The 144,179-nt window shown below is 42.0% G+C and overlaps 4 protein-coding genes and 3 long non-coding RNA genes across 9 annotated transcripts in view; 5 read left to right on the forward strand and 2 right to left on the reverse strand.

Annotated features, from left to right (window-relative positions):
• Positions 1-14,347: 14,347 nt before the first annotated feature.
• LOC121705903 lies at positions 14,348-21,078 on the forward strand. The gene is made up of 2 exons (XR_006030915.1): positions 14,348-14,834; positions 20,454-21,078. It is a non-coding gene; the product is annotated as an uncharacterized LOC121705903 (long non-coding RNA).
• A 28,739-nt stretch (positions 21,079-49,817) lies between these two features.
• lrrc59 (leucine rich repeat containing 59) lies at positions 49,818-72,904 on the reverse strand. Of its 2 annotated transcripts, XR_006030768.1 has the most exons (8): positions 72,361-72,904; positions 72,065-72,124; positions 71,735-71,893; positions 71,198-71,302; positions 70,971-71,043; positions 68,950-69,141; positions 66,825-68,228; positions 49,818-49,831 (listed from the first exon to the last, which is right to left on the reverse strand). XR_006030768.1 is itself a non-coding variant. In XM_042086267.1 (7 exons), the coding sequence occupies exons 1-7, from the start codon at positions 72,460-72,462 to the stop codon at positions 67,966-67,968; spliced, it is 954 nt and encodes a 317-aa protein (XP_041942201.1). In that variant the 5' UTR covers positions 72,463-72,904; the 3' UTR covers positions 66,669-67,965. The 2 variants fall into 2 exon arrangements, 1 of the variants encoding a protein (XP_041942201.1); XM_042086267.1 differs by lacking the exon at positions 49,818-49,831 and having other exon boundaries at positions 66,669-68,228.
• On the forward strand, positions 53,211-56,184 carry LOC121705341. 2 transcript variants are annotated; one of them, XR_006030770.1, is made up of 4 exons: positions 53,211-53,345; positions 54,081-54,193; positions 55,295-55,387; positions 55,493-56,184. It is a non-coding gene; the product is annotated as an uncharacterized LOC121705341 (long non-coding RNA). The 2 variants fall into 2 exon arrangements; XR_006030769.1 differs by lacking the exon at positions 53,211-53,345 and adding an exon at positions 53,406-53,550.
• Positions 62,116-64,540, forward strand: nat9 (N-acetyltransferase 9 (GCN5-related, putative)). Its single transcript, XM_042086268.1, has 6 exons — positions 62,116-62,378; positions 62,472-62,581; positions 63,102-63,242; positions 63,342-63,401; positions 63,480-63,574; positions 63,856-64,540. Exons 1-6 carry the CDS (start codon positions 62,302-62,304, stop codon positions 63,988-63,990), a joined length of 618 nt encoding a protein of 205 aa, XP_041942202.1. The 5' UTR covers positions 62,116-62,301; the 3' UTR covers positions 63,991-64,540.
• Positions 72,905-105,281: 32,377 nt separating the features above from the next.
• LOC121705244 lies at positions 105,282-106,562 on the reverse strand. Its single transcript, XR_006030741.1, has 3 exons — positions 106,450-106,562; positions 105,568-105,742; positions 105,282-105,487 (listed from the first exon to the last, which is right to left on the reverse strand). It is a non-coding gene; the product is annotated as an uncharacterized LOC121705244 (long non-coding RNA).
• Positions 106,563-109,968: 3,406 nt separating this feature from the next.
• Positions 109,969-119,323, forward strand: LOC121705546 (A-agglutinin anchorage subunit-like). The gene is made up of 6 exons (XM_042086581.1): positions 109,969-110,146; positions 110,482-110,596; positions 110,717-110,737; positions 115,822-115,965; positions 117,936-118,037; positions 119,199-119,323. The coding sequence occupies exons 2-6, from the start codon at positions 110,545-110,547 to the stop codon at positions 119,321-119,323; spliced, it is 444 nt and encodes a 147-aa protein (XP_041942515.1). The 5' UTR covers positions 109,969-110,146; positions 110,482-110,544.
• A 6,481-nt stretch (positions 119,324-125,804) lies between these two features.
• LOC121705547 (alpha-tectorin-like) overlaps positions 125,805-144,179 on the forward strand; it is an 18,668-nt gene continuing 293 nt past the window's right edge. The window contains exons 1-23 of the mRNA XM_042086582.1: positions 125,805-125,838; positions 127,063-127,184; positions 127,328-127,603; positions 131,449-131,544; positions 131,647-131,800; positions 132,438-132,694; positions 132,810-132,956; positions 133,068-133,647; positions 133,749-134,332; positions 134,463-135,024; positions 135,107-135,705; positions 136,443-137,007; positions 137,097-137,293; positions 137,403-137,612; positions 137,776-137,964; positions 138,093-138,382; positions 139,011-139,279; positions 140,771-140,890; positions 141,098-141,282; positions 141,616-141,776; positions 142,705-142,950; positions 143,092-143,254; positions 143,839-143,941. Of these exons, the coding sequence (XP_041942516.1) occupies positions 125,805-125,838; positions 127,063-127,184; positions 127,328-127,603; positions 131,449-131,544; positions 131,647-131,800; positions 132,438-132,694; positions 132,810-132,956; positions 133,068-133,647; positions 133,749-134,332; positions 134,463-135,024; positions 135,107-135,705; positions 136,443-137,007; positions 137,097-137,293; positions 137,403-137,612; positions 137,776-137,964; positions 138,093-138,382; positions 139,011-139,279; positions 140,771-140,890; positions 141,098-141,282; positions 141,616-141,776; positions 142,705-142,950; positions 143,092-143,254; positions 143,839-143,941 (6,109 nt within the window). The remainder of the gene's footprint in view (positions 125,839-127,062; positions 127,185-127,327; positions 127,604-131,448; positions 131,545-131,646; positions 131,801-132,437; positions 132,695-132,809; positions 132,957-133,067; positions 133,648-133,748; positions 134,333-134,462; positions 135,025-135,106; positions 135,706-136,442; positions 137,008-137,096; positions 137,294-137,402; positions 137,613-137,775; positions 137,965-138,092; positions 138,383-139,010; positions 139,280-140,770; positions 140,891-141,097; positions 141,283-141,615; positions 141,777-142,704; positions 142,951-143,091; positions 143,255-143,838; positions 143,942-144,179) is intronic.

Consider the following 144,179-nt stretch of genomic DNA (forward strand, 5'->3'; position numbering starts at 1 on the left):
ATAAACTATCAACACTTTCAGGTGCGAAATCAGAAACAATCCCTCTGTGGTAAATTTGCCTTCAGCTACGTTTTCATGTAGCTACTGTAGTGCTAATGTCCACTTCAGTCAGCTAGCTAACTTTAATTTACAACATAAGCCCACCTATGGCTAGGGTACATGCTTGATTGAACATCCAAAACAATCCCAATATCCTTGACATCTGAAATACACCTAGATAAATATATATTAATGGGAGACATTTCTCTGTTGAGCGAGGATTTAGCTCTGGTGATGGCTTATATTAGATCATGACAGCTAGCTAGCTACCTCAAGCACAAAACATACTGTAAATAATCATGCAAACATACCTGTATCTTGCTCGTTTTTCTCCTCCTCTGTCATTTTCTGTTTTCAGCACCAGAGGGATACGTCCTTTTTTGTGACTTTTCTTAACATTACCGTCTCTTCCGATTTTTGAACTTGATAGAGTGTCTGCACGAATTGTCTATGCACCCGAGCTGTCTAGTTTATGCGCATGACTCAAAGGCTGGCAGACACAGTAGAGGTAGGCAGGCATATTGATCATGAAATCAGAATTTTCTTGTTTTGAATTATTAATTGTTTCATTTATTCATTCATTGACGTCACTTTTACGTTATTTATTATGTAAAAAAAAAAAAAAGAAACTCGATTGGGGGCCCCCTGGTGGTCAGGGGGCCCCAAGCAGCCGCTTAGTTCGCTTATGCCTCGGGCCGGCCCTGGCAAAACCACTCTATGGACGTGGTCCATAAGCCACTGAAAACTTGCTGGCGCCCCCTGCAGCCCAAATGGCGTCGTCTGCAGTCTTGGGGGCACACATATACTTTTGGAGACTCTCCTGGCAGCATTTCTGTGGTTCGGATCCTCTGACGGTGAGTCTCCTCTGTCTTATTTTCTCAGAATGGCATCTTTTACTTTGTCAAAAATCCTCAGTGTCTTCGCTGTCTATAGCCTTCAACTTCCGACCAGTAGCACGACAATGTGATGTCACGGGAGCGCTGTAACCATTTATACTCGCTCGTAGTGTACCATTTATACTCGCTTGACACTAGTTGCAATATTCTCTGGCCTCAATGGCAGTAAAAACTACCCTCTGTGATGATACTTCAGACTTCGGTTGCTGCTACTCACAACTACCATCATTACCATCTAGTTTCCAAAGTGTGTGCAGCTAGATAGATAGATACTTATTTCTCCCGAGGGAAATTTTAGCTAGCTGGCTGGTGTAGATGAGTTTGTGTAGCCTAATTTCCTAAGGTGGAAAGAGATTTTTTTCGGGTCTTAGATATCCTTTGGTTGAAAATACATGTCTTTGTTTCCTTTTGCTGGATTATTGGCATGTCCCTGGGTCCTAGTTCTTTCATCTTAATTCCCTGTGTTACATCTCTCTCTGGTAGCTTTATTAACTTATCCAGCAAACTATTTACTATATTTACTTTACAAAACTCCAAATAATAGCCCGGGCTTTTATTTTCCCAAATCACCAAACTGCACCGGCTAGTATTAGAGACAGGCGTTTTGAGACAGGCCTTTAATTCCCTTTACACAAAACTTTTCCTCTGTAAAGATGGAAAATGTAATTGAATTAATTATTTCAAACACACTGAATGTCTACCTATATGACTAGGCTATCTGATAATTACGGATTCATCATTCATTTAGTGTTGAGATCACACTGAAAGCTTATATTTTGTCACTAGCAAATAGCCTATATCGGTCATTTGTCAAATACAGTTGCATTATCAGCCCTGACCAAAACCGTTCAGGAATTATTTATGCAAAAGTGGAACGTGCTTAATGTTTCATTCTCCCTCCTTTTCGGCATGAATGAAACAGCATGAGAGAGCATGAACCATATTGTTTCTCCCATTTTGTATTTGCCAAATTTGACAACAGTCTACATTCAAATCATAGCCTACTTCCAGGTGCGCAGGAACATATTTTTGACCAGGGGTGCTGAATAACAAAATAATAATGGATGTCCGACGAATTCTCCCCCAGCATATGATTCGAATTTAGACAGCTAAATAGGCCATTTCACCGCCGTGTATGAGTAGGTCTAAGAGTGAGAAGTTTTATAATGCCCTGGGCAGCCACATTCCACTGCAACTATGCGCAGCACTTGCCACTCTGACTCATCAATAAAAACTGTGCGGGCACACACCAGTCCCTAGAAGCGCACTTGACTTTACATCATAAACCTATTTCAGTAGGTTATATAGCCAGAGAATGTCCGTAGACGGGCTCTGATATAGCCTAGTCTAAGGTAAATTCCTTTTCTGACTTCTTTCTCTTTATCGCCATGGCATTTAGAATAAAGAATAACGTTCGCGAACCATTCTGTTTTTGTTGCCAGCATAAAAACAAGCTTACCATCTGCCTTTCCGCAAATTTTAAACACAAGGGATGAATTGAACGATGACTAAGTCGGACATATAGGCATAGTTCATATTGGGAAAAAAGTTATACAATTTGGAACTCTAGCTTTTCCCCACCGCAGTCTTTAATGCCATCTAATCATAACGTGCGCAGTCTGCGCCATACTTAAGCCCAAATCACACCCAACATTCGCAACGAGATGAGCAGCGTCTTTACAACAAAACAACCCAGTAAAACCTAATTTCCCGTAAACATATGAATTTGCATACTTGTAACATTTTTAATAATACTCTCCCATCATGATATTTAACAATAATGAAAAATTTTATTTGAATACCGTCAATGTGAAAACAACTCTATTATGTAAGCTATATATAGCTACTGTTCTCCTTGCTATTTCAGTTTGTAAGTCCATACTATCCCATGGCAGAGCAAGGATTTCATGAGTGGGCAAGGTTGCCTGGAGACATTGTGGCTGCCCAGAGGCATTGAGCATACTTGGAAGGCATTGTGATAGAAGGTGAATGGTGAGAGTTACCAAATACCTGTGGGTGGTTTGCAAAATGATGGAAACTTTTGGAATATTTCTTTTTTTTTTTTAGCTTATGCACCCTCACATTGGAGTCCCCAGTTCATATACAAAATTTGGTATCGATATGTGACAGTGTTCCTGAGATATGGACGACTTCCTGTTTCGGAACTTCGCCGCCAATTTCGTTTGGCTGTGACGGGCAAACGCTTTCGAAAATCCTTCCGGTAACTTTTGTGAGGCTTGGTCCAAGGATAATGTACGTCAAGTTTCGTGGCGTTCGGATCAAATTTGTGACGCTTTCTGTTCAATCCAATATGGCGGACGAACCTGACGTCATCTTCGCGACCAACTTACACCGGTACTGACCGGACGTTTTAAAGTTGGAACGGTGTCTCTGTCTCAAAGGGCCTAGGTGCTAGAGCTGACAAAAAATTAGGGAGACAGGAAAAATAATAATAATAATAAAACTTAAGAAGAACAATAAGTGTGCTTGCAAGCACACTTAATAACTAGACTGCATTTCCGGCGGGAACTGCGAAAGTGTGCTTGCCCTGGTCCGGTCAGCAACTTGAGCAGACAGTGGCATACGCTATGCTGAACCTGGCTTGATCCAGGCATTGTAACGGTGCCTTTCAGTGTTGGAGCAGTGGCAATATCTCAAAAGCTCTAGGAGAGGGCTATTCAACTACAGAGGAATTGAAACTATGAAATATGACCAAGGCATTAAAAAGCTGCTTGTTTGTCAGGATACTTTTTCACCGATTTATTTTAAAAAAATATGAGCTATGAGTGTGAATGTTATATATTTCATCCCACAAATTATGTTTTACTGGTTTATTTGACAAATAATCTATATGGATTTGCTCTATAAAGACCTTATGTCTGTTTGGGATTGTTTTGTGAGCCTGGGGTTGTTTTGAGAGCCTATTGATGTAGCCTATCTCAGAATAAAGGAATACTTCATATTACTCTAAACCACCGTCTGTAAATCAACTGTATACTACTGTCTACATTGCACTATATTTCTTGACCTGTCTCTGTATGTTTCATCACCTTTCTATACTTTGCCTCACATTGCAACACAGCTCAGATCTTTGGTTGCTATGAAGGCCAGTTGTTCTAAATGGATGGTTGCTATGGCCAAAGGCCAGTTCTATCTCTGCCGTTGTCAAGCGGGCATATCGTAGAATTCTGATTAACCTTATCTTATTTAAAACATCTCTATTTTACTTAGCCCACTTCCATACAGTGGGTCCCATTAAGAAGTGGCCACTTCATTCGTGCTTACCGTGATTCACACAGCAGCATTATTAAATTAATCTGTCACCATATGCCTATGCTTACGTTTGCAAAGAAAACATTTTAATTTGATTCACATGAAACGTTACATTTCATGTACATGTTGACAATGAGTAGGCTAGTTTTGGTTGTTGGTGGTGTTATTGCATCCCTTAGTTATGCCTACAATGCAAGTTCCCTCGCGATTGGAAGCTCCTGTAGACAATAGTAGACGCATTTCAAAACATCGCGTTAGGAGTCCTTGCCACTTCTTTTAAGCTGTCACAGACTTAGGTGCTACGGGAAAAATAATAATAATAATAATAAAACTAAAGAAGAACAATAAGTGTGCTGCTTTGCAGCAAGCACACTTAATACAACTTAAGAAGAACAATAAGTGTGCTTTGCAAGCACACTTAATAAAACTTAAGAAGAACAATAAGTGTGCTGCTTTGCAGCAAGCACACTTAATTATTTCCTCTTTGCCTCTGACTTCTACCTGCAGGTATCAGGAACCAGCATGGAGTCCAAGATGGCTCCTAGCTTTGCTTGCCTATTCTATGGTCAATTTGAGAATGAAATCATCTGGGACTGCAACAAAAATCGTTATTCATCCTACATAACAAACTGGAAAAGGTATATCGATTATATTTTTTTCATATGGAAGGGACCAGAGTCTAAACTAATGGAGTTTCACCGCTTTATGAATGACAATAGCTACAACCTGAAATTCACCATGGAAAAGGATGCACACAAAATGAACTTTTTGGACATTCTTATTTTCAGGGAGGGCAACAAATTGGGTACAACTCTCTACCGTAAGAAGACAGACAGAAACTCTATACTCCATGGACATTCGTACCATCCAGTCCCACTCAAAAAGAGTCTTCCCATATCACAGTTCAATCGGATTCGCCGCATCTGTAGCAAAGACACTGATTATGAGTTGCAGGCCAGAGATTTAGAGCAGAGGCAAAGACAATACAAGCGTGAGTGGGTGATTCGAGCCGGTCAGCGTTTCAAGGGGACTACACAAGCAGAAGCTTTACAGACAAAGAATAGAAACCAACCAGAACCTAGAATAAACTGTGTCATACAGTACTCGCCACTAGGACGTGCGTTCCAAGCAGTCATAACACTGGCACATTGTTGAGTCTGATCCCACACTGATTGCCTTCACCTCACCCCCTAGGGTGGTTTTTAAAAAACCACCCAACTTGAGGAACATGCTGGTCAGAGCACATCTCCCACCACAATAAGAACATTTCTTACGCAAAATACCCACTGGTAACTACAGGTGTGGCAACTGTAGTCAATGTAATTTCACTCACAAGACTAAAACCTTCAACCATCCTCACACCGGGAAGATCTACCACATAAAAGGCACTATAACGTGTACATCCATCAATGTCGTCTATATGCTCCGATGCCCATGCGGATTGGCATATATAGGAAAAACCACCAGACCTCTGAAAACGAGGATTTCTGAACACCGATCTAATATCCGCCTCCATGACATTAGAAGTCCAGTAGCACTTCATTTCACACAGGCCTCTCACAATGTCTCGTCCTTAAGATATACAGGAATTGAACCGATCAAACCACCCAGTCGGGGAGGGGATGTTAATGCATTACTTCTTAAGAGGGAAGCATATTGGATATATACATTAGACACTCTGTCACCACGCGGCCTCAATGAGGACTTTGATCTTAGGCCTTTCCTGTAGCCTGGGCCCCATGTTGCACAGTCCTGACGAGACGCGAATTTGCACAATGTGATAATATATGCCATGCTGCACAACTTTGCACAGACTGTTTTTTGATATCTAGCTTATGTATGCTTACCGCTGGCTGTTGTTTGACATATGAGATGTGGAGACATGCTTGTTCTATGGATATGTACCATCAGTGAACATGAGATGAGTTCTGATAACAGACGCTAACTTGCACAATGTGATAAGAGTCGCCATTTTACACATTTTTATGGATATGTACTGTAAGTGAACATGAGATGAGTCCTGATGAGAGATGCTAATTTGCACAATGTGATCATAGACGCCAATTTGCACAATTTTGCACAGACTGTTTGTGTGACATCTAGCTGGTGATTTGAGTATACTTGCTTATTCTATGGACAGTTACTATAAGTGAACATGAGTTTAATGCCGACATGCTAATTTGCACATTTTGACAATGGATGCCAATCTGCACATTTTGCACTATTTTGCACAGTCTGTTTTGACATCTGACCGTTGTGTATCCTGTGGACAGAGAATGAGGTCATATTTACATGTTTTTGTAGTTGTTGGATTCCTGTAATATTTGTATATAGTGTATGTAGGTGTTTCTGGAAAATGTAGATATGTGTATGGATGTATGTATGCACTGCATTACTGAACATGTGTTGGCTATTGCTGTGATTGGGTAATTACTTGCCTGTGTAACACCACTGTGTGATCATGTGATCACTTAATTGTACATATATGGGTGTCTTATTTTAGGTGTATGTTTACATGTCTCTATTCATTCCATACATCAAGATATTCACATCCAGTCTTTTCTAGTAGGTAAAGCAACTTCCTGACTATAAACATGCCAAGTTTCAAAGCTCTCAGAGCTTTGTGTGATTGATCTGCACTAGTTTATATGCCTTAACTCCCATACGGACATGCTATATTTTAGTCCTTTTTTGGTTTTGGGGTGTATAACAATATCTGTTAATTTAACAATCTTAGCAGTAAAATATTTTTAGCTAAGAATCCATTTCATATATGGGAGACCTTAGAGATAAGGAAAAACATTGTTGCGTTTAGTTCTACCTCTGGTAGGGGTATCTCAAAAATGTGGGGCCATTGTCACTAGCCTAAAAGTAATTACATTCTTGCGTGTTCGCTTCCCATACGAAGTATTAAGGCTACACCTTGATAATGGCCTTTTTAGTTATAATCTTTGATGGAAGACATATGTCTACTGCTGATAAAGGGTCATGCACATTTGGTAGGCTGTTCAGTGACAGCTTTGCCAGTGGGCTATATTATATCTGATGCAAGCCAAAGGATAATTCTGTAGACTAGGCAGCTAATAATTAAAACTGCTTCATGTGTCGACGATTGTTCATGAATGTCAAATCAACTATGTGCTACACAGATTAAATACTAGGCATAAATTGAATTGAAAGCCATTGCATTTCAGATCATTTTATTTCAAACTTTGGGACTTAGGATACTAATTTATTTTACCTAGACAATAATTTGGAGTGAACTCTTTTAATCTAAGAACATAAGCTATAGATCGTTTTGAATATCCATATGCATATCCATAAGTTGTTTTTGAGTTTATACTATTTATTAATTCGCTCGTTTTGTTCAAGCATAGACAGTATAGTCTATGTGTGCAAGAGTGAAGCCAATCAAACTCGCAATTGATTTCAAACCATTAGCATTGTTTTAAATGTATACTTTCATTATTCTGCAATTTCTGTAGGCAATCTATTTTTTTTTTCTTTCGATGTTAAATTTGATGACTTTCAATGAAAATCCTGTAGATGGCGCTTGCCAAATCGAACAGAAATATTATTGTCTTAATTTTACGACATATATCGTCTTTTCGACAATCTACTGTTTTGGTCTACTGTTCTACCTCGCGCACGAGCAGAGATGAAGCTGAACTAAACCTCGCTTGAATAATCAAGGCCAAGATGCCACTAACTTGAGTTAATGGATACACACCCAGACACTCCTTCCTCTCCCCAGTCAGAGTGGCTTTGGCCCTGGCTAGCCATTCACACCACTCTAAGGCCCAAAGAAGCACACACCTTTTTGCTCCTTTTTGGGGGCAGCTCCTTTTTGGGGGCAGCCGTGGCCTACTGGTTAGCACTTCGGACCTGTATCCGGAGGGTTGCTGGTTCAAACCCCGACCAGTAGGCACGGCTGAAGTGCCCTTGAGCAAGGCACCTAACCCCTCACTGCTCCCCAAGCGCCGCTGTTGATGCAGGCAGCTCACTGCGCCGGGATTAGTGTGTGCTTCACCTCACTGTGTGTAGCTCTAATACATTTATATGCAATTTGGCCTGTGCAGCTGACCAGCACCCGTTCACTGACCTCCCATTGCATAGAGCTCCCCATCCTGTCAATGAGGCATCTGTCGTGACCACCATGCGGTGCGTCACTAAGCTCAGATGGGCCCCGGCACTGAGGAACCGAGGGGACCTCCATATCGCCAGAACTGAGGAACCGAGGGGACCTCCATATCGCCAGGGCTTTCCTGCATTTCGAGTTCACCACCGCTCTGCTCTCTCTTGTGGGGTTGAGTTTTTGGGACAGGAACCACCTTTGAAAAGGCCGCATGCGTAGCAGCCCCAGCGGCAAGGCGACTGCTGCGGACGCCATCATGCCCAAAAGCCTCTGGTGGAGAAGAGAAGTGACCCTCTGACCAAGCCTGAATTGGGCAGCGCACGACATTATGGCTTTCCTCCTCTCCTGAGAGAGGGTGGCTGTCATGGTCACCGAGTTCAACACCATGCCCAGATAGCGTGACGTCTGACTGGGTCTGAGAACACTCTTTTTCATGTTGACCGCAAAGCCCAGGCGATGGAGATGTGACAACACTAAGTGGGTCTCCTGCACTGCCAGCTCCTGAGAGCTGCTGCATAGCAGCCAGTCGTCGATGAAATTGAACAGACGCACCCCCTGCAGCCGCAGCGGGGCGATGGCCGCCTCCACACACTTCGTGAAGGTGCGAGGTGAGAGCGCTAGCCCGAACGGTAGGCAACAGAATTGGTACGCTGTACCTCTGAATGCAAACCGCAGAAACTTCCGGTGTCTGGGGACCACCCGGAAGTGAAAGTAGGCCTCCAACAGGTCTAGTGTCACAAACCAATCGCTTGGCGGGGTTGGCGGTTGGTCAGCATGCAGAATTTTCTCTTCATGAGGGATTTGTTCAGCACTCTTAAGTCTAAGATTGGCCGAAAGCCTCCGTCTGTTTTTGGGACCAGAAAATAGCGGCTGTAAAAACCTGCATTCTCTTCCCCCTGTGGGACTACTTGAATCGCATCTTTTAGCAAGAGGGAGTCTACCTCCCTCTGCAAAAAGGGGATTTGCTCCTCCGGGACTACAGACTGGATCACACCGCTGAATTTTGGTGGGGGGCGAGCAAACTGCAACGTGTAACCCACTGACACTGTTTTGAGCATCCATGGGGAAACAGCGCATGCGCGCCAGCTTTCTACACAACCTGCTAGGTTGGGCTTCACACTGAATATTTGGTCGGGGGCCCGCTCATGGCCAATATGTCTGTTTTCAATCTCATCCCCACCCCAGCTTGGGGGGAGGGGGTTGTGATCAGAGGGCAGCTCCTCACATTGTTTAGATAAACATGGGTGACTGGCTGCTGAACTACTAGTGGATGTATAGAGGGGGACATTGCACAAACATGGTTTATTTCTGCGCCAACAGGGACAGTGTTTTGAACATGAGTGTGTAGTGCTTGTGTAGACTGGCACAATGTGCTTGACATGATTTTTGCATGTGAGCAACAGGCTGTCTTTTTTCGCGGTGGGGATTTCTCCTCCCCGCCCCCTCTCTTCAGGCCTCTGCCATCAGGTCCCCTGAGGCCTATTCACACCCCCGCGGCAGGCCAACGTGTGGCGTGGAGCCTGGGGTGCGCTCTGGCTCTGACCTGCCGGCTGCTGAGGCTGAGGTTGCGGCTGTGCAGGCGGTCTGAAGGGATGCCTCTGCCACCCCCGGCGTGCCTGGAACTTTGCCGGTGGGGTTGGAGAGCAAAAAACCACTCCCCCTTTTCATGCCCCCTGTCGCTGTCGGCCCTGCTGAGCCACGGGGTTCGGCCTTGCCGCTGCGTGGCATCCAGGCTTGAAAGGCCACACGGCTTTTCTGTTCTGCCTCAAACTTCGCAGTCATCATCCCGACTGTGTCCCCAAACACCCCATCCACACTCACCGGGTCATCAGGGAGTGGGGTCTTCTCTCGATCTGAGAGCTGAGCCAGTGAGAGCCACAGCAAGCGCTGTGTCGCCACCGATGCTGCCATTGCACGCCCCACAGCCTGTGAGGAGCAGCGGGTGAGGCGAAGAGAGAGGTCCGTTGCCCTGCGCAGCTCCACCACCACTTCACTGTTGTCGCCCAGGGCAGATGACAGCTCAGTGAGCAGTTTTGCCTGGTATCTCTGCAGCAGTGCCGCTGTGTTGATGGAGCATGCTGCTTGCCCAGCCGCCAGGTAGCCCTTCTCCGCCAGGGCGGCTTGGTGTCTTCTTAACGGGGTGGGGAGGAGGGGCCTACGGCCCAGGCGCATAGTGGGTGACGATGGGGACGATGTCTAGCTCCGACACCTCCCCGTCGCTGTACACATCTGGTAGGCTACCCGAATCCAGCCCCAAGTCCAAATCCGGCAACGGCTGGTTGGAGAATTCTGGAGGCAACTCCACTGCAACCTCGTGGCGTGCTGCTCCGAGAGTACGCGGGGGAGTGGGCAGCTGTGGCGGGAGCGCAGCCACCAGGCTCCCTAAACTCCTGATGGAGAGGTGTGCTCCGGTCAGCCTCAGGAATCTCTGTAGGCTGATCCTCCGGTGACTCCCTCGCCTCCCTGTGAATCCAGTAAGCGAGACGTTTGTTCGCCTTTGCGAGTGTTAAGGTGGCACAAAAGTCGCAGGGGGGGCCGTCAGATAAAGCTGCCGAGGCGTGCTCTCTGCCGAGGCAAACAATGCACCGTCGGTGCCGGACCCCCTTATCCCTGCTGTGCCCACACTCAGGGTACAACTGTCTCGACATTCTGAGAAAGAGAAGAAAAGTTTAGTCAACAAATACAAGCTCGGTTCACTTCACCAAGACGGTAAAGCGACCGAAGCAACAGTTCACGTTAGCTACAAACTCAGGCCTGACAGAAACTAGCAAGCTACTTGGCTAGCAGGCTTGCCAGTTAACTTCTTTAGTTTGATCCAACTCGTGGCACTCAAAACCAGTGACCAGCAAAAATCCACTCACCGGCTTAAGTGAGTAAGGCTCACGGAGTCGAATAAGAATAGGCTACTCTCGAGTCTGAGAGCAATCTCCAATCTGAGGACATGATACGAATAGTTAGTGAAATACTCGGATGGATCACTTCAAAGCGAAGTATAGAAAGAGGCGGAGGCGGCGTCTGTCATGAATATTTGTAGCCCTGGGGGCGGGCTCAGGGATTGACTGACGCCTTCTCAGCCTATCGGCGTGATTGAAAAGTGCTTTTATTGGATCCGTGGCTACGTCACGTCCCATGCGTTGGATCGCAGTGTCTGCGATAAGTAACTGGAATGTTTCATTCGTCCCACGTTTCAATCTTCGAACAATCCTTCAACGTTTCAAACCTCTTGTTCGGGCATAGTTGTTTCTCAACGGAACAAATCCAGACCGAACTTCCCAACCTAAAATGTTGTGGGCGGGGCTAAGTTTGTGCTGGATTTCAGTGAGACACATAATCAAGGACTGGAATTATCCATTTTAGAATTTGGGGTCTACCAAAAACATTTTAGCCAGACCACACAATGCACATCAGTGGTTCTGGCTTCTCAAAAAGCCAGTTGTGTTGGAACTTGTGGGACATTCATCAACTCTTTTGAGGAAAGATACAGTCACATTACTTGAATATTCAATGTACTGTTGCTTGGCGCTTTTAAAATTGGACCAAGATTGTTAATGTGTAAATCCATGTATGCTGGCACAGATGGGGTTGTCTATGCATGGAAACAATGTGTTTCTGTGCTGGAATGTGTGTTGGACTCTGTGTGTACATGTGTGTGTCCTGGACTACATGATTTAGTGCTACCATGGCTGAATGGTTGGTGAAGTGAGTGTGTGTGTATGATACCGAGACAGATGCCATAACCCCCATTAGCTGGAGAGGAGGAGAGTAATGACCAGGAGAAGAATAGAGAGAATGGAGAAGAGGAGAGAGAGAATGGAGAAGATAGAGAGAATGGAGAAGAGGAGAGAGAGAGAGAAAGATTGGAGAGATTTAAGTCTGTTTAGCATTTCCACTTTTTTTTTGTTTAGCATTTCCACTTTTCTTTTCCACACAAATGTGTGAACTGACTCTCACACTGACATATTCTCACACTTACACACACACTTAATTTCACACAAGCACAGAACCAAATTAAAACACAGCTGTTCGGTGTTTGATACGGAGCCAGGGGTGTATTTGCAGCCAGCGCAGGTTGGTTGTATCCAGGGTGCGATTTGTAGGGGGGATGGTGAGGATTTCCCCCTCTCTGGTTTTCCTATCCCTACCTCTGCTAAATTATTTTTATCCCCGGTGGGGACAACATTTATCCCCCTCTGCCCCTCATGTTGATTAATGCTACTTCATATAAGTAAAGCGCTGCAATGTGAGAACAGTCTAAGTCAGAAACGCACCGTCACCATCAGCACTCATGCTGCTGACACAGTGGCTGCGTGATAACTTAATTTGGCCTTGATCGTGCATTTCAGAATGTCGAGTGTGTAATCCATCATAAATGGCTAGTTTCAATGGAGTAGAACGTAGGCCCATCGTCTGAAGGAACTTACATTAAATGAGGCCTAGTAGACAAATAACTTTCAGAATAATCTGTACTGCAAAAACGAATGTTGGTGGGTATTTAAACTATCTAGCGGGTGTTTTAACAGCTGCAAGAAATAGAAGCTTCATGGTCTTTATGTTCTGATTCATAAATTATTTTCATAAAACTTCAAGTTGCCCTATAACTTTACTCTCCAAACTCTTCACTGCACTGTAGGCAAGTCACTGACAGTATGATAGGCTATTTATTTTCTGTAGGCTACAATAAACACATTTATTTTTTCAACTTTTGCAATATTACTGTACGCGCTTGGCTACTGAACGCAAATCAGCAGGAGAGAGAATGCAAGTAGCCTACGCAGCGTGTAGCGCAATGTGTAGGCTATTTGGTTACAAATTAACACTGTTAGCCAATTCACTAACTTAAGACTTCAGTGCCATCATATACAACGTTTTTTTTACACAACAAATACAGAAAGGATGGAGGCAGCAAAAGTAGAGGTGTCATTTCAGATGGGGCAAGAACAAGGTGAATTTGTATGCTTCTCAAAACGTAGTCCTATCCTGCATTAGAGGAGCTGATCATCATACCAAGCACACTCGCTGTTTAAAGTCATACACCACAGTAAACTAAAACTAAAATGTTACAAAGGTGGCAAAATTATTATAGGCTATTATTAGCCATGACATTACTAGGTTATGAATCGTTCGTTCATTTTTTTTTTGGGGGGGGGGGTTACAAACTCATTCAAAATCATCCCCCCCTCTGGTTTTTACACAAATCGCACCCTGGTTGTATCAGACACAGAATCGTCCGCAGTGAGCTTCACTCAAGCGAGACTGGGTGGGATTCTCTTGAAATTGACAGATGGTTGCCTTGGCGAGGTATGTTTAACGTAACAGATTCCGGAATGGAGCATTCATTAGTAGCCCTGTCCACCTGACAGAGTTTTACCTCCTGATTGGTTGAATGTCAGATATGAGTGACATACAGTATGTAGAGAGGAGTTCCTCCCCAGACAAGCACAGTAATGACAGCCTGAAAGAGATGGGGTGGCCAGCGGTGAGCTAATACCTCAAACAACGAAAAGTGCTTCAACAATGAGGCTCTTACTCTGAAAATGGACGACCAGCACACAGTCCACGGGTTCATTTGAAGCTCTTTAAGATTCCACAGGACTAATTCTCTGACTGATGACTTCAGCAGAACTGGTTGTCAGCTCTGTAGGGTTGTGATTTAAGGAAGCTCCCCACCAGGTTCTTGTCTCTTAGTAGAGTCCTCACCATCTCAACTAAGACTGTTTGTATGTGTTCTTACTAGCCCACACAACTGCCTTCTCAGAGGTCCCGGGATCCCAGGCTCCCCAAGTATATACATAACGGCACTCATTGAACAGGAGTATTTGAGTATTGCATTGACATGGAAATATATATTTACATTTCTCTAATAGAAAGCAACAGTACCAAAGTCCTTTTAGGCAAGTCCCTCCACTCGGCGGCCATATTGCAACGCTTTTTGGGCACTTATCGGGCATCTATTTCAGCAGAAATGCGCATGCGCAAGGCTTCACGAGCCTTACGTTACAAACTAACCCCATGCATTTCTATGGAGGATTTTTTGAGTGCTGTGTTTCCTCATTAGAAAGTCTCTGACTACTAAGTATATCCTCTTTATTGTTGGCTGTGCCGCCATTTATTTTATATTTCCTAATCAAGTCTTTAAAACTTAATTTAGTCTCTTATGCACAAAATGTAAAGCACATTGAATGACCACTGCTGTGTAAGATAATGGGCTATATAAATAAACTTGAACTTGTGGTCGTTGGTTGTTTTGTTAGATAGCAATAACTCCCTGAGCACAAGTCAGGACCTTTCATTAAGATACTGTGCATGTGTTTTCATTATAATAATTATTTTATTTTTTCATTACAAAGGGAGATGGAATTAGAATGCCAAGCGTGAGCTGAGAGGAGCGGTGAGGCCAGAGGGTCAGTCAGTGAAGCGGACTTCGAGCAGGCGAACAGGGACACTGGGACGCAGAGAGAGAGATCAGATCATGGAAAGTTGTGCATTAAGAAGTGGGGAAAAAAAAGAAAATGTTATGAGTAGAGAGTAAATGGAGAGAAAATTTTTGCTAATTCTAAATCGAACTTGGCACATCTGAAGGCTGTTTACACCTCTAAACTTCATCACATCCATGTGTCTGTAGTCATCGCAGTTACCCAGCAACCACAGGGGTCTAAACCATCCTCATCCCTCATCAGACAGGCCCCAGATAAGACCCACTGTGTGTCCAGTTGAAACTGAGCCACCAGACACCAGAACAGAGACTTAGGCTCGTCATTGATGTTGCATTTCATTTAACACTGTTAATACCCGTTTCATCATGTTGCACATTTCAGCTTTAGTACTTTTTCTCCGCAGAATCATGCACACAGCTCATAATCTTAGGTCAATTGAAGAAAAAAACAACCTCCACAAAACTCACAGCCTGTTCTATCAACTTTCCCACTGCCTGTTGAATTGATCTCACGTCTGATTGCGCTTGACCATTTTTCACACTGCAAAAAATGATATCCTGCCAAGTGTTATAAACTTATATTGAGATAGAAAATCTAGTTAGTATTGTTTTTAGTAAAAAAGATACTCTTGTAAGATTAATTGACTTAAAATAAGTCAAAATCTTTATAAATTAAGACATGAAAACAAGTAAATTTATCTGGCTAAATTTATCTAGCTTATCTTCCAAGCTATCCTTGTGGGGCTACATGGCCACCAAGTTTCGTGCACCCCGGTCTTTCAGTGTCCTGGAAATCCTTGACGGAAAATTGGCCATGCGAAAAAGAAAAAAAAAATCTGACTAAACCTATAATCTTACAAGAAAGCTCAAAGTAAGTATCTTTATACTAAAAACAATACTAATTAGATTTTTTTTATCTTATTATAAGATTATAACACTTGGTAAGATATCATTTTTTGCAGTGCAGCTAAGCTATCCCACACCGTATCAATTTGCGCCCTGTTACCAAGGATACAGTTGGGGATATGGGGCCCCCCTTTTTGTGTGGGCACACCTTGTCAGAAAGGCCCACAATGTGTTAGTAAACCTCCACAAAACTGTAAAATATCAAACAAATAACATCCTGTTGGCATGGCAATCATGGCCGGATCTAGAATAGGGCTAGCCTGGCTAGCGCCACCACTTCTCAATGATACGTGGTCTGGGAACCAAACGTTAATTTTCTGTATTTGAAAACAATGCCCAGATCCGTTTATTGGGTGCCACGGATGTCTATCAAATGTGTCTGTGCATAGCTCATCATCGTCTTGCTTTCCCCCTTGTTCTGTGATTGGTCCCCTATCTCAGGCGAAAATTTGCTCCATGGTCTCCAGGCTGCCTTAGCAGCGTGAATCAAATCGCGTGCAAGGCAGCATGGGAACACCCAGGCTAGAATAGGGCTGGGAGGGGCAATGCCCCTCCAAATATTTCTTCTGCCCCACCTAATTGGTCAATTTTAATTGACAGCTATTGAATCTGCCAATCACACTTTTCTAATTCGTCCCGTCTGAATTTCGATGATGAATTTCTGATTTGCTGATTGGATAGCATAAATAAGCTACCGGAGCAGCAGACGCGTTCCCCTACCATTCCACACTGAGTGCATCACTTGCTGTTTCATACTTCAGTAGAGAGGGCTTAGCTATATTTCCATAAAGGTTATAGGTTACTAAATGTAATATAGATTCTTGTTGCTGGTTTAAATAAAGACCTTTTTTGTATTATTCTCGTTTGAATAAGGTTTATTTTTAGCTAATGTACATGTTAGCTTTCTAAGGTGATCTAGCCAGTTAGTTTGTTAACATTGGTCATTCCTTAACTGTGTTATAAGCAGGGTGGGAATTTTACGGCGGCCACGTCGTTGCCCCTTGCGTTGGCCGTGATGTCCCTTTGAAAATCGGAGGTTCACAGGACACTGTGGCCTTGGTGCCCATTTCTTTCTATATTCTGCTTTGCATCCGACTAGCGATTTTTATTTAGCCTATGGCCTGATTAAGCTTAGCATTCACAACGCAAATTAATTTAGCCTATGTCTTTTACGCAGTGGAGAATGTGACAGCGCACGGCAAGAAAGAAAGTGCGTCCAAATTCACCCATTCTTTGCTGAAATAGCCTATACTCCGATAGCCTACTCTTCACAAAGATATTACATGTATCACATCACACGAAAGAGCTTTTTCTCAGCTTTTAAACGATGTTGGCCGCAAGTTGTGGTAAACGGTTCGCGAGAAAAGTAACTTTAATTTATCATGTTACATTCTGCGCCCATCTCCCTACCCATTCATCTTGTTGGAATACTTCACAAATTGTTCCCGAACACATGAGAAACCATATTTTAGAAGAAACAGCAGACCTTACCGAATAAAAAGGTGGAAAGCATTCCCCTGTACAGTTAGCCATTCCAGAGTAATCCGGTTTTACATTTGCAGCAATGTCTAAATGCATGTCTCCAACTTTGGGCTTCAGGTTTCACAGTGTGTTTAAATTGTCCAATACATGATTTCATAACAGGCCAAATACAAAATAAATGTTACAAATATTGCCTAGATATCTGTAAATATTAAAATCAGCTGACTAAGAGTTTGTCAAAGTAGCCTTAATGATGCTAAGCATACATGTAGACTATTTGAGTTTCTTAAAGCTTAACTGTGCTTTATTGTTCAATACATGATTTCATAACAGGCCACATAGAAAATAGATGTTAAATATAGTCAAGATATCTGTAAATATTAAAATCAGGTCTATGATTAACAGTTCTGTTTGCTATTAGATACGGGTTTTAAGGTGAAAAGTAAGGCATTTGTAGGTGAAACTGAGCGGGGGGGGGGGGGGGGGGGGTATTCATTGTGCCCACCCCAAATTTCTATTTGCCCCCCCAATCTGAGCAGCCTAGATCCGGGCCTGATGGCAATACTGTACCAGCTGATTTATAATATATATAAAGATATTTTGACCCATCTGTTGTGACTTGTGAGTGTTCTGGCACGTTCTGTGCCAGACTGAGGACCATTTCATTAGCACCGGATGCTCCCAGCTCGAGGATACCAGCATGTAGTCAAGCAAGGAGCAGCCAGTCACTCATCGTCTGCTTAATTAGTGTCAACTGATTAATCAACAAACATGGCTGCGAAAGGCTAACTTGGTGACTGTCAGAGGCAGGGTCTGCTGAAAAACATGGCTATCAGAGGCTGACGTGACTCAGATAAATTGAAACAGGGTTTTTGTAGCAGAGTCTGCTATCAAACATGGCTGTCCTGAACTAAGGTGCTGACTGTCAGAGGCTGAGACTAGCAGTGGTCAACATTCATCCTTAGAAGCTTCAGTGTTCTGTAACAAATGTCCACAGTTGTCCCCACAGTTGTCCACTCATTTAAACATTCACAGCACTCTAAAAAGTTAACTATGATCAGTTTTTATATGCTTACAGTATATATACAAACTCAAATTGATTTTGTAAAGATTTCAATTTGATCTTTTTTTATTTTTTGTATTCCTATTTTTTATATTCTTTTTTGTATTGTTACTATTCTTCCTGATTTCAGCTGCCTCTTGTCTGTCTGTTGTACCTTGTCTGTGAAATTGATCATGTTAAGGCCCTAGACTGTAACTTTAGAACTATCTTCTCACCCGTACCTGGCCCTGGCAACAAATCACTCCAATCCTACATCAACTACACTGGCTCCCTGTGCAATACCGTATTCAATTCAAAATCATTCTTCTTGTTTTCAAAGCCCAACATAATCTTGTACCCTCCTATTTTTCAAGCCTCCGGACCCCTTACCAACCAACCGACATGACACGGTCATAAACACATGACTCTCTCATGACACATGAACCCTACTCCTAACCTCTAACTCTAACACTAACTTGTCATGACAAAAACCAAATGACACTCAATAACAGAAGCGTTATGTCATAAATATTGGACTTTATAATGTTTATGACCAGGCCCGTTGCAAGAGGGGGGCGAGGCCCTGTGCGAACTTGACGGGTGCGAGGCCCTTTTAACTATACGTGCATGGAATCATGCAGCCTACTTTACACCCTACTTTACACATAACTTAGGCTACTGTCGGTGTATATTTAGTAGTAGGATAATACATTGACATGTCTTTAAGAGGGGGAATGATATATAACATTACATAAATCGTTGGCCATAATAAGCCGTTTATTATCCGTCACATCAACAACACAGACATACATGTTAACACAGACATAGCTAAAGGTGAACATTTTGACTTGAAGAAAAAGGTCATGAAGTAGGCTATTAGCTACTGAACGCAATTTGTCGATATCGAGCGCACGACATTCAAACTAAACTATTGAAGATATGTGCATTACATAAACTGACAAATTAATAACACGCATAACATAGATTGACTCACCATAGCCTACTTAGAAAAAATCGACCTTTCTGGCTTTCGTAGGCTATGCACAGTGATTTAATTTACAATGGCACATATTGCATAAATACTTTATTGATTCTCACATTGGATATCCTCCTCCCTTTCGATGCTTTCCTCCAGTTGTAACGATCGAGTTGTTGTTAAATCGCTACTGCCCTCATTGGTGCTAACAACATTAACATTAATGCTTGTCTCCATAACCGTAGCACCACTGTCACTATCCCTGTGTGCCTGCTGCTGCTCGGCCACATCTCTAGATGAATTATTCACAAACCGATCCAGAGAACCATGCAGTGTCTTGTTGAACTCCTCTTTCTGTTTTAGTTTCTTTCTTTTCTCAGCATCAGACTGAAATTTACGAAAGCAGTCGCGCGGACGTGCTGCCGACATTTCCCCTTCGTTCTAGCTCGCCTTCCCGGCTGCTACAAGCCTGGCTGACCGCTACAACAAGCCCGCTACAAGCCTGGCCGGCCGGCGGCCACTACAAGCCTAGCCTGCGTAACGACGTCATGAAATAAAATTAAAAGATATTCATTTTTATTTACTTTGTTTTTAAATCTTAAACAATGTCTATGCAGATTTAAATGAAATACAGTTCTATATTTTAGAGACATATTGTATAAAGAGCAGCAATAAAGATTTAGAGATAAATCTGCAACATCATTGGCCAGGTGCGAGGCCCAGAGCGCGAGGCCCTGGGCGACCGCCCAATTCACCCCCCCCTTCCGACGGGCCTGTTTATGACACATTTATGACAGTGTCATGTCACTCTTATGTAGATACTGTCAAGTAAAGTGTAACCAAAAAATAACATCATGAGTTACTTTTGCAGGCAAGCATTGCTAGCCTATACATTAAAAGATCAACTTACACTTGACTCGTGGCTTGGATCCTCAAGCTATGAGGGGGAGGGGGTGAGGGGCAACACTTTCCTTTTTGTGGACAGCACTTGAAATGCTACTTGATGTTACATTATGCGGGTCTTGGCACTAGACAACTAAAATGGCCACTGCGTGCTAACATGGAAACAGTCTAAAACAGAATCCAGTCCATGGGAAATGGTTTGGAAGAATGAGTGAAGTTGTTTACCTCAGAACTAAAAGCACTTTAGACTTCAGACTTTAAATAACCTTTTGAATCATGTAAACATGATGAATTAGACATAAAGAAGGACTGATTGCCACAGAAATTAATTCAGAAAATGTTGTACTGTATGTTACCTGTTTTTCAAGGTCAAGGATCCTTCTTTGGTAAAACGGAGTCATGCTGAGTCAGATCCTTCTGAGACAACGCAAGGCTTCTTCCGAGCATTCAGAACCCACAATGGAACAGACTAGCGAGTGTGCAGGAAGCTGTATCCTGCCCACTCGTTTTTGAAAAACAATAAATACAACACTAATTCTCCCGCATAAATAAATTAAATTACACATCCTTGATCTGATTCCTACAATCAACTACAGAACAGTGACCATTAAGCAAACATTAAGCAAAACCTTATAGAGAAAATGTTTCTTTAGTAGTTCACACCCTGCACAAACATCCCTGCTAAAAGCCTTCATTAGACAATTTCAGTGTGAGAGTTCAAAGTTGTCAAAATGACCTGAGCCCTTACTAAACTTAGCCTACTTAACACAATGACAATCAATTTACAAAGAAACAGACAATATTTATATTTGAATACATAGTCAACTGTGTGGGTGAATCAGGGATGCTAGGGATACGGCTAAGGGATTCTAGAAAATTCTGTGAAACAAATAACTTTGTCCTTGGTAGAATTTGAAGGATGCTTGACATTTGAACTGTGCTTTGGCAAAATTCGATGATGTACCTTCCACAAAAAAGCAGCCTTCAAAGATTCGTCCTTGTTATGTCATAAATGTTTGACTTGTTTATAATGTTTATTACACATTTATGACAGTGTCATGTCACTCTAGATACTGTCAAGTAAAGTGTAACCAAAAAATAGTAATGCCAAATTTTAAATTACTTCCTGGTCAACCCTGGACTTCTTCCTGCTTACCCCTGATGTCGCTGGCTTGTTTGGCTTCTTCCAGTCCAGTTCCACATTAGTGTGGTGAAAATATTCAAGCCACCAAGCACACACACACACAACACCCTAAAGGCTATCAATCTTCGCTGACATCTTATTACCTGCTAACAGAAACTAGCAGCAGCAGATAGGTATGCTGGCGATATCTATTTCATTTATTTATTTATTTCCCCATCGATCTCACATGCTGTGTGTGTGTGGCGCAGTTAACCCCTAAACCCCTAAAATAGCTGCTGCTAACAATGCTGTTGCTGTGAGAGCTTTTTTTCTTTCACAATTCTGCCAAAAATCATCCCACTACACACACACACACAGAGGGGAGCAAAAAATGCCCCTGGGTTAAACACAGATAGCTGTAAAGTACCATAAGGTGGCATCATTCATTTATTCACAGGGAGAGAGAGAATCTATATAATGTTCAGAAACTATTCAGTCAGAGAAGCTCAGCTTTCCTCCACTCTTTCAGCCTGTTTCCTTGGCTGGCCGGCTCATACTTGGTGCTGAGCAGAACTGCCCTCTCTCTGAGCTCATCTTCTCATCTGCTGTCAGTGGATAGCCATTTTCCCTCCCCCCATCTACCCCCCACCCCCCTCTATTTGTGCCCTCACTCTCTTTCTCTCCTGTCCTCTCATCACCTATCACTGTTGGTCTTCTCTACAATCCTGTCCTCACCTCTCAGTCTCATCTCTTTTCTGTAATCTCCACCCCCCCCCCACTTTCTCCTTCCTTTCTCTTATATCCTTTCCTCCCTTTTCTTTTTCCTGTCACTGTTCATTCCCTCCATTTCTCTTCATCTTCTCCTTTCTCTCTCTCTCTCTCTCTCTCTCTCTCTCTCTCTTTGTCCTGTGGCAGCTCCTGTCCGTCTGCTGCGGATGTGGGGCCTGCAGGGAGTGGGCATCATGCTCTCAGCGCGAGGTGTTACTGCACCAGCAGGAGGCGCCCTGCGTGACTGATGGCGCTTAATGAGCCCGTCACCCTCCCGCCGAGACACACCCCGATTACATCTGTGCCCCGCCTGGCGAGGGGGCCGCGCTAGCCGGGCAACACTTCAGGCAAAACGTCTTATGACAGCAGCGAGTGTATACACACGCGCGCGCACACACACACACCTTATCTGCCACTGATGCTATTATGAGCCTTACATCACACAACTGTGTCCTTGTGTGTGTTTCTGAGAGGAAGAGAAAGAGAGTGTGTGTATATTAGTGTGTCTTAAGTGTGCATGTTTTTGTGCGTTTCTATGTGAGTACCGGTATCCTTGTATGTGTGTGTCTTGTCTATGTGTCCAAGCGTCTTTGCCAAAATTCTGTGTGTGTGTGTGAGAATGAACCCACATGAGATTTGGTGAGCGCACTGGTGTGTGTGTGTGTGTTGAAGAGAGAGAGAACATATGTGAGTAAAGCAATAATACCAACTATGCAGTGTAATTAAAAATAGTGTCAAATAAAAAGCAATCAAGATGAAGGTTTTTTTTTTCCCCAGAGGGAGGCAATAACAGGTCTGATGGTGGTATGGATGCAGAGGGTCCTTCTCAAGTGTGGCTGAGCCTAACCAGTGATGACATCCCTTATCTTCAATAGCCCCTTTCGGAATGGAGACATCTGTTGAGCCATCATAAACGATCATATTGAAGCAAACGCACATAACACACAAACACATAGACAACACATGCATCTATAGCTTCCATAAATGTTGGCTCTTCTCCAGATCCCCCATCTGTACAACCAGCTGTCTGGCCAATCCCTTGTCTGCGATGGTTTCCACGGAGATGCAAACCTGCCCAGTGGCCGTCATGAATGATTGATGGGTGTCCCTCACACACACAGCTTGATAAATGACTGGCTCCTGGACAGAGACCTTGAACCTTTCTGTGGGTGTGTCACCTGTGTTATTGTCTTGTGCCAATGGACACACCTGTAAAGCTTGTACACACACACATGGGCCTGTGGTCGTCTGCACTGAGCAGATGTCCTGTGATGTGATTGAACTATATCCCTTCCACAATAGATTACACTGACAACAAGCTTTAAGCTGTTCAGAACCCCCTCTCAAAGGCACATGCTCATCTCTGAAAACTGAGTTATTTCTAAAGAGAGCTTTTTAGCTTTTCTCCATTACAGAGTGATTAGTGAAACAGCCTAGCAAACCATGAAAACAGCAAACCTAATTTGTATAATTCTGTCAGGGGGGGGAAGACGTAAAACAAAGTTGCATTTCAGTCTTAATGATAATGAACTTATAAATGAATTAGGAGGTCCAGTCCATCTACGGCCTCATAAAACATCCCATAAGCGTGGGACTTATACAGTACTTTACATTCTAGTGTCCAGATAGCCTAATGTCCGTCCTCTCTCATATTCACCCCAACCCCCACTCGTCCAGTCACGCTGCGCAGCTGGTGCATACAGTATAGAGACCGGGAGCTGGTAATAAATCACCCCATAAATAAAAGGTCACTCTCATCTCCCCCCGCTGAGATGCATATTGGCTGTGTGATGCACGGAGACAAAACACATTTATCAAAGGCCAAGCTGAACTGGGCCAGACAGCGGCTCAATGCAGAGCAGGCCTGAGGTTCGTTCGTTCAAACTGTAGCGGAAATGTTTTCTCTGAACAGTTCCGTTCGAGTGATTTAGCGTAAACATGCCGTTTTAGCGGTAATCCTTCGCCCAGATCCTTTGTATGTTTCTAAGAGACTACCTTCTCAAATAGTTTGCAAGTGTTTGCAAACATCCGTGGAGAACTCAAGGCAAACATTTGCAAACGTTTACGGCTACGTTTACGGATTTGAACGCATGCTGTCATTACTGGTGACGGGCTCGGAGCAGAGCTTTGTGCAACAGTGCGCCAGAGTTTAATTCCCCTTTGTGCTGGCATGGGGGGGGGGGGGGGGGGGGGGGTGCAGAGAGATGGAGGCCTCCTTATCCAGCCAATTTTATGCAGAGTAACCCCCTTCTGTTTACAGCTGTGTTAACTTAGTCCCCACCATTACAGGAGCCAAGGCTGCTGATGCCAGTGGATCCTGATGAATAAAATACCACCAGATATGAGTAAACTGTCAACAGATATACGTAAACAGTCATAAAGTCATACTTACATGTACTTATAGTATACATACCTTCATTCGTCATTTATTGGTATGTCATACTAAATACATATGTTTTACTAAACAAAGCGAAAATCTCTGAGATCACTCTTTGTTTCTCTTTAGTTTGAATGTCTTAAACAATGCCAATCATGGATCTTCCACCTTTTAAAGAGGCTTTGAGGAATCTTCAGAAATGTTCCACTAGCGTGCGTTGCCTCCTGGTCGGTGCCAAAGCACCCTACTGCCTGCGACTCTTTCCAGGAAGCCAGGTAATTGCACCACGACTACCCTGAGCATCGTTAATCAAGTGAAAACATTCCAATCAAACCACTTAATTAAGGTCTGAATTAATTAGCACGGTTATAAATGCATAAAGTACAAAAATGTGTGTGTGTGAGTATGTGTGCCTGGTGTGTGTCCTCATTCAGAGTCTCATCCTCACATTAATGAATGTAATTAAATGAGGAGAGTCGACTTTGTTTCTGGCCTAGTTAATCACACATGTTTAACGCGACTCAACCTGCCACAGAAACTCACATAAACTCACTTGCCGAACTAGAGCACAGTTTAAAGATGTCATCCGCACACTTCTACTCAATGATTTTCTCTCTCTCTCTCTCTCTGTATAGCTTGATATGATCAAGATTGTGTAGATCCAGATCCAGCCCATGTAAATCTGGACTTGTCTGTAAACCACACGTAAATACCATGCTTGAGTCACTGTACAGCACCACAAGGAAATTCTCAAGAGCTTTCTCTCAATAAACAGCACAAAAACTCAGCTGTCAATGTTCAGTGGTATCTTGACAGAAGACGGAGTGTCCTTGCTAAAAATGTTAGAATGACTTACATTCTCATCATTGGAGGAGAGAAATTATGGCGTGATGGTGGGAGAGAGCAGAGAAATCGCCTGAAAGTGGGCGCTTTATGCCAACACCCTGAGCAATCGCAGCCTTGTCAGAACTGTCACTTTGACAGGAGGAGGATGCCTCTAAGTGTCCCCCTGTCCTGGTACACCCCTCTGAAGGACAGAAAGAGACAATGCACAAAGAGAAACAGTGAAATATGAAATGAAATACGTGTGTGTGTACCATTCAGTCCTATTCATGGGCTTGAAAAGTACTGGGGACATAAACATCTTCATGCAGTTGGCTTGACAAGTGCTGGGGACATGATATGAGACTTTACATTATCCTAACGTTACCTCTCAATGCCTGGGGACATGAGACTTTACATTATCCTAACGTTACCTCTTATTGCCTGACTGACGTCTTTGCCTGTGCTCTTAAGCACAAATACAAATGCACCACATGTTGAAGGCTACTGCAGTTGTGTAAACAAGCTAAAATGAATGGGATGTATGATATCTCTACCAGCAGAAAACTCTTATCACTCGATAAAGTGAGACAACATCATTGGCAAACTTTAAAACACATACTGTAGAGGTAATATCAGCGCTATGTTGAATCGTGGTGTTTTTATTAACACCGCTGCCTAGCATGGTTGAGTACACAGCTTCATTACTTGAGTAAAAGTACAGATACCCTTTGCTAAATTTTACTCAAGTACAAGTGAAAGTACAACAGTCAGATGTCTACTTAAGTAAAAGTACTGAAGTACCTGTTTTTAAAAGTACTTGAGTATCAAGAGTACAAGAGTAGCCTACATTTTCTAAATATTGCATTACTACTGCCACAGTGCTTACATTTATGTACAGAAACGTCCTATATGGAGTTATGAAAAAAGTTAATGTTAATACCTTGGAGAATGTAAAATGAATTGGAAGAAAAATCAAGTCATTTTCATCTTTTTACCATGTGGCCAGGGATGAGCAGTATTTCTAATACATGTATTTAAAATACGTATTTCAAATACAAAATACTATTTTGTAATTGAAACACTTGAAGTGAAAACTATCATTAACTTGTTCAGAAAATTGAAATAGTCTGGCGAGGTGGGGCCACAGGTTGGCACATTCCCGGGATGGATCTGCTGCGTCTTCATCCATTGTTTCGTCCATGGTTTCGTCTCTTATCTAAATCTGACCATGGAGTTGACTTTGGCGGAAAGCTGAAGGTGACTGCTGATAGGCTGTCCCAATCAGTGGCGCCTGAACAATCCAATCACGTTTGAGAGGGAAACAACAAATTTAGATTTTTCTTTTTTTCCTACCCATAGTAACGGGTACTCACGGTTATGGATAGAAATGTAGTGGAGTAAAAAATACAATATTTGCCTCTCAAATTGTACTTGAGTAAAGTCATGAGTACTCCCCAAAAATGATACTCGAGTAAAGTACAGATCCCTCAAAATTGTACTCAAGTACTGTACTCAAGTAAATGTACTCCATTACTGTCCGGCATGCCTTGCGCCATCACTACAGATAATGGGCTCCAGACTTTTCCCAGTTCCTCTGATAAGGGAATAAAACACTTCTGCACAGGAAATGGTAGTGTGATGTGGTTCTACCAGAGTCTGACTCAGGGGTGTACATGCCTAGCACTCAACCAAACCCTGATGTACCGCCCTCAGGGCCAGCCAACATGCTACAACTGCGGTGCCTCCAGCACTCATGCTGGGTCGGGAGATGGAACTGCCACTGGATAGACTCAAGGCACATGTTGTGTACACATAATTGGTGGTATGGTGTGTTTTATGTTATGTTATGTGTGATATGTGTGAGGCTGTGTATATCCTGCATGGAATGTAATGATGTGTGTGAAAAAGAATATCCTTATAGGACAATTAAGACTCTATACTATACTAATTAACAAAAACAAATGTATTCACACACTGTTAGAGCAAGAAGTAAGGGAACTACTATAATAAAGTTTGAGTCTAGCAGTATTGGTGGTTATGGAAGCAGCTGTGTGGTTTTAGGAGTGTGCACATACGATGTAGTGTAAGTGAAGAGTTGAGTAAAAGTGTAAAACGCATTCCATGTGTCTCTGCTCCTTTCCAAACATAATACACATCAAAGTTGCTATCGGTGGCAATTAAAGCCCCATGTTTTTGCATTTTCATTTTTTACTGGGGGTTGCAACACCACAAATGAGTGGTTGGGCTAGATTGATGCAGCCCCTTCAGACCAATATACCATAAACTTTTCTTGAACTTGGGTGCAACAGTTCTCTAGTTAAACTACATTTGGCCTACTTGGCTTTTGGGGGGCCCAGCACATGTTTTGGTGTCCTAGGAATTGTCAACCGAAAAGTTTGCCACTAGTGTCGGTGGGTCATAATTAAACACACTGATCTGCTGCCTGACTGGATGACCACAGACCAGTGGTGTTTTAACTCCAGACCAGATGGGTCTTCACACATCACACTGATCTGAACTGCAGAGAGTCCTGCTACAAAACTAACAAACTAGAATCTAGAACTAGAATTTCTTAATCTATTTTATTACTGCACATGATCACAGTCACTGTGTCTCAGATGGTGTACTTCAGTACACTTTAATGCAGTGCCCTGTGTGCTTACTCGTGGAGTGCATACATTTCAACAAAATAAACAAAGTGTTGTCTTAAATCGAACACCAACATCGTGTACTTAATGGAAATGACGATCGCAACATTTAATTATAACTTTATTAGTGTCCTCAATTTGACAGTGACGTTGTACTGTGTCAAAACATGAACAGATTATGTTATAACTTGCTTGTACCTCTGTAAAGTGTGTTTTCCACTGCTGCTGCTCGAGGTTTCTCAACCGCGATTATTACGAGCAACCCTGGAAATCCAGAGTTCTCACGAAAGCACAATTGAATTGTCTCTGCTAGACACTGGCAATGAGTAATAACGCACGTTACTTTTACCCCTTGCATCGCGAGGAACGGTATATCTGATATAGGCGGGCCATGAGCCGAGCTAAACAGATGATGACAGCGCTGCAACGAATCAGTCAGTAAACATTGGTCGTAGTGTGATCCAATTGTGTCAAAGTCCGGAATCAGTCAGTAAACATTGGTTGTAGTGTGATCCAATTGCGTGCAGTGAGATTTTCAAATGCATGCTTGGTGCCACCCCTTGAGTTGGGCCATTTTCATTATTTGTGGCCTGACCCTTAATCTTTCTAGATTACCACGGTCTGGATTTTGGCATTAAATTGGCATTAAAAAGTTCTACATGGCAGTAACAAGTTCTACTTGGCAGTAACAGTAACAAGTTCTACTTGGCAGTATGAAGTTCTAATTCTTTGACACACCTCCCTCTGTGTGCCTCCTGCCCTCCTCTTTGTGTGTCTCCTAACAGAGCTCTGCACAGACAGCAGTGGAGGACAGTGAGAGGATCTTTACTGAGATGATCCGCTCCATTGAGAGAAGGCGCTCTGAGGTGAAAGAGCTCAGGAGAAGGCTGAGGTGAGTCGGGCTGAAGGACTCCTGAAGCAAATGGAGCAGGAGGCTGCTGAGCTGAAGAGGAGAGATGCTGAGCTGAAGAGGAGAGATGCTGAGCTGGAGAAGCTTTCACACACAGAAGATCACATCTGTTTCCTCATGGTGACATTAACCTGCACTCCTGAAACTGAAATGAATCGATAAAAGTGTTAACTAAAAGATAAAGTGTATCGTCATCGACTGGTAGTTGACTGGGTTTGATTCCGTAGCCGCTGTGAGTCTGTACCACTCTCTGTACCACTTTGGATGGCCTGCTAAATATCAGTCAACTTTTTCTAGTGGATACCTTCCTGTGGAACATTTGACATATTTGAAAATGAACGGTGTGTAATAAAATGTGTGTTGTGTGCTGTATTGCTTTACAGTAGGTACACTATGTATCTAACAGGCACACACACTTAAACACACTAATGCATAATGACACACACACCAAACTGACTGATTTAACATTACTGTATGTCTGCAGCCATGGAGGAAATGGCCCTGACTTCATATTCAGGGGGCCTGTCACACCGTGTGCGTGTGTTTCTTTCTGCAGAATGTTGTGTCAGTCATTGGTGCTCCTTGCAGCACAGTTCCATACAGCACAACATTCACGATAAACCAAAGCAACGGATTTTACTCATGATACAGCATTTGATACAACACAGCCCTGAGTGAATATTAACACAGTTCTCTCTAAACTTTTATATTTTTATTTGTAAAATGTCCCATTAATCAGAGAGTCTCCTTGCTTTTAAGACTTATCCAGTGTGAACTTCAAGCAGAGTTTCCTCTTTTGAGGCTGTGAAGGAATCTGTCTCTGCAATGAAGGTGTAGCGGGAGGAGAAACTGGGAGGGATCTTCAGGGAGGATGTAGCCAAGATATCTGCAGCAGGTTGGACAAACATCTAGAATGGAAGCAATCATTAACTACTTTTATGAGACCTTGTAATGTTCTAGTTCTTGTTATTTTCTGTGTCTCTCAACAGTGACTCATATCCAGATCATCCAGTCTTTAAAATGTGAGTCTGTCATCAAGTTGCATTCTCTTCTACAGTTGAGATAAAAACTTCCTTTTAGAGCAGGCCTGTCACAGATTCTAAAAACAAACATTTCTCCAAAGGTGGAGTACATGTATACAAAGCAAATGTGTGTTTGTTTTGTAGATTCTGTGTGAATAAGTGTTTCTGTGTTTGTTCCCAGGTACTGATCCTGAACTCCCACTCAGAAGAACTGACAGTAAGAAATATAGACCACCATAAAGGAAGTCCAGCAAAGGAATGATAGTTTCACTGAATCTTTTAAACCTTCTTTCAGCTGTCAAACCTAAGAGATATGGAGGTGTGACTGGGCCCCAGAGTTAAAAAAAAAATTAAGTTCCTTTAAAAAAAAAAATAAAAAAAAAAGATCAACTGTTGATCACAGCTGACATAGCTGGAGACTAGGGCTGAAAGGGTTAAGATTTAAGCATCTGGGGACTGCCACATAACCTTCTTTATACATCTCTGCTGATGTGATTTGAAAATGAGTATGCTGTCATCATTATCTTCATACTATATAATGTAAATATGTGTTATAAGGGATATTTTCTGTTTCAGTGTCTGATGTTCTGGCTGTTTTTCCTGAATCAGTGACAAGAGAGGAGCTCTTATGGTGTAAGTTAGACACACAAACAAACAAATAAACACACACACACACCGTTGCACACACACACACAGACCCACACTCATAGCTACAGATACACACATACACACACAGAGACACATACTGTACAGATGTACATATATAAACACACACAAACTAATGTACATGTACATACTCCCACAAAGAAGCAAGTACCGTAATTTCCCAACTATTTACTATATATATGGTTATGGGATTTGGCAGATGCCTTTGTCCAAAGCGAAAACCTATATTATTATATATAAATACACACACACACACACACACACACACACACACACACACAAAAAAAAAACACTCTCTCTCTCTCACTCACTCACTCACACACACACACACACACACACACACACACACTTAACACAAAAGAAAGTATATCCTATTGATACCGTTTATACACAGACAACGATACACTTGTGTACACAAACAAACAACAAACACACACTGTAATACACAAAGTCTAAGTTTGTCGTATTTTCTCTTCTCCTTCATCAGATTTATGTCCCTTCATACTTGATCCAAACACAGCATACAGAAACCTCCATCTGTCTAAGGGGAACAGGAGGGTGGGGGGTGGGGAGGAGAGATGAGATCCAGAGAGATCATCCCGAGAGATTTGATCGTTGATTGTGTAGAGAATGTGTGTCTAGACGCTGCTACTAGGAGGTTGAGAGGAGTGGGGAGCTTCGCAGTGCTCGGATTACGTGGGAGCCAGAGGGAGCCGAGCTCCCTTATAGTGAGGACTGGCTCCCATGAAAACAACAAAGTCAAAAATATGAGGGGGTCTCTCATATCTGAAGGTGTCTGGCATTGTAATTTAATCTTAAACAACGCTCATTATCCATCCCTGTGCTACTGTATCTCTTACCATTAAAGACGTTAAATTAAAATATAGGCTACTACTGGACGTAGACCTACCCTACGCTCTTGAACGCAGCATTCTTGAACACAGCACTTCACCACCACACCACTAGACTATATGAGCAAACCGCATACGATCGATTTGGCAGCAGCACTCGCAAGTCCGAAGAAGTCACCCTGCTTGATGCGAGTGTTTTGTGTAGACGTTCATTGGTCTAGCCTGGTTTGATATGTGCTGAAAAAGTCCAGTTTGCTGTTGAACTTGCTTCGCCTCTTCTATGTTTATTGACAAAGCCATAAATTACGGCCCCCTTCAATGATTGTGTGAATTGATAGTTATCCTCTGCCATTTAGAGCTCCGGAAAGTTCCCAGTTATTTTGAAACACCTGTTAGCAATCTCTGATGGCGGATCAATGGCTACCCGACAACATCTCAGTGCAAATTCCAAAATTGTTCGTTTTATTTCCACAGTTCAACACACAAGACGACTGAACACCTGTGTTGCCTAGTAATGTGTACATTAGCCTATAGAACATAGTTTGGCTGCAATGGCTTTATTAATTTCTGCCAGTTAGCGCATTTTCCCTGTGTATAAGTTAAAGACGAAATGTGTTTGACACCGAGGATAGCCTATCTGAGATGGTGGTCTGGTTCAAATGAGTTACGTTGTGAAATGAAATATGGACTATTGCAATCAATATGTTGAAATTAACTAAAATGAATCAATTTCTATGAAAAATCTCTGTCTGTTGTGTGCGTGTGTCAAGTTATAGCCTAGGCCTATGCATACTGCGCAAAAGCGTCACTCGCGCCTATAATGTATCGCCTTTAGGCTATGCGCCGGATGTGGCAACTTTTATGAGATAGAGAGACCCCCTTAAAAACAAAAAGATATTTCGAGCCCTGGAGCTTCTTATAGCAGTCTTATATAAAAGCATCAGCAGGAAAGTGTGGGGTAATCAGTGTTTGTTTGGACTTAATGATCAGTCCTGGAGTCTGGACCTCTGCAGCTCCTGCTTCTATTTCCTGCACAATCATAAAGAAACTAAACTGCCTCCAGTGAGCAGCTCCAGAATAGGAGTGTATGTGGATCACAAGGCAGGAACACTGGCTTTCTACAGCAATGACCCTCCTGCACAAAGTCCAGACCACATTCACTCACACACTTTACCCTGGGTTTTGGCTAGGACGTAAATCAGCAGTGGAGTTACTGTGATTCAAATATATTAGATATGCTCTTAGAAAAGCTATGCACACACCCTTTCACAGATCACATCTCAGCACGTATTAAGTATCACACACATAATGATCTCTCTGGACCCCTAAGTTCAGACCACATTCACTCACACACTCTACCCTGGGCTTCATCAGTCATAAGTGAAGCTGTTGTGACCCAGGCCGTATACAGCCGGACAGAAAAGCCCGACTCACATGTAAGGATCTGACAGCTGCCTGAGATTCTCTGTTCTTGGGGAAAACAGAAGACTGAACCCAATCCCTCATCTCTGGACCCCAGGAGATAATACAGTGTCTGCACCTCTGGACCTCTGCTGGAACACACATCACCACACCATACATAAACTATTGGGTGGGAAATGTGTTGACGAACCCAGTGTTTCACCCCCCCTGATCCTCTCTCACAATCACAATCCTGCTCCCCCTAACCCTCCTTCCCCTCCCCCAGGGTTTCAGGCCTTTTGTCCCTCTGTGATTGGATACGTCTATGTGGTTGTACTCATAGACTGTACAGTATATGTGAGGTTGTACTCAAGAGATTGAATAAAGATATTTGATGTATAAAGAAATGTACACTTCTTGTTGCAACACGATAGACATGGTTGTCCCAATCTCCAAAAGACTTGCATACAAAATGCATTAAATGTATTGGATCTTAAGGTGGATAATTTTTTTAAATTATTATTATTTTTAAAAGCACGTTATCACTACCTAATTCTAGACCACTTCACGCCATGGAGTTCTTTGTCTCCACCTCGTCCGTTAATACCGTATATCGGGACACCTTGACAGCCATTATCCCTACATAACAGAGGGTGTGGGGTCAGACATCAGTACATGATGTGGGAGAGTGTGTGTGTCAGCCTGAATCTTTGTTACCAGTCATATGATTTTAGGATGTTGCTGTTTTTGAGATGACAGTTATCGACATGTTGATCACATCATAGCAAACTGCAGGTTTCTGTAATATTTGGAGACAAAGTCCTCATCATATTCATCAGTCCTGTCTGGTAGGTTTGCCACTAGGTGTTGAGTATGGAGGGGAAAAAAAGAAAATAAATTGTGACAACTCTCCCTTTCAAATGATAATAATAACTAAATGTACCACATAGCGGTACAAAATATGACTGCCGCTCAGTACTGTACATAGTGAAATTTTGGATTTCTTTCAAATTTGTCATGATGTGATGCTTGAAAAAACATACACTGTGCTATTATACATCTTGACTTAAAATATTACGTAAAGAACATTTGACTTAATATGATTTTTTAAGCATTTCGGAAGTCCAAACACCACTTTTGTTCATGAAGGTCTTAGTATTGAAAGGCATGAAACAAGGTAATTGGCAAAATCACATTTTTCCAAATGAAATTGTTTCATAGAAATATTAATTTAGATATGTTTTTATATATGTTCCTAACATTGGTTGGCTTAAAGGTGCTCTAGGCGATACTGGGCAATGTCACTTCTGTTGACTTTCAAACAAAACAGAGAGCTAGCTCGCTACCTCTCCTCCCCCTCCCTCCCGTGCTGCTCCCGTGCAATTGAAACTGTCCTAAACGCACATCTCGTCTATGATTTGCTGGAACAGTTTGTTATGTTTTCATGGGCTGGGTTTGCCCAGGTTGTTTTTGTTGCCGTTCGTGGAGCCTGGGCTGTCCATAGAGATCGCGTTTTTTTTACAGTGTGTTCAGGACACAGACAGCTAGCGGTTGGTTAGGTGCTGTTTGCAGTAAGTGACATAAAATGTTTAAGCCTAAAAAATGCGTGGCATCGCTTAGAGCACCTTTAACAATCAGTTAAATATGCAGCGTCATACAGTTTCATGCACACAATATCCCTACCAGATGGCAATCACACAGAAATAACACTGTGATACTGCAGAAATAATTAACGCCATGGCTAGATATCTCTTACAAACTTCATAAATCCGTCTTTTAATTCAACCAAATGCATCTACAATCTCAGTGTACGACCCCGATCATCAGTGACTGTGTGTGTGTGTGTGTGTGTGTAGTGTGTAGGTGGTAGGTGTAATGTACGACCCCGATCATCAGCACTTCGACTGCTATTTATGTAGAGCCCCAATATAAAGGTGGTAGAATCCAAGGCCCGAAACACTGCAAGCACAAGCAACAGTGGCATAGGAAAGCTGTTTTTCTGTGATATTCACCTTGTGCAAAACCCAGCCCAGAATGTGTGTTGAGTGTGTGTGTGTGTGTGTGTGTGTGTGTGTGTGTGTGTGTGCGTGTGTGTGTGTGTGTGTGTGTGAGAGAGAGACTGACCTTGGAGAAGGACAGAAAAAGGAAGGGATATACAGGGACAGGACGATCTGAGCTAGATCAGAGATCGACTATAAAATCCACTTGCCTGGTGTTGAGGTTGCCCCCAAATTAAAACAGCACTGTGCCTAACAGCTGAATATTTATGCAAGTGGAAAGGGAATGCTAATTGCAGGCTAGCAAACATTCTTACAGACATGCGTTTGAAAAAACGCTTAAAGCTTTCATCAGTCATCAGGCTAATGCATTTTCATGGGGGGGAAACCCTTAGAGAGTGCACTGAATGGCTTGAGAAACTTTAGTCTGGATGCCATTGAGCTCTCTCACATCTCAGGACTATTCAGTCTGGATGACATTGAGCTCTCTCACATCTCAGGACTATTCAGTCTGGATGCCATTGAGCTCTCTCACATCTCAGGACTATTCAGTCTGGATGCCATTGAGCTCTCCATCTCAGGACTATTCAGTCTGGATGCCATTGAGCTCTCTCACATCTTTATTCAGGTTTTCTCTTTTGGATCAATCAGTCAAACTATCAACAAATCTGTCTGGTCACTTCGTTATGTAGCATTCTTTCCTTTTACTTGTGTGTGCTGTGTATCAGGCTGTTTTTATCTAGTTTAGAAGCAAGTAAGCCAGATGTGTGCATGTGTGGTGTTGGGTCTAAATCTGTGTGTGTGTGTGAGGGAGAGAGGGAGATAATAGCAGCTGTTACCCCTGTAGCGATAGTGGGTAGCTGTGCTGCGTTAGAACCTGGTGGTGTGTGTATGTGTGTGTGTGTGTTGCCTGAGAGCTCTGTGGGTGCCCTGGGAGTAGGGTTAAGTATAGGGAAAGATTTCTGATAGGAGTGTCTCAGAGCAGAAGTCTGACAGGTGGAGTCAGCATGTGTGGGTGTGTGTGTGCTTATGTGTGTGCCTGTGTATCTGTGTGTGTAAATGCAGATGCTTTTGTGTGTATGTATCTGTATGAGTGTACATATGCAGTGTGTGTGTGTGTTTGTTTGTAAGTGTGTGGGGGAGAGGTTTCAGAATGATCTTCAAGCGGGAACCTGTCAGGAAGAGTCAGCGTGTGTCTTTGTGTGTGTGCACACGCGTATGTGTGTGTGATGTGTGTGTGTGTGTGTGTGTGTATGTGTGTGTGTATACTCCTGTCAGGAGCAGTCAGTGCAGCGGTGAGAGAAGGCGTCAGCAGCTGCGGTGATGATTGGCAGCACTGACTGGTCCCCTCTCTGTTCCGACGTGATGGATTCGCTTTGAAGGATGCTGCTCCGCGATCGGTATTCTTGGATGGAGGTCCAGCACACAGGAGGGGTTTCCCCCATGAGTGGGCGGCCGTGGCCCGGACGCAGGCCTCATTTGGACCAGATCCGCATCAGCCGTGGGATGGATGCAAATTCAATTATACATACATACATTGAATGCTATATGTGTTTTTGTTGACTTCTGTCTTGTTTTTTCACTGTCATGCACGGCATAGTGCGGACGTGTTGTCCATGTAGAATGGTCCCCTGTTTCCTCTGTATTGTGGACGTACACAACTGCCCTTACTGCACTCACAGGTCTTAACTCACAGAGATTAAATAAACATAAAACACATATTAATTAACATTTTAAGCACATAACTGGATACGTACTGTAAATGATACATCTTTGAGTGTGTATAATTAGTGTATATAAAGTAAGTATATGAAAGATGTATATAAAGTAATGTCTAGTGTACCAAGGTGCTGTAACTAGTCATTAATATGTTATGATGCATTTCTAATAAGGTTGCATGCTAATCAGGGTGCGATTTGTGTAAAAACCAGAGGGGGGGGGGGGGGGGGGGGGGATTTTTGAATAAGTTTGTAAACCCCCCCCCCCCCCAAAAAAAAAAAAAAAAATGAACGAACGATTCATAGCCTAGTAATGTCATGGCTAATAATACCCTATATTGTTTTTGCCACCTTTGTAACATTTTAGTTTTAGTTTACCGTGGTGTATGACTTTAAACAGTGAGTGTGCTTGGTATGATGATCAGCTCCTCTAATGCAGGGTAGGACTACGTTTTGACAAGCATACAAATTCACCTTGTTCTTGCCCCATGCATCTGAAATGACTTCTCTACTTTTGCTGCCTCCATCCTTTCTGTATTTGTTGTGTAAAAAAATGTTGTATATGATGGCACTGAAGTCTTAAGTTAGCGAATTGGCTAACAGTGTTAGTTGGTAACCAAATAGCCTACACATTGCGCTACACGCTGCGTAGGCTATGTGCATTCTCTCTCCTGCTGATTTGCGTTCAGTAGCCAAGTGTGTAATATTGCAAAAATTGAAAAAATAATGATCCTGCACGATCAAGGCCAAATTAAGTTATCACGCAGCCACTGTGTCAGCAGCATTAGTGCTGACGGTGACGGTGCGTTTCTGATGTCAGATTATTATGTAGGCTAGCCTACTAGACTGTTCTCACGTTGCAGCGCTTTACTTATATGAAGTAGCATTAATCAATATGAGGGGCAGAGGGGGAAAAATGTTGTGCCCCCTGACGATAAAAATAATTTAGCAGAGGTAGGGATAGGAAAACCAGAGGGGGGGAAATCCTAACCATCCCCCCTTACAAATCGCACCCTGATGCTAATGTCTAGTGTACCAAGGTGCTGTAACTAGTCATTAATTAGTGGGTTTGATCCAGCAAGCCCACTATTGTTCTTCTTAAGTTTACTTTTTATTATATCTTCCTATTCACCCACTTTTTGTACGAACTACTGCTCCTAGACCGTTTCAGCTATCGACGCGGTTCCAACTCCAAAAATTCAGGGCGGTTCCAACTCCAAAAATTCAGGCCCGAACCGGTGTAGGGAGCTTGTTACTTTCGTGTCGCTGGCCCTTGTCGTTTTCACGTTATTCCCGTTTTTCTGCGTTTTTCGGCCCCATTGAAATGAATGGCGGAATGTTCAGAATTCAAATTTCGATTGTGACATCACAGCTCTAATTGTTTAAGCTTGCACCTGGAAGAGTTCTAAGCCATCTGGCACTGTCTAATGGGCTGGGCTGGGCTGTCTGTGTATATGAAGGTGTGTGCATGTAACTTTTGACCCGTATGTCCGATTTTCATAAATGAGGTGCCGTTGGAATCCTTGGATGAGGCCCCTGATCAAACCCACTCTTGCAGTTCCTCGGAACTGCAATTCTAGTATGTTATTATGCTTTTCTAATAAGGTTGCATGCTATTGTCTAGTGTACCAAGGTGCTGTAACTAGTCATTAATATGTTATTATGTATTTCTAATAAAACTTAAAGGAAACATATGGTGCAGTAATAAATAATTCTGAATATCTTCCTTAGACCAAATGAACTGCTTTATGTTTGGTGGTCACGTAACAGAGTTTCCAGAAATCGTTCACAATTACTGTGATCACAGACACTTCCCCTCCCTTCCTCCCTCCCTCTCTCTATTTCCCTCTCCCTAGATGCATTCTTTAGCACTAGCCACCTCTTCGATCGATCCAAAGCTCTCTAGAGTGTCTCCGAGCAGGCTCTCCCCATTCCTCAAGCTCTCGCTCCGTGCCTCCATCATCGCCTGGAGCGGAGGACGCGTACAGGGAATGAGCGCCGCCCCCGCGCATCCCTCAGGGTGTCTGGGTAAGGTCAACGGCCGGACGGTCAATAGCCCGCTCGCCCGGCACACAAAAGGCTTTTCACACTGGACAAAGTGGCCCTTGAAGTGCAGACAAGGTGCTCCGTATACCACATCGGCCTGCGCTGCGATCTGCACTGCAGACCAATCAATCTGACCCCTTTCCTATTAAAGGACATGTTGCCCATTCAGAGATTAAGTGCAGAGTGTACAGTTGTTTTTTCTTTTTTGTTTCTTTGTTTGTTTGTTTATGGGATGGTGGATGCTAAACTCTTGAATGGGATGCGAGACTCCTGAAGACCCAACTCTTCCGAGAGTACCTGTTCGACTACGACTCCTAACAACCCAACACACCTAACATGCACTTCCCTTCCTCCCTCACTCTAACAACCCAACACTCCTAACAACCCAACCCTCCTAACAACCCAACACACCAAACAATCCAACCCACAACATGCACTTCCCTTCCTCCCTCACTCTAACAACCCAACACTCCTAACAACCCAACCCTCCTAACAACCCAACACACCTAACAACCCAACACACAACATGCACTTACTTTCCTCCCTCACTCTAACAACCCAACACACACAACATGCACTTCCCTTCCTCCCTCCCTCTAACAACCCAACACACACTTCCCTTCCTCCCTCACTCTACTTCTGCCCCCTTACTCTTCTCTCACTATCTCCTTGACTACACTATCTCCTTGACTACACTATCTCCTTGACTACACTATCTCCTTGACTACACTTTGACGAGTACTAAACCTCTGCACTCATCCTTATCCTCTGGTAGTAGTATGTATTGTTGTAGTATTGATTGTTACCTGAGGTCTCCTCTGGTAGTAGTATGTATTGTTGTAGTATTGATTGTTACCTGAGGTCTCCTCTGGCAGTAGTATGTATTGTTGTAGTATTGATTGTTACCTGAGGTCTCCTCTGGCAGTAGTATGTATTGTTGTAGTATTGATTGTTACCTGAGGTCTCCTCTGGCAGTAGTATGTATTGTTGTAGTATTGATTGTTACCTGAGGTCTCCTCTGGCAGTAGTATGTATTGTTGTAGTATTGATTGTTACCTGAGGTCTCCTCTGGCAGTAGTATGTATTGTTGTAGTATTGATTGTTACCTGAGGTCTCCTCTGGCAGTAGTATGTATTGTTGTAGTATTGATTGTTAAGGTCTCCTCTCTGCTGAGTGGCTTCAATGTTATTCCTCATTGTTGCAAGTCGCTCTGGATAAAAATGTCTGTTAATTGAATACAATAAATCTAAAGGGCAATTCCACGGAAAATTTACTTTTTGTCACATCCATAACACCAGTGAAATGCCTTGGCATTTGTATGATGTGAATGATAACATTCATTGTTTGTGCATTTTTTCTCATGTACATTCTTCAGCCAAAAATAGCAAATGCTCAAATTTCATGTAATCATTCACATCATACCATACCATCACATTTTATTGGCGTTATGGATGTTACAAAAAACACAATTTTCCATGGAATTGCCCTAAACTCTTCCTGTTAGTACTGTAGTTCCAAGTCAAATTAGATTCTGATTTACAGCCATACAAGCAGCCAACCACCAATAACTGTTGGGAGTGATGAAGAACTGATGTTATGCATCATTGCTCCGACCAGGCTGTGCACAAGGTTACCAGGCAGTTAGATTATGAATGGCAAGGGATTGGCATATGTACAGTGCCCCCCAGAATCACCGGTATTGGCACCCCAGGTAAAGTTGACTAAAAACAGGTGTAAATCATCTTTTGGTGATTTCTCTGACAATGAAAACTATGTTGGAAAATCCAACATTGAAGGGAAGCAAATGTATTTTGAGAAAAATGAATATAAAATAAATAAATATCTTTCACCAATAATTCTGGCGGGCACTGGGAGTCTGCTTAATATTTCTAAAATTGATTGTAAATATTTGCTCACACGAGACATGAGCAGTGCAGTATGAGAGGCCGCCTGCTGCTCTGAGTTAGCTCATCAAATGAGGACCCTTTAAAGTATGTCCAGTCTGTCCCACGTCACAGTGCACTGTAAAAAATCAAACTTGGCATCTGTTACGCTTACAAAAGATTTTCAGCACACAAAACTCAAAACCTTCATTTAGCTTTCCAAACTTGTTATTATCATTAATCTCAACCATTCCATCGATTTAACATTGTAAAGTGGAATAGCTCAGTTGACAAAACTTAAATTGTCAAGTATCTGGGCCGGAGTGAGATTCTTGAAGTTCACGCATGCGCATTTGTACCAACTACGGGGATTCCCCTGGAGGAAGGCAGGATTGGAAACGAATCTCGACCACGCTGTCGCAACTACAACGTTTGGAAAGGGTAAGTTGATATATTTCACTCCATTCGGACCATACAGTCTATTACGCGAATTTAGGGATAATATGACAGGCTACCGTACGTTTTTGCACCAACCACACAAATATTTTATCATCTGAAACATTGAAAAACCATTGAGTCGTTGGCCAAACTAAATCAGTCATAGCCAAAAATGAACGTGTTCTTCATCCTCTAACTTAACACAGAACCTGTGCAACGTTACACGACATTAAATGCTGGGTAACATATAGCTTTACAAGCTCTACATTTCATTCGAGCCTCAGGCTAATATTTAGACGTTTAGCCTATATAGCCGAGGGGCAGCATCGTTTTTAGCAGCCTAGCATCTAACCAAAGCTGGTTAAGCTAGCTACAGTACACTGTCCCACTGACGTTTTTCACGATTTTACAATCTTAAGAAAGCCCAAAGATCTCTATGCATCTCTAAAGCCCACCGCACATGGCGGGCGATACAACAGTCAAACACGAAGGTGGAATTCTGCAATTGCTTTACTACACACACTGCTGGCAACGCGATCACCCATCGATTCAGTGGCCAGACAGCTGTTTTCTATTATGACGTATCAAAATCGCCCCGAAAAATAGAAAAGGGTCGAGCGACGGTGACAGTCGCCCTGTCGTTCCACTTGCTGTGTGCGTTGCACCATTCACTTCAATAGATTCTATTCCATTGCCGGTCGCCTGCCATAAATCGCTGTGGCGGCGCCGGCCATGTGCGTAGGCCTTTAAGCAAGCATTTGCAGTGGCAAAGCAGCATCTTAAAGCAGATCAAACTCATCCAGTGAACTTGTGTTGTTTACCACAGCAAAAAAATCCTTGTGTGAAATCAACTCTGATAGTGTTGACACTTCAACACTTCTGGTGTGTCCCATCAGAACACAACAGAATAAATTATCTGAATTTGGCCCCAGAGGTATTGCAAATGGCAGCCAACTAGTTGGCTTTGTTTACAGGGCAGCACTAGCTGGGCTCTGAGCCACTCCTTGGGAACACAGGTAAATCGCTGATTGTTATTATGCTTAGCTGTTAATCCTAATCAAGGGAGGTGTTGTGAATTCAACTAAGCGTTCAAAATTTCAGGACAACCTTCCATCAACCTTAGCTGCAGTATACCTATGTGAATCTAGAGCCAATCCACCTCCTGTTGTGAATTCATTAATTTGACTAATATTTTATGCATTTTTCAACTCATGATTCCCTAGTCCAATAGTGGACATTTGCTTGAGAAAATTGGGGGCAAACTGCAGCTACTGTCAGCACAGAGCAATAGAGTGATGACTTCCGTGGGGTCTGTAGGGGTGGGCATCACATTCCTTTCACCATGGTGTGATACATATTCAGATACATTTGGCTACGGCACGATTCAGGGACAATATGAATATATACGATTCAGTGCAGTTTGTTTCGGTGCAATGTGATATGATGCAATCTAATACAATTACAAATTCATTAATTTTCCTTTATTTTCCTCTGACTTCACTGAAGTCTGACCAGAATAATGCAGAGTGAAGACCTGGGTGAAATCATGTGTGCTGTTAAATAGTTAATTAAATACTACTGTTGTTTTTGTTGTTAAATAGAAAACTGCTGTTGTTGTTGTTATTGTTGTTGACTGAGTCTGGTGGAGTAGCTATCTGACCCTTCTTTCTGTCCCCTCTCTCTTTCTTCCCTTCTCTCCCTCTTTCTTTCTGACTCTTCTCTGTTGCTCCCTCCCCCTGTCTCCTCTCTGTCTTTCTTTCTGTCTGTCCATCAACAGTGGGCATTGCTTTCAAATGACCACTTCATTCGCGCATTACGCGGCGTGAAGCTGCGAGAAGCTTTAGTACCACTTTCAGCCACTGTGCGTCGCTCTGCCACTGTACATCGCTCTGCCTGCCGTCCCTTACATAATTGTTGCCGAGAGTAATCCCAGCCTACGAATTCAATAACAAAATAAATCATGCATAATTAAACATTACCTCGATTGACTGCTTGACATGTCATTTTTATTTTTCTGTACGATAAACAATTACATCTGCTTTATGCCGCAGAATTACATTCATATTTGGCTGACTGCAGACGCGCCACTTCCCTCCCCATATTCCAATATTAAGATAGTATAAAGTGCTTTTTGTATAGGCTACTATCATAAAAAAAAATAGTTAAAACGAATAGCTATTTGCAATTTGACAAAACACTGGTCCTCATTTTGCGAATGCGAGGACGATATGAGCCTGTTGCATTTAGTTAGATGTCCGAGTCACACATAATGTTTGAAAACCACTGGCTCGTAATCACAATAATTTAACACACGACAGTTGGATAACCTACTTCATCATGTCCCCATGCCTACATTTTTGTGAGTAGCATAGAGATCGTTAAAAACAATAAAGTATGGCTCTCCGTTTGGGACATCGAAAACTTTTTTTTAATTTTTAATAGACTACCGTCAAAGATGCTTAACAAGTTACCTGCAGTCCAGAACACAGAATCTATTGCAATATTCTGATGATCGGCGATGATATCGGCAAATGTTTGTTTTCCAAAGTAAGAATTTCACTTCACCATGCACCTTCGACAATACCTGGCCTACCTGGTATCATTACAAACATTATTCTGTGTCCTAAAACTGGCATATTTTTATGGCATTGTGTCATGTAAGTTCGTTGCAAAATCTAGAGAAATGTGTGAGGTGGTCAGCGGGGGACAATTGAGACACACATTGGATTGTGTTATTACTTGAACATTCCACACTATCCACAGCTGTGGTAGGCCTATCAGGGGCAGGAGGATTACTGTCAGCGCAGGCTTTATATAAAATTCTTCAACAGAAGGCCTCGAATGTTGTCTTGTTTGTGGAGCGCTTTGCTTCGCTTCTGTAATTTCGGCTTCATTGAAAATGAGGGCTTCCCTCAATGACCCTCCGAGAATAAATAAAGGTTGAATGAATGCAGGCTTGCCCAAAATAAAGGCATGTGGTTTGCGCAGCCTACAGTAAATAACAGACCCGCCAGAATGTGCGTTATGATGCTTTTTTACGAGCAAGATGTTTTTGGTACCCTACGCACACTGCATGTTCTTAAATAACAATGATCATCAGTAATATTCGACCATTAATTTGGGTAAATGGGCAAGCGTGACCACCTTGATTGGCTGATTGGCTGATGATTGTAACGCGGGCATGATTCCAAACACCTCCCTTACGATGATGAGTGACAGGTCTCAGAATGCGTGCGCTACACAAGGACGGAAGATGATGAATAACTGGGGCCGTAGGCTATTCACAAAGGCTTTTATCTTACTACTAGGAGTAGGCTACTCCTAAATCGCACTTAAAGATTTTAGATTGGAGTTTTCTCTTAAACGTTATTCACAAAGCCTTTCAGACAACTCCTAAACTAGGAGTGAGTCTTCGTGGCTATGGATGACGTCATTACTCATGCACGAGCTTGACTGAAGTGACCACCTTGATTGGCTGACGATTGTAACGCGGGAATTCCAAACACCTCTCTTCCGATGATGACTGACAGGTGACAGGTCGGAGAATGCGTGCGCTACACAAGTAGTGTGAAGGACGGAAGATGATTAATAACTGAATAAAAAGGCCTAGCCTAAATGAATAAAGAGTAAGGCAAAACAAATAGCTTAGTAGCCTAATGAAACATAGGCCTATGGATTGATGCAGTAGCCTACCTTTGCAACATTATTACATTAATCTGTCACCATATCCCTAGGCTACGTTTGCAAAGAGGAGAACATTTTAATTTGATTCACAATGAAACGTTACATTTCATTTCCATGTTAACAATGAGTAGTTTGTGTTGTTGTTGGTGGCGTTATTGCATCCCTTTTATGAATGCAAAATTGTTCCCTAGCAATTGGAAGCTCCTGTTGCGCATAGGCTATTTCAAAACATCGCAACGTAAAATGCCACAAAAAAGCTGTTTATGAATAGGTCTTAGTGAGTTAGGAGTCCTCTCGATTTAAGCTGTCCCAGACTTAGGTGCTACTTTTAGGTCTAAAATGCTTCGTGAATTACTTATTGTGAAAAAATTAGGAGTCCTAAAGTTAGGAGTGACAAGCCCATTATTTTTAGGAGTTGCTCCTAAATTCGCCAGTTAGGAGCTACTTTTAGCCTTAAAATTCTTTGTGAATATGGCCCCTGAATAAAAAGGCCTAGCCTAAATGAATCAAGGCAAAACAAATAGCCTAGTAGCCCAATGAAACATACGGATTGATGTAGTATCTTGTAACATTATTAAATTATTCTGTTACTATGCCTACGTTTGCAAAAGAGAACATTTTAATTTGATTCACAATAATGTTACATTTAATTTACATGTTGACAATGATTAGCCTAGTTTTGGTTGTTGTTGGCGGCGTTATTGCATGTTAGTTATGCCTACAATGCAAAATTGCTTCCTCGCGATTGGAAGCTCCTGTAGCTGCATAGGATTTCAAAACCGCAGGTTTGTGAATAGGTCTGTGAGTAAGGAGTCCTCTTGACTTCTTTTAAGCTGTCAGAGGTGGGAAGGTGTGATTTTTTGGGGGAAGGGCCGGATTAACTGGGCACAATTGTCTGATGGCCCCCCTTCCCCCCAGCCAACGTGAATCGGGTGGTTAGTTAATAGGCCTATCGTGAAGATTTTTCCTGCCATCTAAGGCACGAGCGCATCTGTGAGGCCAAGCCTCACCAAGTAGCTCGTTTGTTTACAACTAACATTCCATTTAATTAAACTGCTTTATAGGCTATGCCGAAATAGTTTTCAACATTTTGAATATTAGTGTCGGGTGAATTGAAATGTTCTCAAAGTAGCCTTATGGCTGAAAGCTGCTTGGGACACCCCCCCCCCAGTCAAGCAATATAACCATACAAACGCGCTAAGGAGTAATTTTGGCTTTGTCAGAACTGAAGAGCTGTGGACGGCACGGCACGGTATGCCCAATGAAAATAAATTAACGCAACGCAACACAACACAACACAGACCCCGCTTCTCTCGCGTCAGTCACTGACATGAACGAAACACAGAACCCGCTTCTCTCACGGCAGTCACTGACAGTAACCTAGAATAAATGCATGGGGAAAAACACTTCCCCATGACAAAGACATCGTAAAACACTGAAAGTTAATATTTTGTCACTAGCAACATTCATCTGTCCTTTGTCAAATGTATTATGTTCCAAGTACCCTATGCGTAATTCTGCTTCATAAAGTTGAACAAATACATTTGCTTATTTCACAGAAAAATATAAATAGCCAGTCTACAGTGCAGAGTTGGTAAGTTATGGTAGGCCAACTTGCAGTGAACATACAAAGAGGGGAAATTATTTCTCTTGCAGCTGAGTAGCCTCAGGTGCGCACGTAGACATAAGGCCGAACATGCAAGCGCCAATGAATCGTGCTCTCACGGCAATCGCGCCGTTAAACTTAAATAGGTTAACATCACTCTAAGTTCGCCTTCAAGCAAGGAAAACGATGATTTGAAGACATCTGTTTCGTTGGAAGGGCAAGGGGTAGCAACAGGGCAACACAGAGACAGGCCAGATGGCAGGGCTGTTATGAGAGTATTAAAATATAGGATATTCTACGGGAAAACATTAAAACGGCAAGACAGCGGGGAAAGTTAAAATACGTGATAAACACGGAAAAAGTTGGCATGCATTGTTTCGGTCCCCGTGCACAGGGATTATTTGTCATACTATTAATCACATATTATTATTTGTGAAATTGTGCAAACAGGCGCAACACATTTGAAAAGGAAGGACTGGTAGCATGCAAGCTCACGGGAAAGACTGATTTAAGAATGTTATCACAAAGTGTGTGGTTGTGGCGCGGGCGGAAGACAATTGGCAGGGGAGGGTCATGTCTTTTTTTAACAATTCTGTCGGAGGGTCATTGAACAATTTCTAGCAGGCAAGAGAGGGTCATGCAACTTCCAACTGAAGCACTCAAAATTCCTCCGGTGGCCCCTTCAATAAATAACGATCAGTCCCTAGATTGCTGCTGGGCTATATGTCTTGGTTCTGTTAACAACTTATTGTCAAACGCATAGCCTATCTCGCGGTTGCATCCATTACAAACAAACATGCAATGTGAACGTCTGGGATTGGGGAGAGCACTAAATGCTCTACTGAATAAGCACGAAGTCAAACCTTTAAATGAAAAACACTCTTTAATAATCCAAAAAAATAAACCGCTAATGAAGTAAACTTGTGACCATCAAAAATCGTTTATCGCTCGTAACTCCGTGATACCAGGACGTAACAGGAAGGCATTTGGCTGAGCAACGGAGGTTAATATGCTCCATGTTTTGTCCAAATGATGACTGTCTATCATCGTTGCACTCGGAGAAAACCGGAATGTTTCATTCGTCCCCGTTTCAATCGTCCCGGTTACCTACTCAAAACGCAGATAGAACCTTATTATTCTAAGGTAGCGAAATAGCGTTCAGCATGATTCATGCCCAATTAATTCCCCCTGTTAAAGTGTTCGCCTTTGTAGTTTGGTTTCGTGATAGCCTATGATAAACGGCTTATGGCCAAATATGTGAAAACGTTCAAATACAGTAGGCGATAAACCCGGAAAAAGTTGACAGTGATTTTTTCATAATCACTTTGGAGGGTCATAGAAAAATGTATTGCTGGCGAGGGAGGGTCACGTCTTTTTGGACTAATGCTCCCCAAACTCCTCCGGTAGCCCCTTAAATAAATAACGAACAGTCCCTAATGAAGTAAACTTGTGACCATCAAAAATCGTTTATCGCCTGTAGGCCTAACTCCGTGATAACAGGACGTAACAGGAAGGCATTTGGCTGAGCAACGGAGGTTAATACTCTATATTTTGTCCAAATGATGTCTGTCTATCATCGTTGCACTCGGAGAAAACCAGAATGTTTAATTTGTCCTGCGTCTCTACGGCTGCAAACGGGATTCACTCGCAGTTAACCAAATATGTCTTTATTAGGGCAGGCATATTTCTGGCTATTACATTATTTCTAAACCAGTCTGCTAAAGTCTGTAGTGAAGTCTGTGTAGGGTTTTCCAGGCTCCATTTCTTTTTACGAGACACCCTGCTCACTTGAGCCATCTACCGGTTGTTTGGGTTGTTGCAGCGTCTCACTGGAAAAATACAAATTAAAGTCGCGTGATACCGCGTGATCCCACGCGCGGACCGCGAGTGAAGCTGGCCAATTCGAAGCACTGCCCACTGTACCTCTCTCCCTCCCTTTCTCTCTCCTTCAGTCCCCCCCCCTCTCTCTCTCTCCCTGGCTTGCTCCAGCTCCTGCTGAGTTTTTATCAGTAATTACTCGGAGAAAGCTCAAGTCTCACGGGTCATAATCATAATTATCATTAACATATCTCATTAAAGGCTGCAGATTTCCATAGACTGGCTCTGTGATGGGGGACAGTGGCCTCAGTGATCACTCTTGCAGAGAGGGTGTGCACTCCTCGCCCCTCGCTTGACACGAGGATTCACAATATGTTGGGCATTGGATTTATAGCACATTGGATCTGGTAAATAAAGAAATATGCCATTTCACAGAAACATATTCAGCCTCAGGGTCACCTTGCATGCATAGATGAAGAGGGTAATCAGAAATACTGAAGCGTCAGGAGAACCCATTTCAGTCTGTAGTTGCATTCATTTGATCAGCTTATAACACTCTCAGGTGTGACAATATCAGTGGATTTATCCCCATACTGTAATTCTAACATGAACACAACCTGCCCATGATATTACACAGACAGACTACAGTATGAACATTCATTCACACTGGTAACCTCACCACAGAAAGACATGCACCTGCCAAGCAGTATGTATTCCAGAATGCGGTGATGTGGTTGGGTGTGACTCGGCCGCCAATCAATGGCCTAACTAATGAGAGTGACAGGATGTGACTTTCACTGAATCCAGCCTAAATGATTCTAATGATTCTGGCCTAATTGGATTAAACACAGATGAAGGAAGGTGCCTGCTTGATAACCCCATTGAAATGCCCTTGGAGGATGTTCTGTTGGTGATGTTTTATGCCCACAAAGTTTGTTTTGTTGGTGATTTTGTTTTTGCTGTTGAAAAGGCTTGGTTGATGATTGGCCACTGTGGAAAATACCCACTCTATAGTATAGCACTAGGAATTTAACACCTCTACTGTGTATATCTGGAAAAAAATATTTAAAATAGACACATTATATAATAGGCAAAGTAACTTATTCTTGTGACCACAAATGTCATGAATAGTAATAGCATTGAAATATTCGCATTAAGGAGAAGTGCGAATGATGCCATTGACATAAGGCCATTAGTAGAGATTACAGTGGTCCAGGAGGTAATGGGGGATTATGTTCTTCACACCTGCTCCCTGTCAGAGACAGCGCTGTTCTGCTCTAAACAACACGGCCTCGGTAGGAGACGGACATTTTCTGTGGGTTTCTAATCATACACAACATCCCACTGAGCCTGTCTTTGTGACCTCTGGACTTCAGACCCACGCACACACACACACACAGACATTTGTACACAATACACATTCATGCAGGTCAGCTGACTTTATTACAGTCTATCAAAAGGGGGTATTACTTCTCTGACCTCCACCGCGCTCCCTGGTGGCTAAAACATGCAGCTGCACTGCACACTATACTCTCTGAGCACGTTCAGAGCTCACATCTATCTCCGCCTGTCTCTGATCCGCCTCTTCAGCCCAGCGTCTGACAGACTTCCATATGGGGTGGTGAATGGTCGGCACACTGCCCTGTGTGTGTGTGGTCCTGTGTCTGGCTGTGAGGTTGTCATGGTCCTCTTTCTAATTCACCACCCCCGGCTGAGCTTGGACCTTATCAACCATCTGCCTCCTCATCCTCCTGCAGTCCCAACACACACACACGTGCGCGCACACACACACACACAGCACATTTCATGAGCAAACTGTCATTTTGGCCAAACAGGAGCAGGTGCCATGTCATCATGAGCATAAAAAGACTCAAACTAACCAGACGGAGACGTGGACATCAGGACAGGTGCTCTCATACATGAACACGCATGTGCACACGCACACACACAAACACACACACACATCTAAATTCATACTTAGAATTCATGCACAGAAACAAATTGTCCTCTGTCCTTGATAAACAGAGGTCTCTCTTGCTCTCTCGCTCAGATTGGCCTGCCTATGGCCCCTTCAGATGTTACATATAAAATACCAACTCTTCAGATGTTAAATATAAAATACCAACTCTTCAGATGTTACATATAAAATGGCAACTGTTGTGGGCATTGTGGTCTTTAATGTTTGTCCTTTCTTCTGAGACCAGCTTCAAAACCTCCTCTGCCTTTAGCAGTGAACTGCTCTGATGGAGCTTCAGCGGTCAGCAGGTCCCCTGACCACAGCCTGTCCTCCATGGGATGCTTTGCTGCTGGATCCTGAATCCTCTTCTTGTCATTACGCCTTCACATGGGCTAATTTATCTCAAACATGCAGGCGTCATTCCCCATGCGCTTTCACACACGCACACACACACACACACACACACACACAAACACACAAACACACACACACACAGTGAGTCTGGACCCGAGCTCATCTCCATTTTATACATTTTATAATCCACATGCATAAAACACATGAGACACCAGCATCAACATGCACACTGAGGGACTCAGTGAATAATTCTCTTCATCCATTGAGAACAGAGGGTGGACTAAGGTGAGAAGGGGGTCACCCCCCTCTCTCACCCACACACACACACACAGCACACTAAGAAATGTGTGCTTAGACGTCATATATGCTGCAAGAAACCCCTTCGTTTTTTCTGCCTCTCTGGCACACACACACACCCCAACACTAACCGTATCATTTATTGTACGCTAAATTAATTTGGATGGGGGGTCTCTTGGCCCTCTCTTCTTTTAGGAGAGAACATAGCCTATATTTCACCATTCCCAAGGGACTGGTAGCCTACAAAGTATTTTTTACACTGGGATTTGTTTTTCAAATGAGCTGTAGCCCAAATAAGTCACATTTTAAGAAGACAGTAAGTTTTTGGAAGATGCTGTAAGTTTTTTTGATCAATGATTCTGACAGATGACAATAGTTGTGTCTCCTTTTAATTTGCCACCCTATTCCCCATGCAACACACACACACACACACACACACACACACACACACACACACACACACGCACACACACACACGTAGAACATGAAAGAGCCTTTCATGTTTCCTGGCTGTTTAATGATAAAGTTGACATCGCCATGTCCCCTCCCTGATAGCTCAACCAGAGACAGATGGCAGGCCCATTAACACAGAGTGTCATATGTTACCTACATCTAACATCCGATATGTGTGTGTGCGTGTGTGTGTGAATGATGACACCAGGTCCATCAGATCAGATTCAAACAAACACATGCCAGGTTATACGGCACCCACTGTCACAAAACACACTCACTTACAGAAGTACTCTCACACACACACTCACATACTCATATGGATATGCTTACTTACACACACACATTCACACACACTCTCATATGCACTTTCTCTCACTCTCACTCTCACACCTCACACCAAGGCCGTAGTCATGATGTCAACATTGGGGGGGACCAAATCTGTGGTGGGGTCTGAGGGACCCCCAAACAGAAGCCCCCCCCCCCCCCCCAGTGAGTTTTGTGAAAAGAGAAGGGTGGAGAAGAAGCAACTTCACTGGTCCATCCCTGGACCTGTGACTCCATTTGTGTTCAAAATGTATACTTTAAAAGAAATTACAAACTAGAGTATCTTTTGATAACCTCTATATTACACAGAATGTGGTTCTTTGACTTATTACTTACACCTGAAGATTTTTTTAAACTAAGGCTTAGACTCATAGGTTTGGAGCCTAATAAGATTTTGTCTTTTAATTTAGATTTTATTATGCTGGCGGCTAATCACACAATTTTAACGTAGTTTGAAAGGGACAGGATTCAGGAATAGGCTACTAAGACAGGCCCCTCTTCTGTCTGACTCACCTCATGTTACCCCTGTATGCATTATGGCTTCTGACAGAAATGACGTTTTGTGCCAACATGTAAAAACACTAGGCCTACTACAGCCTTTAATTGGAGAATGGAGGTGCAAATTCCTTTCTTTGGTTATTGTCCGCGATTCACATTTACTAGGCTATCACGTATTGTAAACGTCGCCACATTTGATCATGTTTAGCCTGCATGGATTCAGTCTGATCGGCTCCAAACATGTATGGGATTTCCTTAGCCTGTGCTACACCTTTCCAAGAAGTTTTGTGAAAATTGTTCCGGTAGCTTTTGCGATATTGTTGACAGCCCTACCTTACCGCAGTAGGGTTCAGTAAATGGAAGCTTTTGATAGCGCACGCCACTAACGAAAAACGGAAAATCACCAGGACAAACCACTCAGGGGTGTAGGCTACTCTGAAACCATAGGTCACTAATTTGTGCGTTATTTACGTTTGATTACATTTCAGATACGTGTTGGTTTCCTGTAGGCCTAGTATAGCGCTTTATTCTTTCTTTATTTCTCTATGTCCGAATATTGGGGGGGACATTTTGGTCATATTTCAATATTGGGGGGGACACGTCCCCCTCAATGTCTATGGTGACTACGGCCCTGCCTCACACACACACACACACACACACACACACACACACACACAAATACATGTGAACTCACACACACTCTCACTGCTGATATTAGGTCCATCTGATTTCATCCAAAGTGTTTGTGCCAAGCTTCCCTGTGCCAGACATCCATGCCAACCTCACTTGTTCTTTCTACAGGGCCCACACACCAGCCCCACAGCTGGCACACACACACACACACACACACACACACACATGGATGTACATCAGCATGCTGGCAGTCTACTTAAGCTCTCACACACACGCACATACACACAGACACATAGACAGTCAATGACAGCTGTCATATTCACACTCTCACAGCATTTGTAGTGATATGCAGAACACACACAAATGCTCATGCTTACAGTACATACACACACAAACACAGAGTGATAAGCACCGTTTCATTCAGTTCAACAGTGGATGAACGCTGTATTCTACTGCCAAAAACTACTGGCAGCAGTACACACCAGTCGTTCATACCACAGTCCCCACAACCCCAAACACACACCTACCCAAATAGTCACACTCAGCGCTCACACACACCATCAGCCACTAAAACACACACTTCCAATCCACACAGCACACACTCCTCGCAGTGGCACACTCCTGCACACCACACACACTTACACACATTCATCCATACACTGTAAAAAATGATCGATGCAAAAAGTTGTACAAATGAGGAAATACATGTTGGCTCAACATAATGGTTGTGTAAACAAAGAAAAATATGTTTGGTCAATGATTGCATTATTTTCATTACTTTACTACAAAATGTTCATCAGGAGAAAATGTATAATTGTGTTCACGGAACTTTTAACGTTGCACAAACAATATTATGTTGGCCGAGCAAGGGGGACCAGCGACAATCATCCGAGCATGCGCAAATGAGTTCTACTACTCTGGAATTTCCCACCAAGAGTCACGACCGTCACGACGTTGTTTGTGGTGAGTGCTTCAAAGTTAGCTCTCTATCTTTGTGCTGTGAGGTAATCAGAAAATTTAGGTTAATATCTATTGTCTATCAACAAAGTTTGAAATAGCTATATTGTCAGTTACTACAGCGATAGCAGTGCTGGCAAATCACATTTTTAACTCAGAAAAGTTAGCATTCCTTTCCAACTGGCATGTGGTTTTAACGTTGACCCTAACAGTTAAGTATCGCTATATTGCATGACATGTTACCGTTTAGTAGTTTTTCAAATTCCATTTGCATTCTGGCTTATGATATGCATGATTATTGACTTTGCTGCAGCCAGCTAGTCTTGGCAACTAGCGCTTTTGCGATCACAGAGTGTCGGCTAGTTCTAACGGTTAGCTGGCATTCAAAGCACTTGTGCCCTCGTGTTAGCAGCTAGTACTCTGCACAAAGCATCTTTATGCAAGAGTGAAATAACATTTCAGTCTGATTAAAAAAATAACCAGTTGTGCTAACACGAAAACGAATAGCTGCTACCAGAGTTGTAAGCTGTTTAACATATTTGGACGTAGCTCTAATCAATTTGCCTCACCAAACGCCCTTTTAGCCTGGTACCCAGCTATACATAACCTAGAAGAGGCATGATGGCTAATGCCCCATTGTTATGTTTAAGAATACCCTAAAATACTTAAGCATAGTTTAGTATGGTTGTCCTGTTTATAGAATTATGAGTTATTGATGCATTTGTCTTGTTTGTATTTCAGGTATTTTGTTTCAGGCTTAAAACTAAATGCAGTGCCGCTATTGTAAATTTACACATCTGCAGCAAGACATCCTGCTTACTGTAAGCACTACAGGCTTCATCATTGGCAAGCAGGTAATGTTTTTCCCCCTGCATTCATCCAGACTGTATTTGTATTTTTACAAAAACAGGGGCCTAAAAAAAACCATTTATGGAGAGCACATCCTAAAATAGACAGGCGCATGCACTGACCATGCCAGTTCTCAGTGTGAATTATGTGAATTCTCAGATATTTGCTCACTTACTCAATTTCTGAATCATTTAGAAAGGCATTTGCAAAACCATGAGCATCCATTCTCCAACTGTGATTTTAGCAGCAACAACACAACTTTCAGAGCAGCTTACTGCTCCACAAAAACTTTACTGTAAAACTCATCTCACTCAACTCAACACATTTTAATTGCAATGTCTCTGTCAATTGAGTTGATACCTTTGTCTTGTGACATTTATCCATTGCTCATTATGTGAGCAATAACATTTCATTATATAATCAGAATGTGTCAAAAAAGGTTCCATGTATACCTGATGTTGATGATCTACAATACATGTAAAAATCCCTCACATACTTCATACTTATAAGTTATAGCCATTTTATTGTTTGAACGAGATGGTATGGGTGACAAAACAGGTCAAAGCAGTCAACTTCCCTGATCAAGACCTTGTGAACAACATCATGTATGCATTACACAGAAAGATTCTGGTGTAGTATTAAGCTGTTTTTCTCCTATCATATAGCTCCATTTGACCAGCACCTCCATACACTACTGTGCAAAACTGACTAATTTCACCATTGGTTCATCTTGACCAGCCTCATGAAAGTCACCTGACATGCTTTTGGTCAATATGACTGAACAAAAAACAGCCAACAAGTGCACAGCATTGTTTGAGAACTATTATAGGACTGTTAGAAAACCACTCTCAGTATCTAACTTAACTCTGGGAATGTTATTCTAACAGTCTTAAGGGATCTGCGTATTTATCACTTGTTAGCTGATAATCCGTCACAGATTGTAATCTTAATGCATTTCAGGTAGCTATTTCATGAAGTTGGTTGTAATGAAGCCCAATGGTGAAAGGAGTAAGTGATCCTAAACTGTTGCATGGTAGAGTAGATGTGTGTAACCTCTGTGAATTAGGTGACTTAATAATGTCTTTTTGATGACCTTTTTTTTGCAGACCACAGATCTAACTACTTATAGACGGTCTGCTGTTCTTCATGGTCTTCCCCTGTACTTAAGAGAGCCATCTGCAATTTCAAAGACTATTAAGGTAATTCATTTGAAAACTTTATGGTATTACTGTTTGAGATGCAGTAATGATTGCTTAAGACATGTTTTCAGTCTGACACTAAGTGCCATTTATTGTCTTTCACAGGATACTGACTGAAGCACTGGGGCCACACACAAAAGCCATGAACATGGGGATCCTGGAAGTACTGACAGTTCTACCAACTCAGGACCATATCCCACAGTGGTCAATGTGGCTGTAGTACTGGAGGAGGAAGTTGTCATGGACAATCTGGGAGACTTCCCAAATGCCCTCATGATGCTCTTTGGTCTGCTTTATGCTCTAAATATGGAGTACCCTAAGGACTTAAGGTACACATTCGAGGCAGTCCAGACGATTCTCTTAAACCTGGGGAAAAGTGCACAGCAAGGATACAGTCCTTGAAGAAAGAGTTATTACAGGTGTAATGGTCATTACAGTACATGTTAATTGCCAGTCATTGAGGTATTTTGAGGTATCAAAGGTTTCATGCAAATGTTTCTGTTAAATGGCAGTGACTTTTTTTGTTTGATTTTTGTAACTGTTCTGGAACATGTCACAAATCATTTTGAACCAATTTTACATCAGATGTTCACAGGCAAAGCTGTCATGTTTTACTTTTGTTTCATTTTGTAAAGCAGATATTTGTTTTTCCAGTACATCTATTGAGTGACATGCCATGCTTTCTTGAACTCTCAGATCTTGTTTCTAGGACACTGGTTGAATACTTGTGTAATATTGCACTTGAGCCTTACAGACGAGTTCATATGGATTTAAATAAATAAATAAAATGTACTTTATCAGAACATAGTGTGTAATTTATTTGAAATAATGAAAAATAGACATTTTGGCCAACATGAAATATTTAATTAATACAACATTTTATTTCAAGTTGAGTCTGCTTGTTGGCCCAACAAGCTATGTTCGGTCAACAGAGAATATTTAATTGACACAACATTCTATTTTAAGTTCAGTCTACATGCAGGGATAGTCAGCACAACAAAAAAAAGTTGGTTTCCGCAACTTAAGTTGGGCTAACTAAAAATTTTAGGTGCAACGGGTCACTAGAAATTTTTATGTTGGAGAGGCACATTTTTTTTTACAGTGTACACACTCCTTTAAAGGTATAGGTTTTTGAACATTCTAACATAAGATTCTGTTCCTCAACAATTGAAAGTTCTAAAATTCTTTGTTGAATTCAATGAACCCAGATATTCTTTAGAACGTTAATTTCCCAACATTCCCGTCACACCGGTGTGACGGTACACCTTTAAGGGTTAAACAAAGTGCCGGTCTCATACCAGTCTCTGTGGTTGGTTCACTGGCTGGTTCCCTCCTGGAGAAGAGTATTCTGTCTTCTCAGCAGATGTGTGTCTGTGATAGCCACAAGGATTTGGTATTCTAGACAAGAATCACACACACGGCAGCGTTAACTGCCACTGTTATAGATTGCCACTGTTGTAAATCTGATGTCATTGTTTATGAAAAACCCTTGCACCTGCAAAATTGTCATTCAAGTCTGAAAGGTCTTTCACAGTTTGACAACTACAGCAAGTTGGATGGTACGAAGAGTTTCAAGAACTCCATAGAACCTACAAGAGATTTTTTTTATGGAATATCTCGTGGATTATGGATAATTTATCTTAAAATTGCATCACAGGGGTGGCATTGTGGGGGTTGTAGAACAATATTGAAACAGGCACTGGAATGGCAACAGCATATACAAAAGTAATAATCCTCTTAAAATTTAATGACTTCATTTAAGTCTTTGCAAATTAGGACTAAATAATTAAATATATTCTGAGGGTGTTGTTTGGGTTCTTTAATGAATGTTTCGGTCTGTGGTTCAATATTGTGGCTTGGTAGAATTCACTTGTTAGACCTCGCTTATTAAAATCAGAGCAAACTGCAGCACAGCTGGAGGATAGCCCTCATTATCATCTGCATTATTGGCGCACTAGCTTTCTCCCCACTATAATGTGTCTGAGGAAGAATTATACAATGGAGTCGTTGGAGAGGACTTCCACTTTTTTCATCCTCCGCTTGCCAATCACAAGGTAATAGCATTGTAAAAAATTCATGAGCCAGATTGTATTCTAATGATAAAAATGCAATAACAACTGATGGTGAGATAGCGAACCGAGGAAATAATCCTCATATCTAGTGCTCTGACATGCATTAACTGGAAAATAGTTCACCAGGCTATGCTCACTGAAAGCGTTTTAATGAAACTTATATTTGTTAAAGTAAGATACAATTATACTCTTCAAAAACATCTCTGACCAAATAAAGAAACTTTTCTCTCTGTGTTTATACTGAGATGATCGGATCTGCCTGTGGATGCGACATGCTCGCTAACTCCCATAATTACTTAACTAACACTAAACACTAAACTCCACACACACCAAACTCTCCCTTCTTAATTACATCAGGGGTTCGACATGAGAGTCGCAGTGAGGGGCAAAGAGCAGAGGATTACTGTTTGACATAAAACAGTGTGAAAAGAGACTGAATATTATCCAGGAATAAAGAGCTTCCATTATAACCTGAATGGGTCTCCACAAGCGAGTGCCTCGCTAGGGAGGAGGAGGAGGAGGAAGAGGAGGAGAGGGAGTGGGGAAAAGCGGTTCAGAACGAGATGAAAAGAGTTTTAGGAACAGGAAGAGAGAATAATAATGCCGTTGTTCTGCCTTTGCTCTCCTTTAAATTCATTTGATTTGCAAACAGCGGCGGATGGAGACACTCGCTACTTTGCCTCAATTTGAAGCCGGTGATTCAGCTGAGTGGCTCTGGGTCTAAAGATGAATAGTAATCCCATCTCAGGAGGTAACGATGAATCGTAATCGCTCACATCGCGCTCTGAATGGGACTGCACCGCACTCCTTTGGAGTTAAGAACCAAATCTCATCTCGCGCGTGTGTGTAAAAGAGGATTCTCTTTAAAAAAAGTCTAATAGGAGGGGAAAAGCCTCGCATAGCTGAGAGCATTCTAGGAGAGGGACCACTGTCGGGAAATTAAATCTACATGTACACTAGTAGAGTGTCTGTTGTTTTCCAAAGGGGCCTATAGGAGAGGGAACACTGTCTGGATATTAAATCTATGCGTACACAGTTGTAGATTGTCTGTGGTTTTCCAAAACGGGCCTATAGGAGAGGGAGATGAACACTGAATATTAAATCTATGTGTACACTAGTAGAGTGTCTGTGGTTATCCAAAGGGGCCTATCGGAAAGCAAACACTGTCTGGATATTAAATTTGTACATCCTGACTCAGATGCCTACAGCAATAGACTCTGTGGTCACCCAAACTTCTTGTTATTCTTACACGTTCTACATTTCAGAGGACACTCTGTGTCAAAGTGCAACAGCAATAATGGAGCAAGAGGATTCGGTTTGAGGAGGCCGTTCGGTTAGTTCTGCAGCCATGTCACATATTTATGACCTTTGACTGATGAAATCTTTCCGGGTTTCTCTTCGGCATACAATTCCCTTGACCTTGATCAGTCACACATTTTCCACGACCCATGGCTGAGGTAGAAGAGTCCAGTGTAACAACTGTGGATGCCTCTAGAAACATAGCTTGATGAAACACCTGCACACCAGTAGAGGATCCTGCTGAGGCAGCTCTGCTCTCCTGACCTCCTGGCTGTACCTACGGGGAGAGGACTACTGAATAACGTTAGAGATCCACAGGAAATGTTCTCCACGTTGCAAGTGCAGCAGCTAGGGAATCCCTGCCGGTGGCTTGGTCAGCGAGGAGGTCAACCCTCTTAATCTCCCCCGTTTACCTCTCTCCTGATCCTGTCACCTTGTCCCACGGCATGGACACCCAGAGCCAGCCATTCTACTCTGGAATATTAATCACACTAATTAAAAAAGTAATCACTCTGTGAAAGAATTCCCCTGTGCTTAAAGAATTCATCTTTTCTTTCCCTCCGCTGCCCTCCTCTCGTCTCATTCCTCGCTCTCCTGGCTCCGGTGGGCGTGTGTGTGAGCGCCAGTCGCATGTGAGACTCCATGTTTCAGAATGAGATGTGGTGTCACATGAGCGTGTGTGTATGTGTGTGTGTTGCAGGCACCACCATACTCGCAGCACGGAGCCCTGCCACTCTATCCGTCAGCACAGGGTGTGTGATGGGCGTGTGTGTATGTGTGTGAATGAATGGAGTCGTTTTCAAACTTAAACATAAAGGAGGATGTGAGTAGTTTTGACCAGCAGGTGGATTGATCGCTTCTCGGCCATAGCCAAGTTGATGAACACTGACACAAGGCAGACCAGTCGATGGATAGCCTAGGCTACTTTAAGGCCCTTTTCTGGTTTGTTTTCGATGAAGTGGTGGACACCGAAATTTTGACGATTGGTCCTGTCTCGACTTTTCTGACTCGTTTTGAATCGCCTTTGACTTCTCAGGGTGGCTGGCAATGGGCATACTGTAGTAGGCTACTCCAACATGTCCTAAAACAACCCTTAACATTCGTTTTCAAAACTGTGCAACTCACCGAGTGGTTAGTGGTGTTCATTGATGTTCCAAAACAAGTAGCGTAGCGAAATTCTGTCGTCTTTTATTTGGCATTTTGTAAAATCCCATTGATTTCTGTTGGAAGACTCATTGCACATTGATATTACTGCGCCACCGTCTATGCTTCAGGCTCACAATTGAGCGGAAGTTTATACGCGGTTGTGAGGTGTCTGAAAAAATAGTTCCACAATAGCAAATAAGACGGCTGGAAATCATACATTGCGCCGATATATTTGATTTTAATAATCAACGAACACCACTAACCACTCGGTGAGTTGCACAGTTTTGAAAACGGACGTTAAGGGTTGTTTTAGGACTTGTTTGAGTAGCCTACTACAGTATGCCCATTGCCAGCCACCCTGAGAAGTCAAAGGCGATTCAAAACGAGTCAGAAAAGTCGAGACAGGACCAATCGTCAAAATTTCGGTGTCCACCACTCTAGTTCATCCAAAACAAACCAGAAAAGGGCTTTAAAAGTGATAAAAACCGGAATTTTCTTTTAAGTTTCTTTTTAAATTGGCAAAAGTTTGATTAACTAGCCAACTAGCTCCGCTGGTGGGAAAATGCATGGGACTCATGAGTTGTGGCGCTATCCTATTGTGTACAGAGGAAATTTGAAAGACAACTATTTATCCTGCCCCTCGGATTTAGCAGTGCCAGTGCCAATGGTAAGTTCCTAGATCCTACATCTTGATGTGGGTCTGGCTCGTCAGGCTAGGAACATAGGGTTTTATTTTGAGAAAAATCTTAGAAATGTGGGAACTGTAGGAACATAGAGAAACATAGAGAATTTTGAGAAAAATCTTAGAAATGTGGGAACATAGGGCTGTGGGAACCTAGGGCCTAATTTTCAGTGAAAAAAAAAAATCTTATAAATATGGGAACATAGAGCTGTTGGACCATTGGGCTGTGGGAACATAGGGCTGACCCCGATAAAAGCATACCTCAGTAGATCTAATTCATGGTGGCATGCCTTGCAGAGCAGTAGAACTACCGGTACAGACTAATTCCCCTGACACCTCTTCAATCACATGTTATCATCCATGCACCGGTGGGGTCATATGTACACTGCAAATAAACACAAAGAGGAACAAATAACATGCAGTACTTTCAAAGCAAACAATGACAGTATATCTAAATCGTATCTGCAACAAATGTTCACACACAAAAAAAAAATCCAATTCCAAAGAACACTTTCCGCATCGGAGCTGTCTCAAAGAACCACTGACACAAAAAACATAGGCTACAATTTTATCAACCTGTTCGGCTGTAGGCTAAATCTGGCCACTATTACCACAATTACCACAATTCATAGCATTATTAGCTCTGGCACGTTATTATTTGAAAACCAATGGACAGTACTGGTGTGTGTCTACTCATATCTAAACTATATTTATACTTTTAGATCCGTGCCAAATGTTCTGATTGGTGTTGTTCTTAATCAAACATTGATGCTGAGGCTGATGAATAATGGGTTGTGCCTGCCACCTGCTGGTGCAAAAAGGTTAATCCAGAATGCTCTAGGCTGAATTATAATTATGTTCTGACTACTGAGGGAATCAATTGAACTGATAAACTGGACATTACTGTACTATTCTTTAGAATCCTTTAGAATGTATGTAAATCAAGTGCAACAGAGATTGAATATATCAGACTCACATGATCAGTTTTGGTTACTGTGTAGCCTATAACTCCACTCTTGGCTGACATTTCACTATCAAGTCCAAAACATTGACTGCTAAAAACTGTATTGTCCACATATCAACCAGTCACTCAACGACTATCCATTCCATTATCTATGGTTGTTCTTTCAAAATGAAAAAGAAAAAAATGGACAAAAAGTAAAAGGTGGTAAGAGGTGTTACTGACAAGTCCATCTGCGTTTCACACAAACCCTAGTTTGAGAGATTAATTTGAAAAATAAAAAAACACACCATCCATTCCTTTCACTGTCACAAACAGCATTTGTTTAGCCTATGTCTGACCTAAATAAAATAAAAAAGCACACCATCCATTTCCTTTCACTGTCACATGTGTGTAGGCCTAGTCTTAAACAGCATTTGTTTAGCCTATGTCTGACCTATGCCTAGTCTGACCCAGAGCGGTAGAATGGCTCTGGTCTGACCTATGCCTTTGTTTTGAAATTATGACAAATGTCATTGAGACTTTTATTTTGAAATATTGTAACACGGAAGACTAACGTAACATTTCCTGTGTTTCCTGACTTGCCAGGAATGAAACCGGAATGAATCACAATACATTGCACACAGAGAAATCACTTTTCCGTTATCTTATCTAGTCTATTAGGACTATACCTCATTGACATTTTTGTATTTGTTTACGGTAAATCACGGGCTCCTTTTAAACCAGCACTAGCTGGTTGACACGCTTTATAGCTATGAGGATAAATGAAAACACTTTGCTGGAGGGAAAGAACATTGTTCTGGTACCTTACAACTCAGACCACGTACCTAGGTAAGTTAACATTAGTAGGCTGTTCCGGATGGTCCAGACCGTTCGCTTGTGTGTTTTGAGTAGCTATGTGTGTATTTGTGTGTGTCCGGTCAGGTACCACGAATGGATGAGCTCGGAGGAGCTGCAGAAGTTGACCGCGTCGGAGCCGCTGTCGCTGGAACAGGAGTTTGAGATGCAGTGCAGCTGGAGAGAGGACGATGACAGTAAGCCGCCGTCATCCTCCTTCCCCGTCCTCTGATGATGGATATTTTATGACACTATGCATGTCGTCTGTTCCCTGAATAGCCTAATTGCAGTTTCAAGAAACTGAATATGCTGGCTTCCTAATGATTAGGCCAGGCTAATGTGTAATTTGTGTACATATCACAGGAAACATTTTGAAAATCCATCGTAACATCCCGCATGTCTCATACCAATCACCGCTTAGTGTGAATGAGGTGCTGTTGATATGCTGTTGATATTTTTACCTTAATTTTAAACACCTTTACCTCAACCTTATTTTTACCATTTTACTTTAATTTGATTATGTGGTAACCAACCATTAAATTGCTCCCGACACTGGCATAAAACTATACAAGATTCCATTTATGGTATCAGGAATGATTAAGGGTTTGGGTTGAAGTCACACATATTATCTTAATCTTACCATAGACCATCTTACCTTAGAATCAATGTCCTGATTTTCTCTCTGATTGGTCATACTCTCCTTTCCCTGGTTCCCAGAATGCACCTTCATCATACTGGATAAGCAGAAGTGGGCAGAGCCCTCCGTCCCAGAGGAGCAGTGCATGGTGGGAGACGTCAACATTTTCCTGACGGACCCTGATGACCACTCACTGGCAGAGGTGGAGGTCATGATTGCGGGTGATTAACCAACACACACACACACACACACAATCACCAACTGTGATTTTTTCTCATGTCGCAACTCCTCTTTCACCACCTCCCTGTCTCTCTGCCTAGAGCCCGGCTACAGAGGAAGAGGACTTGGAAAGGAAGTGACGCAGATGATGTTGTGCTACGGTATGTGTAATAACTGAACTCGCATGCATTAGCTACTTCATGTGTGGGCCCTTCACTGGAATCTCTTGCTCTCTGCAGCGGTCAACAGACTGGGCGTCAGGAAGTTTGAGGCCAAAATTGCCTTGAATAACACAGTGAGCATCGCCTTGTTCAAAAAGCTGGGCTTTGGAGAGGTAAGCCCCACACAGTCCTGCCTTAGGTTTTCTGGTTAGTTTGACTGACACTTATCGTCATTTATTACATTGTTGATACGGTAGAGTAAAACCCAAGCAACCACAGATCATTTATTAACTGTAGTGTCCAACCCCGAGGACTAAGTGAAGGACTGGTTGTACTGGATATATACAGTATATCATCATTGATGATAATCATGTTGTGAAGGTTGTGTTTAAGTGTGTGTGTTTGTCCCAGATCTCTCAAGTGTTTGGTGTTCTGGTGTGTGTGTTTGTCCCAGCTCTCGGTCAGTGAAGTGTTCGGTGAGATGACCCTGGGCATGAATGTTGATGAAGCGGCACACTCACTGTTGCTATGCAACTCGGACTTCATGCAGGAGCATGACTACAGGAAGGCTCGGGAGAGCCGGCACTGAGCCACGCCCCTAGCCAGGACTCACATGTTCAGGGATTGACCAATCATCATCTTCATAGAGGTCACATGATCTGGTGTGACCAATCATCTCTCCAGGGGGCTTGTTCAATTATTCTTGATTTGGAGCATCCTGTGCAAAGCCATCTGGTGCCCACACATGGCACACTGCAGGCTATCGGATTGGTGGACAGGATCTGTGTCCTTTTCTGACCAGGAAGGAATTTGACTGGAACTGAAGCAAAGGGTGCGTTTGTCTTAAGGTAACCGCTTACAGCTCTGGCTTAAAGCAATGCATGCTGGACTTCATACAATATATTAAGACGAACGCACCCAATGGCTGAGATTGCTATATGGATCCCCTATAAAATTATGTCTCTGTGGCATTTCATAAACTGTTGCTGTGTATTATTAATTCTGGGGTCAGTGATGTTCGTACCTGTTCTGTAAGCCACAGAATCCATTTGGAATACAAATGTAACAAATATTACATTTAAAATGTACTTTTATGGCACCTTCAATAAAAAGGGTTCCCACACCTTTAAACATTCAAAGTCACTCTCCAGGCCCAATAAGGATACACAATAGTGTTTGAGATAATGGTTAATTGCTGTTACAACACTGAAAATGTATTTGAGAACTTTCAAGATTTACAGAAGCCCTGACTACAAATAGAGACAAATGCTATGACTACAAATAAAGACAGAGGCTCTGATTACAAATAAAGAGGTACTTGAGTGTATTACACTTCTCAGTTGTACTGACAAACAGTGATGGTACAGTATGTGGCCTTTTGCAGCACAAAATATATAAACTCAAGCATTTCCAATAACCCATGCTTATTTATGTCTATTTTCAAAGCCTTGTTCCTAGTTTCAAAGATTCTGAGAGGACCCATGGGAACCCTGACTAATATCATTCATATACACAAATCCGGCAAAACACGGAAGTAAAGCAGCGCCGCCATTACTGCGTTGCCTTGCTGCTAAGGAAGTAGCGAAGTAATGTGTTGGTCCTGTAGGCGGCTGTAGCAGACGTTAGCTGTAGATGCGAAATCTTCTTTTTCTTAATTTTTATTTAGTACGTATGCTGTCCAGTGATGCCGGGAAAAGCGTGTTGTGTGGTTGGCTGTTTTAACAACAGTAGGATACAGACCTAGAATTAAACCGTTTGTGAAATTCACAAACCTTTGTTGCACATTGAGTGCCCATGTTTACAGGCTTATGGATTACACAGAGTTCCTTGTGGAGTGGAGGACCAAGATGTGCGTTAAAAGTGGATGAAATACATACGATTAATAAAATAATCCTGAATACCTGTAAGAACATGTATTTTACTGCTACAAGTGGTCGTGGCTAATAGTTATTTGCAACTTCTGAAGCTTGTGAACATATTAGCAACACAGCTACTAATGATAGCATTCGGCTCATTGTTGTCATTAATTAATACACGTCTTAATACATTATGTTGTCAATAAATTACCTTCATTGGTAAGTTTTGGCCACTGCCTGACATCATCTACCCAAAGTTCCCTTTCACCTGACATTTTTTCATGAGCAGGATCTCCTATTTGATATTCTCTGACAGGATGCTTTCATTGAAAAGCCATTAGAAGGCACCGGCAAGTGTCACATCGTCACACTCCGCAGGCACGCAGTAATGGCGGCAGGCAAGATGGCAGCGCCCATAAAGTTCGCGGCGGATTGGTGTATAAATAATCTGGGGCCTATTGCACAAAAGCAGAATTAAGACATCCGGGATAAGTTACTGAGCTGCGCTCAGTGAATCCAAAACAAGAGCGTACAGGCTTAATTGGTTGCACAACGAGCAAGCCAGGATGAGCAGACACGGATTCATCAAGCCAGGTGAAACCTATCCTGGATAAGTGCGCGCTCACGGCTCCCTCAAATAGACCCCGCCACCGATCACAGATTCACTGATTCACCATGGCAACTAGAGCGGCTTCATTGCTTCTTCTACGGTGTGAAGTAGGTAGCGATAGCCTTTACGCAACAGCAACACCTCTGTTTAGGAGAATATTGCAATTAGTGCCACGACCACCATGCGCAAAATGGTTAGGCAACTCCCGTGACGTCACATTGTCGCATGACAGGTCGGGAATGGTGAGTATGTAATTTAAGTTAATTAATGATCACAAACGTCTAAATAATAACAGTGGGTCTAAGTATACGTGATGATGTGTAGTGGGCAGTGGAATAACTATTGGTTTCCGTTTGTGGTGACTGCTGATTGAGATGAGGGATGACATTAAATAGATCCTGGAACTTCGCTGAAAAAAGCGGGATAGGGGGTAGCAGGATATGTTATGGTATAAGTTACCATGGCGATTTATTCTGTGGAGCTAGCCTGGTCTGGAGCAGGCTAGCTCCACAGAATAAATCGCCATGGTAACTTATACAATAACATATCCTGCTACCCCCTATCCCGCTTTTGTGCAACTGGATCACAGATAAATTGAGCCAGGATAACCAAGATATCACAGCTTAATCCCTTATCCTAGTTTTGTGCAATAGGCCCCTGATGTCATATAGTCTTAAATGTCAACAACAGAACACAAACTTTGGCTCTTTCTAGAAAGTTCCCATTCTGTCAGGCATTTATTGAGCACTGATTCATAACGAGCATGTGTGTTCATGTAAAAATGAAACATTCAGACACAAGTGCAGGTTCACCTTTTTACTCAAGCTGCAGTCCCCAGTCAGTTTGACTGACACACACACACACACACACACACACACACACACACACACTTAATAGTATAGCATATCAGACTGAAGTTAAGACTGATACCAGTTACAGGCATGCATGCGCGCGCACACACACTCATTAACGTGAGATGTGAGACAGCCCTGAGGACTGTTAGCACAGTTACAGGCAAGACAGACACAGACACACACAGACACACACATCAGCGTGAGATGTACAGTAGGACCGCCCTGAGGACTTTTAGCACAGTTAAAGGCAGAAGCAGCAGTAGCAGTCACAGCCACGGACAGTTGACGTTGGTACGTGACTGGGCGGCAATGTTTCTGATTGGCAGTTACTGATAGTGGCACTTCAGAAGTGGCAGCAGGGCTTGGCCCCCTGAGACTGCTAAGCTAGAAGCGTGTGTCAGCAAAAGTTCACTGTGATTGGTTAAAACCAGAACGAGGAAGAACCAGCAGAGACAATTCCATAGGAATTTATGCTGATGGCAACACCTCTTTCCCTGACAACCACACCTTTCTAGAATTTGCCACGTCCACTGAGCCAAGCCCCCAATCTGATTAGCCAGGCTCAGACTGAGCCCTTTGAGTGACAGCCGGAGGGAGGGATCAGAGGCTTGGGATGTCCTATGGCGAGGGCATGTTGAAATGTGTATGACTGACAGGATGTGATGTCACTAGCTGGGGCCAAAGGCTGGAGGAGGGGTTTGCTGGTCTCTCGGAGATGGGTGAGCATAGGGAGGGCATGGCTGCAGAGAGATGCTGTTGATGTCACAAGGGGGTGTTAAGGTGCTTGGCAACTACTCAGACAACGAACCCCAAACATTCTAAAGTTGGAAGTTGTTGGTAGCGGTCTTTTGAATGTTCAGAACACCTACTGCTATGTCCACTCTGACCAGACAGTGATTGACAAGACTGCCTTTTGGACATGTCAAACTTGGACAACTTCATCTAACAAACACCAACACACACCATCAGACTGACTGCGCACACTGACCCAACTGTTTAGTGTTTGTTTGGATTTGGTTGCTGTTCATCAGTTGGTCATCAGAACATTCTAGACTGCAACCAACACCGCCCAACTTTTAAATGTTAGGGTTTGTCTGAGCAGCATGCAAGTGTGGGCATCATCTGTGCCGGATGATAACCTGATACGGATGATACCCACACAAGTACCTTATTAGATTGAGGAGGAAGAGGGGCTGGCTACTCTCTGAGCCCAGTGGGTGTGTGGTGGATGTCGGGGGATGCGGTCAGAGGGCTGGGCTGGAGGCAGTGAGGGCCGAGATTTTCTGTAGGATGGGCTGCAGTAGCTCCTGGCCCTCAGCCCACTGTAGCGCCCCCTGCAGGAGCATCCGGAGCGGCGCGCACACCTCCTCGTCGCGGAGCGCGGTCAGGTGACACACCGCCACCGAGCTGCCCACTCCCAGCAGCAGCAGGAGCAGGAACCGGAACAGCATGGACGACACTGACCAATGAGAACGCACCACCACCACAGACTCCACCTTCTTCTTATCTGTCAATCAAAACAGGACAGGAAGCATATGTCAATGCTGGGCAGAGCACACTGGACTTCATATGACTCATATTTATTTGTATCTTCAGCTGAACATAATGTTAAGCTAACATTTTTTTTTTTATATATATATTTTTGGGCTTTTTATGCCTTTAATTTGATAGGATAGTGGAGAATGACAGGAAGTGAGTGGGAGAGAGAGTCCGGGTGGGATCCAGAAAGGACCACAGGGCGGGAATCGAACCCGGGTCGCCGGCGTACGGTGCAGATGCCACAACTGGGGCCATGTTAAGCTAACATTAAATGCAGGATGCTGTAGTGTTCCAAATATATTTCCCTGGGGGGTATTCCAAGTATGTGGTTTAGTAACAAACCTGGGTAAGTTAACTCATAGAAAGTGGTAAACCTCCCAATAGAAGAGCTGTATGGCTTCATTATCCTAACAAAACAATGCCATAGGGCTCTTGTTGTAGGAGGTTTACCGATAAACCACGAACTTGGAATACCCCCCTGGTTAGTCAAAATCCCTGTGACCTGCAATGATGTTATATCAATTTATCCCATGAATTTTACATCGACTGGGACATTAAGGCCTTTCTGCCCCTGACTAGCACCCTGCATGATTTTCCACATACACGTCTGGCTCTGACTGACTCCTGGAGCCCCCCCAGGTGTGTTTTCCCCCCAGGTGTGTCCACCCCGCCCCGCCCCGCCAACTCACCTGCGGCGGCTGCGGCTCTCTTCTTCTTCTCTTCCCTCTTCTTCTTCTGCTGCTCCTGGGCGGCCAGAGCGGCCTGCTGGGCCTCGTACTCCTTCCTCTTCCTCTCCTTCTCTTCCGCCTTCTCTCGCTTCCGCACCTCCTTCTCCTTCGCCTCCCGCTCCCTCTGCTTGGCCTCACGCTTCAGCTCCAGCTCTGGACAACAGCAGGAACACACGTTACACACAATAACACATTACACACACACACACACTAACAATAACACACAATAACACATATTACACACAACACATATTACACACAACACATATTACACACAACAACTACACTAACAATAACACACACACTAACAATAACACACATTAACAGGGAAGCTAAATCAAGTGTGCAACTGAAGCGCTCCGATCACGTAGCGTAAAAATTGTTTTCAGAAGACTGGTCTAATTTTTTTCTAACATATACCGGTACATGCCACTATCACGTCTGGTGTAGCCAGTTCTACTGATTATAGTGGCTATAGCTAATTAAACGCAAACGGACCGCTTCAGTTACGTGCCTGGTGTAACCTCTCTGTAACACACATACTTACAAATAACACATACTAACAATAAAACACATTACACACAATAACATGAAACAACAACACACATTAACAATAACACACACTAACAATAACACACATTACACACAATAACAACATGAAACAACAACACACATTACACACACTAACAATAACACACATTACACACAATAACAACATGAAACAACAACACACATTACACACACTAACAATAACACACATTAATAACAACATGAAACAACAAGACTAGGGGTGTAAAGATTAACTGATACGTATCGGTATCCGTTTTTAACGTGTAAGATACGGCTACATCGATACGTGAAGCCCCGTATTGGAATAAAACTGAAATGAACCGGTCGATATATCGATTTACTTGTTACGAATCGGTTCACAATCTTTTCTGCTCGCTCAGACTCTCATTTACGTTCCAAGCAGCGCGTTCATCCCACATCCGGTTTTGAAACTATACGTGGGACGGAATTGTGGGTAATGCAGTTCGTTTTTGGCTACATTCATTGCCCAAAGTTGTCAAATGACCTCATTACCCATACATCTACTGCAACTTAAGCACGTGACAACTCGCACTCGGTCGTTTGTTTTACAGTTTTTACTCTTTTGTTTTTCAAAATCCAGCGCGAAATTAAACACTAAACAGCAACGATAGTCTGTAGAGTATAGCCTTACGTTTGATGAAGGGATTTCCTTAATGTTCAATAATAATTTGGCCCTTGCTAAAACGATGCACAAATTATTAGCCAATTATTTTGCTTATATTCACTCAGACTTGTGGCATTATAGGTTTCTGCATTAGGTCTACCGTTGGAACAAAATAAACCCAGAGTTCATTGATATGTAGGCCTATTTTATTCTTGTAGGCTATATGAGAAAAGGCCAAGAGTGTCTTAAGCACTGTTTTATTTTATTTCGGTATTGTCTAACCTCAACAAGGCTACAGCTCCATGAAAACAACCAGATATAACTATAAAATCTATAAAGTCTATAAAAAAAAATGTTGTATTTGGCTGCTGTGTTTGACTGAAATGTAGACTATTCTTTTTTTCATTTCAATACAGTATATGAAACAAACCTGTTTAGATAATCAAATTCACACATTTTTTTTGCCTAATTGACAACCATGACCATGATGACTAATAATATAAAATTAATGTGCACCTTGAGCAAATGATAAAAAATCTTTCAGAATGCTTTCCATTCTTGAACTGCATCGAATCGCATCGCATGGAATCGTACTGAATCGTTTTTTTATGAACATGTATCTTTTCTTGTATCGAATCGTGCCCATGTATCTAGATGCGAATCGTATCATCTTTTACATGAGAGATTCACATCCCTAAACAAGACACATTACACACAATAACAAGAACCCACATTAAACTCATTGTGCTGGTGCCCTCTAGTGGCTGAGATTGGAGATACTACTCACCTCTCTGTCTGAGCAGATGCTTCTCTCTCAACCTATCCGCCTCCTCCTGAAGGACCCTCATGTGCTGCAGTACCTACACACACACACACACACACACACACACACACATAGATTACTGATTACTGATGAAAAGGACTCAGTGATACTCAGGTTCCTCATAAATACAACATTATGAGAATATACTTGTGTGTCTGCCTCTGTACTGTATGTGTGTGTGTGTTACTCACCTTGACAGCACATTGCCTGCACTGCTTGTCATCCAGACAGTCACCAGCAGCTTTGGCCAGAGTTGCCTCAAGAGGGTTATCCTTTAGGTCCAGCCATTTCAGACTCTACACACACACACACAGGAGGAATAATGATCCCAGTCAATGATTAGACGTGTGTTTATCCTATGCATCAGCGTGTGTGTTTATGTATGTGCTCACTTACATGAACACATATGCAAGACTGTGTGTTGAACGCGCACATGTGTGTATGAGTGATTGTATGCATATTCAAGTGCATGTGAGTGTGTGTGTGGAGGTCATTATCAGAAGCATTCATCTGTTCTTGTATTCTATAGTAGGTGACAGAGAAAAGGCTATGAACACTGTTTGTGTGTTCAGGTAAACCACTACCAGGAGGTTACCTCGCTCTCTCTGCACGAGAAGGTCATTATCAGGAGTGTGTTTATGTTCTAGTAGAGCAGGGTTCTTTTGTTTCTGTATTCTGTTAGATCATCACAGGGAGGGTTCTGTTGTATGTGTGTGTTTGTCTCTCACCCTGAGCTGTGAGAAGCTAACAGGGAGTGTCTGTAGTTTGTTCTGGAAGAGGTCCAGGTGGTTCAGGCTACTGAGGAGGCCAAGGTCTTCAGGGAGGCTCGTCAGCTGGTTCTTACTTAGGTCGATCCGCACCAGATGAGTCAGACCACAGAACTCGGGCTGGGGGAACAGATAAGAGACAACGTCACCACACAGACACACAACCAGGGCACTCTACAATCTAGAAATAGGGTTTAACACACACACACACACAGGGCTAGGTAGAACAAGAGGGAATTCTGCATAAAAAGGGCAATGTACATTAAAGGAAGGCAGTGGAGGCCTACTCACTGGGAGTGTGATCAGATTGTTGCAGGAGAGATCCAGTTTTGTGGCTTTGGGATAAGCCGCCTGTGTGACATTAAAGCAAGAGCACACATTTACTGTCAATACACAATCAGTGAACAGAACTGCTGACTGACACACACGCACACACATAAGAAGTAGAGATCAGATGTAACTCTAATCAAATCTGTACTAATCTCAAATCTCATCAAAACAGTTCTAACTAGCGGCAACTTCCACAAGACTGTTTCTTTTAATCAGATCAGAGGCTCGCTTACACAAAACACAAAATACATACTCACCAGCTCTCTGACGGGGACATCCGTGAGGTTGCAAAGACTGAGGTCTACCTCATTGCCATCAATTTTGTCCCGAATATTTTCAAACTTTGCTTTCGCTCTCATTTTGTGAAGTTGCAGTAGTCAGCGTCACCTTCTGGATAGTTCGTAAAGCTCTGATGTTAAGTAAGTTAGAAATGTGAAGTGCGATCAGATGTAAAGACTGTCAATCCACAAAAGTCTGAGCATTGTTCAGGTCCGCTATGAAAATGAATTTTGAAACCAAGATTGCAGTAGGCTGCTAGCTAGTTAGTTACTCTAGCTGTCGCTAGCTACGAAAAACACGCATACAGCTCCTAGGTTCTTATTTAGAGTTTCTGGTGGCAAATTCTAGTTGCGCTAAATGTATGTTGCGATTGCCTAGGCTACCTCCTTCACTGTCCGCAGCTTACTGGTGAGACCGATTACCTAAATAATAGTTATTAGCGTAAAAATACTAGAAGCTGAATCACAGAGTCGCTACTACACGGACATTGCAAAGCCCAATATCCACGTCATTCATTGAATCGCAGTCAGTAGGGGTTATCCAGTTGGCATCGTTGGAGATGGATGTTGCGCTGATACTTCGCCACCTAGCGGCTGGAGGATAACCCTGCTGTTGTCAGTGACTAAGCCCTAGTTATGTTTTTTTTCTGTTGTATTTTGTTTTTTTTCTGTTTTGATTTTGTTTTTGTTTTTTTTTCTCTTTGCTTCCTCCTTTTAAATTACGCCTGATCCTGTACATAGATGGATTCCTCATGGATTGTTTTGACCCATCTTATTGTACTTAAATTACCAATAAAAAATAAAAAATAAAAACATAATTGAATGAGTTTTTCCTAAAGCCTTGCATCCCAAAGTTTACAGCGAACATCCGTGGAATTGAAAGTTCAAAAGATCAGTCAATAAATAAATAAAGTGTATTTGTACTTTTTATTTTCACCATATGAGTAAATGTAACTCATTAAAATTCATACATCTCACTAAGCCCTCACATTGATCCCACAATCTGTGTTATTAATAGGACAAAACTATGACACATATCAACAACCTCACAACAACACCCACCCCCAAGCCTCTTTTTATGTTTCCACAGGTTTCACTGATGTTATGTAGGCTTAGCTACATCAGACCCTCTTGTGCATAATATAAAAACAACACAGGATCAGTGCCAAACTAATTTCAAAAGGGCACAATCATTTATTCAAGATAAAATGAGAATGGACACCTAGGCTATGGACTGGAGTTCATCTCCTTGGAAATGACAATCAATTTTATCTCACAACAATGTAATATAATTATTTAAATAGAGATTCTTGCTAACTAACCTTGGTGACTAACCAAGGTCCACTTTACTAGCCTCAGTGGATAGGCCTAAGTAGCAGGTAAGCAGCCGGTAATTAAATGTATGAAGATGTGACATGAGCTATAAAAGAACAAAACACGTTAATACATGAAGGTTGTAAAATAGCACATTTTCAACAAACTAGACGTCTGCTAGCAACTTACATTTACCCATGCATGTCAGCAGCAAACCGAATTTAGGCTAGGCTACTGGAGGAATCTACCTAGCGTTTTGTCATTCAAAGTTGACACTTGTTTGAGAAGTTAAAGTCGTTCTCTATCCATAGTCTCTATCTCCGTTGCTTCTAGCGCCACGGTGGTTATAAATGGTACGGTCCATTATAGGGGTGTCTGAAATCGCTTTACACTATTTTTTTCCTAGTGAAAATAGGAGTTGACTTGTATTGTAGTCAACTGTAATGATATTTTTTCACAATATCAGAAAAATTATCTGACCCCCCCCAAAACTGATATTTCTGTCTCTTTGGGGGGTACTGGGTCTTCATTGGGGGGTATAGTACCCCCCAGTACCCCCTGTAATTTGAACTATGGCTGCACTGTGTAGCCTATCTTGACATGTCTTTAAATTTTGGGTTACAATCTACAGGTAGTGTAACCTGGCAATAGCCAGATGAATTTCGCTCCGCCTAGCTCCACTCATCCATCTGTAACCGATCCATTGAAGTGTTGCTTCAGAAGGCTGGGCCTAATCAAAAAATGCTTGCATATGATTGAATAAGCCACTTGTCCGTCATCTATTGACGTGCTACTTCAACCACTCACATCGAAGCCAACCCGTGACGCTAATAACAGACTCACAGTCGCTTCTACGCTATGTCACATCTATGAAACTCCCGCCCTGTGTCCTGATTGGCTAAACCATAAAGTTGGTTGGAGAAATCACTCTCAATGGAAGAGGTCCCAGATGGATGTGAGTGAAGCTAGGCGGAGCTAAGCGGAACGACATTCATCTGGCTAGGGTCAGGTTACAGGTAGTGGGCTCTCTGTTGATTTTAATGAGTAGGCCTAAGCCTAAAGTTACAGCATTTCTATCACAATTGACCAGACTTTGACCTTTGGTCTTCTTTAAACTAAATTCTGGCTATGATTGTTCCTTGTATTGCATCATGAGCCATCACTGCACCTATTGCATTCTACTGTTGTTAGCCTTAAGCCTAGACAGTCATTATGTTGTACCACATCACCCTCCATTAGAAGTGCAATGAGCTGCATTGAGCATAATAAACTGCATTTAGAATTCCAAATCCATATTTCCAGATATTTTGGTAAAAGTAACTTAAAAGTAATACAATAGTAGTGTAATGCCTTACAATTCAGAGACAGTAATAATATAATCAAAGATCCTTAATATACTTTATCAACCGTCTCTGATATAATGTAATGAATTACTTTGAAATGACAGTAATAAGTAATACATAATATATTACGATTTTGAAGTAACTTGCCCAACACTGATTAAACCACATGTCACTGCTTGACTAAATGAAAAATATAGGCTACTGAACATGCATGGAGATTGTCATAGTTGACAGAAATTACGATACTGATTATATAATAACCTATAGGTCCAAATCTAAATGTTTGGGTTCAGTTTATGAAGTGTTGCTACAGCATGATACTGTGTGTTTGTTATTTATGGGGGGGGAATCAGGGGGGGATTTTGGTATCGGTGGGCTTGTGTGTGTGTGTGTGTGTGTGTGGGGGGGGGGGAATTGCCAGGGCCGAATTTTGTTCCCAGTCCGACCCTGGTTTTACCGTTAGGTAGTCTAACGATAATCATTTCAGAGGTTTTCGATGGATTGACCGTAGGTCAGAAAAGTGGAAAGTAGATAGCTTCAAGGCTATAACTTTTTTGTTTTGTTTTACCATGACTGTTGAAGATGATCATGTGTGGTAGTTTCAACATTAACACGACTTGATATCACTTGTGAGGATGATATTAATAATAATACATAAATAAATGTTTAACTTTGATGACTTTGAAGGCAAAGGAAGTCTAAGAAGAATTTCTGTGTATCTATCATATGAGTTACAAGATTCAGTTTGATGGCTAACGTCACAAAGTTAAGTGCGAGTCTGCGCAATACTGGGGGGACCAACTGAAAAATCGTTCAATTTGACTCAGTGCCCTCCCATTAGGCCTGTCAAACTCGATTCTTTTTAAGGATTCGAGTTATTCTGAGTCACTCACTAAATTGATCCGGGTTGAACGAGTCACTTGAGTCAGTATTGCTAAATCGCAAGGAAATTCAGTCCTACTTCAAGCAGTGCAGTGGGGTGCTTCATTTTTAAGTGCCTTCTCATGTTGGATGTGGATCCTCCATGATTTGAAACCAGGTTTTTGCAGTACTTGCATTTAGCCTTTAGAGTTTTGCTCTCCTGGTCGAAGTGCATCCACACATTTCATCTTTCTGGTGCTCATGTTCAGAAACTTATTGAAATTAACCTCCAAATTGTCTTGACATCACTCTCACTTTTCTTGTCACTTCTCTTTGAGGTGTTTTTGGACTTGGGGGTTGGGGACAATAGGTGGGGGATGGGGACTACCCCCTTACCTCCCAATCAGATAAGCCTGTTACTGGGGTAAGGGATCAAGGGGGCCGGTCAAGTACATTACCGAGGCAACTTCACTCATGTAGCTTTCCGTGCAGCCACAGGGCAGAGGGTCAAACAGCCAGATATATTACAAAAGAGAAGGGGGAAGGGCTTTATGACACTACCTGAAAACATGTTGTCAAGTAAGTCTAAAGAAACCTATTTGAATTAATTGATCTTATTGACATAGAGGGTAGCCTATATTATAATAGGCCTAATTAATTATTTGTATATATTGTGTATAATAGCATCAAAACCTCCACCCACTCACGGGAAAGAAAGCAGTTTGAGCTAGACTGTTTATTTATTGTCTTAATCTAGTGTAGCCTAAGCAATTGACTTTCAATGTAGACATAGAAACAGGAATGTAGAAATGCCCTGCAATAAATAAATTATTATTATTACTACTACTACTATTCTCATTAGGCCTATTATTATTATCACCTTGACACGAGTAGAAACTAGGCTACTCGCTCGTCGCTCGTCTACAGATCCACTCATGACAACGTAGCCGGCTGATTCGGCTGACTCGCACTCATAACATAACGTAACCGGCCCGCCCGGCTGATCCGACTGACCCAGGTAGGCTAGCCTATAGCTCCATACAGAGCTTGCAATGTTTCGGACTGTCTTCGCGACCTAATTGCATTTTAAAGTAGGCTATGCGTGCAGAACATATGTTATTTCAGAAGTGAAAGCATGGCTTTTGTTGTGGATTTGCTTTTCACCTTGACAAGGAGTTACTCCGTGGCCCATTGTTAGCACTCTGGACTTGTAACCGGAGGGTTGCCGGTTCGAGCCCCGACCAGTGGGCCGTGGCTGAAGTGCCCTTGAGCAAGGCACCTAACCCCTCACTGCTCCCCGAGCGCCTTAGTGTGTGCTTCACCTCACTGTGTGTTCACTGTGTGCTGTTTGTGTTTCACTAATTCACCGATTGGGTTAAAGGCAGAGACCAAATTTCCCTCACGGGATCAAAAAAGTATATATACTATACTATACTTATACTCGCTCCTCTAAAGATCCACTCATGACAACGTAGCCGGCTGATTCGGCTGACTCGCACTCATAACAACATAACGTAACCGGCCCGCCCGGCTGATCCGACTGACCCGGGTAGATAGCCTACTCAAGCAGCTCCATGAGCGTGCAGTTCGGACTGTCTGCACGACCTAATTGTATTAAATTAATATGCTACATCTATACACCAAATCTAATTATGTCTAGGCTACATGCAGAACATTGAATGTTATTTCAGAAGTGAAAGAATGGCTTTTGTTATGGAATTGCCTTTCACCTCGAGGAGGAGCTACTCGCTCGTCTACAGATCCACTCATGATAATGTGACCAGACAAAATCCGGGGACATATTCAGCTCAGAAGCGTAAATACCTCCAAAACATGTAATGTTTTTATCTTTGTAAACTTAAAACGGGGACACTGCCCCAGGGTATTAGACCTAGAGCTGCAATGACGGCATGCTCCCCTGTAAGAAAATGTTGTATATTTTAACGTTTAAATGCATCAATCTGGTGCACTTTGAAAATCATTTTTAGACTTGATTGTTTTTATCTGTGGATGGGAATATTTGTGCTATAGCCTGAACTATTTTGCACTTCAGAATTTTAGCCATAGGCTTACACACACAGGCCTATTGTATTTTTGCAGATGTTTGGCAGATGTGGGGCCCTCTTAGAGGGGGGCTAGTCACCTGGTGGTGGGACCCTGTAGCTGCACATTTGTGGTGTCATTGTTGCTTGCGGTGGGCTGCTGTGTCACTGGTAAGTCACTTTCTTACAGTGTGTATGCACATGTGATGGCTGGCATAGCATTCGATAATCGACTTGTACGGACTTTCCTTCGAGAGGAGCTGGTAGGGAGTAATTTTGGTAAGTGTTCTTAAAAGTCTTCTGTGAAACTCCGGGTTCGCTAACTAGGTCGTTGATGCTTCGTTGTGTAGGGACCCTGAGCAAGCTACTGATGAAGTTTGGTGCTGTTTTGAACAATATTACTGGTCGCTATTTGGAAAGTGTTTGGCATACCGCACCATCTTCGCCACTGATTTGGGGCTGTAGCATATGCTGGGCCAAGCTCTGTAGTGGTTGATTGACGAAAAATACTGTCTCCATGGCTTATTTGACGTGTTTTAATTAGGGCTGTCAAAATAACTGATTAATTTTGATTAATTAATTTGAGAAAAAATAACTGATTAAAAAAAATAACGCAGACTTATCGATTCTGTATGACCTTTGACCGAGCCGTTGTAGTCAGTAACCATTAGACTGTAAAATGAAGGGGAGAGAAGAAAATGTGCTGCCTAGATAATTGATTGAAACATTTACTTTTCAATCACGGCTTGATGCTGTTGATAAAAATAAAGTGTTGATTAAAATAAAGTCCTCTGCAATGTATGTGATAAAAAAAAAAACTTCTTTCCAAAGCACTTTTGAATTTATTTCCTCAGCATATTAGGTCATATCATAGATTATTATGGCCATTATTAAAATAATAATAAAAGAGTTTTTGAACTTTAATGTCACTAATGCTGATTTATTCAATGATTCATTTGAGTTTAAATATTTAAAATACTTTCACAGCAAAAATCATATATGTGATTAATTTAGATTAATTAATCACAGAGTATGTAATTAATTAGATTATTTTTTTTAATCGATTGACAGCCCTAGTTTTAATGCATAAAAACACCTTTTGGTCCATTTTCGCTGGAATTACACTTTAAAGTGGTAAGTAGCATCAACATTGAATTAGTTATCGGATGATATTAAAAAGTAGGCCTAGCGGAATTATTTGTGGTTGACCTAGAAATTTCAACTTGATGATCAAAAAGTTATGGAATTCATGTAGGCGGTGAATTCAGAGCATTAAGTTAGGCTACGTTGTGTCAATGTAACGTTAGCTAGCCTAGTCTAACCCATTTAAACAAATATTTGGCTACAATGTTACTGCAGTTAAACCACAGTAATGTTATCTAATGGGCTTTGAGACATCTGTTCCGTTTTGTCTTATGACAAAGTCTCCGGGTTCAATTGTTTCCAGTTCTAGAAACGAGGGTGTTCAATTTGCAATAGCCTATAATCCAACCTAATAACATTACAATTTTTTTTGAGCACTTTGGTCAACCACAGGTTGTTTTCAAAGTAGGTGCTTATGCCTACTGTAGACTCCAAGAACATAGAATCAAAACACAATATACAATTTTGGTAAACAATTTACTTAAATTCAATCAAGGCCATACAGTATCAGAAATAATCAAGACTCAAGTCAATAATGCACATTGAAGATATTCTGACAGTGACAGATGTAGCCTACATGTATATACCTGTACATATTCTCTTTCTGAGAATTTTTTTTGTTTTTGGCCAGCTTCTCCATAAATTCCTGGCATGGCATATTGTAGTTTGTCTTGACTGTGAGCATTGCCTTCATTGTACACACAGTGAACCGATTTCTTTCTGCAGTCCACATGTCATTCATTAGGGAGAAAACCCTCTCAACAGGAGCATTGCTCCCTGGCAAGCAGATGACCAAAGATGCCAATTTCACCAGGTTGGTGTGGGGAATTTCAGAGAGGTTGAAATGGCTCACCACTGTTCCCCATCTCTGAGTGAGAGATGTCCCGTCTCTACTCCATTCCTCCAGTACCACCACCCCCCCCCCCCCGAAGGAATTCCTGGAGACCAGATATCTCATTGAAAAGCTGATCTTCGTTAATTGCTACATTGGGGCATTTCCTTTCAATGGTGGCTACTGCCTTTCCAATTTCTGACCTCTGGGGCTGCTTCTTCAGAAGAAGACGGTGCAGATCTTGGAGGTCGTCCACATGCCTCCCCCACGCATCCAAGTAATTCACTGCAGAGGTCTCTTTTGTGATCGCACCATTATCCTCCAGTTTTCTCAGAAGACCTCTGACCATCACTGGCAGGAAGTTGTCATCACGCCTTGCAGTGAGTTTGGTTTTGAAATTTCTGAGAATGGCAGCAGACTCAACTGCACAGCAGTCCTGGCCTTCAAGCATTTTTATGGCCTCGTGGAAAATAGCCAGTTTACCGTGGACAAAGGCCAGCCAGAGCTCAGGGATCTTCAAACAGCCTGCAGACAACAACAGGACTTTTGTCTTCGGACAGGAAAAATGACTTGAGGGAAGCATACATTTGTAGGACTCTCTCCAAGGCTGGGAGCATGGACAGCCAGCGGACATTGCTGTGTCCCAAAATGTTGTGGTACTCTTGACCCACAAAATCACAAAAGGTCTTCAGTCTCTCCACATCTAGAGGAACCATGACTAGCGCAGTTCGTGCTGTGTTATGAATGATGTGTGCTGGGCATCCAAGGCCAATCACCTCTCGCTGAAGGGAATCTTTGACCTGGGTGTGGACATTAACCCTTCCTGCCCTGCTAATTCCTCCAAAGTTTGTGTTTGTGTTATCAGCAGAGAAGGCCACAACTTTGTCCTCTAGACCATGTCTCCGAACAGCCACAAGAATCTCCTCTGCAATCTCTGCTGCTGTTTCTCCTTTGATTTCAACAAAATCCAAAAGTTTTGTTTCAACGCAAGCGCTGTCATCATAAAACTTGCAGTACCTGACCAGTATTGGCAGCAGCTTTACATGGCCATGGTTTGAGGCATCAACAGACAAAGACACAAAGTTAGCCTGGTCAAGATTGTGGGTTAGCAGTGTCATGGCCCAGGTTGCAAATACATTTGTCACTATGGCATCACACTTCGTTCTTGCACATGAAAACTTATGAAAGCTCATAGAGCTTCCGGTTCAGTGCTGCTGTGCAGTCCATCGATCTGAAACTGTGATTGTGTCTGATGGTATGGTAAGCAAACAAACCTTCCTGTACAGCCAACTCATACTCTGTTTGAGAGGGCTCTACCCTCTTGAAGAAAGTTGTTAATGTAGGTACCCCTGCACGGGCAATTATGGCAGCTTTATGCTTTTTTGTCTGTTGGTGTTCTACCACAGACATTCTTCCTCCACTACCCACAGTAAAAGAGGAATTGCAGAGCGTACAGAAGGCTAATGCCTCATCATGACCTGGCCGTATAAATGGAAATTCTTTCAATATGTAACAGGATTGACAATATGTTCTTATTATTGTTCTTGTTCTTCCACCTGTCTTTCCTCTCCACTCTCCCTACAAGTACCAAAGCAGAACAATCTGACTGATTTTGTGAACTAATTAGTGTTAGTCCTCAATTCTTGCTAAATAAATAGCATATTAAGTATATTAATTAGCAATGACATTTCAGAATCACCCCCACAGCCTAATTGATGCACTACAGTATATTCACTAATTACATATCAATAACTACTGTTTTGTTACTCTGTTTGAAATCTATGAACTAAAACCTATTTTTATCGAAGACCACCTCAGTCGAATATTTTTTTTATTTAAAGATGTTCTATCAGCTGAGGCACTAGCTTATGCAGTTAGTCAGCTGTTCAGCTTATTTTACGTTGAAATTAATATGTGTATTGTCATAAATGGGTTCATGGGTTCGCCACTGTGTGTGGCTGTGGTCTGATTAGTACAGTTAAACCCTGACTAATTTTGATAAGGTAATAATAAAATATTTTGTAATTGGTAAGCCTAACTGTTAGACTTTTTGTTGTATTTTTACAGTAACTTACAGGCAACACTGTAGCCAGAGAAATACTGTATCCATGTTACAGTAATGCAACTGCATGTGTCTTTAGCAGTATAGTGCCCTTACCGCTAAAAGACACATACAACTGCATTACTGTAACATGGTTACAGTATGTCTCTGGCTAGTGTTGCCTGTAAGTTACCATATATTTTCCTCTCAGGCAAAATTGTTACAAATAAGCACGTCATTACAGCAGCACTAGGCTTCTGTTTTGTGTAAAAGAGTAGATTACCACAAATTACAAAATTTCCAGTAAATCGCCACAATTTGCATGAAAACAATCCCATGATTCAGTTAAAAGTACATTATCACATTTGAAAGCTATAGTAGCACTACTGTAGGCTACTTTAGACTATCTGAATGTATTGATTCAAAATGTTTTTTGTATTTAATATGTTTCAATTCAATCACGCACGTCATAGCCTCACTTGAATTCCTGTTAGTCGTTGGGATTTGTGAATGAATGAGTTAGGTGACTTGAGCGTCTCAAAAATGTTTTTTGTTTTCATCATGAAAGATATGCAGTGTAGGCCTACAATCTTCTCTGAGTTTATCCACGAAAGAAAACAAAAACTGTGCCTCTGTTAGTCCACAAGCGGGCAAAAGGGTCACATAGAATAGGCTAGTCCTCCGATATCGAGCGTAATGTTATAGTGGTAAAACACTGTTTTTAAAAACAGACATCTGACTGACGGCATACCCAGGGCCAATTTTGCCGACTGTTATGTATCCGTTATGGGCAAATTTCACAGCCATGAAGTCTATCGTCTTTGTGTAAATCGAGTTTACACTATTGCGGTTCCCTAACGTTAATCAGTAGCTATTTGTTGCTCAGCCAGCCAGAGATGGTCATCACTGACAGGCTGGCAACCTAATGCAGCTGGCATAAGTTGATGAATAGTTAAATCCGCACTCTATTAAGTGCGGATTTTATCTAATTAGCAAATACCAAGTAGCCCAGGCCTACCTCCTAAATAGTTCGCTCAAGTGAAACTGAAATGTCATTATAGTTCAACGTTGTGCCGTAGTTTAGTTAGTTGTATCACTGCTAATAATGTTAGCAATAGCAAATTGTAGACGTAGATCATACACAGCACACATAGGTAGTTCGACGTTAAATAATACATAGATTATGAACAATAACACTTAGGCTACAAGAACACGTTGGTTTTGCTATCCTATGAGATATTGTACTACTCACACTCGTCGGAGCTAGCTGGCTGAATGAATTAATGAATGAATGAATGAATCGATGGATGGCTGAAAGAAGCCCACTGCCTACTGTCTCTCAAAGGACAACGATTCTACCGCGCTGCCAGAAATATGGGCATTCTAGAACATCTCCAGCCAGGGACAGGTCACCGAAAACGGGGACTGTCCCCGGAAACCGGGGACGTCTGGTCACCCTAACTCATGACAACGTAACCGGCTGATTCGACTGACTCGTACTCAACGTAGCCTAACGGGCCGGCTGATCCGACTAACCCGGATTGCTACTCAGCAGCTCCAATCTGAGTCCCATGGTCTGCGAGTCTACAATGTTTCCGGCTCTGCGGGAAGTTAACCAGTTATCTCCGACTGCCTGCTCACTCAGTCGCTTGAGTTGATTTGTGGAGTTGTGGTTGCCTACGAAATTGTTACATTTTTGGCAGCTACGATGGCTAGGACTAGTAGGCTAGCTAATGTTGCAAGAGGTTTGTGTGTGGCGCCGTTTATCGTTTTAGATTGAATTGTAGTAGGACTCAACTGATCCGAGTTAATGATACTAGAGACTCGCGACTCATGGGTTAATTTAAAGACACGGGTGAAAAATCCGAGTGAGTCACGACTCAAACACCTTTATGTAGAAGAGGTCCAGGGAAATTCTGTGCAAAACTGTCACATCCATATTTAGTTGGCGTTACGGACGTGACAGTTTTGCATTGTATTGCCCCCGTATCGTTATATAAAGCTCTGTTCTCGCTGTCTAGCTTTCTCCTCTTTGAGCAATCGATGATTTGAAAATAACTTACTTATCGTTAACTTAGATCCATCTGATTGTTTCTCGTCCCGTCTCCTCTCCTCGCTCGTTTCAGGCTATCAGTCTCTTCCCCATAGTAGGCTACTTTACTCACTGACTCGACTTTATCAGAATTCACAGATTTCACTGGGCTGAGTAGCAGCAAGCGAAATGATAAATGTAAATGTTGTTATCCTAACCAACGAAACATTTAGCGCAGCTTTGAAATCTTACGTGAAAATCTAAATTAGGCTATTATGGTCCGGGTCCAGATAGGATCACGTTAAGGTCCAGACTCGGACCGCGGTCCGCCATTTGGTGACCCCTGCGTTACACCTTTGTCTGCTCGTCCCCTCTCCGGTGTCTTCATGCTGATTTTTGTTTGCTGTTTCCTCAGACTCATTTTCCTCATCCACTCCACTATTCGTTACACCACTGTGTGTCTGTCCGTCTGGTTTTTGAGCGCGTTTCTGTCCCCTTTTTTAATTAAAAACCGGTCCTTTTTGCGCTTCACACTAGCGGAACTAACGTCGCCTGCCTGCAAACGTGCGCTGCTGTCAAGTTTTGTAAACAATGCCACATGGCATGCGGGCTGTGTTGCCAGGTTTGACAATACTCCTCTTAGGAAGCACCATTAAGGCTTCCTAAGAGGAACTTCCTTTCACCTTCATTATTTGGGTGAAGGGAGAAGTATAATTCAGATGTTTGCGTTTTTGTAGTGCAGTATTGTATGTTTATGAAGCACATTTGAAAAAATGTATTGGCTGTGTTACCACATACAGTGGGTCCCATTTAGAAGTGGCCACTTAATCCACGCCGTGATTCACGCAGCTGCGTGAAATGTATTACAACTTATTACCACAAGGTGGCAGTTTAAGTACGCTATAGCATTGCCGGGAAACAGGGCAGCGGATTGCATTCAAAGGCGTTGCAAGCGGCAGTGAGATACTGTAAGCAGAACGAAACTAAAAGATCACCTCGTTGAAGTCACACAGTAGACTAGGCTAAATCAGAGCCTACTTTTGTTTTTATCAAGCTTGGGCCAGAGATGATGGCCTTTGGCGAACAGTTTAGGCCTACTCAAAATGAGTAAAACCAAATTTGGTGAAATCTCAAAGCTACCATGCAAGCCACCAATTATAGCTTGACGAGCCGCATGTGGCTCGCGAGCCGCGCAATGAGTAACACTGCTGTATACTGTCGAATTATGCGAAAACCGTAGCTACGTTTGTTTATCGCAGATTTTCTCAAAATTGCACCGTGCGCAAAGCGACTGGTTTCACCTTGCAGGGTCACATATATTATATTCAGTGTTGGGCAAGTTACTGAAAATTAGTAATTAGTTACAGTTACTAGTTACTACTTTCAAAAGTAATTGAATTACCTTACCAATTACTGTATATCAAAAGTAATTAGTTACTAGAGAAAGTAACTTTTGAGTTACTTTTAAGTCTGCTTTTAAAATGTCAATATGAACAGTACTGAACAGTCACACACACAATAAACCTAATTTTTAGGACTATTTATTGTAGTTTCAACGGGCCTTCAAATCAATAGGCTTGTGCATGAGTTCTCAAACTTTTTCCGACCCCAAAACATTCTACAATGCATGAAGGCCTCCCTGATCTTGTTTTGCACCACCCTCACCATCTACATGGTTTAATAGATATGTACAGTCTGCCTACTGCTTGCCTTCTAATATGTATGAATGTATGAAAGTATGAATGGTGGTGCACGGACACTGAATTCTGCAATATAGTAATTATTATTTATTATTATTATTTATAATTAAAAGTTATTATTATCATTATTATTGCAATCCTTCTGTAGGCTACATGGAATGAGTTCAATGGGATGTAATGTGAAACAATGTTAAATGGCCTATTTTCAAAGCAGTTATTGTCTGCTCACACACACATACAACCTTAGGTTATCCTCATCCTGCTTTGAACACAGTTGTATTATATAGCATTTTAAGCACCACCAGTTTGGGAAAAGCCTGCGCTGCACAAGTGCTGACCTACCGAAATAAGTTCTTATGTGCATCCGAGGGTTTGGGGTTGTCACGCACTATGCAGAAGATTACTCTTCAGCTGATAAGGTGCTCCAGAGAGAAGTTGCATGTTCAGTCCTGACAAGTGAATCCATAACACCATGGGCGTCAATTCCGATGTAAAACATACTGTGCAAATAACTCAAGTCGCTGTAGTACGTACGGTAGGCTATTTGGAGGTTTCTTTATCTGGTAAGTGAAATCTGCATTTTCCTCTCGAGTTAAACGTGTGCTTGCTTGTGACAAGGCTATATATAGGCTACTGTATGTAGGCCTATTGGTGTTGTGGCGTGGCTATGTTGTAAGAATGAGAAATTGATATAACGAGCAAAGATAAACAACGATGCACTTTTACTGTAGTGGAGCTTATGAGATGGAAACAAAAGGGAAAAGGCTTTTAAGATGCCCATTTAAATTGTAGCCTAGTGCACTCTTGTGTGTTTTAGCATAAATCCGAAATAAGGAGGAATGTGAGGAGGCTCCTGTTAACTGTAAAGAATGCATCTGCAATCTAAACATGAAACACAATCGCTGGAAACACAGCTAAGGTCGGGAGAGGTTAGATCAGAAGCAGCAAATGTGCATCTGTCATCTTGTCTGCAGTCGTTCATTCAAGATCAACAGAGTAATGCAAGTAACGAACTCTTTGAAATTTCAGTAATTGTAATTGCGTTACTTGATTTACAAAAATACTTAGTTACATGCTCGTTACCACTAAAAGTAGTGGAATTACAGTAACGCGTTACTTTGTAACGCATTACTCCCAACACTGATTATATTGGCCTGTAAATAAAAGAAAAACGTCTTAGTATTAAAAATATTGCGTCTTAGTATAAAAAGCGCGGCTATACAAAAAAACTGGCCTTACGATTCACTCCATGCTCTACACCGAACATGCTCTCCAGGCCAAAAACCCTATTTAGGACTGTGGACAAACTCCTAAAAACCCCCTGTCACTGCCTGTCCTAAGACCCCTGAGCAGTACCATGCCTTCTTACATGTCTTTGATGGCAAAAATCAGCCAAATTTAGCACTCCTTCCCCAATGCTATCTCTCTCTCTTCTTCTCCTCCTCTGGGCCCTCAGCTCTCCCATTTCACCACTACTGACTCCCTCACCATCACTGACATCATTACTAATCGTGTCAGCTTGACCCTGCCCTCACCCCTCTATTTAAAGCCTGCTCCACATCCCTGTCTGAACCCATTACATTGATTGTAAACACCTGCCTAAACTCTGAGATAGATAGATAGATAGATAGATACTTTATTGATCCCCAGGGGGAAATTCTCAAGACTGCTGCAGTTACACCCATTCTCAAAAAAATCTGACTCCGACCATACATCACTATTAAACCGGCCCTCCAACCTCCCCTTCCTGGCCAAGGTACTGGAAAGAGTGGTGGCCTCACAACTATACACCTTTCTTAACCACCACGACCTGTATGAGCCCTTTCAATCTGGCTTCCGCTCCTGTCACAGTACAGAGACTGCCCTTCTACGCATAGTTAACGACCTCCTCCTGTCTGCTGACTCTGGTTCACTTAACATTCTTATTCTCCTTGACCTTAGTGCTGCTTTCGATACCATCAACCACAATGTTCTAATCTCCCGTCTGTCTGCAACAGAAAGCAGTTTGTAACACTTGGTCCACATCAGTCCTCCAAGTCCACTGTCACTCATGGTGTCCCCCAGGGTTCTTTACTTGGGCCCCACCTCTTTCTCATATACATCCTCCCTCTTGGCCAGATTATTCGCAGCCACGGTCTCAACTTCCACTGCTATGCAGATGACATCCAACTCTATCTTACCACTCCCTATCCCTCTGACCCCCCCCCCCCCACGCTCCCTCACTGACTATTTTCTCAAGCTCAACACAGACAAAACCGAAATTCTGCTGATTGTCCCTAAAAGCATCCTCACCAAATCTCCCAGTCTCACTCTCAACATTGATGGTTCACCTGTCCACTTTACCCCGTTGTTAAAAACCTTGGCATTCAGCTTGACCCCACGCTTATCTTTGATCCTCATATCAAATCACTCACTAAGACTGCCTTCTTTCACCTCCGTAACACCTGCCTCTGACCCTTCTTCTCTGTTACAGCGAAGCTACACCAGGCGCATAACTGAAGCGTTCAGTTTGCGACGCGTAAAATCCATTTTAGATGAATGGTCTATTTTTCAAATACGGATCAAATACAAAGTACTACTACTCACCTCCACAACCTTGCTCCCCCCTACATCCGTGACCTCCTGACCCCTTAAGGGGCTATCACATTGTACACGGTATGCGCTGCGCTCACTGCTAGGTTGCTCTTGGTTGAGGTAACGTCCCAAAGATATTTGTTGTGCTTGCCGCTGTGCTCAGCGACCTGATTGAAATTCGACCGCGGCATGCGCAAGAGCAGTGCAGCGGCAGACCAGTTCTTGTGCGTGCAAACCATAAGAAATGCAAGACTATAATGCATTTCATAGCACATGTCGCGTGTAATGTGAGAGTCCCTTTACACTCCTTCCCGCTCACTCAGATCCTCTGACCAAAACCTCTTGACTATCCCCTGCTCCAGACTCTCAACCCTGGGTGGCAGGTCCTTCAGTGCCTTGGCCCCCAAACTCTGGAACTCCCTCCCCCAACCTCTTCGTGCCTGTCCTTCTCTTCCTTTCTTCAAAGCACATCTCAAGACCTTTCTGTTTAATGATCACTTCTCCTCCAAACCCAACACAAAGCCCCAGATAACTTCTCTTTGTTGTATTGTTTTGTTTGTTTGTTGTTGTGTTTCCTTGCCTTCCTACTATGTAAAGCGACCTTGGGTTTGAGAAAGGCGCTATATAAAATAAAGTTATTATTATAAAAATGTATATTTCTGCATTAATTTTGCACATATTTTACATATATGTATATGTCTCACCACTGCCAGGGCACAGACTCAGGACAGGGAGGTAAAGTACAAAACAAAACAGACTTAATTTCAAATGAAAAAACTGAGGAATATTGTAGCAAACTCCAGTCAGACAATAGTATAGCGTACTGATGAAAATATGTTTTATTGTGTAGGGTACACTGTTGATCCTATGACCACCGTAAGAGCTAAGGCATAAATCAAAGTAACATACAATTAGAACAAACACTAACGTAAACTTAACATAACATAGCCTAAACATAAATGAGTGAAATATTAAAGAAAAGATGAGGAGAATGAAAAGTATAAAAAAAACTTACTGCTACAGTAGTTACTGCCATAGTGACAATCACAATAAAAGCCTTATAGGGAGACTACACCGGGCACGGAACTGAAGCATTCCTTTCACACAGTGTCTGCAGCAAAAATTAGCTTCCACTGTAATCAATGGAACTGACTACACCAGACGTGATAGCGGCACATGCATTCAAAAACAATTAGACCAGTCTTCTGGTCAGATGAGGCCAGACAAAGACTAAGAAAAACTGTTTAAATAGGTAGTGAATCTGATTGCTCACAGGTGTAGGTCATGAGTCATTTGGTGAATGAATGGGAGATAGGAGGTGCAGGAGAGAGAATAGTGGGCGTGGCTGGAGGAGAATATGGTGTGACTGTAACAACCACAACGTGTTTTACTTGGTATCATGTTCACATTCCAGCAAAGCACAGCTACTTGGGCAAAGTGATTTGCAGGCAGCTCCGGTGTTACTTCTTCAAACCCCAAGGAGCATTGATTTCCCTGAATGAAAACATAGTTCCAAGTATGTATATGCGTACAAAAGGGCTGTGTCTCATTTGACATTGTTATTTGTACACAATGTAACTAAACAAATCACAGCACGTAAATAGGAAAATGTTGTAATTCTCACTATTGGGATGTGTAGGCAAATGAGACGAGTCCCTTCGAGGCACTTGTGCTAAGCACAAGTAGCACGCATGCACTGTGCAGTTCCAAAGCACCATGCAGATGTGTGGGCAGTGCAGTGTTGCAAACTGGTATGTCTACTGAGAGAAAGTGGAATAGAACATTATGTCCAATATTCCAATATATGGTTTAATGTTCTGCATTATACCCAATATTCTAATATGTGGTTTAATGTTCTGCATTTCTCATTAGTAGGTCACTTTGATACTAAAAGTATGATTCTATGTAATAAAGACCTCGGGATACTTCGGTTTGGCTTTAGGGACCCTCTACTCACTACCACGTAAGTGCAATATTGTTTGGAACTGTAGAAGAGGTATAAAAATAGCGTTTTGTAGCGGCGAAATAATATGCCCTCCTCACTTCCACGCTAACGAGCTTTGACTAAAAACGGTAACATCGAACTTTCTCAAAACACATCCGAATGACATGATTTGGATGTCAACTCAACGTATGTACTCCCAATCATCCGTAAATCGATCTAAAGTGCATTTTACTCCGGATAATTCCTTTAAATATGATGGAGGACAGTCACAGGGAACAAAGCTTTAGTTGACACTATGTAGTGATGGACATGTTAAATTTTTGCTGCCCTAAGAAAAAGATGCAAACTCAGTTTTGCACTAGAAGTCACCTTGCTATATTGACTAAATCGACGTTAATCATATCTGAAGGAGTTGATATCAGACTGAAGTTTCCATTCTACTTATGGCCAGCAAGCAAAAACTGTGTGTGAAATGTTATCATACTGTAGCAAAAAATTGGCTGCTTTGAAGAGCCTAAAATATAAAACATGTAAACAAACAGCTTTGTTTACTCTTTTTTCGTTTCCTACATTACCCTTATCCCTGTTAATTCATAGTTTTCAGTTTTACCGTTAGTTGAAAAGTTTTGAAACACCTACTCTATTATGGCTTTTTTTTACTATTCTCGGGTTGTTGCTGACATAAGCTCAGCCACAAGTGCAATGGATAAGACATAGGCCTACGACATACATAGTGCTACATGTAATAGCACTACATGTAAAGCTCTTACATTCGTGCGTGTAATTGCATTGAGTGGAGCCACCACACCTGTAACACCTGTAGGTTGCTCACACACCAGACTCCCAACACCTGTCCATTCCGTGAAAGAATTAGAAGGGTGAAGCTATCAGGTCTTTAAACCAGTATCCTACATGTGAGTGGAGCAAAATATTTAGAGTTAGCCGCTGGAGTCCAAAGGTGGTTTCACCTTACCGTAAACTACATTCCAGTGCTGCACCTCAAGATCTGCTTTTCATTTGGGTGCTGTGTGCATGTGTGTGTGTGTGTGTGTGTGTGTGTGTGTGTGAGCTTGCGCAATTGTTAGATGATACTGTTGGCCTGAATGGAAAAGGATGTGCTTGTGTTGTCAAGTGATACTGTGACTCATATTGTGTTTTGAGATGTGTATAGCATGCATGTCATTTTGGTGTGGTTGTAAAAAAACTGAAGTGGATCTTGCGCCAATTCTATATGGATGTGACAGACGTAATGGTGTGTGTAGGCCAGACACGAGCCCCAGACAGGAGTAAAGTTATTGTGGTTTACTGAAGATTTTGATGGACAATGACAAGTTGAACAGGTTGTACAAACGGAGATGATTGCAGATGTGGTTTGTATTTCACAGACGCACATGCAATAACAAAAGTATTCCTCAAGAATCCAGGATTTGATAGTTTCTTCAACAAAGGATTGTCGCCGTAGCCATTCAAAACAAACCTGCAACTGCACAAGAGGTGCCATTTAAATAGAAGGCCGAGAGCGCAGGCGGGGATTGCGGAGGCGGAGACACTCGTCTGAGCAAGGGATTTTTTACAGTGGTTGTGTGAGATTAGCAAAATTGTGTTTGGGCCTCACAAGGTCTGCAGAGTGGAAAATCCCAGACAACAGACATGTGACAGTGGAATGATGTTTGTCTACTCTGTCAATACAGATGACAATGTCTCAACTTCACATTTAGTTATGACCGCCGCGCAGCGAAGCGGCGGTCATATAGGTTTAGTCAGATTTTTTTTTTTTTGTTCTTTTTTTTTTTTTTTCTTTTCTTTTTCGCATGCCCAAATTTCCGTCAATGATTCCCGGGACACTGAAAGACCGGGGTACACGAAACTTGGTGGACATGTAACCCCACATGGATAGCATGGAACCATCGTTTTTCGTTTTGATCTGTAGCCCCCCCGCTGAATTGGACCCCCCGAAAGGAGGGTAGGGCAGACACAGTTTTCTGTGAATATCTCGAAAACCGTAGGGTTTAGGAGGACCATTTTTTTTTTGTATGTTGATCTCAAGGGGCCATGTCAACCCATTCCATAACCACTCATTTCATGTATAGCGCCACCTAGTTAAACACAAAAAAGTAAAAATGAGGTGGTGTAATTGAAGGTATCTGTGACCTAACATAGTCAAAACTGCACGAAATTGGAAGTGTAGGATCATTATGACACCCTCTGTATGCACGCCAAGTTTTGTGGAATTCCGTTCATGGGGGGCCACACAATAAATTAATTTATGTTACTATACACCAACTGGCTTGTAGGTGGCCGGAGACAGTTTTCTGTGAATATCTCGAGAACCGTAGGGCCTAGGAGGTCCACCTTTTTTTTGTATGTTGGTCTTAAGGGGGCATGTCAACCCATCCCATTACCACTTATTTCATGTATAGCGCCACCTAGTTAAAAATGAAAAAGCAAAAAATTAGGTGTTTTCATCTCAATATCTCTGGCTGACAAGGTCAAAACTGCACAAAATTAAAAGTGTAGGATCATTATGACACCCTCTGAATGCATGCCAAGTTTTGTGTACTTTCGTTCATGGGGGGCCTTACAATAAAATAATTTATGTGTACATTTAGTGACGTACACCAACAAGGATTCCCGGGACACTGAAAGACCGGGGTACACAAAACTTGGTGGGCATGTACCCCCACATGGATAGCATGGAACCGTCATTTTTCGTTTTCATCTGCAGCCCCCCCGCTGGACTGGACCCCCCGAAAGGAGGGTAGGGCAGACACAGTTCTCTGTGAATCTTTTATGGTATGTTGGTCTCAAGGGCCCACATCAACCTGGCTCATAATCACTCATTTGTGATTTGCCCCCCCCCGGTAAAAAATGAAAATCAGTAGGATTAAAAGAAAGCCAAAATAAATATTCATCATCATCATCATGGCTGCATTTTCAGTATTGGCGAGAAGTAGTCGTTTGTCCACTAGATGGCGCATCGTTGCAGTGAGACGTAATTTTGTTGGAAGTTAAAAGTGGGTTGGAAAAAACAATGGACGCTTCATACAAGGACTGTAATTTACCGCAGCGAACATCTAATAAGGATAGGACGATGTTCACATGAAGTGTAATTCCCATTTCTTCTTGAAGCCGAAATAAATCTGAGGATGTTTATCGGACATGCTTGGTTTTTACTGCAGGTACGTTAATCTTGTAATATCAATAAGGACCTAGGTAATGTTACCGTTAGCGTTGGTTGAGTGATGGAGGCATTTGATTTATTGCATTTGTAGAAAACTATAAATGCGGTTATACCAAGCAAATGTATAGCAGCACTGTTTGTATCTTTCGACTGTCATTTATTGCACGTGCTACAAAATCATTCTGTGCAATGGAAGATTTACCAACGTTACACCGGTCTGATACAGTTTTGCCTATACATGCGTGAGACTGAGATGCCTGTTTATTTTGTTTTAAGTGCGTGCAGGGTAGGGGAATCGACGTGCTTTGATTACAGCTTGGTAGTTGTAGTCTGTGAAATTAAAACGCACGTGTGTGTGAAGTATCCAAACAATGACACCTTCATTTCATTATGGCTGCTTTAGCAAAACACCTTAAGCTACTGTGTAGTGGGTCCCATTTAGAAGTGGCTACTTCATTCGCGCTTTCCTTGACTCATGGAGCTGCGTGAATGTTATTACAACTTTTCGCCACGATATGGCAGTTTAAGTCCGCTTGATACTGTAAGGCGTAAGCCATTGGTTTCCAAAGGAGATTTTATTTGTGTCGCCAGCATAGCCTATTGACAATTTATGTTGTAAATAGGCCTACCTTATAATCCTACCTGTAGCTTAGGGAAGCTAACAGCTTTCTATTAGGATCTAGTTTGTTAGTTACCGTTTTGTCATAACTCCCTGATGCATTTTTGCATTTAGAATAGCCAGAGCGTGTATATCTCAATCGGAAAATTAAACAATATCGGGTGCCTATGGACTAGGAGCCTGATCTGCCCGCTATTTATTTTTTGATTTCTTAAAAGATTGAGCTTGGTCTGATGAAAGCCAGACTAGCCATGGACCTCAGTTAAACAATGCAAGGGAACATGAATCAGCCTATATTTGCACGAACAATAACGGACAAAAGCTCTTCAACTTTGGCCCGTTAAAATGTGTATGAACAGTCTAGCGACGCATTTCATCAAGGCCCATTTGGACATGTCAGTTATTTGCACCACTGGTTAGATGTAAAACAGCATTTCGTTTCAGACTAGGCTACTGTTACTTAATTTGTGCATTAACAATAACGTTTCAGACTACTGTTACTTAATTTGTGCATTGACAATAAAGTATTACATGAACTAAAGATGACTAAAATCTTATGTAGAAGAAGAAACATTCACAAAAAATCCATCCATCCAAAAATGACCTTTGTTTTTGATAGCTGTTGAAAACGGCATGGAACTGACAGAGATGTTTTTGTTTAAAAATACATAAAAAATAAATAAATAAATAAATAAATAAATAAATAACATTATGCTGATACCTTTTGCTTTTCCCAAATACAATGTAGCCTACAGGTGTAAGTGACCTTTCATCAATCCAGTTGCAATGGATGAACTGTGATGAACTGCCCTACTTGTGATTGTTTAGAGATTTTAAAGGTTTTATAACAATTCTACATCTTCTTTGGCTATTCTACAATCTATTCACCTTTTCAGCACCAGTAGGGTACTTTCTGTGCAGCCGCACACACACACTCAGGCATGCCAAACAAGCATACACAAAAGTTTCAAGAGTGGGGGATGGAGTAAAATATGGAGACAGATTGAAGTGTGATTTATTTTCGCGGAACGGATGTACAGGACTGAGCGGCGGTCATATTTTGTACCACTATGCGGTACATCTAGTTTTTCAATAAATTAATTATCTCACCACAAAGATCTACATTACTGCATTCATCTAGTTAATAGGTTATGGGTACGCAGGCAAGTCTCGCTGCTCCTGCTTGATTTTTTTTTACAATTTTATAATGTAATGTTCTGTTTGATTTTTTTTGTACTCTGTAAGTTTGATTCAATCGCTTTGTGAATTTGGCGAAACATGCCACTCGGTCTGACACTTTGTTTTTGTTTGTTCTCACAGATGGATTTTTATTTTTCAATTATTTGTTAATTTGTTTGTTTCAGTCCTGTGCCTCTGTGTAAGCACTTTGGGTTGATCTCTGTGCTAAGAAAAGCACTATAATAATAAAAAATACTTTGCCATTGATATCATTACTGCTATGATGCCGTCCCCAAAGGGCTACTGTATCTCTGCATCATCGCTGAAAAGCTGACCAGTCAAACCAGACTGCAGCGTACAGTATCTGCAGATTGACATGCATCAGCTTTTTGCAACGTACAGTATCTAGATTAACATGCATCTCCTTTATTACGCATTTATATCATATTCCAATATAAAGCTCAAATAGAATAGAATAGTAGAATAGAATAGTATCTTCTGTTCAACACATACTTGTTTTTAAAAGGACCCGTATAGACAAGCTACTGCAGCATCTCATTCTAAGTGTCTGCAACTAAGAGTAGCAATAAAAATGTGTTTGATTTCTAATAAAGGCTACTAGCCTGTTAGCTTTGTCAGTGTGGATTTCACATGGAAAAAATACTGAGGTTCACTGCTATATATTCATATCGGCTCTTCAATTTCACACAATCTTTGAATACAGTTAGGAAGTCAATTATTTTGTGTTTTGTACATTATCTGTGCCTGAGATTCATAAGTCAAGTCCAATGTAGAACTGAAGAAGAGGATCATAAGGTTATGTATCCTGCATGTGACAAACTTGATATGCCTAACTATCTTCAACATGAAGTATGCTGTTAATAAAATAGTTAATTTGACGAGTTGAGCTTCTCCCCACAGTGGAATGTAGAAGGGAATTCAAACACACCTGGCACTCAAGAGTAAATGAAATGTGCCAACACCACCAAAACTAGATTTACTGCAGAGTGGTACAAAATGTGACCGCTGCCCAGTCCTGCACAGTCTCTCTACACATGTCTCTGTTTTTGTGTATTTGTGTGCTTCTGTGTGTGTGTGGGGGGGGGGGGGGGGGGGGGGGCACACTCACAACTGCAAAACTGATCACATTAGAACAGAAGCACACCCATTTAAATTCAGGTCCACAGTATCATCTCAAAAACACACACACGCTCACACACAGAGCAACCGATGGAATGCAATTCTTGAGGTGGAGCACCAGAATGGGCGCTCCACTTCAAGAATAGCATGTCATGTGTTATTATGACCGCCACGCTAGCCAAGCCAGTTTACTTAGAGTTTTTTTTTCTTCCGGAGATTTTTAATTTCTTCATTTAGTTTTTCTTCAGTACATTTCTCTAAATGATTCTGGGGACACTGAAAGACCGGGCTGCACAAATTTGGTGGGCATGTAGCCCCACAAAGATGACACAGAACCATTGTTTTTCTGTGAATATCTCGAGAACCGTAGGGACTAGGATGACTAATTCTTTTTCACATGTTGGTCTCAAGGGGCGTGTCAACCTATCCCATATCCACTCATTGATGTTGAAGATATTTAGGCACATCAAGTTTGTCACATGCAGGAACTTCAAGATACATAGCCTTATGATCCTCTTCTTCAGTTCTGCATTGGACTTGACTAATAAATCTCAGGCACAGATAATGTATACGTGTGCGTATGTGTGTGTGTGTGCGTGCGTGTGAGTGTGTGTGTGTGTCTGCATGTGTGAGTAGCTGATATCGCCCCCCATGAACAGAATTCCACAAAACTTGGCATGCATTCAGAGGTTGTCATAATGAGCCTACACTTCAAATCAGGGCCGGAGTGGGGCCACTTTTCAGCCCGGGAGTTTCAGGCCCAAGACCGACCCACATTTTCCATAGTGGTGGAAATTGGATAAATGAAGCAACATTTCAGCTCTTACTTTTCTGTAGTTTTTATTAGTACGATGGTTCAACAAATGAGTAAAAGTTATAATTCACTTCAACTGAGAAGTTAACAAAAAATATTCCACTATTCCACAAGTTAACAAAAACAGAAAGAAAGAAAGAAAGCCTTTGAAATGTATCCTATCCTACGCTTCCACAAAGAGGCATATTGAACTAATGTTTAGGCTACATGTTTTTGCATGGGTAGGCTATATTGTTGTTTGGTGATTTAGCTTACTCCTTTACTACACCCTCTTCTGAGCAAACAAGGCATATAGCATAATTGCTCTTTCTTACATTAAATAACTATAAATTATCCTCTCTACTTGTCCCTGTAGTCATGGCCTCCTCATCACTAATTTCGGGCTCATCATTTTCAGTGGTCGACTGGTTGATTTGCTGCTCAGAGGCTACAATTTTTATTGCATAGGCCTACAAAGATCAAGCTTCAATTTTACCAAAGGCAAATATTTTAAGTAATTTAATATGTTGCTTGCGAATAGCTTGACAACAAACGTCCAATATTAGCCCAATAATTGCATTGCCAATAGGCTAATCATTGCCTATAGCAGGGGTCTCAAATGAGCCGGGGGCCACTTTTGCCAATGTCATCTGATTGGAGGGCCATGTCAGTGTTAAAGAATAATAATACAAAAAAAAAAATGGCTATTTCCTAAAATGCAATGTTTTTCTCAAATACTGTATTTTCAAACACAAAACTACAAACTGAAAGTGCAAGTCTTTTTATCTATTTTTGCCCAAGGCACAACTGATCCATACTGTACATGCTCAGACCAACCTTTGAACCATTAGCTGCTTTCAGACCTACGTGTAAGATGTTCTGCGGATGTCAAGCGGTTGCCGTATATCTGAACAACATAACCGGTCATTTGGAAGTCCGAACTTAGCCGGCTGTTCTACTGCTGCCCTTCTAGTATTTCCGACGAACATTATATAAATGAGCTTGTGTCTGAACGATGCAAAGAGCATGTGGAGATTCTGTTCATGTACATGTTCAACCACTTCAACCTGTTCATCCACGTGGAGATTCTGTTCATGTGCGTTGTTCAACCACTTCAACCTGTTCATCCACGTGGAGATTCTGTTCATGTGCGTTGGTGTCTTTCATACATATGACCGCATAATGTCAGCATGTTTGCATCATATCTGAATTACCCGAAGGGTCGAACCTCCGTTTGACAAAGCTCTGCTTATACTGCGGAGGACGTGTCTGAAAGCAGCTACTGACATGGAAAGCAGATGCATTATTATAACTGCCACTAGCATAGCTAGCGTAGCGGCCATATAGGAGTGGAACCGGGGAACATGAAACTTGGTGGGCATGTAGCCCCACTGTTATCTTATAGGAGTATAGGAGTCACCGTTTTTATTATTATTTTCTCCGTCATCGATTGGGCCTACTGGTTAGCGCTTCAGACTTGTAACCAGAGGGTTGCTGGTTCGAACCCCGCCCAGTAGGAACGGCTGAAGTGCCCTTGAGCAAGGTACCTAACCCCTCACGAGCCCGGGTGGTTTGTAAGGACGGCACCCTATACCTTCTGCCTGATAGCAGCACCTCATACACCTGGAATAGGGAATGTAACCGCAAATTGCTTGTAATTTCCTCACCACCCTGGATTCACTGATCGTGGTCAGAGAATTTAACTAAATGTCCAGCGATCTTGCTCTTCTTGTTCAATCTTGCGAGCTCACATTTCCTGATATTTTGAGGAGGCGCTGGCTGTTCTACGTCAATATGACATCACATGTAAGCATTCTACACTCGGCCGCAGAATAGACCTGATGAAGGACAGAAATCAAAACCTAGACATTCTTCATACACTTTTTTTTAAGTATATATTTTTTTGCCTTTTATGCCTTTAATGTGACAGGATAGTAGAGAATGACAGGAAGTGAGTTGGAGAGAGAGTCGGGGTGGGATCCGGAAAGAACCAGGGGGCGGGAATCGAACCCGGGTCGCCGGCGTACGGTGCAGGTGCCCCAGCCAGTTCCGCGGCTGGGGCCATTCTTCATACACTTTAACACTCCACACACACATACACACAGCAAAACTCCACACATCAACACTAAAAACAAACATGAACACCAAGATATTCCACACACACGAGCACAGATAGTCTGTGTGATCATTAATAATTTGAGAATCATGTTGACTTTAAAAAATATACAGTAAGGAGGATATGAGAGAAATGTGTAGGAACATATGTAAACGGTAAAAACATATGTAAACGGTAAACGGTAAGAACATATGTAAACGGTAAACACGGTAAACTCACCAAGGTGAGATCTTTTTGCAGTTTATTTATTAATTACATCTCCCACAGGTTTCACATCTTTGCAAGTATGACACCCATAAATCTAGAACAAGATAAATTTATGTAACATATTTATATGCATACGTGGTCAATCTGAAATAAAAACAAATTTTCTTAATGTGGACTCTTAAAGTGGTCTCTCATCTTGGGCTTGGCAGTAGACCTAGTAGTTCAACAAAGCTCCCCAAAGGAAACCTTCTGTACTTAGTTTCCACGGCCAAAGTCTTGGTTGCTGCATGCGGCACATCTCCAGCCCCAACCAGCATGGCAGGTACTGTGTATCTGTGATTTAAAAACCCACGCCCACAACCCAGTGTATATTGAGATAACATGAGGAAGACACTTCATTTCATGTGTCTTCGTATTTGTATTTTGATATGTCATAGAAATAGAAAACAGCTGTCTGGTCAGTTTATTTCCTCTGAATCGACGCGTGATGGCATCACCAATAGTGTGTGAAAAAAAGATTAACAGAATTCCACCTTCGCGTTCAACTGTCGCATCGCCGGCTGTGTGTGACAGCCTTACATGTTATTTAAGTGTGGTTGGTTGCTTGAGATTGTCACATGTGAATGGTGGAAAATCCCAGACAACAGAAATGTGAGCGTGGAATGATGTTTGACTACTCTGTCTACACAGATTACACCGTTTACAAGAACTTCACACTCGATAGGTTTTCAATAAATTCCATATCTCACCGCACAGATCAACATTCCTACATTTTCATAAACATCTATTCATCACTACCATGCACCTTTAGCATGCCTCTCCTCTGCAATAGAGCAGCCCGTTCCCACCGAATAGCTATGCACCTGCTATTGCTATCCTCACTGCTATGATGTCGTACCCAAAGGGCTACTACACCTGCATCATCGCTGAAAAGCTGCCCACTCAGACCGGACTGCAACATAAAGTGTCTTGCAGATTGACATGCATCTACTTTTTGACTGCTGATACCATTGGACTGCAGACCTCTCAAGTCTCACGCATTGAGTGTGAGACACACACATTTCAATGATTTCACACGCTTACACGCCACACATGGCATTTCTCACTCCAAGAAATGATTAACTTGCCCGCACAGACATTTCTAAGGGCTATATTTTACAAACGTGTCACACAACGCTGCTGTCTGTGCGCTCATTCAGCTCATAGAGCTGCTTTTCAGTTAACCTATCGGCCAATCAGAAAATAGGATTTCTCAACCAATCAGGAAATAGTTTTGTTTTGATGTGGGTCCGCAACGTGGACTCTGCTGGTCCGCGGAGTCGTGGAGTGAAATTAGGCCCGGTGCTTCGTCTGATAATTTGCTGCGCAGTTGATCAAGATAACGCGGACCGACAAAAAAAGAAAACTAACGTTTCTGCTATCGATGTCATTAAACATGGAGCCATACAATAAAGTGGTGGAATGAGCGTTCATTCAATGCAGGCGTCTGCGCGAGAGAAACTGAAACTAATCGATAGCGTTGGTATCAAAGCTCCGCTTCAACCTGTTGAATGCTATTTAATTGTTTAACGACACTTAATAGAACAACGTTGATTTTTGGAACTTCCATAGAAAAAGAGCAGAGACTGTAGCCTATAATACACTGTATAGCACTGAGTATTGTATAGTCAAATTTGAATATAACGTGGCCAAAAGCTATTGTAGCCTTCTTTCTATCTGTTAAAGATCAACAGATCAGTGATTTACGCCTATCTGCTCACCAAAAAAGCTGGTATTGTGATTCCTGAATCCTTACATTCAGGCATTCAAATTAAACTTCATTAAAAAACCTCAGGTCAAAGAAGTTTGAGAAAGTCTGGTCTACATAACCTGCATCAGATTGAGGTTTGCAGTGATGCGCCTGAAGGCACGGGTTGAGGACCCAGTCAGTTACGTCACAATATGCACATTTGTTTAAATTCATACATACGTAATCACCATGACCAAAATTTTACTTTTTTTTTACTTTGAATCTTAAAAAAAAAAATATTGACCTACCTACCGACCCATTTTTTTTAAACATTTTTTGGCTGTTACTGCAAACAAGAATATTTTTAAGGATGGCCTCATGACTGTGAAAATGGCTGACATTGAACCACAGTGCTTTAAATGAGAGCCCCCAGTATCAATTGAAAAAATATAATGTCCGCAACACTGCTTTTGACTCCCAATTATTTAATGCAACGTTTCGACCCTGCTGAGGGTCGAAACGTTGCATTAAATAATTGGGAGTCAAAAGCAGTATTGCGGACATTATATTTTTTCAATTGAGTATAGTTTTCTTTTGTCCTGCACCTGCCAGAAGGTGGGATGTGCGCACAATAACTGTTTGCTGAACGTCTAGCCCCCAGTGTCAGTCATCAAGGCATCAAAATCTGCCACAAACACTTACAACACACAACATCACTCATAAACACACACACACACACACACACACGGACAGAACCACCACTGTTCAAGAGACCATTTTGGGGCTAAATGTGCTTTTTCTCATTTGGTTGTTTTCTGTTTGTTTAGAGCAGAATGAGCCACTGCTGCTCAAAGGGCCCATTTGGGTGAAATAATTATTATAATTAATGTTATTATTATTTACTATAGGGTTCTAGAATAAATAAAACAGTGTGTTTGAAATAATGGAATTTGTGCTCTCTCATGAAGCTGGGTCGAGGAGACATGGGGAGGGTGGGTCTGTTGATCGGGGGGAGGGGGCGTGGCGCCACGAGTAGTTCAAGCAGACGTAGGACTTTCATGTACTTCGATCAGGGGTGAGGGGGCGTGGCACTGTGCCAATACCACGCCCCCTCCCCCCTGAGAAACAAAGTCTCACTCCTTGCAAACATCAAAACTTGAGAGCCCTGGTGAAACTGTGTATAGCCTGTATAGCCAACTGTTTTGTCGTTGACTGACACCACGGTGAAGTTAGTTTCACTTTGCCAATGAGTTCAAATGATAGACGAGTGCAAATGCGTGTAGGCTATACTCTGCTAGGTTTTAGTAAAGCATTGTTTAGTGGAATAACTGTTCCATATGGTCTCGCGTGCAAGCAGATTCCTTCAAATGCGCCACTATCAAAATACTGATGTGCTGTTTAAAGTTGCGCTGCTTGCTGTTAAAGGGAATGACAGATGTCATTCTCATTGCTTTAAATGATGTTACGCCCAAAACAAACCCATGACTGATTAAGAAACCTAGGAACGCCTTGTTGCACCATCCGCCCGACGTTTGATAACGAAAACACTCCCAATGTGGATTGGACATCCCACGAAATTTGAATAAGCTTTTTGCCAGTGGCCATGCGTTTTAGACTGTCATGATAGGGTCCAAGGAAGTAAATGAATGATAAATGAAATGACCAGTTTATGGATAAATTAAAATAAAAAGTTAATACGGAAGTAAGTAAGAATTGTAGGCATTTTGCCGAATCCGGCACACACTACCACTGTAGTAATTATAAAATGAGCATATCCAGAACAGCAGAAGACACACAAGACAACTCAAGACAGGACACGTCTATGAGCAGATCCAGCCCTAAACTAGCAGAGATCTACTCATAGGACAAACAACACAAACACACAGACATTCATGGCTCACACCCATGAATGCTGGTGGGCAGCAAGGCCCTGCTCTGACACCATCCTGAGCTTTATAATGGGTGACCAATCGGACCCAATGGCAATCAGAGGTGGGCGGGACGTGAAAGGCAGAAGCACACAGACAGACGGCCAGAACACACTAGGGCCGTAACACCTTGGCTCACCAAAATAAGACTTTCCTAGATTTGCAAGCTTGAGTACATTACAGTACACATCTGCAGACAAGCATGGGGACATGTGGCTTAAATATGATGGAGGAAAGTCACAGGGAACTAAGTTTTAGTTGCCACTATGCAGTGATGATTTCCCTGCCCTGGGAAAAAGATGCAAACTCAGTTTTGCACTAGAGGTCACCTTGCTATATCGACTCAATCGATGTTGTGCATGTGTCTGTGTGTCTGCACTTTTGTGTCTGTGTGTCTGTGTTTGCTTGTGTGTTTGTGAGATGATACAGTGGGCCTGTGCTTGTGTTGTGATACGATTTGCAGTTGTGTGTGGTAGTGATGATACGGTTGGCAACTTGTAGGCTGCTTGGTCATATTTATGGTTATCGAGTGGTCATGTGAGATTGGCTAAACTGTGTTCAGAGTGTGTTCTGACCTCATATTAAGTTGATCTGCAGTGTGGAAAATGCCATTCCAGACAACAGAAATGTGACAGTGGAATGATATTTGACTACTCTGTAGATTAGACCATTTCAAAGAACTTTACACTTGGTAGGTTTTCAATAAATTCCATATCTCACGACACAATTCTACAGTCCTACATTCATCTATGCACTACCATGCACATCTACCATGCATCTCCCCTGCAATAAAACCTGTTCCCACCACATATCTATGCACCTGCTACATGCAACCTCTATGATGGCATACCCAATGAGCTACTGAGCCTTTGTGTAAGCGGGTGTGTTGCGATAATTGTTGCTGTGGATGAGGGCGTGGTCCAGTCCCGTGATCTGGGGTGTTGGGGTGTATGCAGCAGCACACCTGTGCTGCATTTGTTAATGAGGGATGGGATAAATAGCTAAGGTCTTTGTTGAACAGGAAGAAAGGACAGCGTACTGCTGAGTTTAGAACCAACGGCTGCCGTGCTGGGACGTGGGCAATCATTTTAGCGTCGGTGTGGTTGACGAATCATTCGGGGTAAGGGCCATTAGGCCTAAATTAGGGAGTTTGTGCCCTGTTAGTGCGATCGCTATTCTGTTTTATGTCCTTCGTTGAACCCCACGTCCGGCAGCAGTGGTGACGGAGTCAGCAGTCATTTGGTGATGTAATGTATTAATCCTGTGTTCTTTGTGTACTTTTTCCGGGGAAGTGTACACTCTTAGAAAATTCCCTGTAAAATTACAGTACAGTACAGGCAGCACGGTTGCCAGAACTTTAGAATTAAGGTGCGATACAGTACTGTAATACAGTTTACAGTAATCATGTGATTGCTGTTTTACTACAAGGTTGTACTGTACTGTACTATACAGTACAGTACTGTTTTTTGTTACTGTTACTGTTTTTTTATTTTTTATTTAATTTAGTATTCCTCAATTGCATTTATTTATTAATCAATGTATTTATCTATCAACCAACACTTACATATTATGATAACAATATTCAGTTTAAGTATTTAAACAAGTGAAATGTTAAGTCACACAAAACAATCTTACATTAAACACTTTATGTAAGATTATCATTCTTGAAGATATTTCATTCATTTTACACAAGCTGAAACACTGAAACACATTAAAAACACTGAAACACATTACAATATCATTAACTTTTGCTACACAGAGAGAGACTGACCGAGACTCTCTGCAAAGGCAACGATTTCAACATTAAGGTGTTGCTTCAATTATTTTAGTTTAAAGAAGAGCTAGTATTTAATCAAGTATTTAAACAACTAATTACATTAGTTTGAGACACAGGTCCTCCTCTACCTATAGCCACACACACACACACACACACACACACACACACACACACACACACACATATACACACTCACACACACATATTGCATTAAAACCATTAACGAGAGTAACTCTTCTTACTCATGCAAAGGCAACATTTTGAACAGTTGTTGCTTCAATAATTTTACATTTTAAAAAGTACAGAGCAGACTGTCAAGTTTCAAACAGAACTAGTATTACTTCAAGTATTTAAACAAACAAAAGTTTGAAACAGGTTCTCCTCCACGTATACACACACACACACACACACACACACACAAAACCTGTTAGATGTAACTGCTTAGTTAGAGGTCTGCCATTTTAAGTCCAGCAAGGAGCAAATGAAGAAGTTATTAACGTGGGAGTTGATGGGTGGTGCTTTTTTCTGGACAATTCGTCCGGTCTTCTTGCTCACTCCCTGTCGGGCTGTGCATTTCTTTCCATCTTCCGGATTAATTCTCACCAGAAATCTATAATGTGAGATTACATTTTAACTTCCAGTCTATAATTTTATAATTGATAAAAATAAAACATATAGAATATAACTTACCTCTGAACAAGCTCCAAAGTGCATGCAGCTGACTCTTGGTATTCCATGTTTAAGACGTAATACGATGCAAAAAGAGTGGCGAAAGCAGCAGGAAAACTGTCTGATCCAGTGAATGTAATAGCAACTCTTCCTTCAATGGACACCATCCATCTTTTTGCTGTCATGAGCGAGGGTCCTAAAACAAAACAATGTACTTTATTTTGAACACAAACTTCAAAAATACTGAAAACTGAAACAATGCAATAACAGACCGAGTTCAGATGTACACCCTATAGAGAATATATGAAAATCATTGATGACAAAGCAGTGGTTTAAGGTATTATCTGGAGTCAACCAACACATAACCCTGTTGTTTCACATTACTAAGTGCTGTCAGAAGGTATTGGTACAACATAGACCAAATGGTGAAACATCAGCCAGCACTAACTGATAAGGGCAAAGAAGTTTCATTTTCATCTGTTAGCATTAGCAAATTTGGTCACTGTTGTCCCAAATGCTGTGGTTCTTTTACCTACCAGCAGCACTCACCAGACTCAAAGAACAGAGGTACAGAGATAGTTTCAGAACCCAACTATAGCTGCCAAACTGTGGAAGAGGTTAGATTCTGCTAACCAGGGATCCTTAAAAAAAGCGGTGGAATACCCATACCCATATTCTATCAAATTCAGATTAATGAAGATTAATAATATTTATGCAATGTAACAAGTGGGAGTGAGGTTGTTTGTGGATATCCTCTCGGGTGTAGTTCAGACAAAGGTAACCACACACATAAGGAGATCCAAGAACAACCTCACAACCACAAGTGTTATATGGCTTTTATAAAACCATTCCATTGCTAAATAACAAAGTTTACATACAAATGAAGAGGAAAAACATACTTACCAACCATAATGAGTCTGGGTGTGTCAGGCAATCTCTCCTGCCCCTCTATGTCTGCCACGGTTTCAGTGACCTGTATAAAACAAAACAAAATAAAAAAACATGTGCATTACAGTTTGTTAATTTGTCATGCTATTACTTACAAAAATGAAATGTTAGATGCCTGCATAAAGAAGGCTAGATGATCTTAGTTTAAATAAATAGGCCTACCTTGCTGTTAATTAAAACTAGGGTTAGCTGTGCTTAGACGAGAGCCAACGGGCTATATGACAGACTTCACAATATACAGACGTATGTCGCCAGGATAGTACAATGGAAAAATAAATTATAGAAGACAACTATTAAAAAGGGGCAAATACATTTACTATTAGTTTTGAAGTGCTAAAATATCAACAGACCTGATCTGCAGATTGACATGCATCTGCTTTTTGTCTGCTGATTCCATTAGACTGCAATGGACTGTATCTGCAGACTGACATGCATCTGCTTTTTGTCTGCTGATTCCATTGAACTGCAATGGACTGTATCTGCAGACTGACATGTATCTGCTTTTTGGCTGCTGATACCATTGGACTGCCACATATCTGCATCATCATCACTGCTACAGTGTCTCGCTTTCCCAGCAGTAGAGGAGAGAGATCGTCGTATAAAGCAAGTAAAATAAGTTAGAAAAATGTTATTATATAGTGCTTTTCACAAACAGGATCACAATGTGCTTCACAAAAAAGTGCATGGAAAATAAAAAAGCATAGTAGTAAAATAGAATTTAAGAATAAATAATTAAAACAAATCAAATTAAAATTAATAAAACGGATCAAATTAACAGGTTGTTGTAAACAGAAGTTACCCAAACGCTAATCTAAACAAATGAGTCATCAGTTGCCTCTTAAAACTCAACACTTTCAGCAAACCTAATGTTAATTGGAAGAGCATTCCGATTAGTCAAAAGAGTATGGGGGCACTAGAGGCAAAGGCTTTATTTCCACACGTCTTTAGGTGAGTGCGTGGGACTGACAAAAGACTAAGACAGATAAATGGACCTAAGAGAGCGGGAAGGAGTGTGTAGCTAAATTATGTCTGCAAGATAAGCAGCGGACTCACGGTGTAGAGTCCGATATGTTATGGTGAGAATTTTTAATTGGATCCTGTGAGTTACAGTGAGCCAGTTTAGTGACCAGAGCAGAGGGGTGATATGGGTGCGTTTGTTTGATCTTGTGAGTAGCCTCGCAGCAGTATCTTTAACGGACTGCAGGCGGTGGAGGACAGATTTATTGAGTGAAGAGAAGAGTACAATAGTCAATACGGGATGAAATCAAGGCATGGATGAGCATCTCCAGTTCTGACTGAGAGACCATAGCCCTAAATTTACTGATATTTCATAGGTGGAAAAACATGATTTAGTCAGTGATTTGATGTGAGTGTCAAAATACAAGGATTTGTCAAATGTCAAAAGTCAAAGTGAACTTTATTGTCAATCAACCATGCAACAAGCTGTTGCACAGTGGGCACAAATTGTGTTTCTCCACACTCCATGTGCTGGTTTACGTACCAACATTTAAAAAAAGGGCAGTGCACAGACAGGTACACACACAATCACAACGAAGACAGACAGTTGGTATTACACACAGACATATAGTAAAGACAGACAGGACAAGGTATTGCACAAGTTAGAAGTTAAACATTTGCACAGTGAGTCAGAGATATAAATTATGAGGTAGATTAATGAAGGTAAAGTGCAAGTGTTCATGATATTTTCTTGTTTTGTTCACATTCAGTAGAAGGTTATTGTTGTCGCACCAGTTGATGAGTTTATGTACCTCCTCTCTGTAGGCTGACCTCCTAGGTTTCATAGACTTGGGAGCCAGCAAATGTCAAGGGCCCAATGCTGTTTAATCACAATAATAGCACTGTCTGGAGCTTGATTAAAACGCCTGTCTTATCTGAGTTTAACTGCAGAAATCTTTCAGCCACCCAGTCCTTTGTGGCATCTATGCAGTCAAGGAGCCTTGTAAGTAGATGCCTCATTTTGTTTAAAGGTAAAGTGAAGCTGAATGCCATCTGCATAAAAGTGGTAATGTTAAAGCTGTGTATAATCTCAGCATATTGTGAAAATAGTATGGGACTCAGCACTGAACCCTGCAGAACACCACAGAGTGGAAATCCCCAAAAGAGACAGTAAAGTGCCTATCAGTGAGAGGCTGAACCAGTAGTTTGAATGTCTCTTCCTAAAATCCAACTGAAACTTGTTATACAGCTCCAGTTTTTCTGATACAGTAAGAGTTTGGCAACAACTTATGCAAGAATTTTAGATAACAATGGCAGTTGAAATGGGCCAGTAGTTCTTTAGCACTGTTGGGTCCAAATTAGGCTTTATAATAGGTTGAATGATGCACACTCAAAGTATCAGAATACTATGAGCATCTTTCAAATGTCAAATGGCTTAAATGGCTTAAATATGATGGAGGACAGTCACAGGGAAATAAGTTTTAGTTGCCACTATGCAGTGATGCAAAAGTTAAGTTTTGGTTGTCTTGAGAAAAAGATGCAAAATCAGTTTTGCACTCAGTCACCTTGTTATATTGATTCTAGTTCATCATACCTGAAGGAGTTGCTATCATAGACAAAAACAAAAGTGTTCATACTCAAATTTCCATTCTCCTCATGGCTGACAAACTGTGAGGGGTGAAGCTGTGCAGGCTTTCCAACTAGCATGCTACATGTGAGTAGAGGAACAGTGGATATGACACAGAACATTCTTACAAAGAAATATCATCATATCACGAGAAAAATAACAAATATACGATGTTAATGCATTTCATCCTTGCAGGATTCATAAAGCCAGGTTACCCTTTTCTAGACCTCCAAACCATGAGAAAGTATGCAGGTGTGTTAAACTAATTGATGCCCCATCTGAAACAATAGCAGGATCATTAATGGAATCATTAAGGGATTGACGTATAATAGAGGGATTTGGGGAAGTTTACAAAAAAAGGTTATACATACATAATTACGCCTTTGTTACATCTGCAGATTAGAAAATCTCACACAACAGAAATGTAAGAGTGGAATGATGTTTGACTTCTCTATACAGAGAACATCATCCGTTTCAGGAGATGCTTTATAGAGATCTTGATTAAATCTGTGAAATTGTTTCTCAGTTCTCTGTACCTGCTGCCAATAGCAGATGGTTGACGTGACTGGTTCCCTTTCAAAGGACTCTAGTAGACCAGACAGAAGGGTTTCAGTGATGCTTGACATCCTATAAGTCTTCTTTTGCATGAAAAGCTGTGGCCTGTGCTTGCTTCAGTGAGGCCAGCGTCCCCTCATGTCACTCCTCATGAACAGATTTTTGTTCATACAGTACATGTTTTATTCTACATGTAACGTTAAAAGCAGGATTGGCCAATATAGTTATTCTACATTCTCTTCACTGCTTCCAGAACACACCTACTGTAGCTCACTCAGTATCTATCAATCTTTGAAACCAGTCAAGTCATCAAGGAAGAGAAGTGAATTTTTGAGAGAATTACGGGAAGCCATTAAATATCAGTAGAACTGGTTTGGAGATTTTGGAGACAACTGCCAGTAAACAGCACCAAGCCATATATAAATGAGATGGACAGGTATAGATCCAGGGGAAACTAAGGAGTGAAGAACAAGAGCATTGCAATCACATTATTCTGCACAACCTCAACCACTGGTAGGATGTACCATGTATTTGAGTATATATTTTTGTTATAGTTGAGGTAAATTGTCACCATTTCGATGCATTTTTTGATTCAATGCTAACACTATAGAGAGAAAATACCTTTGCAGTACTTAAAAACAATGGTTTTAACAGGCAGCAGTAGCCTTTTGTGAGTAAACCATAGACTAATTGATGTGTATTTTATCATGCTGATATTACTGCTGAGACAGTTTCACATGATGGCATTTGTGCCTCCAAGAAAATAGTGGCTACTTCTTAATGCCTAAGGTATTGAATGGCCACTTTAAGCATCATTTTGTCTTTGTGGATGTGACATTGCTGTGTAGATATCAGCAGCTGAGAGGAGTGGGCCCTCCTGCTTGTGAGAGAGACCAGGTGTAGCAGTCACCATGGGCTTTGCCGTCTGTGTGTGTGTGCTATCCGCACTGATGCTGATGATGGGTAAGGCCTTCTGAAGCTGGCTCAGGCAGATTCCTCCACTCACACCAGATGTAACATTAAATTTCACAGCTTTGTGCCATTCTACTGGTGCTAACATTACATGCTCTTTTTCATAAACAGGTGAACTGTCAGCAGCACAAGGTAGGTAACAAATTCAGAATTCAGCTTTGGACAGGATACCTTGACTCTGATATCTGAATCCAGCTTTGCATTTTTCTCTAAATATATGTGCATACATGTATAGCTACTTATCTGATACAATCATCTTAAGACTAAAATCATTAGTACAATGTGTAAGTGAACACGTGAGCGGTCTTGTGATGAGTCTACACAAATAGTGTTATTCTTAAAACTAGAAAGTACATTAATAAGATGAAAGTATAAGATGCAATACTAGTGCAATAATAGTATAAGATGCAGTAATAGTTTTATGCAATAAAAAAAAAAAAAAAATCATGTAATGACCACAGCTGTGTGTTAGAAAATATTACATTTCAGGTGGTTACCGACGTCAAGCTAATCTGTGGCATGTTTGAAACCCAATAGCCCAATGAAACAGAATCAGTTTGAGCTCTAATCCAAAAGAAGAATGAAGAAAAGGAATGCATTTCTATGTGTAGCCCGTCCCAATGTATTAATATCATGGCTGAAAATGTTTTTTAAATCAATGTATAAACCTTAGCAAACAGACGGGGAATTATGGTACTTCTAAGAATTTGATTCTTATTCTAAGAGATAATAGTCTAAATGGGGAAGATAAGCCTCACTTGTTTAGAGAGAGAAAACAAACTATTGCTCCTGTGCTCTGCTTTCCCCCACTGATAGTGTGCAAACTCTACTAGCATTACAGGGGTAAATAAAATTGATCCCTTCCTGCTAATCCACTCACATATAATAAGCATGAAAGATTCTTTCAAGATTAGCATGTATAGTGAGGTTATCACAGTCCAAATAGTAACTTGCACGGATGGGTTAACTCTTTGTTGTGTGTTTTCTTTGTGTGTTGGCTCCTTTGTTCTCTGAGAACAAACACAAAGAGGAGGAATGCCAGAACCTGTTGGCACAAATCCAGACTTTACTCTCATCTCCTTCCACCAAGCATGACTAGATTTGGGACAGAAGCATGACTGATAACATGCCTGAAGCAATGCAGACTAAACATGAAGCAAGATCCTTTTAAGATTTAATTTCGCAAGAACAATTTTTTGCCTCAGTATTTTCCCTTTCCTCCTCCTCTACGTAAAGGCATCCGACATAACTTCAGCATTTTTGGCTCCCCCTAGAGTCGCGAAATATTTTTTATATTTTACCTCCATTCATTGTAAATACTTTTCACGGCTTGAGTCCTTCCCCCTGTACATGCTGCAGGGTGCTCTTTGGAGTGCCATCTCCAAAGAGCTATTTCTACTAACCAGGTAATGTTTCAAGATTCTCGCGTGATGTATTAGGCTCAATGAGACCTGAAGTTGCAAGGCTGGTTTTCCGTCTGCGACCCACTAACCAGCTATGCTCTATGGCTATGTTAGGTGGACAATTCCCCAATTGCAGGTTTGTTTGCCATCAAATTGGCTTTGAAGCTGTTATATTAAGGTAAAAAAAACAGTCATAGTGCTGCTTTAATGGAACAACTTGCATCTTTGGACAATAACTTCTGAAGTTAAACAAAGATTGAACAAATTGAAAAAAAAAACCTGCATCAACAATTAAAAAAAAAACCCTGAGTAATGGACCTCAGTACGTACATGTGGGGTAGAAGAAAATAATTAAAGGAAATAGTATGTTTCTCTATCATTTAGGTCAAAACATTTACAACATACTGTATCTACACAAATATACACCAACAATTTCTCCCTTTGTCAATCATTTCTTCCTTTTAAACTAACTAAACGGACACAAATCTCAACCTTATTTTAATATAGACATGTAAGTTGTAAGATAAACCTGGGTAATATTTTGACAAGAATGCATTAGGCTTAGCCTGGGAATACCCATATGAACTTTCGGCAAATTTGGGATTTGCTCTGCAGGGCATATCTGGCCAAGAGGCCGTTGAAGCCTGTTTCAAACGTGCCCAAAACACGCGCACGCAAATACAATCGCTAATCCAGCATGGACATGTTTCCTTCGGAATTGAGTAAACAATTGCATGTAAAAACCCTCGCTTACAAGATTGCTACACTTTTGGAATGACTTGGTAAGAGTTTAATGTACCCATTTAAGTTCAATTTCACTGCAAGTTACGCCCCTGCTCGAAGTCGTAAGTCAATGAACCTTTTCCAGACCCACTCCCAGTTGTACAGTTGTGAAGGTCCTTGCGTTCCCAGGCTACATTAGGCTCAAAAGGCCTTGCAGTTTTAAAAGATAAAACTGATCTAAGAACATTTATCTCAGCTTCCCAGGGTGCATCAAACACTCATCCATGATCTGGGAGCAGATCCAGCGTGCCAAAAGGGAGCAAAGCAATATCCATGTGGTGTGGCTTGACAAATGCTTATGGTTCAGTGCCACATAAGCTCATTGACTTTACGATGGATTTTTTTTACGTTCCATTGTGTGTCACCAACATCCTTGCTAAGTACTTTAGCAATTTCCACATGTGCTTTGCCCTAGAAAGCTTCACGACAGGGTGGCAACAACTGGAAGTTGCCATCGCCATGGGTTGCTCGATTTCCCCCATACTTTTTGTGGCTGCATTCAAAATCATCCTCAGTGGAGGAGTTCATATGTCATGACAGTGTCATATGTTCATGACAGTGTCATGTCACTCTTATGTCGATACTGTCAAGTAAAGTGTGACACACTTCCTCCCGCAATTTCTTCGCTTTCCATCGCAATATTTTAGAAAAGTTCCTGGAGGGACTGAAAAGGATTGACAGCAGCCAACTCCCTGGGAAACTCAAGCAGTGGTGCTACCAATTCACACTTTTACAGCAAGTGATGTGGCCACTGAAGGTGTGTGAAATCCCATGGATCTGGGCCAGCAGGCTAGACGGCACTACCAACACCTACATCAGGAAGTGGTTAGGCCTCCCTCGCTGCTTCTCAGATGTAGGTCTCTTTGGCAAAAACACTCTTCAGCTCCCACTGAAGTCCGTAAGCACAGGGCACAAGCTGGAGAAGGCTCGTCTGGTCGTCAAGCTGAAGGGATCCAGGGACCAGGCTGTAAGCATAGAAGTGGATGTTCGAACGGGGCACAAGTGGAAGGCCCAGGCAGAGGTGAACCAGGTCATGGGAAGACTGCAGAAGGCCGGACTGGGTTCGGCTTGGCAGAACAAGTCATGTTCTGGTCCAAAGCCACGAGGAAGGAGAGGAAGACCATGATCGTGGACAAAGTGTCACGGGTGGAGCAGGAACACTACCTCACCAAGGCCGTGTCCCAGGGCAAACAGGAGGACACCATCCACAAGACCATAAGCTGGAGGGACATCTGGCAAACCCCATAGGCACGGCTCAGCTTCCTGGTTAGGGTAGCGTATGATACCCTTCTCAGCCCGCAAAAACTGTCGCAGTGGTTTGGGGGTGATGAAAAGTGTCCCCTGTGCATCAAAACCAATGCAGGCCTCCAGCAAAGCCTGTCGTCCTGTGGAGTGGCACTGGCACAGGGGCACTTGAGACGGCGGCACAACCAGGTCCTGCGGAAGCTGGCAGAGCTCCTGGAGAAACGCATTGACTCTCTGTGTGCTTGTTCTGCCATGTTTTTCCAGTGTGAGGTTGGGTCTTTGTCTTACCCCTCAGTTTCAAGTAAAGTTCGTGGAAATTCTTGGTTTTTCAGGGGTAGCTAGCCATTCCCCTTAGACCTATTCCTCAATCCAAAAGAGAATTTGGATACCCCTATATATGAAGAGTTCAGATGCAAAACCCTCCAAATCCGTCTGACCACTTTTCTTTTAAATGAGCATTTAAATTCAGGCTCCTATAGGTTTTTGCCTATAAATCGATATTTCAGACCAGGAAGATAGTGGTATTTAGTGGGTTTTGAAGTAAAATTATTTGATTAACGTATACTATGTGTGGAGAGCATCCACTCTCCATCTTTATCTCATTTTTGACGTAGGTGGCATTTAGAGGCTTTTGCATCTGAACCCTTCATATGTTCATGCCCCCAGAGTGTAGTGCTGTAGCTGCCTGGTTGCTTTAGCTGTTGGCTGCAGCAACTCGAGTTAGGTAAAACAGATTGTTCTTGTTTATTTTCTGTACTAACAGTACTTGTGACCTCAAAAAACAGAGATCTGTTATTTCCACAAACCCAGGCATGTTGGATTAAATCCAATGACATGCTCACTGATAAAAATGGCCTTTTCTTTAGAATTCTATTTCTGTCGTGTGTAGGCTTGCCTACATCTCTGCTTTCATATACACAGTTGGTTCTCCATAGCAGCATATTAACAGCGTTTCTCTTTCTCTTCTCCTACATCTTTTCTTGGCTCTCTGCTTCACCTGCCAAAGCAGCACCGGTTGATAGCTGGAAAGCAAATATGTAGGCTATGTAGTCACGCTGGTCGGAGTGTTTAGTTTCCCCACGGGTTCTGGTCGGAGTGTTTAGTTTTCCCACGGGTTAAAGTTTGCAACTTTAAATGTAGGCTAACCGAGAGGCTTCTCCTCTGGGTCTTGGAAAATACATTTCATAATCCATTGGGATTGAAGGAGCAAATAATCAGTTAATGATCTAACGGTAGCGTTCGCATTTGCCTAATGTTATCCTATTGCACTAGTAGAAGCTGATTAAAAAAAATTGGCATGTTCTAACGTTAGATTAGCCATCTTCCCATAAGTTCTCTGAGTAGTTTGGTTTGGTCGCCTCGATTGACAGTGATAATAACAAACTTAGCAGAGAATGCGCTAGTTACAATTTCGGGGTAGTTCATGATGCTACCGACTGCACGAGCACACACACAACCCAAAACTGCTTGAGTGGCCTGTGCACTAAGGGGAGGGGTGTGTCGAGTGCGGGGCTTAAAGAAATAGTGTAAATCAGTGCGCTGTATGAGTTAAAATTTTATCTATTTCCAAAAAAATTAACGGAATGTGGCAGAATAATCGTTTTTTTCTCTCAATTAATTAATTAATTTATCGTTTTTTCAATTAATTGCACAGCCCTACATGCACTGCAATTACTACAGCATTGCCTCCTGCACACAGAGCTCATAACACCAAGCTTTCAAAAATAGTGTACACGTTTTAAAACAACAACAGTATGCAACAATTTTCCATATGTACTTTTGTAGGTTTCTCAACAACTTCAACATCTCCATCGAGTACAACACTAACTACAGCAGCATCTCCAGAGCCAACAACTGAAGAGACAACAGCTACTTCTGTGTCAACTGCAGTACAGTGGTGGCTGGTGACTGGTGAAGAAGCAGAGGAAGGTGTGCAATGAAGTTGTTGGGGGGTACAGAGAGTGAGGGTGTTGAACAAATCCTTCGAGTTTTCACATAGATCTCTGTTTCTCAAGGTCATGATAGAGATAGATAGATAGATACTTTATTGATCCCCAAGGGGAAATTCAAGAGAGGTCATGAGTGCTGAGAAACAAACATTTATGTGAAAACTCGCCGTATTTATCCTTTAAGCCTAGCCTAGGTTTTCCCATGCTGCCTTGCGCGCGCGATTTAATTCACGCTGCTAGGCAGCCTGGATACCATGGAGCAAATTTTCGCCTCAGTTAGGGGACCAATCACAGAACGGAGGGAGGGCAGCAAGACGATGACAACACACCGAAGCCGTTATGAGCTACGTACAGACGCATTTGATAGACATTCGTAGCGCCCAATAAACGGCTCTGGGCATTCGTAAACCACGTTTCAAATACGAGAAAATGAATGCCTAGTTCCCAGACCCCGTCCCATTTGAGATGAGGGTATGACATTAGCCAGGCTACTTTAAGCCCACGCTAGCGTTGCCATTGAAGTTTTATACGTTTTGACCCTGCTTTTCGATGAGTGATACAAAGTTGGATGCTCAATAAAAGGTTTGCTTTATTAACAACCAAGCAACTGAAATGAAGTTGATTTTCGATCCCCATATGCTCGTCTTTCTTGCAGTAAGACAAATTCTGACACAGTACAGTTCTGATTGGATATCGGCAGCAGTCAGCTCCACTGATTTGGTTCATTGACGAAGGCGCTTAACCGCCGGATGCTGCACGACGCAACATTCTATCTCCCGCCGGTTGCTGCATAGCGCAACATTGAATCTCCCGCTGGTTGCTGCGTAGTGCAGCATGCTTTTTATTTCATGTTTCTAGGTGCTACAGAGGCTTAGATATTAAATTTTGGTAGACGTTGACAATTTTTAGTATTTTTTTCAGAAAATACTAAAATAAGTAAAATACTAAAATACTATAGGAAATAAGGTTATTTAGTCTAGAATGTCATAGGATTCTATAGGCGTTTTTAGCAGGCATTTTAGGAGTAAATGGGTTAACCTAGAACCTCTGGATAGACGGGGGAGCTTCCTCCCTCACACCATTCACCCCCATGTTATGTTACCCACAAACCCCTGGGATTTGGAACGTTTAGAATAGGGATAGTAGAGATCTTGAGGAGGAAGACCCTCCGTGCAGTAATTTTCCATTACGGTCACTTTCAGGAATTTGTCAGTGACATTGCGTTTAAAAATCAATTTGTTGTTGTTTTAAAGGAACACACCAACATTTTGGGAAATTAGCTTATTCACTGTCTTCGCCAGAGTTAGATGTGATGATGCATACCCTTCTTGTTTGTGCGTGCAGTAACTCAGTCTGAAGTATCCACCATTAGCATAGCTTAGCATAATTCATTGCAGTCTATGAGCCACAGGGGGTCGTCACTACCACTTGGGGGTGCAAATTCTCACTATATTTTTCTGAAAGCTACATATATCTGGAGTAAGTATAAAATGGTATGATAGCAAGTTGGATCTTGTAGCTTTATGGCTGTACAGAAATTCAAAGTTGACCATTGATTTGAAAAAAAAGGAAATTCCACCTAGTGTCTTTTTTTGTTTGTTAAACCACTCATAAGAGCCCAGAAAATATTCCGAACTTCATTTGAGTGCTTTTGTCACTTTTGGGAGATAGCTCACCACAGTGAGCAATGCTAAGCTATGCTAACAGTGGGTGCTTCAGACTGAGTTACTGCACGCCCAGAGACAAGAAAGGAATATATCACCTTATCTAACTCTGGGAGAGATGGTAAATAAGCTAATTTCCCAAAATGTTGGCGTGTTGATTAAATGCATGTAGATGTTATTACTTTAATTTCCCTGAAAATTCCTGAAGTTTAGGGAGGATTGTCCTCCTTTTCCTCAATGGACGAGCCTCTTCTCTTATCATAAACAACTGTAACATCTCCAACAGGTAGTGCAGAAACATCTCCAGAGCCAACATCAACAACAACTGAAGAGACAACTGTCTCTGTGTCAACTTCAGCACAGTGGTGGCTTTTAGAAGAAGAGGAAGGTATGTGGCTTTTGAAATTGTAAATAAAATAAATAAAGTAAGTATAAAATAAATATAGCAATGAGCCTGAATAGGACAAAAAGATGAGTTTAGTTTACAAATTATTAATTGTATTTTCCTAAGAACTGTTATTTAACTGTTGTTTAAACTAACAATAGCCCAATACAGACATAACACATGTGAATCAGAGCAAATTAACTGCTATATTTCAGCAAGAATGCCCTCTGAAATTGTAACTAAAATAAATACAGTAAGTAAATAAAAAAAACATGACATGAGTTTACAAATGAACATGACATGAGTTTACAAATTAACTTTGCGAAGAATTGCCTCCCGCTGGTTGCTGCGTAGCGCAGCATGCTTTTTATTTCATGTTTCTAGGTGCTGCAGAGGCTTAGATATTAAATTTTGGTAGACGTTGACCATTTTTAGTATTTTTTTTCAGAAAATACTAAAATAAGTAAAATACTAAAATACTATAGGAAATAAGGTTATTTAGTCTAGAATGCCATAGATAGATGTGATGATGCATACCCTTCTTGTCTGTGGGTGCAGTAACTCAGTCTGAAGTATCCACCATTAGCATAGCTTAGCATAATTCATTGCAGTCTATGAGCCACAGGGGGTCGTCACTACCACTTGGGGGTGCAAATTCTCACTATATTTTTCTGAAAGCTACATATCTCTGGAGTAAGTATAAAATGGTATGATAGCAAGTTGGATCTTGTAGCTTTATGGCTGTACAGAAATTCAAAGTTGACCATTGATTTGAAAAAAAAGGAAATTCCACCTAGTGTCTTTTTTTGTTTGTTAAACCACTCATAAGAGCCCAGAAAATATTCCGAACTTCATTTGAGTGCTTTTGTCACTTTTGGGAGATAGCTCACCACAGTGAGCAATGCTAAGCTATGCTAACAGTGGGTGCTTCAGACTGAGTTACTGCACGCCCAGAGACAAGAAAGGAATATATCACCTTATCTAACTCTGGGAGAGATGGTAAATAAGCTAATTTCCCAAAATGTTGGCGTGTTGATTAAATGCATGTAGATGTTATTACTTTAATTTCCCTGAAAATTCCTGAAGTTTAGGGAGGATTGTCCTCCTTTTCCTCAATGGACGAGCCTCTTCTCTTATCATAAACAACTGTAACATCTCCAACAGGTAGTGCAGAAACATCTCCAGAGCCAACATCAACAACAACTGAAGAGACAACTGTCTCTGTGTCAACTTCAGCACAGTGGTGGCTTTTAGAAGAAGAGGAAGGTATGTGGCTTTTGAAATTGTAAATAAAATAAATAAAGTAAGTATAAAATAAATATAGCAATGAGCCTGAATAGGACAAAAAGATGAGTTTAGTTTACAAATTATTAATTGTATTTTCCTAAGAACTGTTATTTAACTGTTGTTTAATTAACAATAGCCCAATACAGACATAACACATGTGAATCAGAGCAAATTAACTGCTATATTTCAGCAAGAATGCCCTCTGAAATTGTAACTAAAATAAATACAGTAAGTAAATAAAAAAACATGACATGAGTTTACAAATGAACATGACATGAGTTTACAAATTAACTTTGCGAAGAATTGCCTCTGTTTAGGAAAACAATCGTGACTACCACTACCATCATACAGTCTTATTATCCATCATTAAGTCACAGAGATTGATGAAAAGGGCAATAGCTCCAAACAGTAAAGTGAAAATAAAAATCTTCTAAATAAGAGCTGGTGTGAGTGTGTGTATGCGTGTGTGTGGGGTGTTTGTTTACACGGCACGAGAAGCTTCTCTAAATTAGCATCAGAAAGGCGGTTTCTCTTAGGAGAGAAAATGCCTACACTAAAGAGTCTTTCAGAGGCAGCACTTGAAGGAACTCCTGTGTTGTATTTGAGAAACGGCAGGCTTTGGAATGCACTGACGAGTTTGGTTTCAGAGGAATGCAAGAACCTCATTCTGAACTGTTGTCAATTTCAGAGATGGGAAGTACCCTGTTACTTCATCACCATTATCACTTGGGTCTTCATGCTCTGTCTCCATGTGATCTGGAGCCTGAGTTTGTAACCGGTTCACCTCCGCTTTTAAGTTTGACACAACATGTCTTCTTTTCAGAAGGGATGTAGGTCAGCCTGAACATTGGATGAGCTGCAGAGGCTATGAGCAACCTGTGATCTTCAAAAATATATTCAAACCTCTTTTTAACCCCATCGATGATGGCATTTACCAGCGGGTTACAGTGATGTAGGTGGAACCCATGCTTCATCTGCTCCATCTTTTCAAGGAGAATTGAGATAGTTGGCACCAACACTCCTGCTACTGGAAGCAACTGGAATCCATGCATTTGCACGGAATCATTTTTGGAATCTGATCCCTTATCATACCCATACTTGTCGCTCGACTTATCGTGACTAAATTCAAGATGGCGGCGAACGGTAAACTTCCTGAAGGTACTGTCTGTATAAATCGTCTTGTAAATAAACTACCAGTGCCAGTGCAGTTCTCAATGTCTCGTTTAAATGTCAGGGCCCTCAGAAGTCTACCCATGAAGTGTGGAGCTACTTTGAGCCTCGTAAATGGTGTAAAACAGTGATTTATTTGTATGGCTAGGCCGATGCCCGAGGCACCCCCATCGAAAACCTGTTGGTAGCATCGGCTAACTAGCGCCAGATTTCGGAGTGCAGGGGACAAGCCGAAATGAGCTATGAGACAAAAGTTCACACTCGGTATCATGTTTCAACACACTTTAGGTCAATATCACACCGAACTTCTCCTTTAAGCTTAATTTCATTCATTGATGCAAAATGGAAAAACGGTAGTTTAATGAAATTCAATAACCTGAACGTGTGTTCGTATGTTCGTGTTGGATTTCGTTGACGTCGACAGGAACTTTTTCTTGGGATTACACAGAAGGCATCTGAAAATATATTTATTTTTGCTGGTGACGTACTTTTGAAGGTATGGCCACGATGTGGGTGTAACATGTTCAGGCTCTTCAACGGATCTTGGGCTCTCTGCCATTCTGTCTTTTCCCTTCAGTGTCTGTATGTGTGTGTGAGTGTGTCGCTTACTGTCTGTCTACTTATGGTGTGTCGTCACGGTGCCATTAGTCTGTAGGCCTACGCATGCGCTTGTGCCCGGCGTGTTGTCGTCAACACAGAAACATCCTGTTTTCCTAATTTATGTGTTTGATGGCTGCAGGGAAATGCTGTTATGTGTGAAATGTCAGAAATGTCCAGGAGAAATTAGCTTTCGAGGACGCTACTGCGCTACTTGATCAATAAAAGAGCTTAGCTACTGAAAAGTTACTTGGTTTTGTAAATAGCGACGTTACTGCCAAGCTACTGACAAATGTAGTTAAGCTAGTAGAGTCGCTACAAGTAGCGATGCTACTGCCCATCACTGCAGATAGTGTAGGAGTAGGCATGTGATGTACTTTAATGACCCCCACTCCCAAGGGACTCTGGAACTTGTCATTTGTGTCCAACTCCGGCCAATTACACTACCATAGAAGAATAATTAGTGTGCTTGCTGAAAGCAGCACACTATTGTTCTTCTTAAGTTTTATTCATATTATTATTCTCGGGTCCCTAATTTTCCGTAAGCTCCTGCCCCTAGACCTTTTGAGATATCGCCACTGGTCCAACTCTGGAAGGTCCGGTCAGTACCAGTGTAAGTTACTAGAGAAGATGGCGTCACTGACCCTTGTCATTCTTACGCCATATTGGATTTTATTGAAAGCGAACCTAACTTTCACAGGTCACATATTTTGTCCGATCATCCCAAAACTTGACATACATGATCCCCAGACCAAGCCTCACAAAAGTTAACAGAGGGATTTTTGATTTTCGAAAGCGTTTGCCCGTCACAGCCAAACGAAATCGCCGGCATAGCCGCCAAACAGGAAGTAGGGTCATATCTCAGGAACACTTTCACGTATCGAAACCAAACTTGGTACATGAACAAGGAATTTGGTGCCCTTTGATCCCTAGGGGGTGCTGTAATTAGCCAAGACATTTTACTTTTGACCTGTAGGCCAGATTTTTAAAAATGAGGTACTGTTAGAATCCTTGGATCAAGCCGAGTTCAACACATCCTATGACGTCAATTTCCAGGGTATTGGATTTACCGCCATATTGGATTTTAGCGAAAGCGAAACTAAAGTTTCATAGGTCACAAATTTTGTCCGATCTTCACAAAACTTGACGTACATTATGTTCAGACCATGCGTCACAAAAGTTAAAAGGATTTTTGAAAGCGTTTGCCTGTCACAGTGAAAAGAAATCGCCGGCATAGCCGCCAAACCGGAAGTAGGGTCATATCTCAGGAATGTTTTCACGTATTGAAACCAAATTTGGTATATGGACTCAAGACCTCTTCCTGAGGACGCAGAATACATTTGGTGTTTTTTGACCATTATGGGGGTGCTATAATCACAGAAAGTAGGCTCATATCTCAGCAATGCTTTCACATATAGAAACTAAACTTGGTACATGGACTCAGGACCCCATCCTGAGGATGCACAATACATTTGGTGTCTTTTGACCACTAGGGGGGCACTGTAATCACAGGAAGTATGCTCATATCTTAGCAATGCTTTCACGTATAGACACCAAACTAGGTATATTGACTTGGGACCCCATCCTGAGGACACACAATAAATGTGGTGACCTTTAACCACTAGGGGGGCGCTAGAGTTACAGGAAGTTAGCTCATATCTCAGCGACACTTTCATTTATCAAAACAAAACTTGGTACAGGTACTCGGGACTCCATTGTGAGGGCACACATATAATTTGGTGCCCTTTGAGCTAGGCGTCGCTGCAACTAGCAAAAATGTGTTCTGGCGTTTGGATGTACCGTAAAACTTCATATAATAGCCCGGGCTTTTATTTTGCCAAATCGCTGAACTGCACCGGCTAGTATTTGAGACAGGCGTCTATGAGACAGGCCTTTAATTCCCTTCACACAAAACTTTTCCTCTGCAAAGATGGGAAATATTATCGAATTAAGGCTAGACACGGCAGGTGAAAACATCGTTTTTTCATGCACTGGTCAATTTCGAGATTTTGAGCTAGTCTGTTACCTTAGCATGTATTATATCACACTACTACAACAAAAAAGTCAAATTTATACATTTAGGTGTTTATGTCATTATATTGTGTCTACTCGCGCCTGTATATTTATCCTAAATTCAGCGAAAGTTAGCATTCTAACCTTGCATGCACTCCCGTGACCGTGACCCAAAACATATCGTGTGTAGTACCGTTGGAAAGCTCTGTGTTTTCCTGTATCACGCTATGTGATCCATATATGGACACTTCCTTTGTATCAGCAACCAATTGCGAAAGTTCAAAGACAAGTCTAGGCTGAGAACGGAATCTCATTTGCTGTCTTTCAAGGCTGTTTTCTCAAAATGAGTTTCCTCTCTCACTCTGAGCAAGAAAACTCCATTTCAGAAGCACTTACATACACCAAACTTTCTAGACTTATGCCTAACTATATTTCGAAGATTTTTACAGAGGGGTTTGTTGATATATTATTCCAAGCCTGACTTACATGACATTTTATGCCTAAAAACATGGCAAAAATCGATTTTTTAGGGCTATTGACATCATATTCTGATTTACAGGATAACAAAAGTAGATATTCATAAATCCCTCTGTAAATTTTCCCCCATCTATTATCTAAACACAATGAAAACATAATTTTGAACCTGGCTGTATCCAATGCTCAGGTTTCTTGCCAATTAAGCGCATATTTAATTAGATAATGCCTAATTTGCATATGTAAACATTAAATTACAGAAAACTTGTAATACATTTTTTTCTCATATTAATGTAAGTAATTTTCATATTGATATCTGCTTGTTAAAAATGTTACCCTATTCACCTGTAGTGTCTCGCCTTAATTATTTCAAACACACTGAATGCCTATCCATATTGCTACTGTAGGCTATCTGATAGGTTTCAATTACGGATCATTCATTTAGTGTTGAGTGTTAGAGAAAATGATCCAAATAGCGTGGAGAGCCTGGACAAATGAAACACATTTTAATCAAACATAATTTACAAAGAGATCGTACCACACTAATAGTTAGTATTTTGTCACTAACAACCTAAATCTGTCCTCTGTGAAATACAGTTTCAGCCCTGACCAAAACCATTCAGGAATTCTTTAGCAAGTGGGACGTGTGTAATGTTTCATTCTCTCTCCTGGTCGGAATGAATGAAACAGCGAGGGACGAATGAAACATACAGTTTATCACGGATTTTGTTTGCCAGATTTGACAACAGCTTACATTTCGAATCATAGCCTACTCCTTTCTCTTTGTCACCATGGTGGTATTGAAAGAAACACATTTAGAAAAAAGAACAACGTTCCTGAACCCTTTTGTTTTGTTGCCAGCATAAAAACTACTAGGCTTACCATCAGCCTATCCTTGTCATGACAAGATAAAATATTGTGTCTAATGCGCAACATATGAAATAAAATGGGATGAATTGAACTATGTAGGACAAAGCATAGTCCATATCGAAAAAAGTTTTGAACTCTGGCTTTCACCGCCGCAGTCTTTATTAATGCCATCTAATCAACTTTAGCGTGCGGCAATCTGCACCATAGAACTGGCTTAAACAGACGACCCAGTGGGTTGTAGGCGATTAAATAGGCCTACAACCCGAAACTAAAAAAACAGACCAGGGGCCATATTCACAAAGCCTTTTATCTTACCACTAGGAGTACTCCCAAATCGCACTAAAAGATTTTAGCTAAGAGTTTTCTCTTAAAAGTTATTCACAAAGCCTTTCAGACCTACTCTTAGTAAGGAAAAATGACAACTCCTAAACTAAGAGTGAGTCTTCGTTGCTATGGATGACGTCATTACTCATGCACGAGCTTGACTGAAGTGGCCACCTTGACTGGCTGATGATTGTAACGCGGGAATGATTCCAAACACCTCCCATACGATGATGAGTGACAGGTGACAGGTCTGAGAATGCGTGTGCTACACAAGTAGTGCAAAGGACTGAAGATGATGAATAACTGAATAAAAAGGCCTAGCCAAAATGAATGAGTAAGGCTAAATAACCTAAAAGCATAATGAAACATACGGATTGATGCAGTATCTTTGCAACATTATTAAATGAATCTGTCACCATATGCCTATGCTTATACGTTTGCAAAGAGGAGAACATTTTAATTTGATTCACAATGAGACGTATTTACATGTTGAGAATGAGTAGTTTTGGTTGTTGGTGGCGTTATTGCATCCTTAGTAGTGGCAGAACTCCCAAGTGACACCTTGTGGTTGTTTGTGTCAACTGCAGTTTGTGCCATTTCTGCCGAGAAAATGGGGTGAGTGATTCATGAAGGAACCCGTCCAAACTTAACTGGTACCCACTGTACAATGCAAAACTGTTCCCTCGCGATTGGAAGCTCCTGTAGCCGCATAGGATTTCAAAACATCGCGATGCTACAAAAAGCTGTTGGTGAATAGGTCTTAGGGAGTTAGGAGTCCTCTCGACTTCTTTTAAGCTGTCCCAGACTTAGGTGCTACTTTTAGGTCTAAAATGCTTCGTGGATTACTTTTAGTGAAAAAAATTAGGAGTCTTAAGTTAGGAGTGACGCCCATTATTTTTAAGAATTGCTCCTAAATTCGCCAGTTAGGAGCTACTTTTAGCCTTAAAATTCTTTGTGAATATGGCCCCTGGTCTCTATTTGAGACCGACCTTTATTTATCCAAACCTGTAGCCACACCAAGTGTGTAAAAGATACATGCGTCTATTTGGGACTGAAGTTTTACGTTACGGTACTGCACATAATCTTTGACCTGTACACCCAATTTTGAAAAATGAGATACCGTTGGAATCCTTGGATCAAGTCGAGTTCAATGCACCATATTTCACTGTCTGCTCCTGTTGGTGAACCGCACCTGAGCAAGCACACTTTGCAGTTCCTCGGAAGTGTATTCTAGTTATATTTTGAGCATTGTCAGTGGTATAGAATAGCATTTGTTTTTTGATGAGCTAGCAGCCCCCTCAGCTTTCACTGTAAGCCCATTCAGTGAAAATGCAAAAAATAAAAATGGTCTTGCTCAAAACTCCCCAAATAAACATAGTTTTTGCGCTCAGTCAAATGTTTGAACTTATTGACTAAATTTGCTTCCTTTTAAGACAAATTTGCTTAATATACTTATCATAGCTAATATTGTGCTATAGGCCTAAATGTGGCACAAACAATGTTACAGTTTGTGGAATAGTCATAGGCTATATTTGAATGGAGCTGGCAAAATATTATGAATACCGTGTAGACAATGCTCTTAAAGTGACAGTGCACCATTTGTAAATGAGTTAAACAGCATGAAATCGGTAGTATTTCTTAAGAAATGTATCAAATAAAAACAAAATTACTTTGTCATTATTACCATTTGAATTATATATAAATCATATTTATATTCCCGCATTTGAAGTGAAGTGTCCCTCATTTGGGGTTGAGGAAGTTGGGAACCATAGGTGATGACCCTGGGAAATCGAAAATGAATTGAATGAATTCTCAACAGAGTATTGGTCTGGTGTGAATCCAGGCGCGCGGGAAGCTATTTTTGACCAGGGGTGCTGAATAACAAAAATAATGGATGTCCAACGATTTCCGATCCCCCCCCCCCCCATCACATAGATGAAACCACGCTACGGTTCTACGGTTTAGTAGCCTATATTCGAACCTATCCATAACCCTTTTTTGCTATTTGACTCATCATTTCACATACAAAAATATAAATAATGTCAGACAGCGAATTAGTAAATATATAATATTTTTTAAAAATCTATCTCCTGCCAGCAGGGGGTTCTGCAGCACCCTCAGCACCCCCCTTCCCGCGCCCTTGTGTGACTCAGACATTAGCACTTACAGTACTTACCACTGATTAACTGTTATGACAAATCAGATTAACAGCTGTGACAAAACAGATTTGAAAAATGTTTTGAAGTGAAGGTTTTTATTCTAGCATGCAATTTACAAAATGTCACCCTTACAGATATATTCTATCCCTATGGACTTGGAGACAACGTGAACAACCGTGAACTTGATGGGAGTTCCCCTCCGATCAAACTGCTTCAACCATTTACATTTTTTGGAGTGACATACAACCAGATATTTGTGGGTAGACACAAAAGCTTTTTTATGGGCTATCTGTAAGCACATATGTGTTACGTCATAGTTTTGATGTCTTCAGTACTGTATGATGTAGAACATAAGAAAAATTAAGAAATATGAGGTAAAACCACACAATTTTGTTGCAGGTAAATAACAATGGTGACCTCACCTTTGACAGTGCATGGTACAGATGGTATCCTTACCAATTCCCGGGATATGGGAACCGAGATATCATTGCCCCGTTCTGGACAGACATTGACAACAGAGCGAGAGGCATCATATCCTACCGACAGTACACCAACGGCAGTGTTCTCCAGCAAGCCACTACCGACATTAACCAGTACTTCCCTGGAATAATCTTCTCAGCCTCTTGGGTCTTTGTTGCAACATGGGACAGAGTGCCATACTGGCTCAGTAACACAGTAGGTCACTAAAATTATACTCATACACCAAGTGTAATTGGGTGTGTACATTTTTATAAAATAGTTAGTAAAATGTATTTATAAAACACAGTTGAACACAGCTTTCACTTTCACAAGTGCAATACAAAATAAAACAAATAAAAAATTAAGTAAACAAATAAATACAGTAAGAGAACTACAACAGCAGACACACAGATCAACAGCAAGGACAGCAGGAGACATGTACAGAGTTACATATATGGGAACATAGGGTTAGGAAGCTGGGAAAGCCAAGGTAAAAAAGTGGGTTTTGAGCCTAGACTTAAAAGTAAAGATAGAAGGAGCATTTTTAATGTCCAGGGGCAATTGGTTCCACAGCCGTGTCGCTGTAACTGCGAAGGCTTAGTCGGTCAGCCTTTTGTTTGAGCCGTGACCGGGGCACATGAAGGAGAGTTTTGTCCGTGGATCTGAGAGACCTAGTGACTTGGTGTAGATGGATGAGGTCAGTGATGTAACTAGGGGCCTGCCCATTAAGAGCTTTAAAAACAATCAAAAGGACCTTGAACTGGAATCTAAAATTAACAGGAAGCCAATGCGAATGTAGCAGGGCGAGGTTTTTGGAGGACGGCACTAACAGCCAATCACTGTAGCCAGACTATGCCACCCTGGGCCTAGCACCCAGGGAATGAGTTAAGAGAACACATAATTGCACCATTGCACACAGGTTCGTATACACGAGGCAGAGATGTGAATTCCAGTGAAAACATGACCAAGTTTATTTAATAGAAGTCAGGGAAAAGGAAATGGGAGTAGCTGCAAAAAGACATAAAGACTAGTCTGGGTTAGGAAAGTAGAACAATATTTATTATGTTTTCTTGATGTACTTCTGTTTTAAAAGAAATCATCATAACTAGCAGACTGGTTCCATAGGGGAGGTACGATGGAGTGGAATGAGCAAGGCAGGAGCTTACCTGGGGGAGCAGGATGAGCAAGGCAGGAGCTTATCTGGGGGAGCAGGATGAGCAAGGCAGGGGCTTACCTGGGGCTTACCTGGGGGAGCAGGATGAGCAAGGCAGGGGCTCACCTGGGGGAGCAGGATGAGCAAGGCAGAGGCTTACCTGGGGGAGGCAGACTACTGATAATGTGCCCTAGAGCCCACACACATGCACACGCACAGCAAGAAAGATCAAATAGTAACACCACAGACCACAGCAAACATTCTGATAATTCACACCAAAATGTGCATCTTCACTGCACCACCACTAGGTGACTGACTAGCCTCCCGTCAGCGAGAACCCTGCCTGCCAAATTAACAAACAGTTAAAAGTTGTTGCCCCCAGACTCTATGGAATAGACAGACACTGGGTAACTAAGATAATAAAGTAAAGTAAAACAAAAGGGTACAAGTACAATGCAGACAGTTGCCAAGTGCAAGCAAAGCTAAACAGAAACAAAACAAAACTAAGACAAGACAGCAGCACGACCTACGCTTAGTACAGCGCGGATTGAAAGGCTGTGTTACCTGGAAGACAAACAAAACGTACATCAAACCTGATACCATTTCCCAAAACATCCACATTTATTTTAAAGCTATACATACCCATACTCTTCTCTATACCAATTTTCCCAATGACAACAGATGAGGACAGCATTAGTGATGTGCCCAATGAAGCGAGGCTTCGGAGCTTGTGTCGAGCAGAAAGGGACGTGCCAGATGAAGCCCCGGTTTGAGGCTTGTTTCGTTTCCATAAAAATCACGTGACTGATGACAAACGAGGCCTCGGTTTGTGAGTGTGACGTCTGAAGCTTTGTTTGGGACACACACCCACGTGACTGCTCGGAATCTGATTCAAAGGCTTTGAATTGCGCGAACCAGGGCATCCGCTCTAGTGTCGGAATGAGTTGTGTTGTATTGCAAGAGTCAGGCGAATTGTGGGTAGCCCTTATATGCTTTCTCTGTTTGGGAATTTACGTTCCTTTCTTTCCGGAAAATGTCCATAATCCATAATATAATGCACATAGAAATAAAGAAGAAATAGCCTAGGCCTAGCCTAAAGCTTTGCCATTTAGAACAATGACATTAAAACGTGTCTGTGTTGCAATCTTGTCTCAACTTCAATCATGTAATTTAAAAGCAATACAGGCTAATAATTTCTATGTAGGCCTAACAATAATGGCTGACATAATATTTTCCTTTTATTGAAAGTTTGATTCATGAAACGTCAAAACATGTCGGGCCATATAGGATTTGGTTTAATTAGGCGCCTGGTCGTTTCCTTTTCACTCTTGTCCATAGCGTGTTGAGGTTGATAATACTTCGTCCTGGTCCAGAAGCTAAGTAGTGTCTACTGCGGTTGTTAAGTGGATGGGAGACCGATTGGATCATTGACTGGGATAACACATGATTTCACGCCTCCGCAGAAACACCAATCTTCACGTGACGAGTGACGGGTTTATGTTGCCTAATCGTATTTTATTTTTATTGAATTGAGAAACAGATCATTTCTGCGATAATTTATGCAAACCATCAGATGTCGCTGTGTTTTCCTTGTCTTCCATGTTTCGAAGCTTCGGCACATTACTCGACACAGTAGGGAAATATGCCGAGTAGCGCTCGAGGCTTCATTTACCCATCACTAGACAGCATATCCATGCATCTACAGGGCTATAGAGAAATGGAGTTTAGCTACACCAAGCACATGGTTAGTCTACAACATTAGGGCAGCAACATATCTGACGGTCGGTAGACCCCAGTGCTCAAACGAGGGACAACCAGTGGAACCTAACGAGCTCCTTGCTGTAGAGCTCCTTAAGATTGGCCCCACCCACTCATTAGCAGAGAGCCAGGGAGAGGCCAGGAGGAAAAAGCCAAGACAAGGTCTGCCTGCTACACAAGGAAGCCAGGACTGGAATAATGTGGTCACGTTTCTTAGTACCGGCAAAGTCCTTTTAGGCAAGTCCCTCCACTCGGCGGCCATATTGCAACGCTTTTTGGGCACTCATCGGGCATCCTATTCGGCAGAAATGTGCGTGCGCAAGGCTTCACGACACCAATCCTGCTCCAGCGGCGAGTTCACAACACATGATTGGCATTGACATGATGTCTTCACAACACACGATATGATTGGCTCAATGTATTCACATCACACCACATGATTGGCTCTATGTATTCACATGTCGACGTTTTGCCGAGGAAGGGGTGGGATATGTGTAGACAACGGCCTAGCCCCATGCATTTCTATGGAGGATTTTTTGAGTGCTGTGTCTCCTCATTAGAAAGTCTCTGGTACCGGTCAGCAGTCTAGCAGCTGCATTTTGGACCATCTGAAGATGATTTCGCAGGGACAGGGGGAGGCCTAGATAGAGGGAATTACAATAATACAGCCGTGAATAAAATAAAGTGGATGTTTGTCAGGTAGACCAATTAATTGGTGTATATATATATCCGAGTATATTAAGCTGATTAACAGGCAGGTGCATCTGCGGGCAGCCCAGTGTTATTGTTGCTGTGGAACACGTATGATGCACACTGCCCCTTGTGTCTATTAAATTACCAGCAAACCTCTAGTCAGAGGTCAAATGGAGTATTAAAGACTGGCAAATGAAGAGCTGGAAGTGTGTGTGGTCCATGGTGGTATAGTGCAGGTGTACAATAAAAACATTTTAAAAAGATAATTTTTAATGTGGTCTGCACGGCTAATATACATGAATACATTCTAGATGAATCTAGAGTGTGTGTAAGTTTCACTTTATGAAATAAATTATGGAAAATGTTTTACTTTTCCACAATATTCTATTTTTTTGAGAGGCACCTGTATTTTCATATAATACCTTCTGTTTGCTAAAAATGCAATATCATGTTTTAGGAGACATCATTCCAAGTGGTTCTGATCTCAGGCATTCAATACACATTTGTAATGATGAACTATGGAGTCATCGCCCCAAATCAATGGAATGTCCAGGTAAACCTACAAAATGACATTCATTGCAGTTTCGAATGCTTTGGAAATCAACTAAGGTGAGGTGGTAGTTTTCTTCACATTAACTTCAAATTCTGTTTTCAGGCTGGCTATGACACAGTCAATTCCACTCATCATTTTTCAATTCCTGGATCATTCATGAACAACATCACAAATATAACATTCACAAGTAATGTAAACATACCAGGTCGTTGGGTGTTCAGAACTGACCACGGTCTAAGGGGCTGTCATTTCAATGGTGAGTTGTTTTATCTTAACCGTAACCTGTCCAATACATTGCAAATGCATCAGTGGTATTTCAATAGTTCAGTCAGTGATTTTGTCAAATGTACAAGCATCATTGATATGATATGACCATGACATCCACAACCATGAAAGTCAAAGAAGTATTTACACTGAAATTAAATGAGCTACTCTTTTGTTACAGCTGACTCATGACCCATGACATAAAAATGAAAACAGACAACAGGATTAAGGATACTCAAAATGTATTTTCTTTAAAGTAATCACAATAATAAACAGTGTAGTAGTCAAAAGTCTAGGGGAGAGAAAAATTAATGAATTGTGTGTGTGCGATGCCTGTGTCAGTAATTAGAAAGAAAGAGGGAGATGTAAAATTATAAAATATGGTGTGAGAGAGAATATGTCTCAGAGGCACCGAGTGCCCAAAATGAAAGCTAGTGGCCAAACAGAGAGAGTGTAGAACATAAATACCCAGGCACACCCCATCTACAGTTGTGCACAATGCCTAGCCAGGCCTGCACTGCTCGTGCACTGACTGCACAGAGCCATAACTTCATGCCACTGGTGCCAACATATCTTAGCATTAATATTTGGTGGAAAACACGTTTTTAATTATGCCGGATCTCCTTCAGGCTCACCTGTGCAGGTAGGGGACTCTTTCTGGAGAGATGCCACCTGTCAGCAGAGATGCACCTGTGTCAGTGGAGGCCTCCTCCAGTGCCAGCAGCAGCCCTGCAGCTACTCCCAGGTGTGTCGTCCAGCATCCTTCCAGTACTCCTGCCAGAATATTCAGCGCCGCACTTGCACCATCTCTGGAGACCCCCACTACTACACCTTTGACGGGAAAGTCTTTCACTTCCAGGGAACCTGCACATACGTCCTCTCAGAGGTATTATACTTCTACTACCTTTAGAAATATGGGTTCATTAAGTTTCTTTGTTGAGATGTTTTTATGTGTTTAGAGCTTAAGGCTAAAATGGAGCTTTCACTTAAATGTCCACTAGGCTTGTGGCAATGGACTGCCATACTACCGGATTGAAGGGAAAAATGAACATCGGGGCAGCACACATGTGTCTTGGACCCGTCTTGTAAGAGTGTGGGTTTATGATGAGGAAATTGAACTTGTCAAAGGCAATCAGTACCAAGCAATGGTAAGCACAACAAGAATGCATACCAAATACTCCCAGACATGAAATATATATTTTCAGTTCAAACTGTTCTAGTCAAATTAGCCCAGTGTTAATGGTAGTAATCTCCTTCAGGTGAATGGTAGCTTTGTGACGACCCCATTTACCCTCCGACACGGGTCCATCCAAGTCTACCAATCAGGTTTCTCTGTGGTTGTCAGTACAGACTTTGGCCTGCTGGTCACCTACGATGCCAATCACTATGTCAGAATCTCAGTGCCCTATGAGTACCAGAACGCAACCTGTGGCCTGTGTGGCAACTTCAACTTCCACCCTAACGATGACTTCCGAACCCGCGGTGGGCAGCTTGTGAGCTCAGACGTGGAGTTTGCTAACAGCTGGAAGGCAGAAGGGGACACTGACCCTGCCTGCCAGGATGTGCGATGTGCAGGACTTGCTTGTGCTGCCTGTACCCATAGCCAAAGGACTCTTTATGGAAACACGGCCCACTGTGGAATCCTCACCGACAGTGGCGGTCCGTTTGCTTCCTGTCACTCAAGGCTGTCTCCACAGACCTTCGTAGAAAACTGTGTGTATGATCTGTGTGTGAGTGATGGTTATCAGCCCATCCTCTGCCAAGCACTCAATGTGTACGCTGCCCAGTGCCAACAAGAGGGCATCCAGTTGGGCCAGTGGAGAAGCCAGGGATTCTGTGGTGGGTGCTGACTCTGTAAATATACTGTATCCTGTAAACAATTCATGCTAGAAAAGTTGTTTTGGCAGACATTCAATATACTTCAATATATGCTTCCACAGAAATCCCCTGTCCCGCCAACAGTCACTTTGAATCACAAGGAACTGGATGCCCTGCAACCTGCAGCAACCCCAACGCCCCCCAGAATTGCCCTCTGCCCAGCCAGGAGAGCTGCATCTGCAATGCTGGCTATGTCCTAAGCGGTGGAGAATGCGTTCGGCAGAGTGACTGTGGCTGCACCTTTGAGGGGCGGTACTACACAGCTGGGGAGACAGTGGTGCTAGACCAGGACTGTGGGAGACGTTGCCACTGCACTCAAGGGTCAATGATCTGCCAGGCACACAGCTGCAGTGAGCTTGAGGTGTGTGGGGTCCACGGTGGGGTGCGGGGCTGCAGACCTGTCAGCTACTCCACCTGCTGGGTAGAGGGGTACGGGTCCTACCGCACTTTTGATGGACAGACCTTCCACTACCCAGGTGCCTGTAGTCTGACGCTGGCTAGGGTCAGGGGAAAATCTGAATTACCTCACTTTCAAGTAACTGTTGAGAAAGTTCCCACAGGCCACAGAGATTTTGACAGACATCTGAAGTTTGAAGCAGAAGGAACACAAGTCTCGGTGGAGATGGGAGAGGGAGCCACAACTAAGGTACAGGATCTATTTTTACCCACTTAAAAGAAATAGAGATACCCAAATAGTGTGTCTAATACAGCTACTGATTACAGTTCCAATACCATGATACACATCTGTGAGTATAAACATAATGTTCTCCCATTAGGTGGATGGGCAAACAGTGGGCCTTCCGTTCAGCGTCAGCCCCGGTCATATTCGCATCTACCACAGCAGTGTAAAGGGTGTTGTCATAGAAACCAACTTCGGAGTGCTGGTGAGAGCTGACTGGCCACACGTCATCCGCATCACCGCTCCAGACAACTACAACGGCACTCTGGGAGGCCTGTGTGGAAATCTGAATGGAGACCTTCGTGATGACTTCCTCTCCCCCACTGGAATTCCCCTCAACGACTCTCAGCAGTTTGGGGACAGCTGGAGAGATGGCTCCCTGTCAGCACACTGTGTAGAACCTCAGGTATGGGAACCTGGACACTACCAGAACACCAGCCAGTTCAGGGAGCTCTGTGGCATTATGGGATGGGGACATGGGCCTTTTGGCCAGTGCCAAGCAAGCCTGGATCCCTGGAGCCGAATTGAAGACTGTGTCCAGACTCTAGTGAGGACCCAAGGTGCTCGAGAGGGACTGTGTGAGGCACTGCGTGGCTACGCCCTGCTTTGCCAACAGAGTGGCATCACAGTAGGGGAATGGAGGAACATCACTAACTGTGGTAAGTGTGATGACATATTATAATAAATATATGGGAAAAGAAACTGTTTGAAATGGAACTGACCTGTCATTCCTTTTTATAGAGGCAACTTGCCCATCTAACAGCCATTATGAGCTATGTGGTACATCCTGCCCAGCTTCCTGCCCAAGCCTGTCTTTCCCCTTCCTGTGTACCCAGCAGTGCCAGGAGGGGTGCCAGTGTAATGACGGGTTCCTCCTGAGTGGGGATCGCTGTGTGCCACCCACAGGTTGTGGCTGCCACCACGGTGGGCGTTACAGACAGAGTGGAGAGCGCTACTGGTACGGCGAGGAGTGCCAGTCCCTGTGCCAGTGTAATGGCATTACTGGGCAGTCGCATTGCACCGCCTCTTCTTGTAGTGCTCAGGAGTCTTGTCGAGTTGTGGATGGACAGTATGGCTGCCATCCCAAACCTGAGGCCACCTGCTCGGCCTCTGGAGACCCACACTACACCTCCTTTGACAGACGCACCTTTGACTTCCAGGGCACTTGTCGTTACGTCCTGGCATCAGTGTGCAATGGAACACAAGGCCTACCTCACTTTCAGGTGGAGGCCAGGAATGAGGCATGGAATGGTCTGCAGGTCTCCATCACTGTGGCTGTTTACGTCAATGTGTCTGGACATCTTGTGTACATCTCAAAATACAACCAGGGGACCGTGCAGGTAAGGGTCAAATTCAGATTTTAAATCATCTTTAGTAGGGCTGAAACGATTACTCGAGTAATTTGAATAATTCGATTACAAAAAATGATCGAGGAAAATTTTCTGCCTCGAGCCTTCGGTTAATTCCTATCACTTGCGTTACGTGGCCTGCTCAGCTCAGGGATTATTGTTTCACACGGACTGTTATTAGTGACGCGCACCCCCAGAATTAAGTGGGCGAAATGACTGAAACCAACTGCTAAGCAGAACTAGCCTACCACAACGATGATTCAACATCTAAACCGAAAGCATCCAGTTGTTAACAGCAGCTCACTAAGCGCCGACACAAGGCAACGTAAACACTGATGTTGGCTAATTGAATGTATTAGCTTGTTAGAACGTACAGTATTAGTAGCGGCTGTAGCCTAATGTCGTGAGTCGAAATTTTAAGTAGTAAACTAATGCATGTAAGTGAGCGTTACAAGTGAGCAATACACTATAAACTCATCACACAAACACTCATCTCGTTTCTCTCTCGCGCACACACACACACTCCCGGTGTTAGGTTAGGCTACCTCACCTATCGCCTACGCAGACATAATTATACAAAAAATAACTCCAATACTTTAAGTTTCAAAACTGCAGTTTACCACCAGCATCTCTTTGGTATTTAACTCTTTTCAAGTGAAATTTTAAAGAAAGAAAAAAAAAACAAGTTATATAAAATCCTGTCTCACAAAAGATAACTCTGACTTCAGGTGAATGGCGAGACAAGAAACTTGCCGATCGTTCTTGATCAGGGAAGAGTGTCAGTGTATGCCAACGGGCTTCACACATTTGTGAAAACAGACTTTGGTCTAACTGTCAGTTATGACGGCCGGTGGGTGTTGGACATCACAGTACCATCCAACTACAGTGGAGCTACATGCGGCTTGTGTGGCAACTTCAACGGTTTCCAGGGTGATGACTTTACGGTCCATAACGGCAGTTCAGGCTCTGTTGCCCTCTCTGTCTCTGAGTTTGGAGACTACTGGAAGGTTGATGACGGCATTCCCTGTACTGGAGGATGTGGAAACTCCTGCCCAGTGTGCCAAGATGACTCGACAGCCCGTGCCATGTGTGAGCTACTCAGAGCTAGCAATGGACCACTGAGCTTCTGCCATTCCCATGTGGACCCCCAGCCATTCTTCAACGACTGTGTCTTTGACGTGTGCTTGTCTGGGGACAGAAGCGAAGTCCTCTGCAATGCAATGGAAGCATATGTCAGTGCATGCCAAGAGGAAAATGTCATTGTCTACCCCTGGAGACAAAACTCCACCTGCCGTAAGTTTCCAGGACTCAAACTGAATTACACTAATTGATTCTTTTGGTTGATTCAAATGTCTGATAAGTAAACATACCTGTGTCAACAGAAATGGAGTGTCCAGAAAACAGCCACTACGATCTGTGTGGCACAGAGTGTGGGCACACCTGTGCCAGCAGCATTGATGCCAGCTGTGACAGGACGTGTGCTGAGGGCTGTTTCTGCGATGATGGATTTGTGAGGAGCGGGGGGCGCTGTGTGCCTGTGGAGCAGTGTGGCTGTCTTTATGATGGCTTCTACTTTGATGTAAGCAGAATTTGACCAAGAGGATGACGTGTCTCTCACACACAGTGATTCTATTACCTCATAACCATTAGCAAGTAAATTAAATCTCAGTGTTATTTGTGTTTGTTAGATCGGAGAACAGTTCTGGACACAAGACTGTTCACAGCGCTGTGAGTGTTTTGCCCCCAATGACCTTCGCTGTATCCAGTCCTCTTGCCCTCCAAGTCAGGAATGCTCTGTCAAAGATGGCCGCCGGGGTTGCTATGGCCGCTTGTCAACCTGCACGGTCTGGGGAGACCCCCACTACTTCACCTTTGATGGGGCTGTGGCTCACTTTCAGGTAGAACAGACAGAATGGAATCCAAAAAATGAAACCAAAAATGAGATCCTAAATCTGAGAGAAATGTCTCCAGATGTTTCTAGATTCAAGTTCTTAATTCTGAAAGAGATGTTTCCACCAGCTCAACACAAGTTTTAAACATATTTCAAATATCTATTTTCAGGGCACCTGTGCTTATGAGATCACCCACACCTGTGGCAACATGAGTGATGATGCCTTGACCTTCCGCGTAGTAGCCGCTAACAGGCACCGTGGCAACTTAATTGTGTCTTTTGTGTCCACTGTGGATGTGTGGCTCTCTCAGGGAGGAGTTCAAAGCCACATCAGCATTGGACAGAACAGGAGAGTCAAGGTACATCCAAACTATGGACCTTCTCTGATTGGGCACAAAAGGGTCAAGTCAGTGAGGACATGTGTCTTGTAGTTCAGTATGCAAACATGTCTGTCCCACCTCCTGTAGCTGTGTTCTGTTTTTTGCAGATTGATGGCCAAGATAACAATGCAAACAGCATTCACGTTGGCTCCCTGGCACAGTTGACTCGTGAGTCTGGATTTGTGGTTGTGAATGCCTCAGGAGAGTTGGTGGTCCAGTTTGATGGTCGTAGTAGACTTCTAGTCAGACTGAGTCCAGATTATCACCAATCTGTGTGTGGAATGTGTGGCAATCACAATGGCAACCCAGCAGACGACAAAGTTCTGCCCAATGGCACTCTGGCCCAGACTGACAGGGAATTCGGTCAAAGTTGGAAATCAGATGCAAGCAGTCCTGGGTGAGTTGGAATTATTGGAAAAGACACAAAATGTACTCATTAGGTGACATTTCCAAACTATAGGATTAAATGGCTGACAATGACTATAACCTGCATGTTCAGAAATGTATAGATTATGTCCATCGTTTGGCACACTGGGCTATTGATCAGATTTCCAGTTATGTAGAAACTATGTAGAAAGGTGAAAAATCCTGGTAAAAATCTGTACACCTTTACAGGGATATTCCACCATTTGGGGAATTACACTCATTTTCCACCTCCCCTTGAGTTAAACAATCGATTTTTGCCTTTCTCAAGTTCATCCAGCCATTCTCCGAGTCTGGCGATACCACTTTTAGCTCCAGCCTAGCATAGATCATTGAATCGGACTAGACCATTAGCATCTTGCCTGCTAGCATCACATTTAAAAGTGACATAAGATTTCCGCTAATTTTCCTATTTAGAACTTGTCTCTTCTCAAGTTAGAATGTGCAATAAGACTAATGGAAAAGGAAACATGGCGATTTACTAGGCTGATTTGACATGGAACTATACTCTCATTAAAATTCACACCACACAATCGGTACGCCTTTAAAATTCACACACGCAACACGTCTGATACTTATTTCTTTCTCCTCGTCCTCCCTAGATGTGGAGCCAGTGACCGAATTGGAGACGACACGTGTGTATTTGAAGCAGAATACACAGATCTGTGCAGCATCATCACCAACAGCAGTGGCCCATTCCAGCAGTGCCACCTGCATGTTGACCCACAGGCGTACTTCACTTCCTGTGTGTACGATCTCTGTGCCTACACACCAGCCAATGGCATGCTGTGCTCAGCAGTGGAGGCCTATGAGACAGCTTGCAATGTGCTGGGGCTCCAAACACCAGAATGGCGTTCTGCACTGCATTGCTGTGAGTACATCAAGTCCACATTATCACTGCCTGCCTCACTGACACAGCCTCATCTAATATGAAGTTTTATGTTACACACAGTGAATATTCTTTAAAAAGTCACTGTATTGGATATTTCCCATTTTACTGCGTCTATAAATTAAAATTTTTATCAATTTAATTTGGGCTTTTTCTAGTTAGTTAAAAAATATATAATGCCAAATAACCGAATGTGAAAAATAAGGGGAAATATCCAAGAGGGTGTGAATACTTCAGTGTACTAACTGAGTAGTAAAAACATTTTTCGCTTCCCCAGTTATAAATACATTACATACAAATATATACATATATTAGGGCTGTCAAGCGATTCATTTTTTCTTAATTGCGATTAATCGCTGAATTTCTATAGTTAATCGTGATTAATCGCATATATTATCACATGATTAAAATTCTATTATTTTGCATTTCAGAACCATATTCAACGTAAAGAAATTATTAGCAGTGTATCTTGATTGGGAATCAAATAAATGCAAAGAAAGTTACTTTATGAAATAGACATATTTGATTATTTCAAATCAAATTTCAAAAGATGTGCAGCGGGCCTGAGGCAACACAATGTCTTCTTCAGAAATATAGCTAAATAAACTGGAATAAATGCTACAGTGCATGCACAACATGTAGGACACATGATAAAGGGCATAACAAACCAAAGATACTCTGTATGTTCATTATCTGTGAGTTCAGTTGAAAATAAGGAAGTTTTAATATTGAGAAATATGCAAGTGCATGTAAATGTAGCCTAGGCCTACAGCACGTTTCAATAAAGTGCATGACAAACAGAAATAGCCTAGTCCATCTCAATTAACTATGTTCAGTTCAGTTAACTAGTTTAGTCGAAAACGTGTAAGTGTAGGAGTGTAAACAATGTTTAGGAGTCGGCAAGTAACTTTGGCCGCGGGCCAGTATTTTTCTTAGCCAATAGTTGGCGGGCAAGAGTATAGACTACTATTAAATGCAGCTCCGGTGGATAGTCTATTAGTCCACACACGCATCCAACCACAGAATGGATGAAATAATGTTTATTGTTTGCCTACAAGAAATATTAGCATGAACTTAACCTGTCTGCCTTCCGAGATGCAATACCAGCTTATGGCCTCTTACTTTCCTGTCATCATTGAGTGTTTATGTGCTTCATCCATACATACCACAGGGGGGAGACAGACACATCTTATTACAGTTTGCAAAGCAGATGGTGGAAATTGGAAAGGGCCATTAATAGACCTTATGGTAGAAATTATGATCCAAACGACTGATGAGATGCCGAGATGCAATACCAGCTTATGGCAACTTACTTTCCTATCATTATTGAGTGTTTATGTGCTTCATCCATACATACCACAGGGGGACCTTATGATAGAAATTATGATCCAAATCCACCTGTTTCTGCCTATGTCTTCGTGTAATAATTCTACACATAGTCTACATATGGAGTCATCATGTGTTTTTCAACAGCTGCAGTTGACCCTTGTGAAGAGCTGGACTGCACTGAGGAGGAGTGGTGTGGCCAAAAAGATGGAGTCTACGGCTGCTTCTGCAATGAGGATCACCCGAGACCTCAACCTGAGTGCTATGGTAAGGTTTTGTATGATCTACTAATGCTGCTGTTATGGACACTGCAAGTGTTTTAAATTTCATTATATTCTTCCTTCATCCTCTTTATGTTCCCTCTGTTCCCTCTCTCACCTTTTAATCTCTTCCTCTCACTATCTCCATCTCTCTCTCCATCTCCCTCTCTCACCTATTCATGTCTTCCCCCCACTATCTCCATCTCTCTCTCAGACTCTGTTGAGTTCTGTTCCAGCAGCACAGGCACCATGTCTTTGTCTCGCTGCCAGCTGTTTGAGGCAGGCTTCTCGTCTGACACCCTCCGCCTCAACGACCCCAACTGCAACGGCACACTCCAAGATGGCAGAGTGGAGTTCCTCTTCGACAATGAAAACCACGTTTGTGGAACCTCGCTAAGGGTACAACAGCTTTCCCTTCTCACTGGTCTAGTATTCTTCCTAAATTTGAAAGCAAAACATGTTTTTTATGTGTAAGAATAATTACTGGTCTTGGTGATAGTCAGTACAGTAAGCAATTACATACAGAGCTCTTCTTTGGTGGAGTATTATCTTTAGGTGTTGTTCTTTGAGCGAAACCAAAAGACCTTCACCCCTCTGGAAGTCTTCCAAAGAACAGCCTAAATAAAAAATCTTTACTGAGAACTCACCCCAGAACATAGATGAAAATATTTGGTAGAACATCATGGTTGTCATGGACATTTACCCCTGCATGTGCTGTGTGTTGGCCAACAGAGCAACAGCACCCACTTCATCTATGAGAACTCCATCCATGGGGAGGCCAACTCAGCCAACGGCCCCATCAGCAGAGAGAGACGGATAAACCTGCTCTTCTGCTGTGTCTACCCCCTCACACAGACCCTCTCTATGAATATAGAAATCAACCCACTGGAGAGGTTTGTTCTTCCCTCTATCATAGACACTCCATGTCCACGCTTTACTTCATGGTAGTTTGCAGTGCCTTACAGCAGTGACCAAACAAAAACATAAGACTTCATATGAACTGAATTCAGTCATCTATAGACCCTTTCAAGAGAGTTCCATTATCAGCATCATAGTTGGCCCCACAAGACTTCCGTTTTAACTAGGGCTGTCAAAATAACTGATTAATTTCGATTAATTAATTTGAGAAAAAATAACTGATTAAAAAAATGAGTGTGATTCCGTATGACCTTTGACCCCGAGCCGTTCTAGTCAGTAAAAATTAGACTGTAAAATGAAGGAGAGAGAAGAAAACGTGCTACCTGGATCATTGATTGGATTATTTACTTTTAAAAAATGGCCTGATGGTGTTGATAAAAATAAAGTGTTGAAAATAAAGTCCTTTGCAATGTCTGCAGCAAGGAATTTGCATATCACCGGAGTTCAACTCTATAGTCGCACATCAATGCAATTGTGTCGCCTAGGTTATATCTGTGGCCTGAAATGCCTTGTATGTGAAAAAAAAAAAACTTCTTCCCGAAGCACTTTTGAATTTATTTCCTCAGCATATTAGGTCATATCATAGATTATTATGGCCATTATTTGAACAGTGAAAATAATAATAAAAGAGTTGTGACTAATGCTGATTATTCAATGATTCATTTGAATATAAATATTTAAAACACTTTCACAGCAAAAATTATATATGCGATTAATTTAGATTAATTAATCACAGAGTATGTAATTAATTAGATTATTATTTTTTAATCGATTGACAGCCCTAGTTTTAACATTCCATATGTTATCTTAATGCAGAGGAAGTAGATTGGGAACCAAATAGAACGTTCAAGCATTGTTTTTGTTTTTATTGTTGAAAGGGTCTATATGTGTTTGTTTCTTCAGCCGTATCACTAAGAAGCTACCAGGAGGGAAAGGAAGCTACCATGTCCGTATGATTCCCTATGAAGATGCAGGATTCTCCCATGCGTTCTCTGGGAGGGTGAATGTGGCGGTGAATCAGCAGATCTTCGTGGCTGTCCAAGTGGACGGAGTGGATAGCCGTCAGATCGCCATGGTGATCGACTCCTGCTGGGCCACTCCGGTCAATCAGCCAAACTACCACATCCGATGGGACCTCATCAAAAACGAGTAAGAAGTGCAGACCGTCAACACACCTACTACTAGACCATCACTTGTTAATTTCCCTTTTCCCTATCACCTGTTTTACCCTACTATTAAACACATAAGGCTTGCTGTTGTCATCACGTGGGTGTGTATCTCTCTTTCTAGGTGTGCTAACCCCAATGACAATACAGTGGAGCTGGTGGAGAATGGGGTCAGTACAACAGGCCGATTCTCCTTCAGGATGTTCACCTTCAATGCAAACTCCTCCAAGGTTTACCTGCACTGCAGCATCCACCTGTGCTTGGTGGCAAACAATGACTGCACAGCCGTAAGTTCAACACATGCAAACTACAGCAGTGGGAAGTTATGGTGATGGTAGCATAGTGGCTAAGGAGCTGGGCTAGCAAGTAATAACCAGAAAATAAAAATCCCTGACTTCCTGGTCCGGTATCATCAAATCAGTGGACACGTTCGATCTTGCAGCGCTGCACAGATCTGGCTAAATGTAAGGCATGTTTGTATTGTAAGATTCAGCTAGATCTGTGCAGTGCTGCAAGATTGAACGCACCTGCTGATTTAACGATACCGGACCAGGAATCCAGGGAATTTTCTTCCTGCAGATACAAGTCTTGTTATAACCTCTCTATACACTTCTAAAAGAAGAGACCCTCACCACACTACCACAGAAGTGTAATTATAGTTAGCATTTGTATATATAGTGGAATATATATATATATATATATATATATATTTGTATATAGTATAGCATTTTCAGTAGTATAAAATAGCATTTGTTTTTTGACGTGCTCCCTGCCCCCTTAGCCTTCACTGTAAGCTCATTCAGTGATAATGCAAATAAACGGTCTTGTTCAAAACTCCACCAATTAACGTAATTTGGCTCTCTTTTTACAGCACTGTTACCCAGGTTACCATCAGAGGCATCGTCGATCTGTTGATTTCCATGACAGCGCTTCCATCTCACTGGGGCCTCTGGTTTTGGCCAATGGCAATGAAGGTAAATAAAGATGATTTAACACTGACTGTTTGTCATTTACTGTAATTATTGTGGTCTGAAATTGTTCCCTATGTTCCAAATGTAATTCAGCAAAGCATGATGACATCCATAACTTTAACAGCTGAGAAAACAGCATCTTTGTCATCACTGTGACACTAGTTTTGCTGGTGTTGTTGCAGTTTGTCAGTTTGTTCACCTGAAAACAATTGTCTTTGTTATTGATACTTAAAGATTTTAC

This window comes from Alosa sapidissima, chromosome 3 (assembly GCF_018492685.1).
Source record: "Alosa sapidissima isolate fAloSap1 chromosome 3, fAloSap1.pri, whole genome shotgun sequence".
NCBI classification, from domain to species: Eukaryota; Metazoa; Chordata; class Actinopteri; order Clupeiformes; family Clupeidae; genus Alosa; species Alosa sapidissima.

Bases quoted from the DNA above. Each gene is read 5' to 3' on its own strand.
- nat9 (XM_042086268.1), top strand. From the start codon at position 62,302: ATGAGGATAAATGAAAACACTTTGCTGGAGGGAAAGAACATTGTTCTG. The intron at 62,379-62,471 runs GTAAGTTAACAT...GTGTCCGGTCAG, and splicing joins AACTCAGACCACGTACCTAG to GTACCACGAATGGATGAGCT. The intron at 63,575-63,855 runs GTAAGCCCCACA...TGTTTGTCCCAG, and splicing joins AAAAGCTGGGCTTTGGAGAG to CTCTCGGTCAGTGAAGTGTT.
- lrrc59 (XM_042086267.1), bottom strand. From the start codon at position 72,462: ATGAGAGCGAAAGCAAAGTTTGAAAATATTCGGGACAAAATTGATGGC. The intron at 72,125-72,360 runs GTGAGTATGTAT...AATGTCACACAG, and splicing joins ATGTCCCCGTCAGAGAGCTG to GCGGCTTATCCCAAAGCCAC. The intron at 71,303-71,734 runs GTGAGAGACAAA...GTGTGTGTGTAG, and splicing joins TTAGCTTCTCACAGCTCAGG to AGTCTGAAATGGCTGGACCT.
- LOC121705546 (XM_042086581.1), top strand. From the start codon at position 110,545: ATGGGCTTTGCCGTCTGTGTGTGTGTGCTATCCGCACTGATGCTGATG. The intron at 110,738-115,821 runs GTAGGTAACAAA...GTACTTTTGTAG, and splicing joins TGAACTGTCAGCAGCACAAG to GTTTCTCAACAACTTCAACA. The intron at 115,966-117,935 runs GTGTGCAATGAA...CATCTCCAACAG, and splicing joins TGGTGAAGAAGCAGAGGAAG to GTAGTGCAGAAACATCTCCA.